This window comes from Centrocercus urophasianus, unplaced genomic scaffold (assembly GCF_019232065.1).
Source record: "Centrocercus urophasianus isolate 14NV4802_14NV808 unplaced genomic scaffold, USGS_Curo_1.0 seq_11, whole genome shotgun sequence".
Classification (NCBI taxonomy): Eukaryota; Metazoa; Chordata; class Aves; order Galliformes; family Phasianidae; genus Centrocercus; species Centrocercus urophasianus.
In genome coordinates, this window is record NW_024884253.1 from 40,923,503 (window position 1) to 41,045,398 (window position 121,896).

The 121,896-nt window shown below is 41.5% G+C and overlaps 1 protein-coding gene across 2 annotated transcripts; it reads left to right on the plus strand.

Moving 5' to 3' along the window:
* The first annotated feature begins 55,876 nt into the window (after window positions 1-55,876).
* KLHL14 (kelch like family member 14) lies at window positions 55,877-121,553 on the plus strand. 2 transcript variants are annotated; one of them, XR_006172109.1, is made up of 10 exons: window positions 55,877-55,953; window positions 56,698-57,673; window positions 73,045-73,166; window positions 101,182-101,271; window positions 105,695-105,773; window positions 111,652-111,842; window positions 112,100-112,258; window positions 114,894-115,051; window positions 115,717-116,404; window positions 120,505-121,553. XR_006172109.1 is itself a non-coding variant. In XM_042839632.1 (9 exons), exons 2-9 carry the CDS (start codon window positions 56,742-56,744, stop codon window positions 115,855-115,857), a joined length of 1,872 nt encoding a protein of 623 aa, XP_042695566.1. In that variant the 5' UTR covers window positions 55,877-55,953; window positions 56,698-56,741; the 3' UTR covers window positions 115,858-118,386. The 2 variants fall into 2 exon arrangements, 1 of the variants encoding a protein (XP_042695566.1); XM_042839632.1 differs by lacking the exon at window positions 120,505-121,553 and having other exon boundaries at window positions 115,717-118,386.
* The last annotated feature ends 343 nt before the right edge of the window (window positions 121,554-121,896 follow it).

The window sequence follows — 121,896 nt, forward strand, 5'->3', positions numbered from 1 at the left end:
CACTATGGCATGGTTTCAAACTAAAAGAGGGGAGATTTAGACTGGATATAGAGAAAAAGTTTTTTTACAGTAAGACTGGCGAGACACTGGCACAGGCTGCTCAGAGGTGGTGGATGTCTCATCCTTGGAGACACTTAAAGTCAGGCTGGATGGGGCTCTGAGCAACCTGATGTGGCTGTAGGTGTTCCTATTCATCGCAGGACAGTTGGACCATGTGACCTTTAAATTTCCCTTCCAATTCAAATTATTCTATGACATCACCAGCTTCCCTGTTACCCTGAAGTCCAAACCAGTGCCCCCAGCTTTGCATATCCCTCCTGCAGGTTTTGTTCTATGTCTCTAGCATAGTGAATGGATATGTCTGCTTTAGATACAGCTGGGAGGAATGATCCACTTGCATCTTAGCAGAGCATGGTGAGGCCTTTGCTGGTTTACAGCGCTGCTCACAGTCCTCCAGACACCAGCTGCACATACCCACCCCACATGATAAGGAAGTGCTGAGGGAGTAAGATACCACCTGTGCCCACAGGTTATCACAGCTTTGCTGGTAGGGGATGTGAGAGAGAGAGGAATTCAGATGTAAAATATTGGGGATGTATTTCTCTTTTGAATAAGATCATTCCCTGCAGTTTTCCCAAAATGGGTCAGATTGGAGTGGGAGCGGCTCCTTGAGGCAGAGAGAAGGGTTGTGGGGAAATATCACCTACAACACAGGCTACAGTTACATTTTGAAAGGTTACCATCACCAGATGTGGCCAGATTCATCACAAACCTTCCTCTTGACTTTCCCTTAATGCAGTTATTCCTGGAGGCAGGTGACAGTGTGAGCATCTTGGGTTTTCAAACAAAAGCAGGTTTCTGTCACCCAGCTTTGTGGTTTGGAAACGTGTAACTTACAGGCTCTAGTCTCACATTATGAGGACTCAGATATACCTAGTTTTGTCTGTATGGCTCTTCTATCAGGCAACATGAAGAGGTGTGCATCTTCATGGGTGCATAGAGGAGATGTACTGTCAGTAAGGCAGACTGGTTGGTATAAAGGATGCCACATCAGCCCTTCAAACACATAGTAAGGCATATTTCAGAGCAGCCCAGGTGGAAATAGCAGCTGCAGCTGTAGGTAAAAGTGTATTTCAGAGAAGTAAAGACCACAGACGATTTAGATCTGTGCTTCCTTTTGCTTCCTAGGTGAGAGGAGCTGGGTGTTAGTGCTACTAGGGGACATCCTCCTTCAACACTGTAATAAGTAGCCTACAAATGCAAGAGTTAAGTGTTTGCTCAGTGCTGTGTAAGACAAAAGTGATGGTCCTTCACTGACAGAGCCAATTTGGGGGCAGCTTCTAGCTTAAAACAGTGAGCAACTCAGGATGGCACGGAAGAAAACTGTTCCAAAAGCAGTCCCAAGTCTTAAAGCTATCTCCCATTTCCATATCAGAAGAGTAATTCAGTGTGCAAATATTATTAAAAAAGAAATGTATGAAATAATGAAGAATCATTTCTGTCAAATGGATATAAGATGCTAATTGGTGATGTGCTGAATCCCAGAGATGCTTGACATTCAAAAAGTGAGTGAAGTACGGCAGAGCATTTGTATAGGCCATCTGGAGATGTACACCATACTCTACAGTTGATGAGAAAGTGGCATTAAACTGAAATTTTTGATTCCAAGATCTAAATATGCATAACTACAGGCTTCAAATTTCATAGATTGCTGGGAAGATCGCAGATAAGCAGCAATCTGGCACATCTCTGACTAGAGGGAGATGTATGCCACTGAGAGAAATGCTTTGCACTCCATTCCCTACAAAATTATTAATGAAGAACTTCCATAAACTTCAGTAAAAACTTCAAAACTCAAATTCCCATTTATTTATACAGTTTTAACTTCTGGGGTACTCTGACTGTGATACCTCTGTGCGGACTGGGATATCCATATTTCATATCAGCAAACTCTGGTACTGCTACAAAGAGAACAATATGCAAAGCCTGGCTAGAAGCGCCGTACAAAACTGCCTGATGATGCTGCCCATTCTGGCATGATGCTAGGATTTCTCTAGTAAGAGAATAAAAATGTTGTGAAAGCAGGTACTAGCAGTAGCTGTTCAACACTCTTAGCTTCTAGAAACTCATAATTTATGCCTCTGAACAGTTTGCTCTTTGTAAAATATGCCCTTATGAAGAACTTACACATTTTAAACCTTAGAAAGTCTCAGATGGTAGTTTCAGACATTACATCACATTTGTATGCATTGCTACTTTCTTCATACATTACCATCAATTCTTTGCAGGTCTGAAGCCTCACAGGCTACCATGGCATGTCCTGAACCCACTGTATTCAATGCTGTACAAGCATCCCAGCCCATATGGCCTACAAACTGAATGTAGGAGAATTGCTAAGTCACAGCTTGACATAGTGATTGAGCACCTACTGGGGAGGCAGGGCCCACTCATGGGAGCTCAGGTGCACTCAATGTGCCTGAATAACTGGAAGGGGTAGAGACAAGATTTAGCCCTTCCCAGACCTCATTTATAGATTGGTGGTGGAGGTAAGGGTATCTTGCTGGAGATTCTTGCCTACTTGAGATCTTCTAAAGGTGAGTACATTTACTTTGTTACTGCAATTGTTGCTGCTGCATTTGGTATTGTCCCCTTCTGCTGCAGCCTAGGACTTTGCTAACCTGCAATTATTGTTGTACTTTCCATCACATTATAGCATTAACACTGAAGAACAGAGGGGAAGCATCTGGCTGGAGTGTCGCTGGGAGGGAGATGGAGGTAGGAAGCAAGGCAGATATCTGTAGTTGGTGTCAACCAGAGGAAAAAGTTAAAGAAAACAAAGAAGTGACCTTCGTGTTGTTATTAAAAGCCTCTTCCCAAGCTTGAAGAACAGCAACAGAGAAAGTAAGAATGTGCTTGCTTTGGTGTAGTAGCTGGGAGTTGTTGACTCCTCCCTCGCCCTTGTCATCATCTGTGCTAAAAGCATGAGGGATGCTGCAGGCTGGTTAGGGAGACAAATTCTGCTGAATTGCATAGATACTGGAAGATCTACAAAGAGCAAAGTCACAGCTGAACGCAGGCCTTAGTGACAAACAGGATGATGATGGTGTAGATTAAAGCAAAGGAAGCAGGGAAAGATTTGAAGAGGAAAATTAAAATACACCTTGTGACTTACAGTCACTCAACTCAAGATCCAATTCATGTTTGTATAAATTGAAACGTGGGAGTATCCCATATAATTCAATTTTCTTCCTACCCCCCTGGACATAGAATCATAGAATTGCTCAGGTTGGAAAAGATCTTAAAGATCGTCAAAGTCCAACTACAACCTGACCATACTATCCTAACAACCCTCTGCTAAATCGTGCCCCTGAGCACCACATCCAAACGTATTTTAAACACATCCAGGGATGGTGACTCAACCACCTCCCTGGGGAGCCTATTGCAGTGCTTAACATCCCTTTCTGTAAAGACGTTTTTCCTGAAATCCATCCTAAACTTCCCCTGGTGTCACTCAAGGCATATGTCTCTAATTTGGTCTGCTTGCACACCATGTTGGACATGGGTTAAGGGTGACTGTGGGCTGACTGCTGGACTAGACAGGGTTTAAGGTCTTTTCCAGCCTCTATGATTGCTGGTTTAGGTGCCTTATTCTTGAACTGATGGCTAGATATCATTAAGGAAACATCAGATAAAGTGAAGAATAGGTCATGAAGATCTATTCTGAGCTAGAAACTCAAAACAGCCAGAAGAATTAAACAAGATATAAAATGAGCAATGTTGTCTTGTGCTTTAAAACCAAGTTTATAGGAATGCAGTTTTGTGATTTGCTTGCTTCACATCTAATCTGTGCAGTTTGGGTGTCTGCTCCTAAGTGGATCCAAGGTTAATTAATGTGAAACTGTGCACTGAGAGTAAGGCCACCACACTAATAATTCACCAGCATGCCAGGTGAAAGAGCTGCAGGGATCACCTTGTCTCTTCCTCTGCCAGAAGTCAGAGGAGTGAAACTAAAAAGGGGAGGGGGGGGAAAAAAAAAAATATTCCTGACCTCTTCTTAAATGTCCTCATTGGTGGCAACTTCAGAACTTTCTTGAATAAATTGTGACAATGTTCACTGCTCTTGTTTACAGGAAAGTTTTCCCAGTATCTGAATGTAGTTTTCATTGATGCCTATTGAATTTATCACTTTCTATTCAACCAATTAGGCTATGTTCTTTAAAGTTAAGTTTTGATCATTTGTTGTTAGCACAGATTCCAATGGATTTATAGAGTTGTCAAACACAGTTTTTTGTGATCAGCTTTCAATTGGGTAATTAATCATTGCGTTTGTTTTCTGTTATTGTGATTCTATTTTGCATGTGTATTCATGATTGATTTTTAGGCATGCAAATGGTCTTATTAGAGGCAATGACACTAGTGGATTTATAGCTGAGCACATGCTTACAGGTTTGGAGAATCAAGATAATGGCAGTAATTGTGGTGCTGTATAAAAATCCTCTCATCTCAGCCTTGGACTTCTGCTATACCAGATCATAGGTAGTCCTTCAAACTAGGAATACTGGAAAGTCATTAATGATATCCAATAATCTCAAAAATCAGTAAATGTTGGTTACACAGACAAAAGGATTATGGCACTGTCACAGCCAAGAATTGCTTCAACAGGCTGGATTGCCATTTCCGGGGTGGAATTTGTAAGTATAACTCGCCAAGTATTTGCTCCCTTACAATAACATTTATTAAGACTATCAACCAGTGATTTTCAGCATCCATCCGTAGTAATTGCAAGGTGGAGTTCATGATTTTGGAAAATAAAAATGCTGTTAAAGGATTGACTTCTCTAAGGCACAAATAACTTAAGAGATGACCTCAAATCAATTATTTGAAGTGGTTGACTTCAGGGTGTATTTTTAAATATGAATAGCATGGATATTGCTCATATCCATGGGTATTTATTAAGAAGTATTCAGGCTATTTAGGAAAGTTTTTGAGAGAAATTATTTAAAGGAAAAGCCACAAGCTTTTTAAGTTGATTTGAATAAAGAATACAATTCAATATTAAATACACAGTTTGAACAGTCCATTCATTGTGCTTTGCTAAAACTTAATAGTAGATTTTGAATTTCCAGAGAATCCTGAATTTTTAATGCTGGTAAAACTTGTCCACTTAATTTTTAGCAGATATTGAAATGCTTACAAGCTTAGATGAGATGCAGATCCCTTGTTGCCAGCAAGAGAATGTCAGACTCTACTGAGGAGTAAAGAAACCCTGGAGAACAGAAGGGATGTGCCTTAGAGCAACTATGGCTATCACTAGATAGGCTCAGTGACTCTCAGGAAGTGCACACCCAAGTGTGTGTGGGAGAATTACCAGAGAAGCCAAAAAACACTGAGTCTAAAAGCAGTGTTATTCAGGGCTTGGGATCCAGCTGACAGGTTCAACACATTAGCGGCATCTGTGAATACGTGCAAAGAAAGTCGTGAGCATTCATGTGTCTGCTACTTTTTGCCTCTCCTGTTTCAAAAACACTGATTCCATATCCATATAGAAGGACAACACTACGTAGGTAGTAAGAAGCCCACTCTCTCCTATCCCCCCAGTGAAGTGTTTGGGAGGGCAGCTCACCTGGTCTGTGTTGCTTTCTCCACATTAAGGAGAGACAGTGGCAAAAACATTTGAATGTGGTGCTCAGGGACATGATTTAGCAGAGGGTTGTTAGAGTTGGGGTAGTATGGTTATATTGGAGTTGAACTCGATCTTTAAGGTCTCTTCCAACCTGAACAATTCTATGATTCTGTGAAGGGCTGAGTACTGCCACATGCACCCCAATATCAGCTACCTGCCACCATGCAAGAGAGAACATCCATTTTCCTGAGCTCCAGGATGTGTCTCCGTTGGAGAACTGAGATGTTTATGCCTGTGCTTGCAATGAGCTTTAGAGAGTGCATTAACAGCCTGAGGTGCTCTCTCAGTGCCTGGGACGTGGCAGCATTTTATGCCACCAAAGCACAGTGCTCCTTCTCCTTGCAAATCCAGGGCATCCCATCAGGCAAAAATGCTGCATTCCTGTGCAGTGAATGGGGTGAAGAATACCCTTGAAGCTTTAAAAAATAAAAAATAATAAAAAAAATTATCAGGACTGGCTGCTGCCCCCCTTTTCTGGTAGCATTGGTGGTGGCAGCTGGACACACAGAACCTGGTGTAGCAGAGCTTGGGCTGAGCTCTTTGTTTTCCTGACAATTAGCCTGGAAACCATCCTATCACCTGCTGATCATCTGCTCCCCTTATTAACTCACTGCAGGATAAAGGTGAGGAGAGCAAAGATCAAATCACTGCTTATCTGCATCTCTCCCCTGCTATCACCCCTTAGGAGCCTGGGGCTTTCCTTTTTTAGGTGGAGATTGGCTGCTGGCTGGCAGAGGGGCAAATACTGTGGCGCCAAGTTGATCTGTCCATGTAAAATACCACTATCATGTTGGTTTTGTGTGTGTTTGTGTGTGTGTATATGTGTGTGATACTCTTATTCTGCCATGAAAGTGAAGTCATACATTAAGTCTCATCTGTTACCTGAGCACTGCAACTTCTCAGGTTTGTCTCTAGGCTTAGCATGGGTTCTTTCTCTTCAGGAGGCTAAAAGAGGAAAACAACCCTCCTTGAGCTGGGAAGAACCCGTGTCACTCTCTCAGAGTGCTGAGCTGCTGGTGGGAATGGGGTCTGCTGACATTTCTGTGGTCCATTCCCCGTGAGCAGAGAGGCACATGGCTAGAATCCCTGTGGGAGTTGCAGCTCGTGGGCACATGTGTGCAGCCATGGGCAGCACAGGGCACGTCATGTCAGGGTAGCCTTGGCTGGTGCTAGAGGTCTCACAGTTTGTCAGCTGCTTTGCATCCCCACCAAAATGTCTGCACTAAGACCCACAGGAGACTTGCAGCCCCAAGCTCCATCAGCCATGTATCTTCTTAATATTCCCTTTGGCTAGAGCACAGGAATGGTACTAAAGCTGGCCTTTGAAATCATTGCTGGCTTCCCACAGCCAGGACTTTGTTACATGTCTGTCTGGCACTTTGCATCTTATTGTCTCCACAGGCAGAATTTGAGTCTGGACTGTAAAAGAGAAAAAGCTGTAATGACCCTCTCAGCTTTCCACAGCCTGTGCCTCACTAGCATTGCCTCCTTGAGGAAATGGATGGCAGGTGTCCTACAAGAGGAGACGAATTCAATGGAGATAGGAAACTGGCATCCTGTTAGAAAAAAAACTTAGAAAAACTATGTAAGTGTGAAGGTGTGAATGCAGAAGGACTACTAACAGAGAAGTTAAGCCCTGTACATCGATTCAAACAATAGATAGTATATTAAATTACAAAGCAGCTCTACAAAATACTGCCTGATGTGATCTCCGTTTGTGGGTTACTTTGGAGAAGGCTTTCTTGGAGATTTCTGTCAACTTTTTTTCTCCAATAGACACCCTTTCTGACTCATACACCTTTTTTCTTCTTGGCCACAGTGGCACAGTGTCCCGATGAGGTACAGAACCAAGCAGCCTGCAGGATTAGAGACCGGAGCTCACTAATGAATGTATAAGTTTTCAAGTGAGTTGCTCAGGGTTGCCCATTCTATTTGGATGTTTTGGTTAAAGAGAACAAAATCTTAGCAATTCAGTAAATATAATGGTATTACAAAGAGTGGTGAGGCACTGGCACAGACTGCTCAGGAAGTTGGTGAAGTCACCACCCCTGGAGGTATTCAAGAAAATAGTGGATGTCATGTGGCTTGTGAACACGGTAGTGATGAGTTGATGGTTGTAGTAGGTGATCTTAGTGACTTTTTCCATCCATAATGATTCTCATTGTATCCCTCATACTGCCAGCCTGCCTGCAGGACCCCTGTAGCGCATCCTAAGTTATTAGTGCTTCCAGAAGTGCACATGGAAGAGGTGTTAGGAGCACTATTAATGACTTCCAGGGACAGGATTGTGAATGCACCTATTTCACTTGGCATTACGAAAAAAAAAAGTAGCATCATAGCCAGGGTGAGGTGATTATATATGGATTTCCTAATGCTACTCATGGAAAATCTGATGCAGTGATGCCCTTTTCTATAAGGTATTTACATCACTCTGTATTATGCAGAATGAGTGCTGTTCAGTTCAATACGGTAGCTCTTCAGTTCTTCAGAATTCAAGTAATTCTACAGTAAATCTCATCCGTTATTCAGAGAAATTTCTACTGAATCCTGTTGGTTCCACGCCTGTTATCTACTCTGATTTCTACTGCTCATGGTGAGTCTGTGTGGTCTAAAGGGTTGAGTGTGAAGAACCAGAAATTAGATATTTTTACAGGAGGAAAAGTAGGATGTCCTTTCCAGATGCTGAATTGGGGAATTTCATTTTGCTTAGCTAAATTCCCCTTGAAGTTTCTGCTAGGTGCAATGTTCTTCTTTATGTTCTGCTATAAACTTGTCTTCTGCTGTTCACTGCTGAATACTTACCTCAAGCTGTAGGCTGCATTTCAATGGCTGGTAGAGTCATATTTGTTTCTGTTTCTATCTGTTTGTAAATGCTCCAAAGGCCTTCTCTATAAAAGGTGCTGTATAAAATGCAAAATGTATTTTGTGCACTCTCATTTGCAGGGGGTAGTTCTCATCATAGTCCGTTGGCCTTCAAATCATTTCACCCCAGGCTGTACATCTGAAAAACATATTTCAGATTTCACTTGGTACGTAGTGCCTCTAATACCTACCTTCTTCCTCACTTTTCACCTTTTTGAGACAGTTATTTGTGGTTTGTGAATCACAGCCAGACTTCTAGCCGATCCACACTGAATGTGTACCAGAATTATTCAGATGAGGAGTGGAGGGTGATGTTGGTGTTATATGAATAACTAAGGCGTGACTTCCTTTAGTTGTACACTGCACCATTATACATATACACAGAATGTATGTATGAAGAATGCTCTGAAATTAATGCCTTCTATTTTATTATGTTGGTTCATGATGTCAGAGGCAGATGGTGGTGGTATGGCACTTGAGGTTGAATCTTCCCATCAATATTCCAGTATTCTTCCAATAAAAAACAGCTGTGCAAATGTGCAGTGAGTTAGTGTGTTACATAAGTGCTTATCATCCTTTAAATATGTCAGCTGTTTCATATACTGGTGAAAGCATCGACTCTACTCTGCCTATTCCCTGCAACAGTCACCATGAAAATTGGAGAGAGATTATCAAACTGGAGCAAGTTCAGCCAAAGCCAACAGAATGGCCAGGGTTGGAGTAGTTGTCCTGTGAAAAGATGCTGTGGGACCAGTTTGTTTGGCCTGGGGATTAGACAGATTCAGGGGACACCAGTGGCCCTCCATTACCTATGGGGAAGTTACCAAGAAATCAGAGATGGGTTGTTTATAACAGCATATGTTGAGAAGGAAAAGGCAACAGGCATAAGTCAAAATCAAGCATCTTCATTCTGGACATAAGGACAAAAATTTCCTTGGGCATGGAGTGAGAGAATAGTGCAGGCTGCCCATAGAAATTGTGGAGTTACCATTCTTGAAGACTTGTAGACCAGAAAAAGCTCAGCTTAACCTGTCTGAAGAAGATTGGACTAGAGACATATTGAGGTCCTTTCTAATTTATCCTACGATCCTGTGGGCTGTGCAGAAAGCCTCTTCCTCATAGAAGCAATGACACAGCTGTGTTAGTAATTGTGGCTAAACAGACACATTGTATTTATAAAAACTTGTCCAAGGTCAGGAAATTACAGAATAATTTTCTTTCTACAGAACCTTTTTGTGACTTCAGCAAACCTTCTAAGAAGAGTTCTCCTATGGGATGAAATGGAAGCTGTTAGGAAATTGGCTTGCGTAGGAAGAGGGGGGCAGTTAGAAGAAAATCAAGCATCAGATACTCAGCAGGTACTAATTGGGTGGTTAGTTGTGAAGAAACTGCTTCCCCCAGGTGCTGGGATAACACAGCACAGAAGTGACTTGAAATATAGATGTGACCCAATAACTCCCTTCTAATTCAATCTTTTTCCAGACCATCGTTGGAATTTACACAACGTTTTATTGACTATGGTATCAGAAGCTATCAATTTGCTGCAGCCTCATAAAAATAAAATAGTGATACAGAAGAGAAACTGCTGTGTCAGACACACTTCAGCTATTCCCAGCTTTCCTCAACCCCTTCCACCCTTTTCTCATAAACATCACTATTCTTTTTTGCCTCTTGCTTTCTCGTAATCGTTTAAACTGGGAAACAAAGCATACAGTTCAGAAGCTGCTAATACAGGACCCAGGAATGTGCCAAATATTCGACCTCTGAAATATTTGTTTGCATCAATAAGTCGGAAAGAACAAAGCAAGCAAGCAGCATCAAAACAGGTGTGTCTGCAGGGAAGAGAGGTGAAAGCAAGGCAACATATTTAAAATGGTGCTAGAGTGTTGAATCATACCATGATCGCTGTGGTAATTACCAATTTTAACCATATTAGTGCAAACAGCTGTGCAAAATTCATGTGAATGTTGGAATGTAAGTAATACACTTCAATTAAAAAAATTACAAGGTTGGTTTTTGGGTTTGTTTGTTTTTTGTTTGGGTGGTTTTTTTTGGTTTTTTTTTTGTTTTTTTTTTGTTTTTTTTTGTTTTTTTTGGAAGGCTGAGTATATTTTGTTCATCTTGCTTACCCTTTCTAACAAAAGGCCTCCCAAGGAACAGTAGCAGGCGTATAGAGTAACTGTTGGTTACTGTCCTCCTGGTTGAATTGCACGTGTATTGAAAATACTTTGAGCAGGTTCTGTAGTGTGTTGGAATGATACCTTCCTTTTGGCCCTGGAAGTCATAGGCCTTCTGCAAACAATACTCTGTTTATTGTACTTTATGCATGATCACCTGTCAAAGTACCCAACAAAACATAAAATAGCTTGGTTTTGAGGGAACTATGATACTTCTGTTGTGACCAGGAAAAGTCAATCTGCTAGCAGGACAGTAGCAGGATCTGCAGGCATTCAGACCAAAGCTGTGGCCCTGAGTGACTTGAAGCCATGAAGAACCATGATGTAGCATTTTCAATAAATAGACAAAAATGTTTAGGAAAAAACATGATATCAGAACATAAAGGTGTGATCTTGACCCTCAGGGAAGGATCCTCTGTAACCTCATCACCCAGGCGTGGGCTTGCAAACTTTGCCAGGAAGTTGAAAGCATTTTAGTGCACACTTTTGCTGATGAGAGTTGTTCCCTTAAGTATGCGCTCAAAGAGATAAACTTTATGCTGTATGCCAACTTTATGATGTGATAAAAGTTTGTGTTTGAGGTACTTTACTGATTATCTATTAGGTGGAAGAAAAAGAATAAAACAACCAATTAAACAGTAGCTCTCATATCTGTATCTTAGCTAACCTGGTAATTGAAAAATGGCCCCCATTTTTCCCTCCCCCACCCACTTCCTTGTAGCATTTCAAGAACTCTGTCCAAGAATATCACTATATGAAAAAAAAAAAACAACCCACCATCATCTCAAAATTATTAAAATCTCTGTGGGAATTCATGATTAATTTTAAGGCCTGGCAGATTAAAATACATTATTATGTACACTCTAGTGCATCCTTTCAGATATTTTCAGAATCTGATTTTGCTCTCTTGATACACACCAATGATTCTACATGTATCTAGTAGATTGCAAGGAATAGATTAGCATTAAAGAGGCAGCATTGTGTTGTTATGTGTAACTTGTGCTCATACATTAAGAAAAATGTAGCTGGCATTCCCTTGGACATGACCAGACCCCTTAAAAAAAGAGAGAATTATTAATAGTTGGTTGTAATGCATTTGTAGAGCACTTCTGAAATTTTGACCTTTAGTGCTTTAACTAGCTGTTTTTATCCAGCTCCCAGGCAGAGTAAGATCTACAGTAGCCTGCCTAGGAAATAGAAGTAACGGGCATGTTAGTGGGACTTGTTAAGCCTTCCTCTCCTGAACAGTGTCTCTTCTACCCTTTACTGCTGGACACAGCTTTGCAATGACTCTGTTGTGCTAATCAGTAGCATTAACAGCATTCTACTTCAAGAAGGTAGGAAAAACGCCTTTATTCGGGACAGACTGACCTAACTGATGATTACTGAAAAGCCATCCATTCACAGTTTAACTCTGTAAATGTTAAGGCTCTAGCTTCAGCCCCATCGTTTGATTCTTCCGTATTTCTAACTAGAGAATGGGGGACCCATCTACCATCAGTTTTCAATCCTCCACAAACTTCTTTTCCCACACTCTGGCAAGGTAAGTAAATAGACCTCCATGGGTGTTTCTTCTTGGTTTTTTGTTGTTGTTGTTGTTGTTGTTGTTGTTGCTGGCTTTTGTTTTGTTTGTTTGTTTTTTAATTAAGCTGTATTTTCTAACATATTTTTGACACTCTTTTGTGGTCCACATACAGCTTGATATCAATTTATCTGAGCCATGGGCACAAAAACACTCTGATGATACTGACAAAACCAAACTTCTCTGTTACTGCACAGCCTCCTGTTCATACACTCAGTGACTGCAGCAGATGTCAGGTCACACTGGAGCTCATGCTCTGCTGACCATTTTTTTAAGTGCCTGTTTTATAAAGGAGACATCCCCTCCTTTTCAAGTATTTTTCACCTGAATGCTGCCTGTACTGAAGCTGTTTGTGCCATTGTCCTCGTAATCAGACCCTTCTGTTGCAGAGATCTCTCCAGCTCATTATTTAACATGGCCCCAAATGTCACGTTATGTCATCTGCAAACTTTATCATAATTATTTTATGTTTTCTTCCATGTCGCTGATAATGTTAAATGATATACAGCCAAGAACCAATCCCAGCAGAACTCTATCAGCAACAAACACAGACAGTGGCAATTGGTATTTATAATTACATTTTGAGGCATATCATTTAAAGAGTTGTAATGTATTTGACGTGTGCCACATCGTTTTTGTATTGCTCTATTATACTAACTAAAGTGCTTTGAAGAGCCGTACCAAAAACTTAACAAAAAAACAGAGAGTATCACATCAATATTATTATCAACCAAGCCAATAATTTCATTGAAATGCTGGAAAATTAGTATTGCAAGATGTATTTTCTGTAAAAATGACACTAATAACGTTATATTCTCTATTAAACAGATCCTCTACCCATGATCCTATTTCAAAACTCTGGTCTGACATCAGAACTGAGAGCAAATGGCATCATCACATTTATTTATTTTTTTTTAATACTGGCCTTTCTGTTCTACGCTGCAACATCTGGACTGTTTAAAAATGTACTGAAAGGTAATGCCAGTAATCTAGCAGGTCATTGGATAGCTCTGAATAGAATGTGTATTTGACATAATGGTCTTCAGTATCTAACCTTAGCAATGGCTGCCTATATGCTGTTGGAGAGTTGTGGAAAATATTTCATCAGCAGCTTCATGCCATCTGAAGGTAACACATTTCTTCTCCATGTGTGTCATAGGATCATAGGATCATAGAATTGCTCAGGCTAAAAAGACCCGAAAGATCATCAGTCCAACCACAACCTAACCATACAACCTTAATTCTAAGAACACTTCACTGCATCATTTCTTGAATGCTTCCAAGATTTTGTCATATATTTTTATTCTACTTTATCCATTTTTTTCCTTAAAAACATAATTCAGTCAGAACCCCTTTCAAAGTCTAAAAATAACTTTTTTTAAAAAAATTATCCCTTAAATCTCCTACTGTACATTTCCTCTTCATGTCCGCTAGCTTTATAATTCCGTTTTCTGTATTTTCTTGCTTTTAAAGTTTGTTTGTTGCTATTGACATCCCACTCATTTAACTATTTTTTTCCTTTGGTATTTATAACTATTTCTATTTTTATGCTTTCTTAGTTCATGCAGTCTTTCTCCTGGACTTATATGAATTTAGTAGCATAACTATTTCTCAAATAGTTTATAGTTATCATTCATATTTTTCTGCTTGCATTAAGTGGCTCAGATATTTAAGGTTGTGTAAAATAGACCCCTTCTAAAGAACCAGATGTATGTATTGAGAGTTCAGGTTGTGTTCTGTTTTCACATCATAACATATACAGCCAATTTACAGTCTTGAATGGCTGTCAGGCTTTATTTCAGGCATAATTTTCTGTTTTCTGTTAGATGAGCTCCTGCATAACTTTTCCAGTGTTGAATATGTGTAGGTTTTGTTTTTTTTTTTTTCTTTTTCTGGAACTTGTGAAATCATCATACGCACTTTAAAGAAAACCCAAGAACCTTTTATATCTGCCAGTCAGAGATCACATCAATCAGATTGAAGCCTGCTTCCCTAACACAGCTGTTTTCCCCCTACATCAAACTGGATATGCTGTTTTCCTCTGTGACTTGTTAGACCAGAGGTGTGAATTATTACTTCATCTTGTTCCTTATCTGCTATATCTTTGGTAATCAGCAATTGTTATCACCTCTTTCAGAGCTGTCAGTTACCTGGAAGCAAGTACTGGCATAAGTGACATAGACTGCTTTTATTTCTATTCTTTAGCTCATCTGGTTATTCTTAAAAAAAAAAAAAAAAAACCAAAAAAAAAACAAAAAAACAACAAAAAAAAAAACATGCCAGACATGAAATCCAGTCTATTTCATAATAACCACTATGTGAAATAAAAGAGTTATATGATTTTGAGAGATGACTGGGATTTAAAATCATAAGGCTCTGTTGCTATTGATTCATAGAATTTTCTCTACAGCTTTACTATTTATGGATTCAAGACATTCCCAAACCAAAGGGGACTGCACAGTTTGTGTTTTGGTCTCAGTGCACAAAGATCTAAGCAGTAACAAAGTGAAAGACAATAGAGATTGAAATTAAATGAGAGTAAATCACATCATGTTTCCAAAACTGTATCCCTCTGTGAGTACTTCAGCCCCTGACATCTGATTGCAGCATGAAGTATCTGCCCTCTCAGGCACTGTACACCTCGTTCCCACTGTAGTTCATTAAGGTCTCTAAAGTGAGAACTCTTGGGCTGGATTTCATTACCCTGTCTCCCCATTTTAGATTCCCTTGGGATCAAGGTCAAACATCAGCCATGTGAACTCCACCTTCATTGCCTATCCATGAACCCAAACTAGAAACCCAAAAAGGAGTCTGTTGTTAGTGTGGCTATTTTACTTCCCTTGTTTCGGTGCATCTGTTTCTACAGAGCAGAAATGGGGATAACAGCAAGTGTAGGGAGACAACCCCTACAAGTGTTCAGTCGTCTGAAGGGGTCAGCGCTATAAAAGTGTGACTATGGGACGTGATCTCACAGCTCCAGCAGTACCTTCTGATAAATGTATGATGTCATCTGCTGTGAAAGCTAGGAGAGCCAATAGCACTTAATACATTCCAGGAGCTAACCTATTGTTGCCCATTATATTTACACACATATATATATATATATTTTTCTTTCTTTCCGTTGCCTACGGTTTAAATCATGTCTGTATCTTAACCATTGCAGCTCTGAAGAAAATCTCTCCCTCCTCTGCCTTTTCAGTTGCCTGAATCTTGGAATTCATTGAGGTAGCTCTGAAATTTTGGAAGATCCTCACATCTAAGCAAATACAAGGGGCAGAGCAGCTTTATCTCCTGTTTCCCCCTCTCACAGATCAGATTGACTGTACAAGCAAAAGGAAGTAGTGTACAGTTCTTTAATAAGCAAAATAATTTCTGTATTCCTGAACAGGAGTTGAAAAGGGTAGTCTGTAAGGCATCAGGTTTTGGATTAGAAAAATTCATGACACCGCGCTCACTAAGCAGACCTGAGACTTGCATCCTGACTGTAGTCATTAAATGAAAGACTGAACAGCAGGTTGATGTGCTGATACAGTATCCTGAGCCCATCTCCTCACCAGCAACCACAGGTGAACTAAAGAGCCAAGGAAAAGGCTGAAATGGTAGGGCAGTGATACAAGGTTAGTTTAGGCATAAGTAGAAAAATGGAATGAAATCAGTGAGGAGATGTAGTGGTCACTTCTTTGGGATTTGTCTAAGGGTTTGATTTTCAGGTATACTGCAAATCGTGAAACTCCTGTTTTTTTTCTGCTCCTGGCTATGTGTGCCAGAAATGGGTCAGACACCACAGAAGTACATGCAAGATTTTAAAGGGGACAACAGAATGTAATCAGTAATGAAATGGAAACAAATCTTTGTAAGAGCAGCACATGAAGATCTGCCAGTAATGCTTACAATCTCTTTGAAATATATATATATAGACACAGATAGAATGCGTCATTTGTTCTTGATACATTTCAAGAAATATTTTTTATTTTCTTTTAAAAGCAATACCAGAAATCATATGTTTTTATAGGGAGAATCCAAAGAGTAGGCAGTCGGGATTCTTTCCTCCACAATTAAAATGGCTGAGATTTTTTCTGTGTAGGAGAACACTAACCAAAATACTGCATCATTTCTCTGCTATTTCTCTAGGACTCTCTCAGTTCAAACAGAGCTCCTGTTCCTGACAAAGCAGCGAGATACCATCTTCTCCACCAAGTTGTCCATCCCATGGTGAGAGGTACTGTCATTTTATACTATTGCTTTGCACATAAACTGAACCTCAGTTTCATCTTCCAGATGGGAAGAAAAAAGTTTAAATATACAGCATCAGCAGTGACTCAATAGGTGCATTTAGTGCTTAGCATTTTAAATATCTCCACAAGGAGTTTCATCATCTAAAAGTGACCCAAATGGCCTAGCGAGGTGGGATTTGGTATGGAGGAGGTCAGGGGGTGGAAGTTATAGTACTTGTGTCAGGAGGTGATCAGAAAGCTGATGCTGTGCACTTTCCTGCTCCTCAGTGAACTGATTCACTTTGAATGGTTCATTTATTTATGTGACCATCTAGGGGGAAAAAAGCCTTTAATTGCAGGCTCCATAATGTGTTCTTCACATTAAATTCCAAAGTGCTGATTTCAGTTGATTCTTTTTAGAGGTCCATATAGTTTTGGAGTTGAGCTATTCATAAGCTTTAATTCTGATTTTGGTGATATCATATTTTTTATAACAATACAAACCATACGTAGCTAAATACTGTTAACCCCTTTGTATGGAAAAGAAAGAAGGTATAAAATTAAAAAAACTAACATAGATTTGCCCCAGATATACTGTGATATATATACAAATAAGAAGTGAAGTCTTTATCATTGAGCACAGATCACCTTCTTAAGCCCTAGTGCTCATGGAGGAAGATCCATATTTAGGCAAAGGAAATATATTTCCTTCTTTTTTCACAAGCACAGCTTGGGCGCAATGCAAAAGCCTTGATTCTCAGAGGAATTCTGAGTTTGTTGCTTTGAGATTTCCTCCAATGGGAGCTTGAATATCCAGGAGCCATGCAGTGGTGTTTTCTCATCCCTCTTGTCATCCTCTAGCAAATTGTTCATCAGCTCTCCAAAGAAACTGCATTTCCACGTGCTCCTGCAGCTGTTGTTACAATAACCAGAAATGCTTGTGCAAAAAGGACATCCAAATGTCTGCTTTCTTTCACTGAAGCCAAATACCAATTTCCAGAATGAAGAGAGACCTCCATGAGGAATAACCAGCAAAGATCAGTCCTTTCCTGATGTTAGATGTTAGTTCTTCGGGAAACAAAAACCCACAAGGGATTGTTTTGACACAAGACTGTTTATTGATAAGCAGACTCACCCACCAAGTCTTTTATAAAAACCTAAATGTTATATATGAAATGGGACTCACTCGTAGTGAATGTGAATTACATTTAACCCTCTTCCCAAAATTCTAAACTCAAGGGCAAGAAACAGCAAAGTGATTTTGCTGTGCAGCTCAAGATTTTAAAAACATAATAACTGTACTTTTTAGATAGTCAGGACTTAGTGAACCATTGAAAGTGACCCAGTTCATTGAGCAGAGCTGAACAGATGGAATTCCAGCCCCGCCATGCTTGGGTGACTCTCTGAACAATACAAAATCTTCTTTCAAAACGCTCTCCACCAAGCTTCCTGTCTCCTACACATAACATTTTGGGATGTTCTGATCACTTTTCAGTTCATTTCACCACGTCTTGGGTAGAGCAGTCGGCAGACTCTTAGCATTGAGCTATTTTGGGGGTTTTTCATTAGAGCTTTTATAACTGTTCCTGTTCTGTTCCAGATGTAAAAATAAAATCCTGTAGAATGTTCTCTGTTCACTGGAAAATGTCTCACCATGCTCTGGCCCCAAAAATACAAGTTATTTTCGTTTCTTCTTTCAACTTGCCTGCTACAAAACAGTGGCAAAATATATTCAATGTGTATTTGCCATTTTCAGCAAGCCCTCTCCTTTTCACAGGCTAAACAAATGACAAACTTCCCCTCATGTTTTTGTTAACCTTTGAATTGGCTTTTTATCTACTATATTAATCAGTTTCTACAGGACTGTTTCTATTTAGGGAAATAACAAAGAGAAAAATATGTCATTTCTAATCTAAAATATTTCGTCAAAATATTTGCATGGATATTCCCCATATTTTAAACAATATTCTTACATGTTTACAAAAATTTGTGAGCAGTTTGGATTGCCTCATCAAAAAATATGTTCATTGAATTTAATATTTGACCCCATCTCATGTTGTTTCATTAAAATCTTAATAAATGTTTCTGGAGTTGGAGCATAGTGTGATGCTTTTTTAAAATGAAGTGATTTTAAAATAAGTTCAATGTTTGCTGAATAGGTAACTGCTAAGGAGGAATTCAGTCTTTTCATTTTAGCAGGGTTAAAATTTAAAAGATTTTTTTAATTTGCTCTAAAAAATTTTATTTCATAAATGTAAGAAAAAAAGAAAAGATTACAAGAAAAAAATGGAAAAGAAGTATAAAAGGAAATTAAAGAGGTGCAAATAAGGACATTTTGGATTTATTGTAATTGTTAGTAAATTGAAAGCAAGTTTTTCTACTTTGTTGGGGGGAAAATAAAATAATTTTTCGCATAGTCCTAATTTAGAAACCTGAAACAAAGGCTAAAATGGAAATATGCCTTATACTTTTCCACCTCTTCTGTGAATGTGTAGCAGAAGACCTCCCAGCAGTCAGGGTGATCTGGATTCTCAGATGACACCCACTGCTTTAAAGCTGAAAACATAGACACGTTGAGCTTGGGAATAGTTGTTCACATATATGTAGAGAGCAAATAAATTGCCATAAAATTACAGTGCAAGTGAGAATCAAATTATGTTTCTACAATCTTTTATGAGAAATCATAGAAAAGGTCAAAAAAGTCACTTTAAGGTTCAAGCAACTTCATTGGTTTCCCTATCAAAAGGTGCTTTCAAAAGAATAGTTTATCAGAGTTCTCACTCTTCCCTGATAAATTTCCCCATCAAACAATACAAAAGCAGTAGCACTTATCAAAAGATTGCAGCCAAAGCAAATCACAACTTCTGTTGCTTTGGTCTTAAGCAACTCAATTGAATTATCATGGTGATATATTGCCTTCCTTGACTGCCAGTTGAATGGTCATCACGGGATCTCATCCCAGCTCTGCATGGCCTGCCCTGCTCCCTCACTTGACAGTGTTCTCAGATCAGCATCTCTGAGAGACATGGCTGCCCCACAGCTGCTAAGCAGAAACTGCCAGCACCGGCTGTGGGCTGGCTGCCACAGTGGAGAGATGAGGGGGAAGGTAATGTAATTATGTGGAAGGTATGGATAAATGTGGCTGAAAAACTGCCATAACATCCTATGAGGTCAGAGCAAAGAAGATGAATGGAAAACTTTGGGTAAGGTATTGATTTAATAAGAGAGAGGTAAGCATCGCAGATAGAGACCTGCTCTGCAAACGCTCCTAACAGCAAACAGTGCAGGGCTCTGGTGTTCATGGGCTGACAAGAAGTGAGCTTGGATGAGACAGGCTTCAAGCTAAGTGCAGGAAGTTGTGTACTGAAAGTCTGTAAGGCTTTAATCCTCCTGCGTGCCTGAATAGCTTAGAAAACTGGCTCTATTTTAGATTCATTTTTAAGTGCCCTTAGCAATTTCTTCACTTCTCTTGGTTAGAAAAGTCTTGCTGTTTGTATCTTTGATTGTAAAGTGGGAGTAATTGATTAGATATGATTTGGTAGGAGAAGGATCCTGCATACTGGTACACCAGAGGCTGTTTATGAATAAACAGATTGCTGGTGCCATGCAGCTTGGAACATACCAAAACTATTAGCTGCGGCACAGACAGAAAACCAGTCACACAGCTGTGCAAAGCAAAGGTCTTCTGAAATAATCTGAAATAGTGAGGTAACCGAATACCAAAAAAAGGAGCAAAGACCAGACAGATCCAGAACAGGGTTAGGTGGCTGGTTAGGAGAATGCAGATCATGTGGTATAAGAGACCAGAAGGTATTTATCTCTGTAAAAACCAAAGCATCTCTGTATCCACTGTGGGGAAAAAAAAAAAAAAAAAAAAAAAGATAAACACTGGGATGGAGAAAGGCTGTTTAGCCTAAAGGACAGTATTCAGAAGCACACATGGGTATAGGCTGGTCCAGAGCGTTCCTGGCCAACTGGAAGGTCATTCTGACCCACTGGATAAAGGCCACTGCCTTTGTGCTGAAGCAAGCAAGGCCACACAGAGCTCCATGGGTTTATCTGGCACAGCTTCACACAAGAAGAGACTGCCTGACCTAGGAGGCCTTCCACACCAGTCCCTGAATAAAGATGTGTACAGCTGTAGCTGGCATTTGGTATTTCTCCCAGTTAAGAAGTCTAGAAGAAAGACAAAATCTTCCCACTCTTCCACATTGGCTGGGTGGCTCAGCAGAGGCGACGCAGACCTGATTTTGATTCTATCCCTGCTATATCCTTGCAGTAGACAAAGGGCTTCTCACCTGCATTGTACTCACTGTTTTTTTTATTAGAACAGGTCCCTGAAGTCTGTCAATATGGTAATGAGAGATAGCTTAGATACCTGTAACCTAATTAACCCCAGTACCAATAACAGTTGCTAATAACCATGACTAAGTCCTTGACATATGAGCAAGCTCCTAGCCTCCTGGAAAGGTTTTAATCAGCTTGTGTGAGCATCTCCTTGTCCTGCTCCGCATTCTGTGTGCAGGGCAAGGTCAGAGCTAGCATGCAGGTGGCTGCAGCCACAACTGTGCTGCACCATTCACACAACCCAGGCCAGCAGCCCCTCCTCGAACAAGCACTTGGTGTTGAGTCTGGAGCACATCTGCCCTTCTTGGGGTATTGGTAGGGATACCCACCTCCTGTCTGAACCAAAAAGGGAAATTAAATGTAGTGAGCTTATTGACTGTTAAAGCTGGTAACTCACAGGAGGGGGATGCTCCTCTGGTGGCTGTCAGCTCAGATTGCAAACACAGAAGGATGCTCAGGTGGCTGGGTGACTTGCATTCACCCCTTGAGCCCACCAAGTGCTCCTGTGTGGGGCACTCAGAGATTTACGAGCTCCAGGGGCAGTCACACCACAGCCCGGTGGTAGGTAAGGATCACAGAGGTTTGTAACACACATAGCTCTGAGGCAAAGTTGCGAGTGATGTGCCCAGCTGGGATGTCCAGAGGCTGGACTGCCTGACTGCACCCTTGGTGCCCAGTTTTCTCTCCTGTCTGAACCAGGATGCTTGATAACAGGCTGTCCTCGCTGCAGTGGGACCCTGTGGTCTGGAGGGTGAGGTATCACCTCCGTTATGCTTTACCTATCAGGCAGAAGGAAGGGGTGCATTGCTGGCCATTCCTACCCAGAGTCCCTACCCATCTTGAGGCAATAACCTTTGCCAAGCCTCTGCCCAAGCCACAGTGGCATCCATTTAACTGATGGAGAGAAGCAAAAAGCAAACAGTTTGCTTGATCAAGGACAAGGAGAAACCATCCCCAGTATATAAATGCTGGCATGACTCTAGTAGGTGTTATAATTAGGTGGCATTAATTAGTGCCGGAAAATACTGTCATGTCTTATAGCAAGCCTTTGGGTAAAAGACAGGAGCAGAATACCTATCCTTAAAAAATTCCATGTCTATTTTCTTGTTTTACTAGTAGGGATTTTTAATCAGTTGAATGAACTTGTATGTACTAGTTAACTTTGCTGGAGTTTAGTGGTTGTATTTAAAGCAGATTTTATCCTAGAATGATATTAATTTGATAGGATCCCTGATCTGTAAAACCATTGGTTATCTTGGTCTCTCCTGATAAGAAAAAAAAGTGCCGAGGGTTTCCAGTTGGTGAGCACATTTGGGCAGAATCTTTCACACGTCACAAATTGCAGATGGGAGGCAGTGATCTCGAACATGCAGTCACATTGCGTGACCATCTGACACCTTCCATTTAGAAAAATAATACTTTCCTCACAGCATACGCTCCCTGCTGCAACCAGCACCAAAAATTATGCCTGGGAGAGCTGTTCCTCCTAGACTAAGGTCTTAAATATTTCTTAGGCTGCTTTTAAAAGATTCATGCAGCAGCACCACCTCACTCACATCCTGCTAAACCACAGAAAATACTGAAATTCTTCCCCAGACAGTGTTAATCACAAAATAGCTGAAAAGAACAAAAGGGGGAAAAAGACAGCAGGAAAATTATATACTCACACTGGCGAGGTGAACAATGGAAGGCTCCTGTTGTATGTGTAATTCAAACATGCCCATGTAAAACACCGCATGGAGATATTTCCTACTGCTACCAGTTCCTCAGCTGCAGAAAATCCCACAGCTGTGGGGAAGTTCAGTCTCAGGCACCCCGCTTTGTGAGTAATTCCTTTTGACAATGTTGTGTATTGACACTCGTTCATTTGAAATAGTAATGACCATTTCAGGGTGTCCTTTGCTATATACTGAGGTGTCAGTAGTGATAAAAAATATTTAATGTGTAAGGACATAACTATGTGAATTCAAAGGCTGACATCCCATGCTATCTTACTGTGTCCTGATAGTTACCATGTCCTAGAAAATACAGAGAATAAAAATAAACCTACATGCATTCTTTCTACCCAAATTACAAGACTATCATGGATGCCATTTTTTAACACGTGAAATTATCGGCAGCAGGCTGGTGTGACCCAAAGCAGGAGGCAGCTCCTGCCGTCCTATCTGACCTTACCAAGTATAGCTGTCTTAAAGACCAGTCCATGTTTTCCCACTCACCTGCCAAGGAGATGTGCCCCAGCAGCCAGACCAGCCAAGCGCTTCATTGCTGCAGTGCACCATCCTCCCCACCCACAGCCTCACCACTGCAGGTCTGCCATGTGCGGCACCCTGCACACCCCAGCAGGGCTCAGCCTGCACCCAGCACCCTGGCAGACCCCACCATCCCTAAGGGTTTTTTAGTGACACTATTGTTTCACTGTAAGTTTCTGCCTGCCAGGGCTGACCTGAGCCCACTGAGCAGTGTTACAAATGCCCATCATTCACGAATAGCAATTAGTGTCTGTGACTCTGGGCCAAGCTTGACCTCATGAAACAGAAGAAAAAAGTTCCATCTTCTTCTACGCCCTCTGGCACGGCCTTTCAACACCCCAACTCCTGGACTGGCTGCCAGCCTCTTTGAAAGCCAAACTGTGTGAAGACTTCATGCTGCTTCCACAAGACATGTACAACATCTGGGCACCATGTTACCCCTTCCCTTACTCCAGCTGAGCTCATGGGATGGCAAATGAGAAAGTCTAGTCCTCCCTAGTGGCAGTGGCATGCACCTGACTTGCATGTTCACAGCACTGATTAATCTACCCTTCTCAAAGAGCAGGGGATGCAATTTTAGGATGCTGTGAGACTGACTGAAGGGTCTATAAGACAACATTTTTTCCCTTGGGGCTGAAAGTGTCAGATATAATGTGTCTCCCTTTTGGGACATCTTAATCAAACATTCAACGGTTTGTTTTCAGAGTTTGTGGGTACCTATTGAGATCACCGCAGCTGACAACTGCTGCCTAATGAGGATTACAAGCCTCAGGTTCAGGTCCTAAAAGCAAAAGAGACCAAGAATTCTCCCGGTGATCCTAATGTTTGTCAGAGGAGAAGAAGACCTTATGTCTTCCCAAAATGAGCCTTTCCCAGCCTCGTGGCTGATGTCTTCCTTTGCAGGAAGGCTCCACCTGAACCCTCTTTGTAGGTCAGGACAGCCTACATTACCCTGGGGCAGGATACCTGAAAACCAGACTTAGCCCTCTTGAACCCTGCGTTTTTGACCCATTCCCTTAAAAGCTGTGACTTGCTGCCTGTATCTCATCCTTGTGTCTGCCAGGAGTCATTGCTGTGTCTGCATCAGCAAGACAGAGCCAACTGGTGAACTTGTCTCATTATCTCCTTGCCGAAAACTTACAAACCGTTACATATTCTTGGATACTTGTAGTATTTATGTTTTTCCTACCCAGAAGATTAGCTCAGGCATAGCAGAGCTCAGAACACAAACCCATCTCTTGGCATTATCTTAGCCTGGGCTGGCTGTCATTTTACAGTAGTTGCACAAAAAGAGTAACTAGCAACAACACTTACAAATCAGAGATTATATTGTATTGGTTTAGCTGATATTGTTTGCCTTAAATTTATATTGTGCTTTAAATGCTAGCCATTAAAATTATTAGGGCAAGGTTTGCCCTCAGTTTACAGCCTCTCTCCCCAACAGCTCATAAGAGAAGCAGTGGTCCTGGTCTCTCTTTATTTTGTGCTGTAGAAGTCACAGAGAGTATCCAGAGAGTCATAACACAGCCTGGAGCTATTTCACTTTTTCACTTCCAGATGACATTTGTGATTGGAAATCCAGGTACAGAACTAGGGAATGGGCTTTAGAAAGCTGCATTTCGTTTGCTCCACTTTCTCACCCCACCCCAATCCCCACCCCAAATCCATAGTGTATTCTGAGTACAATGATGCAAAAGGGAACAGGGATTAAAAAGACCCAACTTGCCTTTGGCAATAGATTCTTTGGGGTGGCTACGTCAGCCCAAGGAGGACCTTTCTTTTTTCTGGGAGACATTTTCATTAATGTATTCTTTTTGACTGTCATTATTCTCTCTCATGTGTTGCTTTGCATTTCTCTAGACTGTCCTCACATTTCCTGTAAAACATAGTTTTTAAATAGCTTCAGTCATGCATACAGAACTTTCTGTGGATGTTCTTAATCTGTGGAAACAAGATTTGTAGCATAGAAACTAAGACAGTTTTAAGCACAGAGACATGAGTGACACTTCTTCAGGGCCCTTAAAACAATGAATATGATCTTATTTTGACTTGTGACAAATCCTAGCGATGAGATGTGAACAGAGTTTGCTCAGAAGTTTACCTAATATGGGCAGTGCAAAATTAACCTTTTCCAGCCCCACTATCAGAACAGAACACAGCTGCTTGGTCCTTTTGTAAGGATCAAACAGGCAGCAGAATCTAAAAAAGACATGATTTTTTTGAGACAAGGCAGAGTTCTTCATACATGTCTGATGAGAGCAATTGCAATCTGTCCTGAATTCCTCAATGGAAGTTTGAACTAAAATCACAGCTATTTTATAGGCTCAACTACAGCATTACATCTGACCCCAGATCTTAATAATAGAATCACGGAATAGCTTGGGTTGGAAGGGGCCTCAAAGCCCACCCTGCTCCAACTTCCTGCCATGGGCAAGGCTGCCACCCACCAAACCAGGCTGCTCAGGGCCCCATCCAGCCTGGCCTTGGGTGCCTCCAGGGATGGGGCACCCACAGCTTCTAAATGTGTGAGATACAATTGGGCAAAGTTTCCTCTGGAAACTTGAAATATATCTCATGAAGTAGTTCCCCAGCTGTTCATTAGCAGTGCACAGGGTGATCCAAGGCCATAATAGGAAAAAAATTCTTTATTCAGAGGGTGGTGAGGCCTAGAAAAGCTTTGGTTGCCTCATCCCTGGAGATGCTCAAGGCCAGGTTGGATGTAGCCCTGGGCAACTGAGCTGGTGGATGGCGGTGCTTCCCATAGCATGGGGTGGAACTGGGTAGGCTTTGAGGTCCCTTCCAACTAAGCCAGTCTGTGATTCTATGATTCTATGCACAGCAAGACACAATTCATCTCAAAGAGCAGTCAGTGGAAGAGAAGATAATATCTTCCTTCTGCTACAGTGTCAGCTTATGTTGAAAATTAAACCTGTGGTGTATGTTATATCACAGTGATGACAGAAATGTCCATAAAAGAATAAGAGAGTCTGCAAGAGCAAGGAGTGGATTGCCAGAGATGCATGGGCTGGTGGGTGGTGAGATGGCACAGAGGCGAATGGTAGAAAAGCATCAGTGTGTCCTTTGGGAAGAATACAGCAAAAAGGACTATGGGAAAATGGGATTTGGAGATTCAGTTGAAAGAGAACCATGGAGGTTTCTAAATGAGGAGAGCTGATGGTGCGCCTGCAGGAGGCAAAGCAGCAGGTGGCAGGGCTGATGGTCCTACCTGAAGTTAAGATAAAGAGGCAAGTGAGAGAGGGAGAAGGCAGAATGTTGTGCGGAAATGTGGATGGGAACTTTTTGTTACTGCAACAGCAGAAATGGCGTATTAAGGAAAGAACAGGATTTTAGGAGTATCTGAAAGGGGAAGGAGTAGAACTGGTCCTTGCATGGGTCTGGGGGAGCAGAGAAAGGACACCGCACACTTCTGCAGTAGGGATGCACACGGCATCAGCCCAGGGATTCCAAAGAATATCTCTCTGCTGTCTCGTGCCCTTTGCACGGGATGGAGATGGAGCTCTGACAGTAGCTTCGGCTGGAAACTCTGCTGGAAAATCACCGAGCTGCTCCCATACTGCAGCAGGAACAGCTTGTGAAGTGTATCACCCTGAGGTCAGGCAGCAATGGGAGCAGGGGATGCCTTGCACAGAAGAGGAGAAATTCAGGAGGCAGGAAGCCTTCTACAAAGCTGATGTTTTATTGTTCCTAAATAAATTAGTTATAAGGCTGAATTGTAGGAATAGGCCAACATTGAGCTTATTTAGAAACACCATATATGTGATTCTAGGTTTTGTTCCTTTTTTATAGGCTCTGTCTGGGGCAGTGAGGAGTGCTAGCTGTGCCCAGGAAGCTGTGATGTTCACTGCACTGGTAAGGGAAAGAAGCATTAATCAGGAAAAAACTGCTTAGAAATTCAGAGTTATTATTCTGGCTTGTTCCGAGACTTCATTACAGCATCACCTTCTTTCTTCTTCCAGATGTGCTGAGCAACTTCTGTTCCTATGGAATTTTAGAGCAGGTTCAGGCAACTAGTCACTTTGAATATCATGCAGTATCACACCCCTTGTGTGCCTTGTCCATCAGTGCAATACAGACGCAACTGCCCTATGCCTTTTGACTGAAATGCCTGCTGAGTTAAACACAACCATTAAAGGTTGTTTAGGTATAGGCTGTGTCTCAGCCCATGCACTGGCAGAATGCAGGTATTTGCAAGTAGGATAAGGCATGAAGCTTCATAAATGATGCAAGACAGAATGAAAACTCAAAAAAGTATTGAAAAGAAAGAGAAAAATAGTAACAGGAGAGCTGTCAAAGAAGGTTAGTACGAAAAGCAGAATGAGTATATTGGGAAAAAAAATGCCTTAAAGGGAATGGAGGTCAGAAAAGGGGCAATATGGTACTGAAGGTGTCTGCCTAAATGTCTCCCACACCCCTCTTACTCTCTGAACGTTGATGTGGGGTTGAATCATGTGGCTGGCAGGCAGGACAGGAGCAGCAGACCCCAACATTGCCTGAGAGCTGTTGCACCAGTAGTGCTTCCAACTGTGTTGAGGTCGGGTTCTGTATATCAAAAATGTGCAAGCAATACAGCCAGCTGTCTTTGTACTATGACATCATGGGAAAAAAAAATGTTATAAAAATGTTATTAAAAAAATGTTATACTAGGCACAGAAGGCATCTAGATGTTTCCTGCCACTACCTTCCCTCTTTCTGGGCTTTGCTTTAGGTTTCAAATGTCCTTTACATAGAGAAAAACCATAGTCTTATTCCTGAGGCTTTTGAGCATCCAGACTTCTCTCTCCTTGCATTTTGGCCACTGGTTGTGCTCCTCGGAGGCCATTTGATCATGTTGTAAGGTAAGACAAGGCTGTGACCCAGATTCCTGTCTCTTGGGTGCTGTGGCTCAGCTGCATATGCTAGTGTTGCTTGGGGTTTCACTGTTTCCACCCTTCCTACTGTTCTTGTAAATTTGATTTCCCACTGCAACACATAAAGAGCAATAATACATGCTCCAAGGCATCAACTCTCACCTCTTCCTCTTCATCCATGAGCAAACGCCCCTTTTAACAGCACCTTGCTCATATTCCTTTGGCTTCTGCTCCTTTTCATATCATTTAATAATTTAACTGTGTTTTTTTTTGTAATTCTTTCTGTTGGATTTTAGATAAACCGCAGAACACTAAGCAGAGCTGCAGCTGTTTTCCAGGACAGTAAAAGCTATGGGTCAAATGAAGAAGAAAACATCTCTGCATGGTGGGCCTATAAAATGTGCATTTCAGGGGCAGTGCAGGAATCTGTGGTACACACTTCTGGCTAGCAGCTGGCTGCCACGTCCTACAAATGCTTTTCCTACTGCAAGCACATTGGAAGTTGTTTTAAAGCCAGTGTTGACAAAAGAGGGTTGGCCTGACAGGCAACTGAAGGACCACAGGGCCATTCAATACCAAAGGTCCATTCTGTGTGCAGAATAATTCCTGGAGAAGGGGCCTATTCTATTCCATGTATTCCCCGGAGTTTCATAGTGCTCTGTAAGAAATAATAGTACATTATATATCACAGAATCACAGAACCATTGAATGGTTTGGGTTGGAAAGGACCTTAAAGACCATCCAGTTCCAACCCCCTGCTCCGGGCATGATTGCCACCCACTAGATGGATTACATTATTCACCAGTTTCTTAGAGGGACACTTTGTAAGATAGGCTTGAGGAAGGATCAGAGTCTGCCTCTGTCCCTCTCTACATGTTTCCTTGGAGGCAATTAGCTGGAATCAAACCCCTTGCATCTTTTTGCTGCTTTCTTCCTTACAGCACAAGAGAGGCTTCTGAATGTGTGCATCTCGACCCCACTAATACTTCTAAATACTTCAAGGTTCCCGCCCAACACCTTCTCAGCATGCAATCCTTCATACAACCCAACAACACTTTGCTAATATTTTTATTGACATCCCAGTGGCCATAGCACAAGGGGCATTCAGAAGGATGCGAGTTCCTGGGCTGCAGTGATGGGAGGACTGGGCTCAGCGCCGGGCATGCTCCACAGTCCTGTGCCATTGCAGGCTTTCTTCTGCTGCTCTCCTTGGAGCTGCCCTTTGCCTACAAGTTAAAAGAAAACTGAGGCCACATTGCAGGGCCAGCAGCAGGAAAGTACAGTGCGAGAAGCACTTGTCACCATGAATAAACAATGAAATGCATTTCTTTTTAAGTTGCTAATTCCACTTGGCATTTCTGAGTTCAGCATTGCAAACATCCATCTTGTTAAAAAGTGATGTCATTTACTACACCAGTAGCATTAGAAGAGATTGCAAACATGTTCTCAACCTGTTTTAATAATGATTTAACAACCAGGAAAGTAGTCAATATTTTAGGGAGAAGTTTTCCACCATGCCTCCACCAGCCTCCATCTGTGCCCATGCAGAGCTGTGTCTATGGATATGCAGGTGAAATTACCTGAGTGCTTGTGTCAAACATGTGCATGTGGAATATTATGCTGGCAACACTTAACGTTCTGAACTGAATTAAAAATCCCTTCATCTTTCTCCAGTCTCTGATAAAATCAATCCCACCTATTTCTCCAATGAATCTATAAAATAAACCTTTATATCTGTTTTCTATTACATATTTTTGTGTTTAAATCAACACAAAATTGGGAAGATTTTGATAAAGTACAATGTGTAACACAATGCACCTGAATGTCATTTACCAAGGGAACAGGATGAGATTTGCATTACACTCCCTGGTCACAAAATGAGATCATGGCATTCAAAACTGCTTGTATAATTGTCATGCAGACATTTTTATTTTTTTTTTTAAGTGGCTAAGTCTAAGCTAAAGGGAGTGGGGAAGGGAAGGGAAGGGAAGGGAAGGGAAGATCTCGGGTTTCTTCCTTTTGAAAGCTGATTCATCACAGGTCTATGTCACTGAAAGTGTAAGCTTTTGAAATGACTGGGTTTTCTGTTTGGTTGGTTTCATCATGTTCAGCGAATTGTTCTTATTGTTCTCCTATGCAAAAGAAATATTTTTACAAGGCTTTTTAATCATAGGCAAAGTTCTTGAAAATGTCACAGGTAACTGTGGAATCTATGTCATCCTTTTTGGGGAGAAATAGAGTAATATTTTCTGAATTATAATTAGATCATCAGTTGTCTTAAGTTAAACTCTTTGTTGTATTATTTTTTGTGTTTTTTTAATTCTTCTTCTAATGAATAGATGCTCTGAAATTTCCAAATCTGAGTCATCTGAATTCACTACTCCTCTCAGAAATCTTGGTTCTGTAGGAAAATTCTATGTACACCCTCATTTCCCTACAGCTATTTTTAATATATCACCTGGCTCAGGATCAGGAATGCTCAAGTTATTATTGATAGTAAGTCTTACTGACATTAACAGTCATATAATGATATTTGTTCACTTATAAGAAGTTTTAATTAAACAGATTATTTTCAATAAAGGATATCCAAAGGGTGATATTATGAGGGCCTTGTTCCATGTATGTTCAATTCACTGAGTTACATTTTCAATTTGAAGTTAACAGGAGTCTCTACCTATACCACTGTAACATTTTGTCCAAGACTGTGGGCACCATGATATGGATGAAGCACTTTTTCACCCGTTTTCTACCAGAAAATTTGGCTGTGATGTTTTAAATGGCAAGTTTTCTTTTTTTTTTTTTCCTGTTTTATCTTAGAGAACATGTGATAACCACAGTTTGGAAACATGCTTAGCTCACCTGCATCTTAGTCAGTGCCTGTTATTAGTGGCAAGGCAATTGTACCTCACCAGATAGAGACTACCTTGAACTACAGACTATAATTCGATGTTGCATTCAATAAAGTGTAAAAAGACCCAAACGACCTTCTGATTCTCTTCTTCAGACCATGGTTTCGAGGTTGACCAGGTGTTGTAAAATGCAAATGATGAAGAGAAGGTCTCATGGAAAGGCTGCTAGAGTCCAGACCTTAGGATACTGGGAAGGAAGCTTGTCACCTTGAGGGTTGCTCTCTGACCTCGAGCTTCAGGGAGAAAAGACACTGCATGCCCCTCAGTCACTGTGATGTGGTTGGCTTTGTGAGAAAGTTCAGTGGAAGGAGAAGTCCCAAAAAGCTAAATATTTTCTCATTCCTCTAGTCTGTAGCCTAAATTCAGGCTATCACAGATTTCATCTCAAACAGGAACTATATAGAGAAAAATCTCCTCTTTTCAAACTGTTCTCCAGCTTTGCTTTCACTGGGATGACAGCTGTGACCCTATTAGTATCTCAAGATATGATTGAGCCAGGGAACTTGTGTGCCTGCATACATATGTGCACATGTGTGAGCAGTGTTGTGAAACAGTCTATACTTCCATCTCTACCATAAAGCACCAGCTTAGTACCTCTAACCTAACTTAAATCTGAGAATCTGTGAAGTAAAGAAATTTTTTTCTTGAGTGTGGTGCAAAGAGAGCATTTTGGGAAGTACAGAGCTTTAGGTAGGATGTCAGAGGTATGAAGACAAATGTTTCAGTCATTCTTCTGAGCCTGAGTTGTACTGTTACAAAGAAATACGTTCTAAACCTGAAGCAGGCAGTGATACTTGGTCCTGGCAGACAGGCTGGTGCAGCTGCTAGGAGGTATAAATGGTCCCTGTGCCAGTCTGTCCTACTGCCTTTGGATGAGCAGCCAAGCTGAGGGCCCAGTCCACGCTTGGATGGGAGATGACTTGGGAATCCATGTTGTATTGTGATGCTGAGGAAGCTCCAATTTACTCCAGATGGGAGAGGGATGCCAGGTGTTGGGTCTTGTCTTGGTGGGCTATGAAAGCCATGCACAAAAAGGAAAGACTAGATCTTGGCTCTCCACACTGTGTTGGAGGGGCTGTCCAGCCAGCTTAACACTGATGTATGATGTGCCAGTCAGCTGGCAATGGTAAAGTCTTATTTGTCTCCCAAGAGCCCTGGAAGAAATTATACTCTAAAGGATCTGACCAAAACCTTCTGCCAGAGCATGTTTCCATGGGAATGTATTACTTCCATGAGCTGGCATCCTTCTGTGAAATACACCCCTGTGGTCTTTACCAGTTTTTCCACTTTAGTTTCTGAATGTGTGAACTCACAGGCTCCCGAAGTTATCCATTTCCCTATGTTTCCTCAGTCCAGCAGGTGAATCACCTGCAAAGCACTTAGCTTTCAAAAAGGGCTTTCAAAAAATGCACAAAAAAACCTCCCACAATCCCATTTGGTATTTTTCATTTTCCTTTGATATAAGAAGTACTTTGAATACGTAAGCATTCCTGCATCACTCTATTACCAAGTTGGAGGAAAATAATTATATTTTTTGTGTCTCTATTTTTGTAGTCTCTATCATGCATGTGTCCTGAAAAAGAGGAGCATCACATCGCACAGATCTAGCGATTTACTGAACGGCAAAGAATGCTATGGAGAAGAATATACAAAAATAGGACATTTATAACAGGCTAAGATTCAGGATGGGCTCCTTGTGGTCTGATTTTATTTAACACGTGGTGGCCTCTGTAAGCCTGAGAAGTACAGGAGCAGTAACAAACAGCTTAATAATTACAGGATGGTACATCACATCACATGCTCTTGGTCACTGACCCAGCCCAACTCTTGACCTGTTCTATGACTGTAAACAAATTCTTTTATTGTCGCAGACCAACCCTGCTGTCTGCATCCAGGCAAAACAGTCACTGCAATAAAATTCTGTCCTGCTGTATGTTTTATGACTAATCACAATAATGTTATTCCCTACAGCAAGATCTTCTTGCACCATAGCCCCCTGAGGGACAGGGCTAAATGTGGTACGATTTGGCAACAGGCTGTGATCAAAATCAGATCTGAACATCAGTATACAGCAGTAGTGACCCACTTTCACTCTTTACTTCCTCCTCTCATCCATGGTTCTCAAAAATCACTTGCCTCTAGCATTGTCACTCTTTCAACTCCCAACCTAGAAGATCTGCTGTGCCAGAGCACCCCATGACTCAGAGAGATCCAAAAAGCCTGAGCTTAGCAGCATGTCTACTGAACTGAGACAAATAAGATGAGCAGGTCAGTCTGACGAGCTAATCAGAACTCTCCTCTAGGAAAGATTATGCTTTCAGGACATATTCCACATATTGCAGAAAGCATGTGGAATAGAGCCAAGGCAGAGATACCAACTCCAGCATAACCCACGTTCTCTCAGACTTGCATATCCTCAAGGACAGTTTGTCTTTTGACCTCACATTAAGAACCCTTAAAAAGTAAAAGATCTCTACTCTTCCCTTCCTTCTTAGCAGAGATGTTTCTTATCTAATCACTTTCTCTACTTAATTTTGTCCAAAAAATGGGGATTTTATAGCCTCTGAAAAATTGTCTCCAAGTGCCCAAAACAGAGTAGGTACAAGAGTCTACGAGATTCCTCACATTTCCTCCATGTGAATCCTCACTGCCTGCATTTATGACCCTTGGAAGGTTACTTAGCCATGGCAATAGGTTTGACACTTATGTCTCTTCTCTACCTTAGGCAGGGACAGCCCATTTTGTGGCAGAACAGCTGCAGATGGTACCTACTGCTTTAGCTTCACAAATGTGTCTTCAAATTCGAGTCCAAAAATATTACTGCTAAATGCCCTCAAGCCTTAAATTCATCACTCGTCTACATTTTTACACACCCTACAGCCTTTTTCTCCTTCTTAAATGCATAACAAAAGATCTCTGTTGAAGAAGTAGGTAAGATACGTGTGTTTTCTGAACTGAGCTCCTCTTATCTACACAACCATATCAACAAAGTATTTTCCAGTAGTCTCAGTCAGGTATCAGAAATATAGCATATTAGCTGAATGGCACCCTGGGAGTGGCCCTCCGTTCAGACACGCTGGTGGTCATATCCATTCCACGCACGATTCAGTCTTCAGTGGCTTCAGAAGAATGGCAGATAGCTAATGAACAGCAGCCGCCTCTGCCACAGCGTGTGCTGATCCACAGCTCTAGCCACAGCCAGCACATTCATGAACCCCTTTAAAAAGCAAAAATCTTACAGCTCTTCTAAGAAAAGCCATAGTACAAACTCCAAAGGTTGCAATTTTGCTTTGAGGCACAAGTGAAACAGCTTTTTTTCATTTCACCATTCTTTATAATTTTTGCATTGAAAAGGAGTAGTAAGACTTTGCAGATCAATACATACATGCTAAGGGAAGACCTGTAAGAAGAACAATGCAGTTCTTATCTGCAATATGCTGTTTTAATAAGAATTACCCACCACTGTTCTTCATACTTGTAGCACCAAATTCACATGCAGGGTTTAACACAGAAAATAAATAAGCAGTGACTTACTCTGTGTGCACGTGCCTGTGTGTAGTATGGCAGATACTGGGGCAGATCGTCAGCTGGTGTAACTCAGCCTAGGTCCATTGACTTTAATGGAAACGTGCCAACTTACCCCAGCTGAGAATCTGATTATTGTTTTGCAAGTTCTTGCATTAAAGATAAGTATTCACATTCTGCTCTGTTACACTGGTGTAAGTGGGAGTAACTTCACTGGAGTCTCTGGAGTCCTGCTTCATTTACATTATCAGGAAGGCAGAATTTAGTCCAAAATCTTAATAACAGTAAAGCAGTTTTTACTTCCACGGTGTTTCATCTCTTTCCTTTTCTTTAAAACAAATTAAGAAATAAATGATGGAAAGAGTGAAAACGAAAGGATATCAGGCTGTCATGGAAATTCTCAACTAAAATCTTTTTTTTCTCTGACTCTCATTTGCAAGCTTTGTGCAAATAGTTTATTTGATTTGACACCTATTGCACAAAAGGCTTCCCCTTCTGTTCTATCATGGCTGGTATCAAGAAAAGAGAGAAAAAAATAGCACAGCTGGTAATACAGAGAACCCAAAAATATACAAAGACGTACCAGAGGGAATAGTCATCAACATAAAGTGAACAAGCACCCAGACTATTGATTACATGCTGCTCACAGAACACCAGGCATTTCTGCCAGCTTCTTTCCACTCTTACACTGAGCTGCAGACAGCATGTTGTACTTTGCATCATCAGTTTTGATGAATAATGCACTGATAAACACTGCAGCCAATATTCTGGAGGAGCTGAGAAGCCAGATGTCATCTGGACCTCCAATAGTTTTAACCCTGGGTCTCTGACAGACACAGAAATAAACACGAGACATGCGCCACATAATGGGAGATTCCTAAATGTGAGGCTAGGTATAGTATTAAGCTGGCAGGAATGTGGAAAATGGATGGGCATTGTAATTCTTTCACAAAATACTTCCACAGGTGCTGAGAAAGTGAGAAAGCTCCTGCTTCATCTGCTTCCTGGAAAGATCTTCCAAGTGCAATGTACCATTTGTGGTGCCCAGACAAAAGAAACAAGGTTATTTTCATCAACTCAGTCCTACATGGCACTGCTAGACTCCATGAGGAGAGGAAGGCTCAGTGGACTCACCACCTTGCAGAGTGAGGACCGCATTTGGAAGGGTGGATACATCCATCCCACAGCCATGATTTCAATGCTGCGTGTCTTAGAGATACAGCAGATCTTTTCTTTTCATGGGCAGCCATTTATGGCAATGTTTCTCAACCAATGTTTAAAACACCGTTTGGTATTTATCTCGTGGTTTAAATACCACTTGGTGTTTATCTTGTGTGTTTCCTCATCAGTGAGGCCTGGCTTTTACAAAAACAATCTGTGGGCCCACTGGCTCTACCTTGGTTCTGAGGTCAGTGCACAGGGGACCTCGGATTCTGGAAGGGTTTCAAAAGTGAGTCTTATCAGCACCAGCTGCCCTTTAAAATCTCATTCAATTTACCAATATTATCAATGAAATTATGCAATTTGTGAAGGAAGCTATTCTACCCACCCCAGCAATGTGAGGTCTCAGCATGCTATATAAGAGTAAAATTTACTCTTTTAATGAATGAGAGAAAAGGCTCTTCCTTCCCCAGAATTATACTGTAAAGGGCTCATTGCTAACCTGAAATCCTGTTTAAGGAAGATCTGCTTATATAAAAAGCCAAATTAGGCTCTCAAAGGCTCAGCGTATGCCTAAGCAACGGAAGAGCAGTTTCTCTCTGCTGGCAGTGCAACATTGCTAGGGTCAGGAAGCCCCCTCATGGTTTGCTCACCAGGAGGAGGGATGTATTATTTGAAGCATCCTAAATGTTCTGCTTTATTTTACTGCCAGAACTTCCCAAGAAAAAACTACATGTAGAAAAGAATATATATGACTTAAGTATTGAGGAGAATGTTTTCCCTCTATTTACTTTCTCCACTTTCTTTTGCACCTGAGTAATCATTCCTGGCATAGCTAGCAAATGTTGTAAGACATGCCCCTCTCCTGCTTTGAGGGGAAATCCAAAAATAGGTAACACACTCCTTATACATGCTATTTCTTTTCCATTCGGCTTGTCAAATATCTGACAAACGTGAAGCATGAATAAGGACCTCTTAAAGGTATGAAACAGTCCAAAAAGAAAACTGGGAAGTGCTTAAAACAAAGAAATAGATCGGGAAATGCTTACATAGACAAGGGGTAAGTGGTAAAAAGGCAGATGCAGTGACTACAGTGGAATTTCAATTATACTGACATTGATGGGCATAGCAGTAGTGGAGTCATTAAGGATGGATGCGCGTTTCTAAGTGTGATACCAAACTGTTTTTTCGGTTTGAGGAGCAATCAACAAGACCAGGGGCTATTTTGGACTTAGTCCAAGGAAATGAAACTAGGTGAAATGAATAACACAGAAGATAATAAACCCTTAGGGCCAGGTTATAACATCATCAAATTGCAAGCACTTCTGAAAATATTTGTGAATGGTTATAAAAGTACAGTAATTTTGAAGACAGAATGAGTTGAAGAAAGTTGATTGGAATCAACTGTTTGTGGACAATAATGGAAAAGCATGCAGTATTTAAGAAATGGAGAGACTGCTATTTCTGTTCAGTTTATTAGAATTGAAGTCAAAATGATAGCAAAAACAAGCTAATGTGGCCTCAAAAAATGTAATAAAGGTATCAAATGCTTTCCTTATTTAAAAGGCCAGGCATCCTTGAAAAATGGGAAGGTTTGGCAGTTTGAAAATGAATGAGAAAAACATTGTGAGAATACCAAAGATGAATAATATCCATTAAATATTTCAATCAAGACTGAAGCCAAGTTGCTCAAGTGTATGCATGCAATGTAAATGGTAAAAAAGAAGAATAAAAAAAGAAAGAAGATAATGAAACACGGAGCACTTGTTCATATCTATTTCCACACATCAAAGGACAAGTGCACAGACTACAATTCCCACAGCAGTGGAGGGACAATACAGTGTGGCTCTCCTCAAGGAGTGGGCCATTAATGGAGTTGACAGCTGATGGGGACCTGCATAACAACTCTTGTGCAGTAAGAATCTGATCCCACTTTTGTGACGTTGAAAACCACTTAGAAGTGGCCTTGTAAGAGTGCGGGGTCTACACTGGCAACGTGCTAGTTATTGTCACCTGCCATGACAACCTGGGAGATGAATGTGAAATTGTACTTACTGATCTACACGAAAGAATCCAGTGGCACAAGCAAGCGATCAGAGAGGTGGATCAAGCCCATCCATTTTAATTCCCTGAAAAGAACCTCCTACACACATAGCTGAGTTCTCTGCCTCACCTGGGATGGCCACAGCCTCCAAGTGAGAGGGGCTCTGGAGGACTTGCTTCTGCCAGCAAGCTACCACAGTATCTTGTGTTTTACATGCATTTTCAGCTGACGCTTCCTGGCAAAATCTTGATATCTTCTCCTGAATGCAAATTAGTGACACCAGAAAGGGCCAGAGTCACCTGGCAGAATCTTACCCAGGGAAGGAAACCAGACATTACTTAGTAAGAGACTCTTCAGGAGGTGAACAGGCAGCAGGATCTTGAGAAAGCAAGGGGCAGTGTGGTTGGGAAGGAGAATGTGCTGAAGAAGTTACTTTGCGTAGTCTCGGGAAGAAGCAGGATGTCCTTGGTGAGCGTGCTGCAGTCAGCAGCGAGCCTGGCCAGCACAGACGGGGCTGGCCACACCTGGCTGAACAGCAGTTCATCCTCCCATAGGGACATGTTGTTCATCTGGCAGCATCTCCTGCTGCTGCACTGAGCCTGTTATGGAGGCTGCTGCTCTCCCCACGGAATTAGGTGACAGAGCCTTACTCCTTTCCTGCCCACAACCCCATGCTTCTCAGCCTAGACTACCAGATAGATATGCCACGACATCACCAACAGCGTCAACTTGCAGACTTCTCCAGACTCCACGAAGGCTGGAATTACTCATTTCCTGTCAACCTTGTAAAGTGGAGAGTTCAAGATCATATACCAAATTTCAAAGCAAGCCTTTTGCTTAACAACTCCAGGAAAACTCTTCCAATTTTTCAACTTGTAAAAGATAAAGATTAAATGGAGAATCTTTCTTCTCTGAAGATTCACAGCTGCAGAACCTGGAAAGGGATCAATTTAAATGAATTCTTCATTCAGCTACAAATGTTCATTTCACCATTTTCACCAGGTACCTTCCGAACACAAGACTGTTGAAAACAGAGTAAGCGTTTTTTGGGAAACACACCAGATCTGACATGGGTGAACCTCTCCCTAAAATGATGAAACCACGTGCAGACGAGTCTTGGAGACAGCTGATTTCTGGTTTTCATGGTCTGAAGAACTGCCAGTGGTTGAATTTCACAGTAAGCCCTGTACTTAGATTTCCACAGTGAGGGCCAAAGGCAAAAACAGACTATGGAGGATCATGGCTGTTTTCTGGACCATGTTGTCATGGTTCTGTGGGAAGTATGAACAATATTATATTCAACAGTTTTATGCAGGAGTAAGCATGGAATAGGCCAGAGAAAGTAGGGAGTTAACCCATGGACTGGCAGAAATTGTGGTTCTGGCTTCAAAGATAAAAACAAAATGCAGTTAATTTTTTTTCCAGTTGTAAGTCGTGGAAATGAACATAGTTCAAATTAAGCTTAATAAGTGATTCAAATTGTAGATTTGTAGATCTTGCAATTATAGGCTGAGGTCCAAACATGAGCAGGATCAATCCTTTGCATGCCACCCTTCACTCATCAGTGAGATTGTTTGCAAGTAGAGGATGGTCCTGAGTGGAACTGAAGTTTATTGTATGAATCCTCTCCCCTCAGGCACTTTGGCACCTACCAGGCACTAAGCATCCCCCAGCTGTCCCCACAGTCTGCCTTTCCCATGCCTGATGCATCACTAGTTCTCATGGCCCTCTGGAGCTCACAGACACCCTACTATCCTGCAATACAAGCTGGCCTGGGGAAGATGGTTCATTCTGTGCTTGCAAAAATCACAAAACTCCACAGAAATTTCAGCCCCGAAATAGTGGCCCAATTTTCCATGAGCTCGTAAAAATTTAACATGGAGTGTAGAAGATCACACATACCTGTGCAGAATTACTTGTCACTTAGGTAGAGATACTCTGGAAAGTTCGGAGTGATGGAGTCAAAATCATCTGTTTGTAGAGAAAATGCATACTTCTTGTTTTATAAAGTGAAATTTGTAGAAAATGAGACTGTTGGTGATCCATAAAACCCTGGGAAGCTCAGATCAGGGTATCTCTCCTTTTGTCTAAGCACTCGTAGTAAGTAAGGAACAAAGAAAGGATTGCAGGAGTGTAGAAAACAGTAAATTTTTTTTTGCAAATCCTGCTGCACAGTCTGCCTGGGAGGAGGAGAGAGCCCCAGCCTTTGTGATGGGAAAACTTGCCACATATTTGCCCTGGGTAATGAGCTCAGAGGAGGAGATTTGCAAGAAGACTTTGCATTGTTCGTGGAGGCTCTCGAGCAGAGGGAGGGTGGAATTCCATCTGTTCACTCCAGCGCGGTTCAGTGAGCTGCTTCACTTTTAATGGTTCACTAGGCTGTGACACTTAGCAGAAATTACGGTAAATGTTTTTTAAAACCTTTACATTATCATTTAAGAAGATGCATGACAAGATCACTGAAAAGCTAACCCTTTGATCTCTGTCTCTTGTGAGGTTTTTTGTCTGATAATGGAGACAATGTAGCATGTGCCATTGAGGTTGGGTAATGTCTTGGAGCGCTTACGTTCATTTCACCCCCCATCTTCATGACACTCTCCATCATATTTTTCACACAATCACACTCATAGAAGATAGATTGTTACTTACAAAAGGTATAGTCACCTTAGCATTTTCCACACTTGCTCTTAACGTGCTAGGAGTGCTGAGATAGGAAGCACCCTATGTTACTCTTTAGGTGGAATTCCACTTTGCCTGCTTGAGTGACTCTTTGAACAATGTAAATCATTAAGTCTTTGCAGTGGTGCAGGAAGGTGGCGGGGGAAGGGAGTTCTCTGAGTGATGCTTGTTCAATGCAGTTTCACAGGAAGTACGTTTATTTTCCATAAACCTTTGAAAAGGAACAAATGGTTCACAACAAAATCGGATTAACTTGAAAGACACGAATGGGAAGTCACAGTATTTCTTCTGCACCTTGGGGTTCAATCAACATTTAAGACATTTTTTCTCCATACAATTTGTCCTTAGCATCACAATTTTCAACAGTTTGTAGTATAAATCTGTCTTTGCCATCTGGAAGAAAGTGTATGGAATGTCTGCAAAATTTCTAGAAACCATTCAGATGTCTTCACTGTTGTAGGAACTGGCCCTATAAGTAGCAAGAGAAAATCTTTATCTTTTTGCACAGAAGAAAGGAAATAAATATATATGAAGTCAGACTCCCCACACATTCATGGCTTGCAAAGCACTCTGTCATTTTTTTTCTAATCTAGGAATTGTTCATGGATTTTTGAGACAGATCACCCCTTCTTCAACTGCACTGACCAAGTAGTATATTTCACAAAGAGGCAACCTGAAAAACAGAGGCTGTGGATTCCAGCCATTTTCACCTTCTCCAGCATTCAAGAGTTAATCACTAAAGCCTGTCATTTTCTATGATTGAATGATTCTATGATTTTAGCCATAATAAATGAGAACTCTGAAGTAAAACATAGTTAAGCAAGCCCATAGAATTCTTGCTATAGTGCCATTGAGTTGGCCCTCTCATTGAAAAATATCTGTTTTCCTCCTGCAAGATGGAATCTACCAGAGGAGCAGAAGGATGCTGAGACAGTTTAGGAGAAGACTGACAACTATTCACTGAGAAGAGCCAGAGAGGTCACTGGAGAGGGAGAAGAAAAAGCAAGGGCTGCAGCTGAATTCCAACCAGAATAACACAATACTTTGAATAAGACAGTAGTAATGAAGGCAAAGAAACTAGAAGTGCTGGTTGGGATTTCAGCTTTGAGCAGCTTCATATGGTCCCCTCTAGCAGACAAATAGGGTAAGGCATTTCTGACCTTGAGAATTTGCGTGACACCTAAACAAGAATAAATAAACTTAGGAAATGCAAACAGCTGAGTACTGGCACCAGAGACATGCCTTGCCTTGCTCCTTGCACCATTTCCATGCTGTTCTCTGCCAATGCTCCCAGCTCACCTGTGCAGCTGATGAGGCCAGAGAAGCCCTCACACCACAGCACTCATACTGGTGCCTCCAATAGGATCTGGCTCATCTCAAGCAGGAGAAGAGACAGTGAGAGCCGCCACTCACCCTCCTCAGTTCTGCTAAAATGTAAGTCCAAATATTTCCTCTCAAACAATACCCAAATCCCTCTTACGGATTTTCAAAAGCTCATTTGAATGTCGGTATCACAGCACCAGTGTAGTGGCCAGTGAATGCTTTATGTTGTAGGAACATGCTACCACTCTGCCTAAAAGCGAAATTCTTCCTGCAGGAATATCTGTATCTCATGGAGCTGGAAAAGCACGGCCAATATCGAGCAAATAAATCTATTTGCATGTGGACTTTGACTGGTATCAAACTGGCTCATTTATTGCCACAACTCTTTGCTGGGAGATTTTTGTTCTGCTGTAGAGCTGCTAAATTCCCCCTGAGTACTATTAGTGTTGCAGCTTTTTATGTCTCTCTCCATGACACTACTCAATGCAAGTTATAATTAACTCAGAGGAAGTAGAAGGGGATGGTCTCTGACTGTACAGGGGGAGATGAGTACAGAACAGAAAAAATAACCTTCAGGCCTTTTATTTTCTCCTGACCATTCAGACTTTGGGCATTTTCTCACTTCGTCTTTCTTCTCAGAGGCAGCCCAAAGCCTGTTTTCAGGCACAGACAATGGTATCAGGACAAATTTTGGAGGCCAAAGGGCACAGAGTGACTTAACTTGTGAAACCTTTGTACTGGCCTTTTGCACAAGACTGTGCAAAAGGTTTTAAGCCTTGGAGAACTGCAGAAGCCATCCTGGCTGATATCCCAATACCAAAGGTGACAGTGTGTATTTCAGCAACACTGGACAATCCAGAGAACAATGTATTGTTTAACTATTAAAGATTTAAATGTCAAATGCAGGAGCTGCCCAAGTTTCCATAGATTCCCACATTTGTTCATGTACATACAAGCTGGAGGGCAATTATAGGGCTGAGGCATGCAAAAACAAGCTGAGAGGGCAACAGAGCATTTCTGAAAGTACATGAAGTGAAGTAGGATACTGGTGAGGCTTCTTGCAATTTTTTTGAAGTACTGCATGGTACAGAGTAGAAAGGTAGCACAACCAGCAAACTAACGGTAACATGGCACATGCTCTGGACACAGAAATTACTTCTCTAGCAGCAAATAGTGTATGTTAATAAGATCTTATCATCATCTAGCAGGGTTCTTGGAAGTTGACAAGAAAAAGAAGACTGGGAAGCTTACTTGGACACCTCTCCTGCAGATACATAGAACCACAAGTAACTTTATGCAACCAAATGAACCTACAGAGTTCAGCAGGACCACTCATATGCACACATTAGTCACATGGGTTTACATAATGTCAGCTCACAGTCTAAACAGTTCTTATTTTTTAACTATTAAAAAAGTGAATTTCTGAACCAAGAAGCCATTTGAATAGCTAGTATGCTATTTTGATCTGCAGTCTAATTTGAAAACTCATCATTATTTACATTCTAAACATAAATGGTGCATTTGGAGTTGTTATGGTCTACCATATGAATCCTTATTTAAACACTACAAAAAAGAGGATTTGTGACTCAATAGATCATATTAGCTTTAAACCAGCTATTCCTGTTGATCAACTCTATTTTCTTACTGCCCAGCTTGCACAAACTCACATGATAAAAAGTCCTTGTGACATATTTACTGCTGTGTCAAATGATGTGGTCATTTTAAATTTCTTTGTATTTTTTCTATAATATTCTGTGCAGCTTGGCATTCTCAGAGGAGAGTAGCAGTCTTAGCCAAGGTGAACCTATTTTGATCTCAGCCCAGTGGCAGGTGGTAATGAGCTTCCACAAGTTTAAGAAGGATTCACAAAAGTATTTTCTCCTTCACCAAGTGATGTCTGTGATGCTCTCTGAGAATGTCTTTCTCAAAAAAAAAAAAAAAAAAAAAAAAAAAAAAGAAACTAACAAAAAAAACATCCCAATGCTACAGACATTGACTACCATGCACAAGACAGAAGGTTTTTATGACATTTGGGATACCTTCGTCTGCTTGTGTGAGACTGCCAACCTGAGGTACAGCAGAAAAATTGAACTGTTCAGTTCCATATCTCCCCTCATCGCCTCCTATTTCCCCTGTGTTGAACCATTATCTCACTGACCCATCACACTTCCTCATCCTAGCCTGGTAGCATTCATAGTTGACCTCCTCACCCAGTGGGTTTTTTCAAAACTGACTGAGTAGAAGAGAGTTGGGTGATCTCTTGTCCCCATTGCCCCATTGACCCCTGTGGCACTGAGTTCTCCAGTGGATGTTGATTCTTCAGCAGTGGCTCAGATAAGTACCAGATCTGTTCTGCCATCATGACAGGCAGTTAGAGGCAGACTCATTTTTCCTTCTGTTCCTCAGGTTGACAGTTCCACACAGACGGATAAAAGTATCTCCTAAATGCCATGAAGACCTTCTGTTGTGTGCTGAGCAATACATGTTTTTCTTGTTTCATAGTGGATGAAAATGACCACTTTTATTCTCCTTCCTGCAACATCACCGGTGTGTATTCAGAAAGGGCTGGAAATGTTAACTAGAGAGATGAGCCTTAGAGTTTTGTCACAAACAGGATTTTTTCCTTCTTGTCTCCACTCCAACTGCAATCAAAAGACATCTGCAATTGTCACAACCTTATTTATGTGGCACAAAATTTTTAGGGACTGCTAACAACCTACACATTTCAGACCACTCTTAACTGCCACCATCCTGTATATATCTCTAGGTATACTCAGCAGGGAGAGAGAAGCAGATTTTTGTCCTCCTGAAGCAGCAGCACTTCGTATTCTTTCTGCTCTCTCCACTTAGATCATATTTCTAAGGCTTCATTCGCAGAAAAAGGGGAAACGTACTTTTGTCCAGATCATCAAAGATTTCTGGAAACTGATCTATTTAAGAAAGCTGATGTTTCGTTATTATTGGTGGAGATCAGCCCCTTCTCCTGTGTAACTAGTGATAGTGGCAATAGAGCTAATGGCCTTAAGTTGTGCCAGAGGAGCTTCAGTTAGATATTAAGAAAAAATTATTCTCAGAAAGAGTTGTAAGGCATTGAAATAGGCTGCCTAGGGAGGTGGTGGAGTCACTGTCTCCAGAGGTGTTAAAAACCTTGGAGAAGTGGCACTGAGAGACATGGTTAGTGGACATGGTAGGGATGGGCTGATGGTTAGAGTTGGTGAACTTAGTGGTCTTTCCCAAACTTAATGATTCTATGATTCTAAGATAAAACTGAGGTTATCTTTGAAAGCCCTCATGGTTGTTGCTATTGGCCCAAGCTGGTGGAAGACCCCCACAAATCCAGTTTCTCTCTTTGGTGAGAACATCCAAAAGCAGAGTCCCACCTGCAGTGCAGCTGCACTTCATCGACCTACTTGGGTGAAATCTGTTCCAGAGTGAAACTAGAGGATGAGTCAGAGAGAAGTAAAGAGGAAGAAAAATGTAAGGCAAGTGACAATGTAAAATAAGGGGAACATTCTACCTAACAGATGTTCTGTACTCCTGCAACTTGTTACCTTTGGTTAAACGCTTGAATCAATGCTTTCAGTTTAACAAAGAAAACAGATGCAAAAATGGTTAGGAGTGAGTGTCAGGGCACAGCAAGCAATCTGCGCATCTCCCATGATTGCGTTTTTCAGTCCAGGACTGGAAACCTGTTGTTCAAATTGTTCCCAGATCATATCCCACTGGCCCTGATTACCTTGATGTTGGAGAAACGTCTCGAGGGACATAAATTGCCTAGAAACATTTGAAACAGCTGCCAGCAACTGTGATTCTATGTTATTACAAAAGCAATCTCCCTTTCCAGGAATTTAATTTGCAAAAAATAAAAGAAGTTATTAGAAATGGAAAGAAAGGTTTTGAAATAAGATCAATTCCCAGAATCCAGGTGTCCCGTGCTGGTTGTGCCTTTCTGACACAATTACCCCTTATGATCTCAAATGGGAATAAATGTGACTGCCACAAGATGGTACCTGCTTGTGAAAATAAATTTCTCCCTTGAATTTAGGCAGGCTTGAGTCAATATCTCTTGCAGAAGAAATCTCTCCTTTAAGCTCAGTATATTTTCTGGAACAATGGATATTGAAATGTGTCTGTTAATATACTCGCTTGACATCTACCGTTTTGTATATTCCATGTTCCAGTGAAACCTTCTCTGTATAGCTAATGAAATAATTTTTTTATGTCCTCAATAATCATTATTCTCTTTAATGAAAAGTTAGGGCAGATCTTTCAGCCCTTACTTGTGGGAATAATTTCTACCCTCACATTACTTTCTTGAGTAACTTAAGCCGAGTTGAGTGAATTAAAGTTTTGCAGGGATGGGTTGTTCATAACTTAAGTGCTAATTGACATCTATTTCAGAACATGACATTCCAGAATAAACCTTACTTTAAAACATTAATGCAATTATGGTTTTTATAACAATTAGTGCAATTATATTTTGGGTAATAAGTTATTGTAGTGGAATGTAACTTAATGTTTCCTGACTGCTGCCTTCAAAAATTCCCTGTCCTGAGTCACATAAAGCATCTCCTACAAACACTGTGAAATAAAGGAACAGGCAGCATCATGCTTCTACCTTTTAATTTTGAGACAAGATTAGTTGTCATGCTTGGAAATTTTAGAGTCCTTGTATCATACATGAAACAAATTGTCTCATTTCAATGACTTTGCATCAGAAAAAGTGTCAGGTCCAGATACAGAAGTCGGACTAATAAATGATTAATAGCTAAAGTGAGCCTCTAGTGCTTTATTTCCCGTCCCCTACTCTGACTCCTCTTTAACACTCAGGTAACTGTCAGAAATGGACCTGGCTGTTATAGATGACAAGGGGTAAATGCCTTCGTGTTGTCCTCCAAAGGTTAAGGTTTACCAACCTCAGTTGGAAGCCACAATCTCCAATAACCATTAATCCACTAAACTCCAGTGCAAGTGAACATATTTATGGCTGCAGTCACTAAAGGGTGAAATAAAGATTAGTTTTTAGTTAGGAACGCAAAGCTTTTTAGATCAATACAGACCCACTGCTGAAATCAATCTAAAGTTTGGAATTTTTAAGTAAAGATTTACAGGGCTTCCTTGTACAGTTAATTTTCCAAAGGGGGAATAGTCTCAGCAATGTTACATAGTAATCAAACTGAGTAAACACCGTCAGTTCGTAAACTGACCTCAGTTTTGCATGTAGCAAATGAGTGTACAGCAATAAAAATACCCATAATGTGGACAGTAAATTTGCCAATAAACAGGTAAAGCCAAAAAGCACATATAGATTAACACAATAAAATATTAGTAGCTACATTTGCCTATTTGAAAACATAAATAATCAATAGACATTAATAATGAAGCTGTTCGTGCGTTTCTTTATTACTGTGCATATTAAGTGTTTCAATTATTTCTACTTAGTTTGATAGATAAATGTATATGCACATTTCATGCCTTGAAAAGAATATAGGATTACTTTTCAAAACAAAAGCTACTGTTCAGATGAACGAACAAGTGGACTGGAAATTCTCTGCTTGTTATACCCTTCTGCTGTTCATGTTTGATGCATGTATACAATTTATTATGCAATTTCTTGAGATTTGACAAAGTAATTGTCTGGCAAACCGTAGCTTTAATGATGGCTTTTCAGCTTCATACAGAAGGTCTGAAGGTAGTGTAGGGAAATGACTTAATAGATCAGTGTCTATAAATACCGTTAATGTGTATTATATATATATGTGCTACGGTAACCCAAGTTATTTTCTGAGTTACCGCACAATATGTTGTGAGATTCCATGTGGTAAATTTGTTTTTTGTCATCAGAGCCACTGCATGAAACCTTATATGTTGGGCTGTAACTTCCAAAATAACTCGGGTCACTGCTGTTGCTTTAGTCCCGATGTCTGTCACTGGCTGTTCCTGACAGTGGACCAAGGGCTGTGAAGGAGTCCAGATGTTATAGTATCACCATGGAAGCTGAAAAAAAGCCAGAATTTCCACTGTTAATCCCGTTTTAAAGGGCTTGTCGCTTGGCAGTTAAAAGCTGTTCAGGTCTGAAACCAAAGTCAAGGTGCAATACATAAATTTCCTTCTGATCATATTCGTTTTAAATCATCACCGCTATTCTTGAGATAAGGAGAATAGAAATCCTAAAGTTTTATTATTTTGAACACTTTCACAGCCTTTTGTAGCTAAAATACATCTAATTTTAAAAAAAAAAAAAAAAAGAAATTTCTTAGCAGAGGGATGTTCTTCATTTTGCCTATCTCCCTGTTTTATCATCAGTAAATGACTACTGCCCAGATTCATGGCTTGTGTGAGTGAGCGCTGAGTCCACTAGGACCATCCCCTTATAACAGCAGTGAACCTTTTCCTGCTGATGAGCGCTACATGAATGAAGTTAAAATGGAATCTCTTTCTCATTTCTCTTCAGGATCACTTCTCAGCTCGAGATGTTTATTTATACCTCAGTGTAAATGAATAGAAAGCACTGGGCAGACAGGGAGATGTTATCTCATGAGCAATAGGTACCTGAAAATCACCCAGGCAACTTGAGCCAAAGGAAAAAAATGAGATGAAGTTCTAGTGACTGGGCTCTGACACCAAGCAGCACTTTATTTCACTTTCATTTTTCAGAATTAATGATATCTACCCTAATGCCTACATTTTTACCTCTCATACACAGCTCATGAATTAGTTTGATTGTTGATAACGGGAAAGACTAAAGCTTCCTCTTAATTCTCCAGCAGAACAGAAACAGAGCTCATACCGACTTCATCACATTCTCCATTTGTCATCATGGAAATATCTGAAAAGGTGAGGGAGAACAACTTCCAGCTGTGACTGGCTGGTATTTCCTTTGCGCCAAAGCAGACCACAGATGATCTGCTTGTATTCCAAGGCATTGTCACTCATGCCAAATGGAGGGATGTTTCTATTATATGAGATAGATGCTGGACTGAAGCAGCTGGCTGGTGATATGCAGGGCTGTGCCAGCCATTCTGTGATGACTTCTTTTGGGTTTCTACTGCCTGGGCCAGATGAGAACCAGGAGGCCAGACACAACTGCCCACTGCTCTGAGTGGCAGAGGAACTCTCCAGCAAAGGAAAGGGATTATTTTCCTGCTCTCATTTTCTCGACAGGTAGAGTATCTGCCACAGAAGTTATGTCTTGCCTGATGAGAAAACAGGTTTGCACAGTTGTACGCCTGCCTTGGATTGCTGTTTCACAGTGGAGAGAAGAAATAGATCCCTGTATACCTGGTAGCTGGTGAGGGTAGGCTTCAGCTGCTGCTGGAGTTCACCCAAAGCACAGTGCCTAACTAGAGAGGGTCAGCTCCAGTTAGGGGAAGAACATTTGACCTTCAATGGCCACATGAAGTTAAAGATTACCTGGTTTTAATCTCATATAGTCCTGTCTCCAGGTTTTGCTTTGCTTTTTCTCTCAGCAAACTAACTAACTTCAGCAAGCAGTTTCTGACTCTAAAAACACAGAGTACAGGGGAGGAGTACAGGGAGAAAACAACATTGACTGTCTCACAATGGTGAATAGCTCTGGTTACTGGGAAAGTAATGATACATCATCAACATGGAGAAATCTCCTTCTTATGCTGCAGCATAAGACCATTCCATTTAGGCAGAGCCCTGTGGGGTAAAGCAAGGGGAGACTGTAAACCTCAAGTCGCATTTCCTTTACTTTTTTTTTTTTTTTTTTTTTTTTTTAATGCTTTTGTTTATTTTGCTTCTAAAAATCTTGCCAATGAAGAAATATCTTGGTAGTTAAAGTCAAAGCTGCATTTTATTTTAAATCATTACTTCCCCACCACCTTCATCTATGCCACATGCTAGGAGGATTCAGTCTTGGGCATTGGAAAAAAAGCACTGTGGGAAGATTTCCATCCACAGAGCACTTAGTAGTGGTGGTGAACAGAAGTCTTTGTTAGCAGACTTTCTTGAAAGAGAATTAAAAATTCTTTGCAACTCTTCTCTCCCTCAAAAATGGTTAGTGCTCCTCTGGGGCTTGTGAGAGCCATGTCAAACCTGTGGATTATGAATTAGATCAGTATAAAAACAAGCTCTAAATCTAGGCACTGCAATCCAACCGACTTCTGTGACTCTGAAGCTTGCCTTTTCCAACTGTTTCCCAAAAATGCTGCCCCACGAAATCAGCATCTGGGAAGAAGAAACATCCCACCTCCTTACAAAGCCTGGCCATGACTTTGGAGCAGTCATGGTACCAGTGGCCACCAGTGCATCCTCTTCCCTGTTTGCAGTGAGTCCTGCATGCATCAGGATGGGAAATAAGCATCCCCTTTCAAGAGAGAACTTAAGTATATGCTTTGACAAATGCTTAAATGCTTTCCTGAACAGAAATGGACTTAAGCAAAAGAGAATATTCTTTAATTTGGACCATGGTGCAGACACAATCACTAATGCTCATATTATGTGCCTGAATATCAAGTCCCAGAGCGTAAGCTCTTCCGAGTGATGGTTAGAGGGTTCCTACTTGTAGCATGGTTCTGTATAGAAGGATTTGCTTAATCCACCTTGCTTTTAGATTGCAATTTCCCCAAGCTTAGCTGCTTCTTTTAACAGTTGTGAGTTCTGCCTCCCCAAAGTTATTTTAATAACTCTTTCAAGGCAATACCTTATAGCCTGATTTTTCAGAAGCTACCGGTTTGCTACAAACTTTATTCATGTCTTTTTGATTGCACAGCATTGCGCTGAATTTTTTTTTTTTTTTTAATGTGATTTACTCTGTCGCCTATCTGGGGACAGGGGTAGCAAGAAGAACGTTTTGTCTTTCAGTGTTCTTATGATCACTCCTGTTTATCATCTCCCACATCTTCTTCACCAGAACTTTGGACAAGCAGGGCAAAAGCCTGAATACCTACTGGTGATATGACACTGCTACAGACAAAATTCTCCACATACATTCAGACATGGAAACAATACTTCAGGACATGGTTGCACGCATAAATACAGTCAGCGGAGGAATCTCAAAGCACTGGGCAAGCACAGATTAACCACGACACAACACAGGTGATCAGAATGCTGGTGACACCTCTGGGGCCAGTTGTGCCAGCCTTCAGAGCCACACAGCTGCTGCAGCCACTGGCATAGCGGGTGGAATGGGAAACACTCCACAGCCCCAGCTGGGGGTGGAGCTGGGCAGATGAGCTCAGTAGGGGAGGCAGACTACAAGCTGGGGGAGCCTTGGACTGCACTAATGAAAATCCTTTTTAGCATTTATTAACTGAAGCACAGAGATACTACAGGATGCACTTGGGTCAGGGTTGTTACATGTATATTACCAGACTCAGGATAGCATCTGATTTTAGGACGCTCTCCCTCCCAGCCTTTGTTTTCAGGGAGAAGACCACTCAGGAAGAAACAAGGTACCCGTGGGAGTTGGCCACCTCTGTGTCAGCGAGAGAATTCAAACATATGGATTTGAGAGCTCTAACACCAGCCCAAGCTTCCCCTCCTGCCCTGTTCCTAAATATGCTATGGATTAAGTGGATTTGTCTGTAAATAGGACATGCTGCTGTGATGTCAGGCCTACCTTCAGAAGAGCAACCTTAAAAACTTTGACATAAGAAACTTAACAGTGTACAACAATTTTTGGCAGGAGCAATGTTATTGATAACACCCAGTACTGCTGTGGCTTGTCTACTTGTGAAATACTTGCACTACAGTTGGGACTGCATGCTCAGATGCTGTCTCAATGACAAAGGGCAGGTGTTTAGAACTGACTCTTCTTTTCACACTTAGTGATTAAGATCCTATGCAGATAATTTGATAATTTTGGAGCTGTGCTGGAGTACCAATGTCAATGTATATTACAAACAAAAAATATGCAAAAAATCTCCCAGACCACATCATTTGTGGAGATACACTTCATATTTAAAGCAGAGATATTATAGAGCGTTTCAAAACTTCTCTTTTTTTTCTTTCTAATTACTCTTACTGAAAAGTGTTGCTCACTTCTTTACTGAGTATTTTCCCTTGGATTTTAAAGACAATGCCTTACATTCTCTTGATGAAAGCCTCTGCATGAGGACCTCTTCCTTGAGAACACAGCATGATTCAGTTCCCCTTGTGGGGCTGCCCACCCTGATACAAGCCTCTGCAATGAGACTTTAGCAAGCTGAGGCGCATGCATTGAAGGGAGGTGATGAGTGGGGGGAAAACAAAAGCACGACTCCTGCTCACAACTGACTTTCGAAATATGAAAACAAGGGGTATCGCCCTCCAGTCTGTGGGAATCCTGCTTAAGAATAGGACCTCATAGCTACAGTAAGGAAGGCTCAGGACTTAGCATGTGTCCATTGCCTCAGGGGAGATGCTCCCTTAGTTTCTCTCAAGTCTGAAATGCTGTTAAGCTTATAAAGTAGAGACATAAAGTCTTGCTTAAACCACGTGGCAAGTATATGTAGTTTTGCTTGATAGAAGAAATGGATAATTTTACACGATGTGGGACTGGAGTAATCACAGAAGAAAGAAAATACAGTATTTTTTGCTAGCTGCTGCTGCGTGTAAGAGGTGAACTTTAATCTTCTACTTTGCAGCCATAATATGCAGAACTTTGAAAAGCACCCAAGTGAGCTAGGAGCTTTGAACTCTTCCTTCAGAAGAGCTCAAGTCCATTTAGAAAACAACCTACTCAGGAGTTTTGAGAATGTTTGTTCAATGTGATTTAATTCAGAAAGCTTCAAGGCAGAAAGTTAAAAATTTGTAATTCAATAGTGACCACAAATCACATAAAAAAGTAGCAGTGAACTTTATCCTAACTTCAGTTAGTATACCAAAGTTAAACAAAAATTAATCAAGTCTTTTCACTAATGATAAGGACACACTAATATGCTGTTCTGGGACACCTGCCACATGTTGGCATAGACATATATAGCAGCTTTCAATGGTGTGAGAGTGGGCAACATGCAACATATCACTCACTGAAAACTGATACAAAATGCCCTGAGGGTTATTTATAGACATCCCAGCAGCAGAGTTCAGCAGTGTAAGCATGATGTAAGAATTGATCTTTCTTTCTACTACAGCTGGGAGATACCTGGCATGGATGGGGTTGGGTTCAGGTAACTGCGACAAGAGGTAATGGCCTCAAGCTGTGTCAGGGGATGTTCATGTTAAATATTAGGAAAAAAAATATTCACAGAAGGAATGGCGAGGCAGTGGCACAGGCTGCTCAGGGAGGTGGTGGAGTCACCATCCCATGAGATGTTCAAGAACCGTATCAATGCAGCACTGAGAGACATGGTTAGTGGGCATGGTGGGGATGGCTGATGGTTGGACTAGGGAATCTTAGAACTCTTTTCCAACCTTAATGATTCTGTGATTCTATGACCACTAGAAACACAAGCTATTATTGGAATAGAAGCATCTTATAATTCACTCACCTGTGTGGGGCCAAATCTGGGTGTCCAACAGCACAGTTGGAAGGAAGGGGAGGCACAGTAGGGACAAAACAACAAAAAATGGTTTTAGCAGAAGCATTAAAATAGTGTCATTCTTTCAGAAAGAATACTACGCCCTAAAACACCAGCTATCTAATTTCTCTTGGAAATGTTTTGCAGAAAGAACTGACATACAAAGGAGGAAGCCAGGAGCTGTCTGGTGATGCAAAATGGCAAATTGTGGCAGAACTTCTTTGTTAAAGTCACCAGAAAGTAAATAAAAATGAAACCTGTCACGATGCCTTTCAGTTCCATTCCTTTGCATCCCTGCGCAATCTGACTCCAACTATGTCAATGCACTGGCATCCTTGGCCAAGCCAAAGAGGAAGACCATGAGAGCTGGCATTCCAAGTCCCACTCTTGGAGTGTATCTCAGTGACAAAAGCGTATTATCTGGGAAATAGGATGGATCTTATGGATTTCACATCAAGTAAAACTTCCCTTAAGTGCTCATTCCAGCCACCCTTCATGTGCAATTCTTTCAAGGGCACACATCCCACCTTTCATTTTTTCCCCTTTTTTGTTTTTCCCTCTTTTTTTTTTTTTTTGACAATTGCAGGTTTGACAACAGAGGAACACAGCTATACATGTGAGGGTGCAATACATCATGAGATAAAGTCTGGAGAACATGCCCTGTACCAAAACGCCCCTTCGTGGAAAGAAAAAGCCCCAGATGTCTACCATGAGAAATCCCTCTGCTTGTTCCAGCAACAAAGGAGCAAAAAAGCATGGGCTGCACATGTTTCAGGGTATCAGATCTGGCAGAAAGTGGAAAGGTTACATTTGTGAAATAGCAGCTGCTTTCCTACCATATGATTCGGGCTTCTGCACTGCAAAGTCTCGAAACTGAAAGACAAATCTGACAATATGCTAATCTTCCAATAAAAAAAGAAGTGACTTCTGAACCCTTATCTGTTGAAGAGCTGACAGTGAAGTTCAGAGACGGTTGTCTAACCAGACAAAACAATAGAGAAAATATGCCTTCAAACAAGATCATAAATCTTGAACAGTGCAGGGGAACAAATGGAAAGGGAACGTTTTGCCACTAACACCATGTAGGAGCCTCACTTTCTCTCTCTACCCTCCGCCCCTTCAGGCTCACCCCGGTTGCTAGAAAGGAGAACACATCTCATCAGAGCAATAATATAAATACTGGGGGGTGGAGGGGGCAATATATTGGGTACTGAAATTAGACATTATTTCCATCACATCCGGGGTGGGGGGGGGAGCAGAAAAACAAACCAAACCCTGTGCAACCTGAGTACAACAGCCTGCCCCCCCCAGCAGCAGCACACACACACACACACACGCACACACACAAAAAAAGTTTGCATATTGCACAGGGTACTTGAAGATCATAAATCTATGCATGAGAAAGATGTAGTGGAAATTTTTGGGGGGATTAGAGTTTATTTTTGTCATCTCTGTGAGACAGCTACTCATTCATCCAGATCACAGCTAAGAAAAAAGCTGGTCACAGAAATTAGCAGTTTCAGCTCAGCAGCAAAGTCGCCAGCCTGTGAAGGCAGAGAGAAATTGACTAATTAGCAATGCGCACTAAAACTTGACGGTTCTTTATAGAGAGAGAGAAGAGAGAGGGAGAGCGGGAGGGAGGGAAGCAGCGAGGGGGGGGGGGGGCCTCGCTTTTTCCCCTTCTTTCTTCCAAAGATGTTTGAAATCGCAGTCATTTACGCTCGACAATTTTTACAATAGCCTTGAGCCATAATTTTGCGAGTCTCTCCAGCATCCATCCCCCTGTATGGTCTCTCTCCACTGGCCATGCACGACCGTTTCTCTCCCCAACCGTGGATTTCCTATTACTCTCGTTACGACTCACTGAGCCCCAGGCCCAAGGATAATGATGTGTTGTTTCTTGGTAGCATAATTTGTCACACGTACATTTTTTCTTCTTCTTCTCTTGCAGAAAGCTCTGCGCTCTCTCTCTCTCTCTTTCTCTCTCTCCCCTTCTCTCTCTCTCGTACATTTTCTTGCTGTTGCTAATTCATGGTGATCAAATGATGTACGACAAAATAAATTGTAAAGAGTGACTGCTCCGAGTTGGAAACCAGAAGGTTTTTTTTTTCTTTCTTTCTTTTCTCTCCCTCTTTTTTTTTTCTTTTCTATTTTTTTTTTTTTTTTTTTTTTTATTATTTTTTTTTTTTTTTGAAGGAGCGAGCAAACCTTTAAAAAGGAAGGACAATTGATTTTTTGGGGGGGAGCTTAAGTGAACCTTTACTTTGGCAGCCGGTCGTGGAGCAGGTAAGTTTCTGGCCTTGTGCCTCCCCGTCTCGGCGCATTTTCTCCGTCTCCCGATGTGTTTGTTGCCGGGGTGTGTGTGTGTGTGTGCTGGAAGTGTGCGCGGGGAGGGGGGGGGGGGGCAGTTGTGTAACAAACGCGTTGGCAGAATAAACTCCGGTTGCAAGAAATGGGCAAAACGAGGAAGAAAGAAGGGGAGGGAGAAAGAGGAGGAGTGTGTGTGTGTGTCTATGTATGTGCGTGTGTGCATGTATGTCTGTGTGTGCGCTGGGGAGGGGGGACTGACCGGGTCCGCTTAAAGGGAGAGGCTCCGGGAGCTTTCCGGAGCCGGCAGCGGGGCTGCGCGGTGCCGGGCAGGGGCAGAGCCGAGGGGAGCCCCGGCTGCGCCGATCGATGGGGCGGGGGGGGCCAGGCGGGCACGGGCAGCCCGGCGCTGGCGGGGAGCGAGCGAGCGCGCTGCAATGGCAGGAACGGGGTTCGGCGGGATCCCGCTGAGGAGGAGGAGGAGGAGGAGGAGGAGGAGGAGGAAGAGCGGGATGCGGCCGGCGCGAGTCGGTGGCTGCGCAGTCCCCGCAGGTGCGGTCACGGCTCGGGGCTGCGGGGAGCAGGGCCCCCCCGTGCTTCCCCCAACTTGAACTTCCCGTAGTTACCGGAGTTACGGCGGCGGCCGGCGGGCAGGACGGGCGGGAGGCCTCGCGCCGGCCCGGGGCTGCAGTCTTCTCCTTCTCCTGTTTCCACGGGGCGCGGAGCACCGCAGCTCCCGGTTGGAGCGGAGCGGGGGCTCGGCCCGGGGATGGAGCGGCTCCGGGTGCTGCGGAGTTGCCGGGGCGGGGGGGCGGCGGGGCTGCCCGCCTTCCCGGCGGAGTTCCGGCCACTTGGTAGTTACTCCTGGCACAGAGAGAAGCCTGGGGGAGTGTTGGGGGGAGGGGGGGGGCTGTGCTGTGTGTGTGTGTTGCGTTTGGGCTTTTGGTGGTGGTGGGTTTTTGTTGCTTTTTTTTTTATTATTTTTTTTTTTTTTGGCGGAGGAAGGGGGGGGGTCAGCTTTGAAAACGTTACGCTTCCTCGCTCCTCCCCTGGAGAGCAGCCCGGCGTGCAGGGAGGAGGGAAGAGAAAAGGGTGCTCTGTGTGTGTGTGTGTGTGTGTGTGTGTGTGTGTGTATGGAGCACGGGGGCAGCCCCCAGCCCGACCCCCCTCCAGCCCTCCCAAGTTGCTGCTGCCCGCCCGCCGCCGTGCGTCCCGCAGGCCTCTAAAGCTGTTTGTTGTTGTGTTCCCCCCGCCCCGACCCCCTCCCCACCCCTCTCCTCCCCACCCTCTGCCCAGGTCGGAGGAGGGTTTAAAGGCAGGTGCGCCCGAGGCCGCTCGCCATGTCCAGATCCGGGGACAGGACCTCCACCTTCGACCCCAGCCACAGCGACAACCTGCTGCACGGCCTCAACCTGCTGTGGAGGAAGCAGCTCTTCTGCGACGTCACCCTGACGGCCCAGGGCCAGCAGTTCCACTGCCACAAGGCTGTGCTGGCCTCCTGCTCCCAATACTTCCGATCCCTCTTTTCCAGCGGCGGCGGCCACCCCCACGCCCTGGGGCTGGGGCCCGGCGCCCAGGACGGGCTCGGGGGAGCCCCCCCGAAGGAGCCGCCGCCGCCGCCGCCGCAGGAGGAGCCGGGCACGCCGTCCTCCTCCCCCGAGGACAAGCTGCTGGCCAGCCCGCGGGCCATCAACAACCTGGTGCTGCAGGGCTGCTCGTCCATCGGGCTGCGCCTGGTGCTGGAGTACCTCTACACGGCTAACGTCACCCTCTCGCTGGACACGGTGGAGGAGGTGCTGTCGGTCAGCAAGATTCTGCACATCCCGCAGGTCACCAAGCTGTGCGTGCAGTTCCTCAACGACCAGATCTCGGTGCAGAACTACAAGCAGGTGTGCAAGATCGCCGCACTGCACGGCCTGGAGGAGACCAAGAAGCTGGCCAACAAGTACCTGGTGGAAGACGTGCTGCTGCTCAACTTCGAGGAGATGCGCGCCCTGCTCGACTCGCTGCCCCCCCCCGTCGAGTCGGAGCTGGCCCTCTTCCAGATGTCCGTGCTCTGGCTGGAGCACGACCGGGAGACCCGCATGCAGTACGCCCCGGACCTGATGAAGCGCCTCCGCTTCGCCCTCATCCCGGCGCCGGAGCTGGTGGAGCGGGTGCAGTCGGTAGATTTCATGCGCACCGACCCCGTGTGCCAAAAGCTGCTGCTGGACGCCATGAACTACCACTTGATGCCCTTCAGGCAGCACTGCCGGCAGAGCCTGGCCAGCAGGTGAGGGGGCCGGGCCCGAGGGGGTCCCCGCGGGGCGCGAGGCGGTGCCGGGCCGGGAGAGGCCTCCCGGCTGTGGGTCTCCCGGCGGGACGGGGCTGCGGGCCGTGGCGCGACCCCTCCCCGCTGGGGCTCCCGCTGGAGGAGCTGCCGTCGTGCTGAAGCCTTTGGGCCGGAGTGTGAGCGTGGGGTCACGCGGTGGCAGCCTGCTGTAATGACCCGCTCTGGGCCACGAGTTGGATTGTGTATCCGGTTTTTAGCAAGGAGGTGAGTCTTCAGAGCATAACAACACCCAGCCCTAAATCTGGCGAATTACTTTTATAATTTAGCGTTGTTCTTGCACACCTCGATACTGGTGATGCTAAGGTGATTTCCACGCTGCGCCTGCAAACTTGCGCCTTCACCCTCTCTGTAGCTGTGACATGATGGTTATGTTCTTTGAATAATGCGATGAAACACAATGCCAAAGGTTGACAATGTGAGGTCGGTTTTGGGAACTGGAAGCACAGCACGGAGTTTAATGAAGAGTAAATACACCTGAAATGAAAGGCTGTTTTGTCTTTCCTTTTGAAATGTGTTCAGACCTGATCTCATTCAAAACCAGGAAGATAATGCCTTCCTCCAGGTACAGTGACACAGTAGTGCAGGAATCGGAGCACACTGGTTGTATTATGCAGCCTTCTAACTAAGAGGCTAGTTATTGACTTAACAGTAGCAAGAAGAAATAATACATTGCTAAATACTTCAGAAAAAAAGTGCAGAGGGTTCTTTTTATCTCTGAGAGGTACCCTGCTGATTTAAGTTCAGGAATGCTCGCCTTCTCTCATTACTCTGCTAGCTGCTCTGTTAGTGTTTTGTCGTGCTCATCACCTTGCTGTCTGATCGATCTCACTCCTAAACCCCCACAACTAAAGGCAAACACCAGCGTTTTGCAGGGCAGAGTGATTCTGAGAGGCTGCTGTTCCAGCTGCTGTGTCCCTTCTGCATTTCAATATTCAGAGCCGCTGACTTTCAGAATGCAAACCCAGCACGGAGTTGTGAGTTAGCCACTGTGTGCCGCCTGGGGCATGCTGGGGCTCATGTCCTGGCGGATTGCTGTGATACCAGCTGCTTGGTTCAGTGGAGATACCTTCCAGCTTCACTGGTCCATGTCATTTGAAGGATATGTAGTGGTGTTCTGACCACTGAATGCTTACAAGTGTCATGGATGCTGCAAGCATCTGATACTCCTGGTGCTGGAGGCTGGCTTGTCACGTAAACGGGAGCGTGCACTAAAGGATCCTACTTTAGACCTAGATTAGATTCAAAGTTGCACTCAATGGCTTATGGGGGGAAGGGAGTTTCAATACCATTGTTATTTCTGTAAGAGATCAACATAGATGTGCAAGTGGTAGAATTTAAGATCCCTTTAACTGTAATGGGGCAACACAATGTCACCTATCCAACTTCAGCATGTCTTTAATGGAAGTGCTGTTACTGGCTTCTGTTTGAGTTCTTTGGCGTCGTTGAAATTGGAGTGAAAATATTGAAATTTCTGTTCTTTGTGAGCAGGCATCAGAACTTAGTCAGAATACTGGAGATGTTGTATCCCCTATCACACAGAGTATTTCAGCATGTACATTTTAGTTTGGGTCTGGGTGATAATCTTGGAACTTTATAAAGATCATGAAGGCCTGTTATTTGAATCGTATTCATGCTTAGATTTCATCAGAGTGTCTAGATGTAGAAGTGCCTTCTCGAACATGAATGAGGAAACAAAAAGCATTACCAGCACTATAGAAATTTCCAAACTTGGGTTTTGTGTCACCCATAGCATCTCCAAAGCTGCAATTCTAACAGGTTGGCATTCAGGAAAATTTTTGTTTCAAGGAAGAAAATCCTCAGAAAGCCTCTCAAGTTACTAATTTGCTGAAAGAGATCTTAAAAGTAACCGAGCAGTTAAGTATGTGTGCAAATAGATAAAGTCCTTCTCAGTGTAATAATTTTTAGCCCAGATTACCTTTTCTGTGAGCAATGGTGACCTTGGTAATTTAGAATTTAAAGTTTAATGAAAGGTCATTCACAAAAGGCTCACATGTCTTTAGGAAGAGATTAATTGTTCCTCTTGTGCAGCATAATATATATTGTGTGATATACCACGTGCTAGTGAGAAGTGCAGCAGCACAGAGCCACAGTCACCTGCTTACAGCCCTTGGAAGGAATTTGGAGAAGTCCTGGAATAATCACACTCAGAATCATAATTTGCCAATAACTTTTCTGCTTTTTTAAAAACAGTAATTTTTTGTAATGTGCTGCATTGTAAGAAGTGCATGTACATATACACACACTACCATTTTGGAATTTAGCCTACTTATATTTCTCAAGCAAAGTAAGCATAATGGAGAGCACACAAGGTTTTGCTGCTGTCAAGCAATTTTGGGTCACAATCCAGTGTGTGCACTATGAGCAGAGCTACTGGTAGACGTGGTGCTACCAGGGCAGATCCTGCAGTGCTGGCAGTGCCTGGGCTGGGAGGTCCTCATTTGTCTTCTGTGCCACATGGGCAAGGCTGTGCCAAGATGGGGAAAGGGTATTTACCTGCAGGGAGAGCACTTTCATTTTTTTTTCCTGAAGATTCCTGAGAGAAGTTAAATGCTTGAATGTCCCCATGCATTCTTGTAAAATTATTTTTCAAAGTACAGCAGCTAAATGATTGCTGTCTAAAAAGTTGAGAAATAACATTCCCAACTTATGAACACGCTTGAGTTTAGGCTGTTATCACGGGAGGTGGATATGTCAGCTCACATTTAATCAGGCACCCCACTGTGCACAAGTTCTACTTGTTTGTCTTGCTTCCATGTCTTTCACCTAATGTGGTTCTCAGTGTATGAGCTGCTACCCCTGCTTCTCAAGACATGGTCAGCTTTGACATCACCTGAAGACATTCCACACAGAATTGTGGATTGGGCCTGTTAGGATGACCCCAAACATTAGACTTAAACGATTTTGGCCATGCCTGAAAGAGACTGTAACTTTGTGCTGTTATGTTTTCTGGAGGTCCGAGAAGAAAATACGTTTCAGTAGAAGAATGTTCATCTTCAGGTTATTTATTTGACTCTTGGGACTTCACTGGAGTATTATCACAGATTAAAATGTTTGTGGTTTATTGTGTAATGAATGTATTTTATATAACACCTGGTATATGTGTTTTCAATTTTTAGAAAGTTCTGGGTTAGAGCATTACTGAGTTGCTGGAAAGAATTTCACTTTTGAAGATGAGCGAGCTAGTGAAAATTACTGCTTCAGTATTTACTTGCAACAACGAAAATGGTCAAAAACATCTCTCTGCTGTGTAGTGCCAAATTTTTACCTTTGATTTTGTTTGTGCTAATGCATAACACAGCTGCAGAGAAAAGATGGAGAAATATAGGTTACTTAGATGACAAGGCTTATCATGAAATCTTTCACATAAACATTTTTGCTTTCTTATAGAACATTGTGATGATGCTATGGTTTTGCTCACCTTTAACTATTTACAATGATTTGTGTTTCAGACAGATGTGATAAGGTGCAGAGGGTGGGGAGAGGCAGCACAGTACAGCCTCGGAGTTGTTTATCAGTGACAGAACACACACAACCCTTGTTAAAAATCAATAGGAATTTGGGCTGATCAGCTCCTTTCCGGATTTGCAGGCAGTGAGAGGTCTGCATGGCTGTATCAGGTAACTGGAGGAGAGTGAGGAAAGTAGACCTGGGTGAGAGAGAAAATGCAAGAAAAGAAAGGAATTAAGATACCCTGAGGGAGAAATGGGACCTAAGTCATGGAAGCAAGAAAGTGCACGTGAGGAAGGGAAAGGGGGAGAGAAGTACGGTTTTGAAAGAAGAAGAGAGAAAGAATAGGGTACCAAACAGGAAAATAGGAAAACAGGCAAGCAGAGAGATAGGGGAAAAAAGGCAAATAAAGAGAAGAGAGTGATTGAAACAAAACAAATAAAACTAATTCTTGGCAGAAACAGCATCTGTTGTCAATAACAACTGAGCATTTCAGTTGCTGGAAAACCTGTGTTAGATGCGGGAGGAAAAGAGGATGAGGATAAACCAACTGACCTGAGATGGAGCAAGTCCTAGGCAGAAAATACGTAATTAGAGACTGAAATTAAAAGGAGGAAAATAAAAAGACAAAGAGATAAGAAGGCTAAGCTTGACTGTACTGTCTGTTTTCTGGGTTCAGTGAAGTTCCAGAATGCACAGACCCAGCTGTTTTCTTATACTTTTGTTCCCTGAGTTACTGGACCTTCGAGAGATTAGAAGTGTGAATTCTGATCCAGCTGAAGCTGGTAATAGGGTTTTCTCTTTTTCTTTAGTTTCAGCAGAGAGAGGGTGTAATCCAGACTGTTCTGTATTTTGTAATATTAGTGAAAATGTCAGGAAATTGAAGTGGCGGGGGATTAAAACAGGATGACCAGTTTTCACTCAGTAGAAAGGTAGTAACTGTTGATGAAGGGGGGTAAAGTAAAGAGCAGCGTCAGACTCTAGCATTTATGTGGAAGATGTACATATCCAGTCTGTATTACTTTCTGCAGAGGAGATTAAAAATGTGGAGAAACTGGCTGTCTCTTGGCAATTAAATAATTTCCTTCTTGAATGCACTATTTGTCTGCACATTCTTTTTTACTCCAGATCAACTTCTTTTCCTGCTAAAATTTTTGTAGGGTCTCACTGGAGGTGTTTGATAGTTGTTGAAAGAAAAGTGCTTTTTTTTTTTTTTTTTTCTCCACTGACATACATTGTCATGTATGCTAGAAACTACCCACCTGACTCTGCCTTTGTGATTCTTACACCAATATTTGGATTTTTAACTAACAGTTGTACTTGTTGTTTATTGTGAATGAGAAATGTTTCAGACTCCAAATTAACATCTGAATAAAAAAATCCTTTTTATGATGAACTCGAATTATTAACGTTTGCATTACAACGTGAACAGAGTGAACACAAGGCTCAGGTTTATTTTGTTGGGCTTTGGATCGGGTCTTATGTGCCTGAATAAATATCAGTAAATTGTTCCTGTGCCAGGACTCTCTCAGCTGAGCTGCAGAACAGAGACTGACACATTAGAGGCTGCAGGGAAGCGAACCACAGAACTGTAGTCAGTTTAATCCTAGTTAGTCTCACCTACTTGCCTTACTTGCCTTGTGTGCATTCATTTGCCTTTGTAGACTGGTGCTGAAGTGTAAGCAATGAGATGGTTGAATATCCAAGAAGAGGGAGAACTGAAGCCTAGGTATGGTCAGAGGCAGCACTGTTGTTGTAAAACCACTGCTGTGAGTCAGGACCATCCCTTGGTGCCTTCTTAAAGTTGTGTATGTCCTGACCATGAAATCTTCAGTGGCTGTGGGAACACTGGGGAGAGCCATAACTAATAGAATATTTAATGGTGTCTGTTGTGGGCAATCCTCTTTCTGAAAACTGTAGAAGGGGGTGCCAAGTGCCATGTGCACTAGTGTTCTGGTCAGTGGTACCTGGCTGGAGAGAGTGTTGTAAACTGCCAGCCCCTCCTGATTTGCGTCCTCTGGAAGCTCACAGCCCCAGTATCTCCAGCTCCTCATTGCCCTCACACCACTGCCAGGTAGGACTCCCTCCAGATCCACCTGCCTCCTCCTGGGTGGTGCAGTCTGCTTTTGTTTCTTGAAGAGAGTGAACATGCAAGCACAGATTGCATTTGTTAAAATTCTTCCAGTAGCATACTGAAGACAGAGTGGTAGAAAATAGAAAACCTGACATGGTGTTGTTTGTATCCTTCTCCTTGTCTTTGTAGGTAGGTGCATGTAGATGTATCTGCCTGTCTAAACTTTTATTCCACTGGAAAAGCCAGGGAAATTTTTCCCAGCCCTCTTGTTTTAGAGGGAAAATGAGGTTAATTAAAAAAATAAAAATACAAAGAAATTAAGCCACTCAAACTGAGGACAAAGTGCTGGGAAAAATGGGAGCTTCCTGCATTTAACAAAAGGTGCCCCTTTCAACCATCTATGGCAATCTGTGCAGTTCATTTGCAAATACTATGGATCCCTAAAGGAATGCAGTTGTCCCTCATGAGATCCTGTGCTGATCTTGTCTTAGCTTTGCCAACACAGTCCAGGGCTGTTGTGGAAGGGGAAACACAAGCCACAGATGGTGCAGGGACTCCTAAATAAGGACATTGCCTAGCAAACAGTGTCCACTTAGTATGATTTAGGTGTGCCTTCCGCTAATTGACTGCTGTAGGATCAAGGTGAACAACACACACCTGTCTCTCAGCTGTCTGCACGTCCTCTCTTTTCCTGACACACGTCCTCCTCAAATGGAGAGAGGAGATGAAGGGGAGAAGGTCATGCAGACCATGTCTGCATTTAGTCCTTGAAGGCTTAGGTTCTCCTTAGTGGAAGAATATGGAGGTTCTGAATTTGTGACTGCTGACCAGTAAATGAAACAAAGCAGGAATGGTGTAATTATTTCAGTTTATACTCAAAGAGAAATACTTAAATCATTTTGAGCTTGCACTCAAAGAGAATGTACAGTGAGTTTTGGGGGGTGAGAGAAGTAAGGAGGGCAAGCAGCACAAAATTGAGAGAAAGTGTTTTTGCAAAAAAAAACCAACCAACCAACCAACCAAACAAACAAAAAAAAACCAAAAAAAACCCAAAACCTCAAGCCAACAAACTTTCAGTTCTGATAAACAGATAATGGGAAAAAGTGCTCATAATCTATGAAGACACCATTTTAACCTTTCAAATTACTCATTTAAAATAACCAAAGCAGTTTCATAATTAGGACAGTTTGTTAATATCCTTTTGCAAAGTATGGTCTGAAAAGATCAAACATTCAAGTTAATTGGATTCCTGATTAAAAATTTGGTGTTGTCCTCCACTGCTCTGTAAACTTCTCTTTCTGTTGTTGGTTTTGTTGCTCTCCTGCCTGGTATTACAGATGCATCAATCCACCTACCGACTTACCCAGCTACTAAAGAAATTAGCCTGTATGAGAAGAGAAAATCCATTATTAGATGCTTTCTGGCATTGCTTTTCATATTTGTTGGCTTCCTTAAATTTTCTTTAAAGACTGTCGTGCCTAGTACCATTACTAGTCGACTGTTTTTGCCGTATTCTTGGAAAGCAGACAATGAACTTTGAGCAAATGTTACCAGCTGCCAAGTTCAGTGGAAACGGACAGCTTACATTGAAGCTGGAAGCAAACATAGGTTGATGCCGCAGTAGATTCCTCTGATCTTTCCCTGACTGCTGCCTTCTTTTAGAAAAATGAAGTGGGAAAGGTAACCAGTCACGGCTTATGTGAGGCAGCAGCAGGTTCTGTTTCTCAACAGCTTCTAACGAAAAGGAAGCTCAGCTGGAGAGAGCACAGCCTCTGGTGCGGAGACCTCCTGTAGTCATAGATGTCTGATATAGAATCAAAAAAAGAAAGACTTCTGACTTTTCACAGTGTGTGTGTCAGTAAGGAGAGCTGATTGAAATTTTCTAAGAGGAAAAATGCAGACTTGACCACCCTGCAGCATTCTATAAACATTTCATTTTACTGCTTCTGTCTAAGACAAAGAAGAAAAGGAAAGAAAAGGAGATGAGGAAAACAAATTTCAGCAGCATTTAGATTTGACATTTTCTTTGTATTTATTTATTTTTTTTTTTAGTATTCAGGATGAAGGAAGTGTAGGATTATTCAAACTGCCAGCAATATGGTAAATTGGTTGTTTGCAGAGTTTTGCCAATAGGGTTTATGACACAGGAGATTTTTTTGACTGTGAATATAAGATTTGCTATTAACACTGCTGTGATTCAGATAGATCCCTTACAATGCTTCAGGTATTCACTGAGTTGCTAATAAGGTTATCTTCAGCATTCAGATCTCAGTAAATGTAAAGTTGTGTTCAGATGATCCGTTTGTATGGGTATTATTGTTATAGGAAGTGCACAAAGCTATTAGACCTGCAATTTTGTAATAAGCTTCCACAGAAAAATATTTGGTTGCAACATAACTGGTGCAAAAGAGATGACACCTTTGATTAAGGAAATTTTCAGGGAGATGAGCTCATCACAGAGACAGCACATTTATTAAAGCCTATATCAAACTATAAGGTACAGCAGTGTTGTGTAGAGATAAAGCAACCCTGACAAAACTCCACTTAGAAACGCTGCTGAGAAACTTTGTGAAAAGTGGTATCAGTCTCTTCTCAATACAAGGAATAGGCTGGACACAGGGAGACAAAAAAGATGGAAGCACATTCCTGTGCGTTCCTCCCAAAAACAAGCTGATGATAGGTGCCACTCTTCCAGGATAGTGGTCCACTCCTAACACATCCACTCAGAGGGTTTTATCCCCAGAGGAAAAGGCATTCATTTTAAATATCCTCCAGCTAAAAATATTCCATAACTCTTTGAGGTTTACTTATTCTAAATAAGTAGCAGCAATGGGTTTGGATTTATAAAGAGAAGATGGGGTATTCAGAGCTCCAAACATATTTTAAATTATAGAAAAGAAACTTGTTTAGCAACTGTAGGTATAAAGCATTCAAAGAAAACCCCAACTTGTCAGGTGTATGGGAACTGCGGAATCACAGCCTGAACCTCTGATCACCTGAGGCGAGCCATGAGTCAGCCATGGGAGCACAGCTGAAGGCAATTCACCTGTGCTGCCAGAAGGGTTGGAGCCTGGCTGCACCTCTCCTAGATCCATTTAAGAGCTGGCTACCAGTGGGAAAGGAATCCCTCCTCTGGAGTTTCATAGTGAGCTGAGGATATGGGTAAGCGTTCTATCTATTTTGTTTTGGTATAACTGCGTAGCCAGACTCTCTGGTATATTTCATAACTATAACATCTGTATGTTCACTGATTATACATCAGGTCAATGTGCAACAGTTACATGTGGCCTGTCAGACAGAAAGTTCACCCACTTGTGAGCTTTTGCTTTTTAGGTGGAGGCAAAAATGAAAAATTGCTGTTGAAGCAACCACTGACTCTTCTTCTTTCTAGTACCATTATTTTTTTAAGTAAAATACATTGGGGGAAAAAAAGATGAGTAGATTCAGAGAGGGGGAAAAAAAATAACAGATCTCTCTCTGTGTCCACAGCACAGCCTGTCACTGGTCAGCAGGACTGTGCCTTGACTGCACAGCATGGAGAAAAAGTGAGGGAGCAGCTGTATTTTGGGCACCACTGAAGATATTTAGTGAATGTCACTGTGAGCTCTGCTGTAATGAGTGTGTGTACTGTGGGCTTTTTTGTTATGCAGGCATTATAAAGTGAGTGAGGAGATGAAAATGAGAATCTTTGTGATACTAGTGAATGGTCAGACTGATTTTTAGGTTTATGATTTTACTGGGAAGTTTTTTGTTGTTCTTTTGGGTGGATCTCCAGCAGAATGTGTGAATAGAACAGCAAGAAAAGTCAATTCATAAAGGAACGTATGTTCAGTGTATTTGTGAACATTGTTTGAATCTAAGAACTAAACCATTTCTTGGTCACAATTTGTGAAGAGATTGAGGAAGTCCTCAGTATGCTTTGGGTTCTGACAAATCTGAAATATTCATTTAGATTTGTACATTGCCCACAAGATCGATATTCCTGTCAGTTTAGAGTTGTGGCAGAGCTGCTGCCTGCAGGACTTGATATGATGATGGGGAGAGTGTAGGTCCTTCTCCTGGCAGTACTTGCGGGGTTGGGAAGAGATTCTGGATACCTGTCACCTACAGGTTGCAGTCTTCATTAGTTTATTGATGTGCTGCCATAGCTTCACAACACTTTTCTGTCCAAAGTAAAGCTTGGATTTGTGTATTATGGCTTTCATCAAGTTCATAGTTAAATTCCCGGTTAATGATATTTTTCCCACTGTTAACAACCATGTGTTGCTAATCATGACTGTCTTTGCAGTCAGCTGTGGAAGCCAAACTGTATCCAAATAAGCAGTTTTCATAAGATGTTGTTGCACTGAAATGCCTATCCAGAATTGGGAAAGGGAATTGCTAAAGATCTCATAATATGTTCTGTGACGACAAAACAGATTCTTCAGCCATGGGTAGATGCATGTCTGCATCATCAGTTCAAGTTCGCAGTCAGCAACTGGATTCTCCCTTTTATTTTTGTTGGACCCAAAAATCCTTCTGAGGCCTCTTAGGAAGAAAAATGTGGAGCACCATTCTGGTTTCTGAAGGTTAAATCGAGTTGTTAGTGTTAAAAGAAAGGTCTGTATCTGAACTGCTAACCGATACAGATTATTTGTGTATGCTTTTTCTGGCATTCTTACTACTTGTTGCTTTGGTTGTGTTACAGTGTATCAGTCTCTATTTTCTCAAATCTGTGGGTGTTCCTAAGCTTTATCATCCATTCATGTGCTCTAGCTAAATCTGAGCTGGTCTTTTGCCTGCTGTGTTTGAGCCTCAGTTTGGTGAGAAGACATCTGAGGTTTAGTTTGGCTCTGCTGCAAGTCAGGTCAGAGCTCAAGCAGGAGTGAGGCATCGCACATGTACCACAAGTTTCCTGGTCTGAAGAGCCACCTGACACCTTCTGTACTCAAATAGGAGTGACAGTGACTGTAAGAGAATGAATGGTCCAGGGTTTTGGTGCTATTGTAGCCTCGAGTTAATCTGAAAGTGGAGTTGGAACAGCTTTTTTTTTTTTTTTTTTTTTTTTTTTTTTTCCCCCCATGGATTGCCATTATCACCTTTATGTCCAAGATGCAGTTTTCTTTCTGATGTAACACTATACAGACTTTCTGAAGAAACACAGGATTGTCGTTCTTTATTTTATTCTCTTGCATTCTCTTTGTGCATTCACCAATGCAGAAAGTGAAGCTTTACTGCATTGTTTAAAAACTGAAGGAATCTGGAGCAAATCTGTTGATGAAGCTTATTTTCTTTCCTGTCTTTGTAGAATGAACTTCTATTAAATGTCAAGATGGGGAAAATACAGCAGTGCAAGATTGATGGATAAGCTAATTTAAAAAAAAAAAAAAAGACAAGAAAAATATTTCCTATTAATGTGTTTTCCATTAATATGAGGCTATCGTGGTTGCAAAGGAGTTTTGAGTGTATGTCGCTGTGAGGGTTATTGAGATCTCTCACTGTCTTTTCTGCTGATTATTCATAAGGTGATAAACTCTTCTGAGCTCAGTGTTTTGCTCAGTATGCTCGCAGTTAAGCTGTAGAATAAGAACCCTGAATTTCAGAGCTGATGCACATCTGCAGCCTTGGAGGTCAGTAGCATTTAAGTATGTGATAGGTATTCAACAGTTCTGACAGTGAAACCATTTATGAGATCTCAAATTCAGCATCATTAGGTTTTCTGTGCCTAAATGAAACAACACATGTTGACTTTAAAATATACTTTGGTTTACAGTCTTGTAATTGCACAAAATAAGTTTCAGGCCACATAGAGTACTCGGAATCTTAATTAAGGTGAATTGTTTTAAAACCTTTGCAGAACAGAAACTGCGAAGTGTTTGCAGAATGATAACAGCACATGTATATGTATCAGTGAGAACCAGAGTTCTGCATTGTAGGTATAGGAAATGCTTTTGGGATAAGATATTGATAATTTTATCTCAGCTTTTTGTATGACATTGGCCTGCTGGTTCATGGCAAGCATTATTTTAGCTTTCCTGACCAAGGCCTGCTACTGTTTATTGAACACAAGATGCTCGTAGTAGCATTGCTAGGGACACTGTAAAAAGCAGAATGTGACTGAGAAGTATATTACACTGTGAAATAAGAACTATGAAGAGTGTTTCAGACAGAATACAAGGTGTTACTCATGATATTACTGAATTATCTAAATAGCAAATGCATAATAATGCAGGGAGAGGAGAATCTTTGTCTTACATATATTTTTTTAATTTTTCATTCATCTTAGTGTTTCACTGAATTACATTATTAAGATTTAGAAAAGGCTTCTATATATGCAGTGATCATTTCCAGATGTTTCATATTTTAGTATACATGGTGAGATGTATGAGAAAGTTTTAACAGAGCTGCTCAGTATGATACCTAACACAGATCTAATATAATGTAATGGAGCTAAGAAAAAAAATTTTTTTGAACTCTGAATGTTGGGATTCACACCAGAATTTAAAGAGCAGAATTGGTTTCAAGTAAACAGAATTGACTCTGAGAAAACATCTCTTTAAAAGCATACATATCTTCAGTCACTGTATTATCTTTACACTAGAAGAGCTCTCAAGACAGATTAGTTAGATATTGTATGATCTTGAGTGAGGTAACCCATGTCTTGGTAGTCAAATGAGAATTCACTTTGCTTTTGATGGAGACTATGCTTGCTATTAAATACGTATTAAACTTCAACAAAAGGTTGCTGTTCATACTGCTTCCCATATTAAGTATGTAAGAAAATTAGATGTTTTTAGAAATTCCCAGGTAACAGTTCCACTTCTTCTCAGGATATAGCAAATACTCAGATTGTTTAGCTGGAAAAGTAATGTTAAGGATAGTTGCAGCTGCCAAAGTCTGGAAACTCTGAGTTACATCTGACATTTCATTCTTCACCTTAGCTATTGAGCCTTGGCCATTCATTGGTTTTTCACAGTGCTTTGGAGTTAGAAGGGAGTTTCACAGATGAAAGATGAAAATCAAAATAAACTCCTTTATCAAGTAAACCTTGCAAGGGCATTCTGTATTTTAGAATACACAGGGAGTTGATTGTGATATAACATACAACACGAGGGGGTTGGAATAAACAATTTATTCTCTATTGTTAGGGATGGCCATGCATAACTGACTTATGGCTCTGGTTTGCTCCGCCACTTGTTACGTGTGTAGTCATCCCTAACTCGTACCAAAAATAGTTTATCACGCTCCTGCATTGCATAGTTTTTATCAAATGTTCTCTCATTAAAAACCTTACTGGGAGATTGAACATTTCAAGACGCTGGCAAATGTTTATGAAAGCTTTCCCCAGAGCTTGGTCTCAGTGAGTTGAGTCTGTGCTGACAGCAATCACGAGATGGCTCCTGATAGACATAGTCTAGTGGGCAGGTAACAATCATCATCTGACAGTAAATAGCAGGTTTAGTGCCAAGGTCAAAGGCTGGCTGCTCAGAAAGCCTGTAGGCTGTGGGGGCTGTCTGGAGCTGTGAGTGTGGTGTGGTGTGGGGCAGCTGTGGTGTCACTGCCCACACTGTGCAGTGCCTGTTCACGCCAGGAGGGCGACTGTTTTCCTGCTGGTAATACAAGACCTTCCATGAGCCCTCAATTCTTTGAAAAACAAACAAGGCCATCTGCCAGAGAATTCCCTGGCCATCACTGTGACAGATGAAACTACATCTGTAGTCATCCTCTTTATAGCCATTTGAAGGGTTTCATTTGTAAGTATCTGAATCAGGTATTCATCCTTGTGCTCCCTTCCTGAATGAAGTTCAGGGCTGTGAAGCCAGAGGGTCTGAAGTGTAAGTCTTAGGAGAAACAAGTGGCAGAAGGAAGTGGGATTGTTCAGCCTGGAGAAGGGAAGTATCTCTACTCCCGGTTATGCTGAGGTGGGAGCTGGCTTTTTCTCCCAAGTAGCAGTGATAAGATGAGGGAGAATGGCCTGTTGCACACAAGGTGGTTCAGGTTGGGTATTAGGAACAATTTCTTCTCAGAAAGAGTGGCAAGGCAGTGGCACAGGTTGCCCAAGGAGGTGGTGGAGTCACTGTCCCTGGAGGTGCTGAAGAACTGTGTGGATGTGGCACTGAGGGACATGGTTAGGGGGTATGGTGGAATTGATGGTTGTACTAAGTTATCTCGGTGGTCTTTTCCAACTTCAGTGACTTTGTGATATTTTTTTTTTATTATTTTGGGTGGCTGTGCACATCAAAAGCACAGCTCAGATCATTTTGCTCGTTCTTCCGAAGAGCGGTTGCATTCCTGATACCAGTGGGGGTCAGACTTTCCCCACCGTTTATTTTAGGCCATAACTGAAGGGAATCCACTTACACGTCTCTGTGGCAAAGCATCTTGACTTGGAGTGTTCTGTAGGGCCTGGGCACCACTTGCAGGGTTGTGGTGATGGGCTTTGGTCAGCAGCATTCCCCAGCTTGCTTTGCCAGGAGAGTTTACTACAGACCAACATATTGATTGCTGCAGTGGTATTGCTCTGATGGGAATAACATTGGTGTTTTGTAAGGGTGCTTTCCATTAAACGCATGGTCCTCCTGCACATTTGTCCACGTTTGTGCGGATATTCCAGGCTTCCTCACCTTCCTCCTTAACGGGAACAGTTTAAGCATAGACCTTATTTCATTGTTATCACTCTCTAGCTTAGTATTACCGATGAAAGTTCAATTGTATGTGAAGTGACTGTTAAAGCGCTGAGACTCATCTGGGGGTCTGGGCCCTCCCTCCCCTCTTTGCTTCCAGTTGTGCTAAATCCCTTAATGTTGTGAAGAAAGCATACATTCATCAGGTAGAGTGTTGGAGGCCAGGGTGCAGATAACCGCTTTTACTGCATATGAGACATTGCAGTCCTGTTCTTAAGAACTGCCAGGCAGATTGGGAATCACGGTCACGGTTAATAGCAGCGAATTGCCAGCAGTTGATGGGTGGGTAGTCACTCCTTTCAGTGGTTGCCCCCTGGGGGAGAAGGTAGAAAAACAGAGGGAGGGAATTAGAGTGACTTTGCACAGTTGAGCAGGTTCATGCCGCTGGATCAGTGGCAAGCATTGGCAGGGCTCCACTCTGGGGAGGCTCACAACAACATCACAGTCTCATTTTTACCAATTGGTGTTGCTATAGCCAGTGGTGCACAGGGGGAGAGCAAGGAGAAGGGGGGAGAGCTGGGGGAGAGGGAAAGCAAGAGCCTGGGCTAAATTAAACAAACAAAAAATGCTTGTAAGTAGTGTTTAACCCATAACCGTTAGCCCAGTGCTGCTAATTGTGCTAAACTATATATCTGAAGTTCAGTGTGTGATTAAAGAGTTGGCTCACAAACTCTCTGCATAACCTTAATTTTTTCAAGGTTCTTTGAGTGTAGAATGGCTTATAATAATGATTTTGACTAATACGATTTTTGACATGCAACTTTAATGCTTAACCTTAGTACAACTCCAGAGCATTTCATGTGTATTCAGCTGTAAAGAGTGATGATTTAAAGGGATAATATAAGAAAAAGGTCGTTCTAGAATGAACCTCTAACAAATTGCATAAAAGAAGCTTATTATTCCATGAGTAGAGAGATATGTAGCTTTTCTGATCATTTTTCTGCTTGGTTCAAAAAATTGTTGAGACATGATTGGGGAAAGAAACACAAAAAATGAAATGGAAAACTGCAAGCAGTGAACATTCTTTTGATGGTTATGATTTTGTTGCCACTAAAAATACTCCTCAATAATGCGGTTGTTCCTCTGTCTTCTTGTTTTGGGTGAAGAATTCGCTCCAATAAGAAAATGCTGTTATTGGTTGGAGGATTGCCTCCTGGACCTGACCGGCTACCCAGCAATTTGGTTCAGTACTATGATGATGAAAAGAAGACATGGAAAATACTGACAAGTAAGTGGTTTATTTTTGTACAGTTGTCTTGATGGGTTTAAAAACATGGTTAATCAAATTAGACACTTTATTGATTTGTTTCTCTTCAGAGATTTGTTTATGTATCACAAGGGGCTTCACAATGGAGCAATAAATTGAGATTGCAGAAGATGCTAATTTTATAATAGGATAGGCCTAAATTAACACTGGCTTAAAATCATTCCAGTAAGTTTTTTTAAGTAAACTTGTAAGTCTTCCATCCTGCGACATGAATGCATGCATATTTATGTAGATGTGAACAAAATCTAGTTTAGGAAAAAAAATAAGACAGTGTTTTAGTCAGCATTCTCACTCAGTTCCCTGGTGAGTCATAGAACTAGAGCACACCCCCAGTTCTCTTCTGCATTTTCATTTCCTTCTTCCAGCTTTATCTGTTGTCCGCAGTCATTAAAGAAAGGTTTCCTTTGTACTGTTCTGCATCCACTGCTGACAGAAGCATTGGTGGAATATGTGAGCTGCAGTAAACAGTGCACGGTGGCTTCTATCACAGAATTCCTCCCCACCTTCTTTTGAAGGTTGGTTGTGTTTTAGAGCATGTATTTTGCCTGGAGCATTGAGGACTTCGGAACTTATTGTTGGTTGCGATTCCCAGTCTAACTTGGTCATGGAATCAAATCATAGCTTCTTGAGTGCAGCAGGCTGTGTGTGCATTAGTCCCCTTGTGGCTAAACTGGCTGCATTGGTCAATAAAACTAAATTTTAACTGTCAAAATTGCCCAAAGCAGTATAGATAAAATAATAAATGAGCAATTTCGATCCATAAATCAAAGACATACTTCTAAAACTGGACAACTGGTAAAACCTGGATTTCCTAATATACATTCCTATTTCGAAATAAAATAACATTTTACAGAATTCTGTTCTTCATCTGTTCAACCTTTTAATGGGATGCACTCATGTTTAAATTATATGCACAGATTAGGATGAAATAGAATAAAAAAGAAAATGATGCATTGAAACAATGCCTCTGCAAATTGCCTTATCCTATGAACAATTTAGGAACCGTTCTCAAAAAGCTGCAGCATAAAGACTTAGAATTAGTTGCCCTGGATTAATAATTGAAGACATTATTTAAGAATGGAAATTATAAAGGGAAATATGAACTGTATACTGGGGAGGTCTACAGCATCCATGCTAGGGGGTATACTATGCCTCATGTTTTTTATAACCGTGGAATAGGGTACAGCTCTGAAAGTAAAAGGAAATTCTAAAAATGGTCAGTGAAAAATAATATTATGTAGGACCAATACATTCTGTGTTTTTGAATTTGCTGTGTCTAATCCAATGGTTCACCCTGATAGGCAAAAGAGATGCAACCCTCACATCAAGATCTGAACCCTCCACTGCATTAAGTAACTTTATTCTGAATCTCGGATACCTGTAGATATGTAAGATTTTTGTAAGAATGAAATTTATTCAGTTCTTGCTTATTTGCAATGTGATGCTATCTTCAAAGCTGTAGGAAAATGCACCTGGAGGCAAGATACCTAAATGTTCTGGTTAAAAATATTGACTTGACTTCACAGCTAGTATTTGAATAACAGCCATTTATGGTGGTGTAAGAAGATGTTTGTGAACTATTTTATGTAATTATTATCAAAATAATGTAGGCTTTTCTGGTACAAGTAGTACCAGCTGGTAAACAAAAATTCTCATTCCATCCCGTTGGTCTGGGTTTGTGTTTTAGATATGCTGAAGAGAACGCTTATCTTTTCTCACTGAGTAAGACTTAACCATAGCAAGAATGGTTCACTAGAGAATATTACTACTTGCCAAATATTAACAATAATTATTTTTGAAAAATTGAAGCAAGCATTTCGAGTAAGCAGATGTTTTATGCCCCTGCATTGTTTTCCAACTTAATATAAAGAGAGTAGGAAGTGGGAACAGATTGGAATAGAGCTTTTGTCTTGTCCACTTGTAAAATATTGAATGACCCTGGTATAGCATGTGAGTACATGGACTCAATGGTTTTAAAAACTGTTGTTGAGCTGTTTTAGGAAAGACTACAAACTAATCACAGTGTAACATGGTGGTAGTAAAGTGCGCTTACGGTGTTGAATAAACATACTGTGATGTTTAGCTGGTACCTGGAAATGTAAGGACATTGTGCTATCTTTGGTTTTGGTGTACTTTTTGCAATTTAGGAAGTATAGTTTTGCCCACTTTTTATCCTTTTGCTGCTAGCTCTATTCCAATCAACAGTTCTGGAAAATAATTGATCTGTTTGTCCTATTCTAGCTTACAATCAGCAGTGAAGGAGGGGGAGGTTATTTCTGCGCTTTTTTTTTTTTTTTTTTTTTTTTTTTCCTCACTTGTTCAAACAGCATTGTTGGTCCTGAGGTTGCAGATTACCCCCTACTCATTAGGGTAAGTGAAGAGCTTGTTCCTGGAGAACAGAGGAAAAACCCATGTCCTGCTCTGTGACTTTTAAGTGAAAATAGTGTTAGTCCTTGTATCTGGTACCTCAGGGTGCTTCTATCTCATTATCACCTGAGGTGTATGTAATTTCCTCCTGTAGTAGCAAACATTTCCTCTTCCATCTGCATTACTTGTTTTCTGCCGTCCATGCCGGTGACATTTGGACTTAGGGATACAATCTAGCAAGCCTGATGCTGGGTGCACCCACTGAAGAGATGATGTGGTCTCCTCTCACCCTGTACTGAAAGGAGCTCCAGAAATTATTTGGTGGGGTCTGCGGACTCATGTGCTGACAGATGCTTGCTTCTTGTGTTTCTTCCTTTCTTTTCTCTTTGGAGTGGCTGTTGGACCTATTCCTTTACTTAGGGTTCTGTATCCTGCCTTGTGCAATGCACATGGAACACAAAACGCCAGCCATCAGGAACTGCTGCCTCCATGTAAGCCATAGCTCTGTATTTGGAGCCGTGAAGATGGTTACAGGTGGAACAGCACAAGCTATTGAGTATGACAGCTCAGCAGAGTAGCAATCTCATTTTGTTCCCACTACAAGACTAGATCTATTGGCAGGGGATACTGCCCACCTCTCTCTGCCTGGCTTCCCAAAGCACCAAACGCATCAGTACTAATGGGAGTAATTCTAAAGGAATCAGGAAAACAACTTGCCTTGTTCATAGATCCAGAAGAGGAGGGGAAGCGTGCACCCCTTTCCAATTTTTTAATGTCATCATCTATAGGCAAGAATGCTATGGCTCAAGGCATCGGTAGATTTTTCACAGTCTAGTATTACTGTGTATATTTCCTGTCTTGTATTTCTTATAGAGTTATTTTTTTCCTGTGTTGGCAACAAAGGTTAGAGACAGAAAAAGAGAAAACAAGTGGCATTTCACAAACATTTTCTGCCACCTAATTTTATGTGATGGGGTCACAGTCCTAACCTGAGATTCATAAGGCGCAGATTTCTGTATAATTTGAAACATTTCTTACTGTATAGTCATGCCTGAGCAAAGTAGAGGATTTTATAGACTGTATGGCCAAGTACAGCAGACAGATCTTTACTGCGTGATTTCTTTCCAGCCTTGCTTACACATACACAACCCCGGTTCATTTTTTAACTGAGTGCTGCCTATGTCATGTAACAGCACCAGGCTGCTACTGGCAGTGACACAAACTGAAGCTGATGGGTGTTTGATAATCCTTACAAACAGTGGCGTTCTGCTCTCTGAAGGGTTTTTCATTATTCTATGAGGTTTTACTGTCCTTGTAACTACTTACTGGGTGCAGGACAATCAGGGGTCCCCATAACACAACCTTATGCCTCATTGGCCAGGACCAGCCACCACCACTTCTATTTTAATTAAGAGCTACAGCTCTGCCAGGAATCATAGGACTATTTTGGTTGTTCACTTTATCTGCAACACTTAAGATTAATTAAACTTTAAAGATATGAAATAATGTTTTATTTGTTAGAATTATTCTGTAATCAATGCAAGTTTCAAAAAATGAAGCCTGTACAGATTTTCTTTTTTGTGTGTTCAGAATTGCATAGCTTTCCCAAAAACCCTACTGCTAAGGCAATGATGTATTACTTTCACTTTCATTATATGTTTTTAATCAGAGCGTGACTTCACACTAGACAAAGCGATGCTTTATGCATGGTCTCACTTGTTTTTTGCTAAAATCTTTTGACATGATTAATTTTACTTTAATGCTTTTGTCTTGTTGTAATGGTAAAGATGATGGGTATAAACCAGGACAAAAAAATACATGCTTTTCTGTCATAATGCCTCTGAGCATTTAAAAAATATATTAAATGAAAGAAAAAAAAATCACAAGAGACTGATCCAACTGGAATTAAATTTCTTGCTACCTGAACAGAGAATGAAAGAAATAAATGAAAATGATGCAGTCCTTGTTTTATTTTTGGTGGGGTTTTTTTTTGTATTACAGCAGTGTATCCATCTGTCTGATTAGAAGTGATAAGTAGGAGAGAAAAGGTATCTTACACATTTTGAGGTATACTCTCAACACAGGACTTTCTACCTGTCTAATGCACAAAGGGGTAAATATTAGGAAACATAAATGAATGCTTACAGGGCACTTCCCATCTGTAGTAAGCTGCTGCAGATCTTTCCTTCATATTGGTACTTTGTTTTTTAAGACGATGCTAACTATAACATTCCTTTCCCTCCCTAGATATCTATGTTGTCTGTCTAAACCATGAATAGGAATCAGAAATAATCCCAAATACATTCATGGGCAGTAGTGCATTTATGCTTAGGTATTGCACTTGGTTTGGATTTGAAATCAATGTAAAAGCCAATGCCATTGGCCAATGAAAAGTGTAACATAGACAATATATTTGGGTAGGGAAGAAAAGAAATGCATAAAAGGTCACCAAAGTGAAGAGTTTTACCAGGATAACCAGCACGTCCTTTCTAGTCACCTAGATAGCCTTAATCTGATTTTTAACTCTCGAATTTCTGTGAACTTCCTGCTCTTTTCTAGGTCTACTTCAGTCTGTTGTGTTTGATCAGTCTGGAAGGACAAATAATGAATCAGACACTTTGATATCCTTCTCCATCTCTCTCTTTCATGCCAGCGGCAATCACACAATATCAGGGAGTTGTCCTTGCTTGCTTGCCTGCTTCTGTCTGATGGACACAAGAAGCAGCCAGTAACCTTTCTGTGCTCCTTTGTGAGTGTGTCTTCCTTTCCCAGATCAGCTGTGTTTTCATTTTCACATGAGGCAACTTCTACTTTGGGTATCTTGGTTAGCATACAGCATATTTTTATTTCTGTCATTCTGACTTCTAAATTTTCCTTTCGTGCTTTTTGTGACACTGCAGCCTCTTGGGCAGCAGCCCTCCAACTTCAGGAGCAGTGTTCTGAGTGTCAACCTGCACTTAAATGTATTGGTGGTTCTACAAAACCTTTCAGAAGCACACAGGCATTATTTATTCATTTTTACCAAAAGAAAGTCATGTGAGAAGACAAAATGGTTTGCTTCATGTCAGTGTCAGCATCAGAAAACCTGGGTCAGTCTCTGTCCTAGCCTGCATTTTTTCTGCTGGCATAGTGGGTATTTCTTTTCTGTTTCTGCTGGCAGTTTTGTGGCACTTAATTGTGTCAGCCTTTCCTGTACAGAACAGTACTCCGTCCTTCCTGGGTAAGTTAATAACAAAGCCCTTGCTCCGCTGTTTTCTGAAATGGCTTTGGCACTGCAGTTTGTTGGTGCTTCATGTGCCTTAACCAGTTTTCCCTTTAAAAACAAACAAACAAACAAACAACTCTGCCATATTTTTTCCCAGATTGGTTATCTACAAAAAAGGCATTACAATCTATATGCTTACATCACAAGTTCTTAGGAGAAATTTTCAAAGGAGTTAATGTCAGTTTAAATACTATTGTATGCCTAGCAGATACTGTGGTGTTGGATGTTTTTACTTCTTTTAAGTAATTGAATTCAGTGTAAAACTTTTGCTTTCTAGAAGAATGTTAGTGTGTTAGAAGCAAAGCTTTCCTCCTTCAATTTACCTCTAATCAATTGGTAGATTGAATAAAAGAAGTGGTGCTTGCAAGAAGTGAGTAGAGTCAGATGGACAAGTTAAATCTCTTGACATGTGCCAGTTATAGTTTCTTTTTCATCACTTGTGAGAACAGTACATACTTATGTTAATCAAAAATGTTTCTTGATGAACAGCTCTTGGCAGCCCTGATAAATTTCTTCTCTTACTTCATTTATCCAGCAGTCTAGAATGCTGCAGTTTCTGCTTTAATGCTGTATCAAGGATGGTTTCATCACTGCATTGAAAAGCTTGAGCAAGTATTAGTGTATTACTAGGGCAGAAGTCTTGATATTACCTACTAGGCAAATTCAGTAATTGTAATAGGTATATGTGGAAGTTGTGCAAGTATATATACGCATATCCACATGCTCCTATTTATTCTCTTTCTTAGGCAAGTACTCTGGTCGCATTAAAAACTAATTTTAAACATAAATTCCATCTGTATTTCTTATCCTTACGTTTAACCCCTTTTAAGGAGTTACAAAACCGGAAAGTAAGGTCACAGTAGGCAAGGGAGTCATAAAAAGAAATGTTGACTGACTGGTGCAGCTATCCAACACTGGATTCTGGAGACCTATTCAATGCAGTTAGGCACACTGCCAATAAGCTACATGTTTTCACATGTGGAAAAATGAGAATAGAGTGGTGAGAAACAGCAATATAGTACAGTATTTTTTGTGTGTGTTAGAGGTAGCCACAACTTCTGTTCCGAGGATGATGCATGGGAATTCAACCATGCAAGTGCCATTAATGATGCATGCTTGCATATCTAAGAGCAAGACAGAGCTTTAAGAATGAATGAAAATGTAGCATGTTCTCACAGTGAATACTGTATTTGTTAAATATTATTTTCTTGTGCATTACTATTTGAGATAACTCTCAAGAAATGTCAGCCTTCCTTCCATGTATTTTTCTTTTTGATTACAATGTTATTAGCTTCTGCTTTTACACACGAGTGTTATTTGACTTGTATGCTGTGATAACTTCCATTCTCTGTGCCTGGCTTGACCAAGCAGCCTGTTAAGTTCATTTTGCCTTTTTTCAGCTGAAACCCTCAGAGAATGAGGGGCTAATATAAATTATTCACATTTTTTAAAAACAATTTTAATGGAGGATTTCTACTTATAAAGCAGATTATTGTGCATATTCCCCACTTTAATCATAAGTATGGTGTATCATAGGTAGTGGACACCTTTCTCTTCCTATGTTCTCAATTCCTTTATGTCTTCCTACACAGTGTCTTTGAAATGACCAGCCATACTAACATTCTAGGCTTTATTAAGGCCAGATTCAGTCTGTGCTGAAGCCCTCAACAGTCTTTCAGGTTTTCTTGGGTGCCTTCTGCCATTTGTTACAGACTTCTGAACACCACCTACCTTTCTGGAAACCCGGATGTATGAAATTTTTCATTTTCTTTTGCATATGCAAATATAACTTTCAGGATGTTGATCTTTCTCTTGCATATATGGTCCTGCCTGAAAAATACTCATCTTCATCCTCAGAAGCTCCACAAGCAGTTACTTTCAAGTCAAAAAGTCTTACGGAATGTTCTGCTGAGTTCTCGTGCTCAGCCAGGACTGTCTGTGGATACAACCCTGTTCCTAAATGTTCTTAGGCAGAGGCCAAAACAGTGCAGAGGTGAGGTGGGGCTGATCCAGGTAAGAAGTTGGCATGTGTAACACAGGTGAAATATCACATGTGTCATTTGCATGGTGGTTGTGATGTGATTCTGTCCTTCTCTGTAGACATCTTGCAAAGAAAGCTGCTGATTTCTAGAGATGCCGGTCTCTGCTGTATCCTAGCAGGTATATCAGAACCTTTGACTCAAAACCTTCCTCCTGTTTTGTAGAACTTACCTTTTTCTACCTCCTATTTCAACTTCAGTTGTTCATCTTTACAGATCACTTGAGAATGAGTTTGATTTTGCAGCGACTTCTACAGCTTTGTTCTAAGGCAAAATGAAAACGTTCTCTAAAATGTTTTTGTGAAACCGTAGTTGTATTAGAATGTCCCTTCTCATACCAACACTTTCGGTAGCACGGAGAAAAGGCAGACAACTGAAGCTCAAGTTTCTGCATTACCCTGCTTTCCCCAAGTCAGAGTATAATTCCTTTAATTTGAATCCCTCGTATATGTCCCAATGGATGTTTCATAGCTTTGTCCACAATTTGTGCAAAGCCAGTTGTGGATCAGAAGCAACATAGCTCCAAAGAGGTTGCCTTTTCCAGCAAACCCAAGTGAGCAACATAGGTACTTAGACTTAATGTAGCTTTAAAGGATCTTCAGCATTTCAAGTTATCTCAGCCTATGAGGATCTCATGTCAGCTGTAAACACACATACTGTGTGTTGTCCAAGCAGAGTGGGGACTGAAAGCTATGTTGGCCTGGCATCCATTCAAAGCAGATGCCCCATTTGGCTAGATATAGTTTTCACTGGAAATCATGTGACTTTACCAAAAGGAAATATCACCAAAAATGTTCTCATCAGCTCTCTGTACGTTCCTTAAACGCTGTTTGGCCAGTGTCTCTAAAAATGGAGCTCTTTGGAATAGATAACTTCCATGCAAAATCGCATGGTGTTGGATGAATTTAATGCTTACTGTAAACATGGCTTTCTACTAGTGAGATTATTTCAGGTAAAATGTATGTGTTTATTATCATCTAGTTGCATGAGGATTTATGTGGCATTAGTGGGAACCAGGCATGTATGGAGATGAAAATGAAATCTGGAGTCTTCCTAGTTGCTTGCTTCAGAAAGCAATCTCTTTTCTAGTATCTAATGTGATATTTTATTTATGTATAAATGGGATGCAAACAGGATGGCAAAGCACCACTAGCTGGGCAAAATGTAATCATAAACAATTCTCATAGAAATCCTCTGACTTCTTGAGAAATTGATAACACACTTTATAAATATTCTTTCAAATCTTCCTAAAACAAAAGAGAGTTTCCTTCCAAGAAGTTTGGTTTCCAATTGCTTGCAATACAGATTTCAGAAACCTACCTTATTTTTCTCAGTTTCCTACTACTGTTAGTGGGGAGAGATACACATTTTGTATTCTCAAGTTTATTTTCACTGTTGTATGTGCTGTATTGCACTGTAGTCTCCTCCAGTTTGTAGGAGGCTGTTCTCTTCTCAGTTTTTCTCTATTTTCTCACAGCTTCCTTTCTTCCTTTCCTTCCCTGTCCCTCCTCCCATCCCTACCCATATATCCTCTGCTAAGGACAGAAATAAAATTTATTATGGATTTGGATTTTTTTTTTTTTTCTTAGCTTTCTGTCTCATGCCAGGTGTTGTATGAGCTAATGTTTTCATTTAACTGAATGCTGGGATAAGTACCTGCAGGAACAGATTAATATGTCTTTACAGGGATGGTTTTTGTTATGTTGTTCTATCATATTTATATATTGTGATTCTACTCCCAAATGGAGATTGTGCTTCTATAGGGTATGCAACTGCAAAATGACTGTTCATACTGAGGAGAAAAAAAAAAAAAAAGTGTTAACAAATTGAATAGTAATGAATTAACCTGCAGAAAAAGCATTTTGCCCTAGTACACAGAAACCCTGCATAACTAGAGCATATAATTTTAAATGAAGCAGGCTCTAGGAATGCCTCAATGGGTGTGATGTCGACAGTAGCTCATAATTCATGGATATGAATTATGGCTGAGTATCAGGAAAAAACTTCTTGACATTGAGATCTATTAGGTTGTGGAATAATCCCCCATGGGAAATGGTGGAAACTCCATTGCTGCAAGCCAGACTGAGTCCTAGGAAAGGCACAAATCCTGACTTGGCCTTAACCTTTTAGGGAAAATGAATTAATTGGGTGGGTGGGTGCACAGCCTAATTAGGTGATGTTGGTCTGGGGCAAGCAGGAAAAGTCCAACATGGGCTGGTTTTGTCTGTAGTACAGTGTGTGGTGGGAGCTGTATTTTCAGCACAGAGGGGCAGCTGGTTTCAGGTGCCCAGCAGCAGCCAGCATCCATGTGAGGCCTGAGAGTGGGGAGTGAGCTGGGCAGCCCAGAGAGACCCCTGGGGAGTGCTGAGAGGGACAGTGAGGGGGAGCTGGCTTCCCTTCTGCCGCATGAATGCTACCTCTGACCCCAGGTGAGCCTACCCAGGTGCTGTAAGGGTTCAGCAAACACCCATAGCTAACAGCATCTCATGTGAGCCTGTAGCTCTCAGTGACTGAATGTAAAAGTTCCTATTTTGTTACAATTAAATACTGTTCTCACTGCACACAATTTTAACTTTAAAAAGCATTCAACTCTGAGATGGCTACAGATAAAACTGTGAAGGAAATCAAGCTTGTTTTCTTGTGTGTAAAAGCAAAATAAATGTGGGTGAAGTGACTGTTTTGAAGTGATGGCAGTAACCAGCACCTTAGTGTATAAAGGCAGACCAATATTTTGAGGTTCTATTAGAAAAAAAAAAAAAAAAGAGAGAAGGTATGACTCCAAAATATGAAACGAGGAGATGGGAAATGTTCCTTCTTGGGCTAAACTGGAAAGGACAAAGTCAGACCTATGTGTGTATCACTTTCAGATGGGGAGGCTCAGGAAATGTCATTAAAATAGATTTTAACGGAATTATCGTGATGAATAGTGTAATAGCTGCCTTTCTACTCTTCCTATCTTTCTCCTCAGAGAAAAGGAGAGCAGAATGTATGGGCGTGATCTTGACTCATCATCTTGCTGGTGGTCGGGAATTACAGCTGCTCTATGTGCACAGCTTAACTAGCATATACACCTTACGTAGAAGATACTTTTCTGATTGCAGTGACATGAAAAGGATGTCAGTTACCGGATGAGAAAGAAACAGATTTTTTTTTTTCTAGATGAATTGTTAAAGAGTAACAGAAAAGAAGTCCAATTAAAGGTCATTGAGTGGTTTTCTGCCCTCATGCATGTGTAAGGCATTGTGTGGGCATAACTAATGTGAAATTTGACTCCCAAATTTACTCATTTGCTGGATGCAAAACTGAAAGGAAATCTTTATGGCCAGCTTATAAGGCTATATAATGAAAAATTACAACAGCAGAAAAATGTATGTGTATCATATCTCTAATTCAGCAAAGTATCAATCACACTGATGTTCAGCAGTGTGTTTAAATACATGCTTAAGTACTTTATAAAGTACTGACTGTAAACATCTCTATATGACTGTGCATTATCATATGACAGAGATCATCTGTGTGCTGTCTCCAGAAAAGTGAAGTCATGTTAGGAGCCATGGCAGGCAGTACAGAGCTGGGTGACACATGGTGTTCACAGCCCAGTGTTCTGGCTAGCCCCCATGTAGCCCTCATCTCCAAGAAGGAAAGCTGATGTCTTCACAGGCTCATTTACACTTGGTTTTATTCAGCAGGATCACAACTGTGGTAATCAACTGTGCATTTAGTGGCTCCCATTAACTTCTGCTCCAATGAAGCTATGTCCAGGGCAGAGTCTTGTATAAGGGCTTACGTGCAGTGCTTGGGCCTCCATCCTAGGTCTTGTTAACACGTTTCAGGGGCTTTCTGTACCAGGTTCAGTTTCCCCTGATGAAGTTGGAGCCACTATTCTCTTGTTAGCTCATGGGTACTCTCTCCAGCACAACCAAAAGAAAAGGATCATTTGAACACTCAGAAGTTTGATTTTTTTCTTAACTGCAAAGATTTACAATAGCAGTAAAACCCTTCTCCTGGAGCAATGGTTTGGCCTCAGCTGCTTCATTTTAACAGCCTGGCTTCTCCTAGCAGACCATGACTGCCATGGAAAGGGTTTGCCCCCAGGAAAAGCACCGTCAGTGTACTCCTGGAGCAGCCACAGCCACTTGAGGGCTTTCCCTGGGAAATTTTAATATTGGGGAAAAAAATTGTTGTCCTCAGAGAAAATAACCAGCTCCCTAAAATCCTCTAGCTTCAAGCTTTAGTAGCTTGTGGTAGCAGTGGTAATGAGAAGACGGTTGGACTAGGTGATCTTATAGGTTGTTTCCAACCTTGTGATTCTATGATTCACACAGACGTGAAACAGCAGTGTTCTACATACGTAAAGATACATATTTAAATAACAAAATAATTTGTTTAAATAATGCTAAGCTTGCTGTTTCATGAGAAAATGTTTTTATACAAAGAACTCCTATTGATCTACCAGCATCTATTGATTTTCACAAAAAAAAAAAAAAGAATCCGTTAGAGCTGGCCATTTAACTATATAACATCAGTTATTTGCCTCTGATTCTGAAGTCACTAATTAATTTTTGCAGCCCACAAAGTTTGATCTCTGGAGCCCCTGAGTTCATCCCTGGCACTTGGGAGAAGGCTACAGTGGGCAGGATGTTCAGCAGGGTGCTGGAGCTGCCCGTGGATTCTTGTGGGCTGGGATCCCACTTCTGGTTTAGAAAAGGACTGGAAAGTCTCTTCTTCCTCACAGAAACACAGCTGTAAATGTAGCGCTAAACTACTGCAAGATTCATGAGTGCACATGCTTTGGGTATGAGGAATCTCCATTAAGAGTGCAGGTGTGATGAACTAGTCACTGACCTTGGTTGGTTTTCCGCTGCCCAAGAAAGGCAGACACCAGAGCCATCTTCTGAGTCCCCAGCTGGAACTGTTCTGGGTAGGCAGCAGGGACTGGTGCAAAATTACCAGGGAAAAGCACAAGCTCAGGGTAGTCTGAGCTTTTAGAGATAAGAAAAGTGAACTGCATGCACCAAATTTATACTGCTTTGTGACACCTGTGAATGAAATGTACTTAAAAATGATTCGGAGCAGCCCAGAGACACTAAAAATCTGGAGACGAGGATTTGATTTGACCATGTTGATTGTTCCTATGTGCCTTTGTACTATGTGGATACAGCACCTATTAATTAAACTCAGGCCCTGGACCCACTGGGACCTCTGAAACAAAGGAAAACCTGAGAGTGCACTAGTTTGAGCTAAGTCACAGAATTTCTTCAGGTATCACTGAACTGTACTGTAACAATTTTAGTACTCACAGTTCTACCCTGGGAGCGTTCCCACTCAGAGCAGCAATAATGCTGCCCTTTGTCATGAGCCTAAAGAAAGCCTGAGTGCCTGATTATGATTCTTTCAGGGAAGTTTCTGCTGAGTAAAATTAGCAGCACTGCCAAGAGTTTTATCTCTGATCTTGCGCATTTGTGTATTAAGACAAAGCTTCATGATTTGGCTGATTGTTTTTGAAATGGGAGGGCTGGATCTCATGGTTGAAAATTAAAAGTAAATTGAAAGTAAACTGAAGGAGCGTCAAGCATCTATAGTGTCCTGCAGTTAGCAATATGGACTGCAATTTTTAGAAATGTTTTGGGTTATCAGCAACTTGTACCATAAATACGTGTTCATGAGTACGGTGAAGTACCTTCATTGAAACTGTGTATATGAACCCTATGTATTGCAATAGAATGGAATGTCTTTTTGTAATTACTCACAGGCTTTACCTATTGCAGAGTACCAAAAAGCTATTATGTTTGAAAATGAAGCAAATAGAAGAACTTATGATTTGAAAGCCTATATATAGCTGATTATATGGTACTGTCTTATCAGACTCAAAGTCTGAAGTTCAACTTTAAGAACTTTTTTGGATAGTAAAGCTATTTGCACCACTCTGTTTCGTGGGGTCTCTTTAGTCAGTGCAAAATTTCAGTTGTATAGTGTGCAAATTAAGTATGCTGGCATGAAAAACAGGCTGATTTCACCAGCTCATTTTGTAGGTATTTGCAAACTGCTTGTTTGTTATCAGTGGATTGTTTCTTTGTTTGTTTGAGTCTAAAACCTTTGTAATTTGTTATAATGAAAGGATTGCAGGAGATCCAATTCACCTATTTTTCTTCAAGGCAGCAGCCACCAGTTGAGAGCACGTGCTTGTGCTCGTGTTCTTAGGAGGCTACAAATGTGAGGTAAAAGGTACTCTTCTGAACGATTCTAACCAGTGTTTTAATGTAGGTTGAGCCAGTGGCTTTTTTCAACTCTTAGAGGCTATAAGCAGTAGCTGCTGCCCAGCTGATATGTAGATGAAAATTTTTTGCGTCATTTTTGTAAAAACACGTTCATTTTAACCAGATGTGGACCAACAACATCCGTATGAATACACATGAGCAGATGCACTTATTTGGGATTATATTCTATCTTTAGTATTTTTATGGAGGCTGTGAACACATGAAACCAAATCAGTCTGCGTTCATGTCCAACAGTCATGCATGCAAGAAGAATTGGGGGTATGCTTACTCCAGTCTGTGGTGCAGATCTGTGGTGGGGATTCCCAGCAGCTGCCCTCTGGTACGAGTGGCTTTCCATTGCTGAGTGGGAGGAGGATGAAAAAGAGAAGACCAGCTTCAAAACGATTCTGGTTTTTTGCTCCTCTTCTCTTGAAGGGTGAGGAGTTTGCAGGAGCTTGAAGGGCAGGTCTGGGACAGAGTGCTATAGAAGTGATCTGGAATACCTGCCTTTCATGGGAGACTGGAAGAAAGCTGGATGTTGGGAAGGAGTGCTCAGTTGTATTTGACTTGCAGGTTTGGTAATAATTAGTGTTACTGTGATGAATGATGCTGTATACCTCTGTACATCACCTCTTTAGGGAGATGAGACGATAGCTGTAATTATGGTTTATCTTGATGCAATCCAATTTGGGATTAGCCTTGAAGACAGCTCTGTGTTTCCTCTGGCATAGAAGAAAGAACTATCTTGGACAAGTTCTGTAGGTTATTTTTTTTGTCTCTCAGAACCTCTTTCCCCTTCCCTACTCCTATAATGAGAAAGCACTCTTTGTCAAAAACAAGCATGTTGCTTCCAGATCATTATTAGAAGAGAGAGAGGGTGAGAGATTTGGCAGTGTATTGGCAGGGAAGGGAACTGTGCCTGCTGTATTTCACTGGGACTGGTGTGTGGAAGAGAAAAGCAGATGTGTGTGGACTGCCAGCAAAATCGCTGAGTGATTCTCACTGCATTCTGTGTGTTTCTGTGTTTCGGGGAGCTAAATCAAGACAAGCCAAAGCAGGTATGACTGAAAACTGTGCCAGAACCTGAGCATTCCCAGAGCCCATCACAGCTAGTGGAGATGGAGGGGCTCAGCATCCAGCAGGATCAATGCACAAAGCATTTATTGAGTTGTTTTTTGTTGTTGTTTTGGTTTTTTTTTTGTCTGTACTGTGTGTGATTTCCTCCTTTTCACACTGAATGTGAGGAACAAACAGAAGTTAACTGCCTGGGAGGAAGCTGACTGTGTCTTTTTTTTGTGCTGCATTTCACCTCTTTGTTTTTGGTTGGCTGTGAAACGTAAAGCCAAAATATGATGGAAATGGTTTTCCAGGGGGAGGGGGAAGGCGAGAACAGCGCACACCATCTAGTGGCTTAGCATACAACTACCGGCTGGAAGGGAGAAGGGCAAGAAAGAGATGCGACAGGATGAGGAGGACTCCTGCAACTCTTGCCATGAACTCGATGTGCTTTGGACTCTGCAGCCCCGAGATGGGTGATCCAGAAATGCTGGAGCAGCTGCGGGGTACAGAAGCCACTCAGCTGTCTGTCAAACCAAGAGCGTATCACACACAGATAAGTTGCGTTGAACACAGGTCACTTGAAAAGAACATTAGAAAGCTGGTGACATCAAGCCCTCTGAATTGGGAAATATGAGAATTAAGCTGCTTCTGCAACCTTAATTTGGCCTCTGTTTGCTTAAGCATTAAGATACAATCTCTACTGATAACGCGTGCTATTCTTTGTCATGTCAGTGCGCAAAAGGGACTGTGCTGAATTTCTGCTCACAGTATTCTTTCTGTGTTGTTCAGCAAGTAGATCCAGTCTATCATACATGACTAAAATCTTTTTCCGAAGACGGAATTTTTCCCCAAGGTTTCCTTCCCAGTGTTCACAACAACAGGGTCTGACTGACTGGCATTGGTTAGTGTATTTTCCCACATTCTCTTTGTGAAGAGCATAGTCAGTCACGGTTAGAATTTTGCAGTTGAGGAATAGAGGTGCAATGAGATCCAAGTCAGAGGTATCCTTTACTTCGAGGGGCACATTTCAGGACCCTTTCAGACCTTGCTTTCCTAAATGCCAGTCTGCTTCAGTTGCAACAGCACACACAGACCGCTCTGGCATGTCTGACACAAGGGTCAGACACACAGTGGCTGTTCTCGGAATAGGTGAAGCGGGTAGCTGTGGACAGCTAGCTTTAGGGACTTGCCTAGCACCGCAATAAGAGTGTGGCACAGGCAGGGATGAAGTCCCAGAACTGAAGCAGTCTATTGTAATCTGAAGTCTTTTTCAGCATTGTGTGGTTCATTGATAGGGCAGCCCCATCCCCTCTATGGGGGCTATGGTTATATGGTGTGTTAAGCTGCTGCTGTTTTTTGAAGTTTCTTTGTACCCAAACCCCATCCCGTGTTCCTGTCTCCTTTACATCACTGCTGAAACTTGTTCAACTCCCAAGTGAGCTGGCTTAGGGCATTAAATCAAAATGAAACTATCCTCTCTTGTTTTCTGTGTTATTTTTCTACCAGACTATTGCTTTGATGAGGAATGCCAAGGAGAAACTCTGCTGCCATGAAGGGGGCCCTGGATTCCCTGGTCTCTGAGAGGGGCAGGCCCACGACATTGAATGGTGTCCAATCAAACGGTTTTGTACCATGTGTGCTGGGGCTGTGGTTAATGCAGGCCTGCACTGTTGCTGATATAACAGACCTTCCCATATGGCCACATGTTTTGCTCCATCACCCTTTTGTCTATGGGTCTCTGGTGTTTATGACTGAGTCCTCAGCAAGATAGGCAACTGGAAAGTATCAGGGTTAGGCTGTATCAGCATAAATATAGAGGTACTGGAGAGGAACTGTGCACTGCTGCCTTTCATACTGGTAGTCCATAACCTAAGTGTCCCGCATCTGCTCGTTGTTTATGTAGATATGAATGTGATCTTGCTTTTTCAAGGTATGCTGAGAAACAGGCACATTGCCTAGGCTTTTTTTTTTAGATATGCTGTAGGCATTTCTGATTTTTTATTTAAGGCAGTTACTGAAGACAGTGGAGGCTAGGTGCCCTGGGAACCAGGGAATGCAGAGAACACAAGCTTTCACTAAGATCTGCTGACAGCAAAGGGGTGTCAGAAGCCCAAGATTTGGGGCTGTGGGTCAGTATGTGTTACTATATTTGTAGATGTGCCACCTCTTCCTACAGTCCTGGTCCCTTTTGCCACATCTCCTCTGATGTGACCCACCCTATCCCTGTTCTTTTCAATTTCATTCTCTTCTTGAATTTCATCTAGGCTCCACCAGGACCTTGTCTAAGCCATGGCTGCCAGCATAATGGGTCCTGGTTTTATTTTTGTCTCATCCTCACTTTCCTACACCAGACTAAGTTAAAGTCATGAACAATAGCTTGCAAATGAGCGTCTTCAACAAAGATTGCAAGACACTTGAAAATACTTAGCTATGTATTTTTTAGGTATTTGTGATTAATTATAACAATTATTTTTAATTTACTATAATGTACATGTCCAATCCTGAACAAGACAGTATTTAAATTAACCTGACCTTTCATCCTGTTCATCAACAGTCCACGACCACGCATGCATATGATTTGTGAATTGTAGATGGTTCTGTGTGAACATGGTTCACTCCGTAAATTTTGACACCACTTGATTTGAATAGCAGCTGCTTGTGCTATTTAGCTCAGTATTTAACTTCAAGATACATTGTTTTGCTTCTGTTTCCTGTCTGGAAAATTTCTAAATTCACAAAGAGTTTTTTGAGGTGACAGAACAAAATATCTGGTATGAATGCTCGTATTTAGTGGATTGTCCTTATCTTCATGATTAGGCATTAAAACACATTTTTAACAGCATTTTTTTTCCTGAAAATATAAAGCAGTGCTGTTATTATAGAAAGAAAAAGAAATCTAATATTAATTTAGTCCAGATTTATTCCTGGATTTTTTTTTAGTATACATTCTCATTTCATTTTCTCTGTACAGATGTACAAAATAAGTGGTCTCAGCCAATTTTACATAATTTGCTACACACACCAGATTTCCTTCTCTGAATTACTCACGGGTCTGCTATTTGCCTTCCTTGGGACTCCATTTCTTCTGGAAGAAGAGGAGGTTATCAGGAGTAGTCAGCATGGGTTCACTAGGGGGAGGTCGTGCTTGACCAACCTGGTAGCCTTTTATGATGTTGTCTCTGGCTGGGTGGATGGGGGGAGAGCAGTGGATGTAGTCTACCTTGATTTCAGCAAGGCATTTGATACTGTCCCCCACAACATCCTTATAACAAAGCTGAGGAAGTGTGGGATAGATGAGTGGACAGTGAGGTGGGTTGCAAACTGGCTGACTGGCAGAGCACAGAGGGTCGTCGTTGGCGGTGCGGAGTCCGGTTGGAGGCCTGTAACCAGCGGTGTTCCTCAGGGGTCTGTGCTGGGTCCAGTCTTGTTCAACATCTTCATCAATGACCTTGATGAGGGGATGGTGGCCACCCTCAGCAAGTTTGCTGATGATACGAAATTGGGAGGATTGGCTGACACGCCTGAAGGCTGTGCTGCCATTCAGTGAGACCTGGATAGGCTGGAGAGCTGGGCAGAAAAAAACCGGATGAGGTTTAACAAAAGCAAGTGTAGAGTCTTGCATCTGGGGAGGAATAATTGCATGCACCAGTACAGGTTGGGGGTTGACCTGCTGGAGGGGAGCTCTGCGGAGAGGGACCTGGGTGTCCTGGTGGATGACAGGTTGGCCATGAACCAGCAGTGTGCCCTTGTGGCCAAGAGGGCCAATGGCATCCTGGGGTGCATTAGAAAGAGTGTGGCCAGCAGGTCGAGGGAGGTGATCCTCCCCCTCTATTCTGACCTGCTAAGGCCTCATCTGGAGTACTGCGTCCAGTTCTGGGCTCCCCAGTACAAAAAAGACAGGGATCTCTTGGAAAGAGTCCAGCGGAGGGCCACAAAGATGGTGAAGGGCCTGGAGCATCTCTGCTATGAGGAAAGGCTGAGTGAACTGGGTCTGTTCAGCCTTGAGAAAAGAAGACTGAGAGGGGACCTGATCCAGGTCTATAAATATCTATGGTGTGGGGGGGCAGAATGGTGAGGCCGGACTCTTTTCAGTGGTGAGTGGAGACAGGACAAGGGGAAACGGCCAGAAACTGCAGCATAGGAAGTTCTGCACAAATGTGCGCAAGAACTTCTTTACAGTGAGGTGACGGAGCACTGGAACAGGCTGCCCAGGGAGGTGGTGGAGTCTCCTTCTCTGAAGATGTTCAAGACCTGCCTGGATGCCTACCTGTGCAACCTGGTGTAGGGAACCTGCTTTGGCAGGGGGTTGGACTCGATGATCTCTGGAGGTCCCTTCCAACCCCTACAATTCTGTGATTCTGTGTGATTTGTGAAGAGGGGTTTAGGAAAACATTTTAAATCTCATTTCTTTTGGAGAAAACGCTCCTCAGTTTGCGTGCATATTCCATTGTGTCGTTCTGTGTTTAGTACATTTTACAGTAGGCTCTTTTGTCCACTCTGAGCAAGATGAATGTTATAAATTATATTAATTTCTATTTGACATGAAAGTGCGTCAACACTAAAACACTTGATTTCCTGGCATCCTGATTTTGATGATGAGAGCATTCATTTCTTCCAGGGCAACTCTTAAGTACTGTTTTTCTCATGCTATTAGTAGGGATTTGTAGTAAGGGGAAAGTCTGGGCTGCAGTCCTTGCTCAGACAGGAATGTTTTTGCCTACAGGTGTGTGTCAGAGTTCAGTGAGGGCTGCTGGCTCCAAGAAGACAGGCCATAACAAATTCCATCCAGGAGATGAGGCCATAGGACTTGACACAAGCTAACATGTACCTACATAGCATCCATCAAAACACTGACTACCTGCAGCATAGATCTGAGATCAATCCAGGAGTGAGAGCCAGAGGTGGGGTTGGAAGCGAGCACACCTGCTGTATAACACAGTCCAGAACTGGGTGCCCAGGCTAAAATGGGGCTCCTTGGCCCAGGGCAGCTGTACTGGTGGAGACCTCAAGCTGGTCAGTGCCAGTAAGAGAATGTGCATGTCTTAGGGTCAGACAGAAACTGACTCACAAATGGATGCAACTGGACACAAGCAGTTGGGCCTTAACCCACCGCCCCTTAGAGGCAGTGGGTTAGCCATCTTAGAGGATCTGAAAGTCTCCTTTGGGGCAAAATAGTATTTCTTTCTGGAGCTTTCTGGCAACTCTGCCGTGGTTTTATCCCATCAGGGACTGTTCATCATTTCCTCCATGAGGAGATTTTGTTGTGTGAAGTGTCACATAGGAATGTTTCATCCTGAAACTATTACGATGTGACGAGATGTCATTCCCCAGTAATATATGTCGGGCTCTACTTTAGAAACCATAAATCCAGGCCCGAGTAGGTATACAGCATATTCTGTTGGGAAACAGCCGTCACTGAGGTAGCACTGCATAACTCACCACAGTGGACAAAAAGTGTTGCATGATAAGCTGTGTGACACCAGGCCAGGAGAGTCCTAGAGAGGACCCGGGTGGGCAGCGGGTTGGCATGTGAGTAGGGGATAACAAAGCAAGAGGAGCTGTTCATGGCTCCTAAAACTGTCATTTCCAGTGTTCCCATAGGATGTTCCCATAGGATCGTATATTAAATCCCACTGCTCTGCTTCGTGACAAATTGGGTGTATTCATTCAGATGAGCTTCTCAGGGACTGCATCAGCAGCTCAGCTGAAAGGAGTTATTTCCATTAGGGAAGAGAATGGGGAAGCACTGCAGAGCGTACATAGGTTTGCTGTGCACAGTGAGGATTGTGCAAGGACTTTGGTACTGGTGCTGATGTGCAGATGCAGGATTTTCCTACTTGATCAAGACAGTGTTGATCCAAATGGGCAGCCTTATTTTTATTGTTCAAATGAAATGCAAATATGCGCTTGCAGCTTTCAAAATATATGGGTAAAACTTGCTCTTGCAAATACTCAAATATGTATGCTCCTGAAAACCCAGTTAAGCTTTCTGCTATAGGGTGAATTTTACTCATGGAAGTAACTTATGGTCTGTACTTAGAACTTGCATCTCAGTAACTTTAAAACAATTTATTTTGAGGAGAGCTGTGCATGCCAGCTGTTCCTGATGCTACATTTGCCTAGTCTGGTGCTTCAACATGGGTTTAAATGTCTTGTTGTAGATGCTCACATAAGAAAAAATTTGTCTATCAAAACAATTAAAGTGGGAACCCTGCTGAAGAAGCCTGTCTCATGTTATTCTAAAGAATGTATCAAAATAATAACTCCTGACATTTAAATGAAAAATATTTTCATTAATGTGGAATACATTCAGAACATGAAATATCTTCATTAGTATGAAATATCTTCTGCTATGTTGTGAATTGTTCCAGGAACCTGCATCTGCTCAGATCACTTTTTCTTTAGTACTTACGTAAATACTTCCAACTGAAGGTAGATTTTAAACTTAGGTTTTCATTTTACCTCCGTTCCCTGCAATCTCAGTTAAGTAGAGGCTTTGTCCTGGATGAACTCTTCTGGCCTCTGCCCATTGTATCTGTAATGGTTTGAATGGAGTTAATGCAGAACTAGCGTGGATATGAAGAAGTTGGGAAATGTCTAGCAGAGCTGGTGGAGCTCTCTGTGGTATAGCTGGACCATAGATATTCTAGGTGGTTGCCCTAGGAGGTGACTGAGGCACAGTGCTTTAGCCTCACGTCATATGATTTCTGCTCTTGATGACTGCTGTTGGATTGGATGTCCCAAGCTGACTATACTGAGTTAAGCTCAGGCTCCAGACTGGCACTGACATGTTACTGGGAAAAATGCATAACAACTATTTGCTTGAATTTGAGATGACGAAGTGCAGTTTGACTGCAGATATGTTAACAGAGGTGTTTGCCTTTTACTCTTCATTGTTTTCCTCTTTTAACATTTTTTTCATTATTTTTTGAGCCGAAAATACCAGTGGGTGAGAACCTGATGCCTTCAAAAGTCAGTTCAACGAGGCTAGAATTTCATAGTTATTGTGATCAGTCTTTCCCCACAGTTATTAAATAACTAACAGTTGAAGTGAACAATTCACAGAGGAATTCTAGCATTTATTTATATAACCTCTTGGTGAGTAATAGGAAGTAACATGCAGTAGAAATGTATAGTCTTCATGCAAATGATTTATGAACCAAAGAAAAGGCAAACAATATTACTTGCTCTCCTTACAGCAAGTAATTGAACCAACTGTCCTCTGGCTAACATTTCTGGGAGCGGATTGGAAACAAAATGTTATGTTTCTGCTATGAGCAAATCACATTTTCCTGCAGTGAGTTTGCAGGTGCCCTCTGTATGGGAATGGAACATCTTCTCACATTACTCTGCCCTCTGGAGAGATGGGGAAAGACTCAGTTTTCAAGCAGCATTTGTTAAATATTATGCATCCAACAAGTTAGGCAGCTAATATTGTGGAAGGTCATTATTGCCTCCTTATATTTTCTGGTAATGATATCCTGGTCCTGGAAGCACTCTCTTCTCTTACATCATCTGCACAGTTCATTAGAGATGATAACCATGACTTTTCAGTGTGTGCTGAGTCTTGAAAGGGCTATGCTCAAGCTATGCAGCATCTTAGGAAGAGATTTCTTGGCTTTCATCACAGTACCTCCTATATCCCAAGCAGCTGAATGTTTCAGGGTTGTGAAAAATCTATGGATTTTTTTTTTTTTTTTTAATCTTTGAATAGAAGAATCCAATGCAGTTTCTGAGAGTTTTTAGCAGAGCAGGGGCATGGTTGTGGGCTGTATCACAACTTTCAGATCACCTGGGACCTGAGCTTATTTCTCTTTCTGTCTTTAGACATGTCATCATTCCTGTTCTCCCTTTTTCTCTGCTGGTTAATTTCGAAGTGAGGAATCAGTGTCCCTTGGATAACGTATTGAGAACAACCAGATATCATTTCCTAAATGTAGAAAGGCTGCTCTGAAAGTAATGCCTCCTCTTTTATTGTGTTGACCTGTAACACTAGAGGTTGGTGGTATGGCAATACAGATTGAACCTTCCCACCAATATTCTGCTACAAGTTGTTGCCATGTGACAGATGGCAGCAGAGGGGCAGTCTGACAGAACAGCATCAGACATGGAAGTGCTTGTGAAGGAAAGATGTGTCATTGAATTGGCAAAAAATGGCATCCTTTGACAATCATCAATGCACATTGAAAGTTTATGGAGGCCAACAAGTGGATGTGAGCACAATGAAGGGTGGGAGGTGCATTTCAGCAGTGGCGACAGCATTGTCGAAGACAAACCTCGTTCCAGATAGCTATGCATGTCACAAAATGAAGAGCGTCTCAGTCAGCTCATCGCTGTGAATCAAGCAGATTGCAGTCAAGGAACTGCGTACAGAGCTGAAAACCAGCTTCAGTACATTGGAAACAATTGCGCTGATGTTAGAATATTGCAGAGTTTGTGCCAGGTAGGTCCTATGACTGCTCACGAAGGAACAAAGAAGGAACACCATATGCAAGTTTTTCAGGACCTTTTGAACCAATCCAAGGCTGAAATTGGCAGTTTCCTGGATCACATTGTTACTGATTAAGAGATGTCATGTCATCACTGTGAGCTGGAGTCAAAACAGCAGCCCATGAAGTGGTGACATGTGAATTCACCATTCAAGACATAGCCCTCAGCGGGTAAAGTAATGTGCACTGTCTTTGGGGATAGGAAAGAGGTGATCCTTCTGGATTTCCTGGAGCGCAGACCAACCATCAGCTCTGACAACTACACTGTGGTGCTGACTAAGCCGAAGGCTCAAACTTCCAGAGTCCATCCAGAGAAGAAGGCAACCTTTCTCTTGAATGCAGTGATGCTAGGCCCCATACCAGTTTGAAGATCAAGAAGCACATTGTCAATCTTGGCTGGACTGTCCTACCACACTCAGTGTGTAGTTCAGACTTGGCATCTTCTGACTTCCATCTGTTTGGGCTGGTGAAATATGAATGGCATGGGCAGCAATTTCCTAGCAACAACACTATCATAGCAGCTATAGAACAGTAGGTCACCTCCACTGATGCAGACTTGTATGAGCTGGCATGCAGAGTCTTGTTCATTGCTGGCAAAAATGCGTAGCTTGTGATGGTGACAATGCTGAAAAATGGTATTTTTATAGCTGAATATTTGCTCCGTCAAATACAGTTACTGTACTCCTTGTATATGTTGTAGTTTCCATGGAAATAAACAGGAGGCACTACTTTCGGAGCAACCTATGTACAATTTTTGGTAGAAACGAAATAAAACTGGATAAGGCAAGCAGCACACATTATTGTTTGTGGGCTACGTGAGAGATATGATTCAAATTCTCACCATTCAAAAGTTGGAGGTGCCTTTGGAGCATGTTGGCATCTGGCTGACCATAGCTGTTCTGATTGAGAGGGTTTTGATTCATGAGCATTATTTTCATCTCTTCTGCCTTCTGGATCATTCTCAAGTGTAGATCAGTGGTTTAGTTTCAACCTGGGAAGTGTTTCCTGTTGCATATATGTACATGAAAAAATCCTTCCCACCTTAAGGAGGCTCTAAATTGCATGAGAGAAGGGCTGGTTGGGGCACTGTCTTATCTAGGACTACTTGGACTTGTTTCTTCTCTTGGTCTGAGAGTGCACAAAACTACCAGAGTTTTGGAAAGTGTGTGAGGGGTGAGGGCTTAGGAGATGTGTGTTCTGCTTGCTACTTCTAATCCATTTATGCCTGTCTCAAGTCGTTCCCTGGCATCTATCACCTTGGTAGCTGAGCATGTTTCTCAGGCGACCATGGCTTTTTTTTTCATCTTTTCATCTGTTTAATAGCCTTATCTTCTTCTTCTAAAATCTTACTTTAATAAAGTTGAGAATTCTCACACAGGATTATAAACATGTGTTATTAAATTTTAAATCTGTTTTGAAAGTGCCTCTATCCTACTCCCTCCAAGTAAAGTGACCTTTTTAAATGGAGGGAAGTGGGTTTAGATGACAGTCATGATAAATGCGGTCATGTTCACTCAATAAAATAAGGCCCAGTGCATTTGAGGATAAATCAGTGAAATGTACAGCCCCACCTGTCTGTCTCCATCATTCATTTCCACTGTCACTTTCACAGTGGCTGATGGATCACAGTTGCTGTAAAATTAGACAGCCTTTAATCTCATTTCATCCTGATTAGCTTCTCCTTACCCTTTCCCTCTAACTCACTGACTGACACGCTAAAAACTCACACTGGGCTCTGTTTGAGCATGGCGTACAAACTTCTCTTCAAATACCCTTTTTGTGGGGCAGGCAGGTGTTCCACTGGCTGGAAATGGAAAAAAGGAGAGAATGTGATTTTCGCATGATTAAAGCAAAACAGCAGACAAAGGCTTATGCAGAAATAATGGAAGCAGCAGTCTGGGCAGTGTGCGTGATGGGCCAAATTCTTCCTGTTACATCCTGGCAAGTTCAGGGAGTTTGTGAAGATCTGCCACTACCAGAAACTGAATTAGCAAGATCACTAGCATGTAATTTTGACTGTATCTATGAAAGTTAGCTCCTGTACAGATGTGTGTTCATAAGGAATTATAGCTTATGACCGAAGTTTTCAGGCGCTTTCCTTTTATAGCAGTCTTGTTAATTGCCCTAGTTTTAATTTCAGTGTGCAATTCATGATTGTGAGGGACCCTGGAAATGATCAGGGAGAAAGGCTGTGACGTTGATGATTTCCCCATTTTGGTGCAAAAACTCCCTCAGGTGCTGACAGCATTGCCCAGATACCATCCTCCTGTCCTGGGAATGCTTCTCTGGGGCTTTTCTGTGAGCTGCAGATGTTAGTTCAGGTCATTTGGGCCCAATCCCCCAACAGTGGGAACGTTGCCATTGAGTAAAGTGGGAGCTGGGATTAAGCCCTTAGTTTTTGAGGTTTAATTATCATCGTAAGTGTGGAAGTCTTATTGCATAGTTTATATGCATGGAAACAGCAGAAGAGCTTAAAATATAATTTCTTCCTCTGCTGGCCCTGTTTGTGTCAATATGGAGGATAAATAAAGTATTTTCAAAAAATGGAAATACACCACACGAAAAATATGCATGTGTGCTGTCTGTACACAAGTCTTTGATGAATACTATTCTTCAGTCAGATTGACTGAAGGAAGAGCCTGACTCAACCTCTGTCTTGGACCTGATTTGAAAATACTGTAGCACACTGGGATAGGTAGGAACTAAAGACCCTGCAGACTGGTCTTGGGGAACCTCTTCTTGAGAGGAGTGATCCGAGAGGCATCGAAGGAGACAGCTGACTTCTTGTGGGAAGTCAGATTCATTCTTTAGTAAAAGCTTCCACAAAATCCTGGGAAGTTCAGTGGGTTTGAGAGATTTTAAGATGGGAAAATGTTTGAGATTAATGAGTGGGAAAAGCTTATTTTCTTAGTATGGGTACTAAGAAAATAAAAATCTCTGTCATTCTTTATCCCACTGTGGGAATCTATAGGTAGTATAAATTCTCTGGCATTGCCTAGTATAGGATTACATTCTAGCTTTGTTAAGTTTGCATGTAACAAATAACAACAGTTAATGATCTTCCATTGTATTTAGCTGCCAATTTAAGAATAGCTTCACTTACATGACTTTTAAGAGTGCAGTCTATGAAAATGATATTTGACCTTTACTAAAAACGAACCTTACATTTTCATCATTGCCTTGGCAAAAACTTCAGGAAGAAGCTTAAATGAGCCCCCTTGATCTTTAAGAGCATGTGTCCTAAATAACAAAGCTGTGCTCATTTCTTATTATTTTTATTTGCATGTGCTGTACTGCACAAATGCACTCTGAGAAAAATAAAAGATAATAAAACAAATGAAATGAGAGATAGATCAACCAAAATAATCCAAGTGTGAGATAGGCTGCCTTTTTTTTTTTTTTTTTTTTTTTTGGCATTGGCAAAAGAGCACAAAGTAAGAGCTGGCCCTGAGTCATATTGATTTCCCACTGCACTGGTTTCCTAAGTGCTCTGTTGATCCGTGTCAAGCAATAAGTTCCCTGCCTGTACATGCACATCACCTCCCCATTTGTCCTCACCTAGATTTAAGGTACCCATATGATGAGCTGAACAAGGACATCATTTTTCCTACTGGTGTCACTGGGCCAAAACTACAATATGTGGTATGATAACTAATGCTGCCTAAGTTTTCATTTACCATATAGAATCACTGGTGCTGTATGCCACAGCACAATAATATATGCATATTATGTATAGATAAGCCCTTATTTTTGTGTTTTAATACTTACGATGGAAAATGTAAGTTGAAAAAAAATAGAATATTGTGACTGTGTTTGGTCTGCAGTAATTCCAGTGTCTCCAAAAAGAAAAGATGCCGCAAACCTAATGCCACAGTTTCGATCTTTGTTAACAAAGGGCTTCCTGATTAGATGAATAGGAAATGTGTGATTGTGCTGCTAATGACATTGTACAGGAAATTAAGCGTATACATTTGGAAAAGGCATTAAATCAGCAGGACCTTAATTTAAAAACTTAAAACTGTATGGAAATGCAGCTTGTTCATTGCTGTGTAATAGAAAGCTACTGAACACACTGACTCTTCTTGTGGAAACATTACCAACAGAACAAAGCTGGGCTGAGGTTTTTATAATGTTTCCTGGCATACCAGGATCCCTAACATCTGCTTATTCCAGGAAAATATCAGACAACTTCACTCGTTTCAAGATTCATTTTAGAGCAGCATATACATGTGGGGGAGGAGGATGGGGGTGAGGAACCAAAGGGCCAGCATTCCTGCTTTATTCAATTATCTACAAGATCAAATAATGTGAAGTTACTAATAAGCATCTGTTGCTGCTATTAATTCATCAGACATACATGCTTGGGGTGGATGCCTTCTGCTATTATACAAGTTATATAAATTATATACAAATTCCATCATGGTGTTATATTTTGTACCTTTGGAAGTTTTTATGGAACCCATGCCCTGAGCTGATAAAGAACACTCTTTTTGCTTGCAGTTATGCCATATAACAGTGCGCATCATTGCGTCGTGGAAGTGGAAAACTTCTTGTTTGTACTCGGAGGAGAAGACCAATGGAACCCAAATGGTATGTACACTGTATTAAAAGACACGGGCAGCATCTGCCTTCCTGTGTCTGTCTGTCTGTCAGGTCAGCTGATGTGGTCATTAGTAAGTTATTTTGAGGACCTGTAGCCAAATTATTGAGCTACCAAAGGCTACTTTCAGATAGTGATGTAATAAATATCTGGTTCTTCAGCATTAGCATCTCTGTCATTCATCAGCTCCCACGTCCCTCGAGAAATGCCACAGGCAGCAGAACAGACTTTTTCAAGTGCATGCACCAGGCAGCAGCTGTTAAGAATTTTAACCTTCATTTCCAGTCTCCTTCCAGTCATAATATAATAATGCAATTGCAGTAGATGAATGCTTCCTTTCTATTGTCAAACCAGATACTCGCAGCTAAAGTTGTTAATGTGTTAATTATCTAGACTGAGATTCTTAAACTGGTCTCTTTTTCAGTCTTGTGCAAGAGCTTCTCATATAGATTATCTGCTGCTACCTTATTTGATTCGATTACTTCATAAATTTACTGCAAAGAGAAATTAAACAATTTAACAGGCTTCTGAGCAAAGCAAAAGGAGAGTACCATGCCTTGCAAAATTCACAAAATAGTCAAGACATTGTTAAAAAGCTTGCACATGAAGAAAGAGTTGTAGTTGTAGCAGCCTGTGTAACAGAGATAATTATGACTGAGAAACCATAAAACAGCTTGCAGGTACACATTTTTACTTTAAAACACCAGAGGATCCAGCTGAAATTACATATACTGCATATATTTTATTGTGAATGCCCCATTTCAGCATCTGCACTAAACCAAATTATAGAAAATTGTTACATCTGTTCACTTCCTAAAACCTGAGACAAATAATCCAGTCCACCCTAGAAACATATTTCCGGTGTAGTTAAAATATCACTAAGTCTTTTGGGAGAAGAGCCCTTCAGTTCTGCAGTTTGAATCTCCTTTGTGTTATGCTATATTACGCAGGAAGTACAGGGGCATAATTAATGGTAATTATTATTAGGAGTATCAGCCACAGCCAACAACCGAGGGCCCCTGTTGTGCTTGGTGGTAAGCAGATAACATAAGGCAGACCTTGTACCAGTCAGTTTTTAATTAAATAGCCATGTCATATGAAGGACGAAAGAAAAGACGAATAATTATACAGAATTTAAAGATGTGGAAACTGAGTCACAAGCTAATAGAGAGCTGTAAGAAGAAGTGAACGCCCTGTGACTGAGACAGGACTTGAACACGTGGTTTGTGACATAGATAGCACTCATATTCTAAGGCTGCCTAGATCACTTCCTGAGCTGAAGGCACGTGCAGCAGACATCCAACAGCTTCCTTGATCAGTGAGAATCAGAGCTGTAATTTGTCTGTAGTGAAGTTACAGTGAAGGAAGTGGGAACATTATTGTTGCTGATCTCTTTACAAACTTACCCCAAGCGAAATGGATCCTATTTGTCTCAAAAAGTAGACCTAAAAATCATAATTTACATTCAGAGATATTTTTGGACTAGTTCTTTTTTGAAACCGATTTGCTCAAAGTATGCAGCTACACGGGAACTGCTCACACATACTCACTTTTGCGTAAAGACCTTTGCCTGCTATCCTCATAGAACAGAAGGGTCTTCAAATGAACCTAACTTGAGCTTTCCTGCCAGTGCATTTCAAGGATTCCAATACAAATGGAAAGGTGCCAAGTGTTGTTTCAGTGGATAGTGGCAATGGAAGGAGCATTATGCATTTCTTTAGGCACTGTGCCAATTCTTGGGAAGCAAGATGTACCCCAAGGAGTGACCATGCACATTCTGTGCTGCTCCTCTGACTTCCTGACAACCTAGGGAGCGTGGTGATATTTCTTCTCGTTTTTTACATCCTCCTATGGCATCACCTTTCCAGTCACAAGGGATCTTTGCATGAGTAAATGTTGATGAGAGCAGGTTGCAGAGCAATGGCATGGATTTAGGACAAACATTTGTAACCTTCAGAGCCCTTCACCTTTTGGCATGGGTGCAGAAAACTTGCTGTACAGAGCACAGCAGCATCTGCCTCCTTTTCTCTCATTATCTCAATTTACTAGTCCTGATTTCTGTTTACTTCTCACAGTTTCTGCATTCTGACAAGTGCTTCATGGCATGTGCAACCCTATTGACTGATGAGCAAGACAAAAATAATAGATACAGTTGTCTTTGAAACTGAATTCCAAAATTAAATTGGAATGAAACCATTTATACCAGGCAGCTTAAGGAGGTTATCAAATCCTTTTCCTGCCATCACAGGCATCATATAGTCCCATTTTGTAAATTTTCTAAGCTCCATTTGAAAAGCAGTTGGATTTTTAGCTTTCTCTACTCCTGTTGGAAAGCTGTTACAGAATCCAATTGCTCTCAATGACTAGGAGCCTTATTCTAATTTCCAGTAAAATGTATTCTTTGACTGTCTAAATCACCTTGTTCTCGTGCCAGAGTTGGCCTTTAGCTTAATAGCTTTTCCCCTCCTGGAGATTTGTTCCTCTGATGTATTACAGGCAGCGTTCCTCTTCCCTTTCAGCTTTTGTTTTGCTGGGTGCAACAAGCCAAGTTCTGCTGGAGTTTATCTCCTCCCATAAGATAAACATCTTGTTCTTCTTGTCATTCTTGTGGATCTTCTTTGTGCCCCTTCCAGTTTGATTTCATCTTCTTTCCTATGAAGTGACCAGATCTGTATCCTGCATCCCACTCTATTCCCAATAAAATCTCATTCTACTTCGTGCTGCACAATCTTCTACATATGTGGGATTTATACCGAATATGTGCATGACGCAGTATGTTAAGAGGCCAAGGTCTCCAGATCAGAGCTTTGTAAGACATGAGTGAAAAAGCTGCCATATAGCCAATGACTTCTGAAGTCCCAAGCAACTCTGAAAGACGCGGTAAGAGCAGAAACCTCCTCACAGGACTTGAAACTTGTGATCAATACTTACCTTGTATTGTAATCCCGCTTTCGTAGTAGAAATAGATGAATGCATGTCCTAAACAGTGAGACCGAGCTGGTCAGGTCCTGCTATGTTACTCTTCATTGAATTTGTAACTCTCAATATCTATTCTTCTAAATTGTCACTGTAGACTAAAGGAATTCAGATAGGGACCAAGAGCAAAGTCTACCTTTTCTAAACCCAGTGGAAGAATCCCATTTTCCTTTAGCTTATGGGGCTCTCACCCTATACTCTGAGATGCGTTTGAGCAGTGCTCAGCATGCAGCAAGTTTGGTCCTCAGTAGGCACCATGCTGGATTTGGAACATGATACATGGCAAGAGAATGAGTTTGCTTCCAGATAGAGTACTGAATGCTTTCTTTATCTGTAATCTTGTAGAACGTGATCTTAAATGATTATGAAAACAGATTCTAGCTGTATAATTTTTCTTCTCATCAGTCTCCTGATGATCTATTTGCACATGCTGAACTAAGAGTAGAATGCAGCAAGTAAAGTGAACCAGTCCTACAGAGGCTTTTCCAATGCAAAAATATTCACCTTGCAGAATACCCAGTGACCATTTATAGAACTGTGACATACGCAGTTGGGTTATTCTGCTGTCCTTTGAAGCCTCTAATTCAATTTTTTAGTCACACTTACATAAACAAAGGTTTCTTTTTCAAAGGTCCTCATCTGTTGAAGTCTCAGGTGTTACAAGAAATTGCCGTACACTCTCTTGCTTCAGTTTTCTCGCTGTGATGTCAATCTGCATGTAAAATAAAATGAAATCTTAGTATCGTGAAGACATGCATACAGTTCTTGGGTTTGACAGCAAGGATAAGCTAGTTAGGCAGCGTATGTTGCTCATGTTTCACATTTTTGCTAACACATCTGGATGAGATTCTAAGAGTATATTCCCCCTTCGATGCACATGTGTAACTCCTAACTTAACACTGAAAGTACATGGTAGAATAAGCCATCTAGTGCAAATACTGCATACCCCATGCTGATGGCTTATGAGCCTTCTAGTTATTTGCTCACTGTTTTTTACTGTGTTCCACATAGAGGTGAAGAGAAAGAAACGCACGTGTTCTCCCTATGATATTTTACCTGACACAAAACACTCTAACCATAAAATGCTATAGGGATATTCTCTTTTGGGCAGTAATTTTGTATAGTGCTGTGATTTACTGTGGCTGTGAAAGTACCACAGCATCTATAAGTATATTTAAATACATGTTTTCAAGATCTTATTACAGAGAGCAAGAATAATCTCTATCCACTTTTACTGCTAACAATTGCTAATTCAAACCTTGTAGTGCCCCATTTGTTGAATTATTACTGTACACATCGTGTAATCATACATTGTTGTAAACGGGGTAACCCTTCATAAAAGCTGGCAACTTGTGAAATATACGTAATTTATAACACAATCATGATGTTAAATACATGAAACAAACAGCTGAGTGTCAAAATAATCTATCTTCACAGGGAAGCACAGCACAAACTTTGTTAGCCGATACGATCCCAGGTTTAACAGCTGGATACAACTTCCACCCATGCAAGAGAGGTAAAAACCTACATGTTTTTCAATGTATGTTTTATCATCCTAAGAACAGCAGAAGTTTGTCTTAGTGTGGGGATATAAGGATGCCTACTTTACAAATTCTGAGATAAAGCTGCAGCGTGCAGTTGCTTCCCATTTGTCTCCTAATTTTTTTAAACATTCCAGATTCAAAACTCCACATGCCAAACCCTGCAGTGCTAACTCGTGCAAAATAACCATGGACTTTGTGCAATTACTGGTTGTCCGAGTGCAGTCTGAAGGGTTTTGCTGAAGTCTCTGTAGTATCCTGTCATGTTACCTGACTGAAGTGTTATGATGAGTTTGCAGTAAACAAGCAGTAATTATAGACAGATATCGTACAGAGAGCTGAAACCTTCATATGTTGACCACATCCCGTCTCACCACACCAGCCATGGAGATCTCTCCTCAACATGACTTACCTTGTCAGAAGACTCAGAATCCTGGGTGGTCTTTGAATGAAGTTGCTGTCAGCCAATGCATATTAGAGTAGCATACATTTTAATCCTGCTGTGTACCGAAGAGCAGGGCTGCGTGTGGACTTGAGCAAGGGCGTGTAAAGATGGCATAGACTTAACTCTGGATCCCAAATCCTAACCTAACAGGAAAAAAGTCCCCTAAACCTGATCTGAATGATGTGTGTTTCATAGGAAGAATATAAAAGGCAGAAGATCACAAGTAATCATGTTTTTATGAAAAACTATTCCAAAGACGATCCATCTTTCAGATGAGCACCCGTCTTTTCATAGAACCACTGTACAAGATATCCCACATCACTCTCCTGGGACGCTCTCCGTATTTCCTATGCCATCAGTATTACCATTTTTCAGTTGTCCACAGTGTTCAGGTGACTGGCTCTCTGAGTATCTGCAAACAAAGTCCCAAGGAGCTCATGTGGCTGGCTGAAGGGTTGGGTTTGTTTGACAAAGGTCAGAAAGCAGGTAGGTGGTTGAAGGTTGGAGAGCAAAGAAAGGAGTTCTTTCACCTCCGCAGTGGGAAGTTGTGTGGTACTGGTAAATGCGGTTGGTAATTCCAGGTGCTGAATACAACTTGTGTCGTATCCTGCAGGGTGCTGCCACCTTTATCCAAGAGTTAGAAAGTCTGCTGAGCTTGATGGTTGCTAACATGTTGCAGCTGCCCAGCAGTAAACTGCAACATGTTAGTGTCTTAAGAGACATACGATCTATAACGGTTTAGGTTGGGAGGGACCTTAAAGACCATCCAGTTCCAGCCCCTCTGCCGGAGTCAGGAACACTTCTCACTGCATCAGGCTGCCCAGAGCCCCATCCAGCCTGTCCCTGAACGCTTCCTGGGATGGGGTTTAGCACATTACAGTTTTAATTAAATGTAACGACCTACTCATACATAGTTCCTTCAGCTAGGGACTGTACTTTGTCATCTCTTCTATTCAGGATACATAGGATGTAGACTTGTCCGTTATTTTTCTATAAAGTCTCCTTGGCATAGGGGCTGTTGTTGGAAAACAGTGATTTTCAAGTTTCTGAAATGCTTTTAAAAGTTAATTTGCTTATCCTTAATGACTTTCTCAGAGTTGTTACAGCCTTTAGAGGTAGGGCCTGGCCCTGACAGTTTTTAGGTCATACAAACTACAGGGATCTTTTATGCAGTCTCTTTCCCAGCTCCTTAGTCAGATAAAGTTCTCATTAAAGTCAATAGGCTACTTTTCTCCCTCTAGGAGTACAGGGTCACGCCCTGTATCTGCTGTTATAATGCAGGCACCGTTGACAAGACAGACTGTTTAATGGGTTCTTCTGAGTCATTATGGTCCATCAAGTCAAAACCCACTTAGGAATTTTAGTCTGAGAATAATTGGCTGGATAGACTCCTTTGAAATGACTGCCAGGTAAATGTGGGTCTCATTCACAGGCAGTACGTTCTCAAGTTGAAAATCTGTATGAAATATTTGATGAGTAAACTTTTATTTCATATACTAAAATCCATATCTGATTGATTTTACTGTTTGAGCTATAAAGAAAAATCTAATCCCTGTATGGATTCAGAGCCGTCAGCGTGTTTTGCTTTAACGCCACGTTTGGCTTCTTTTCATTTGTAGCATATCTCAAAAATAGTTGCCTTTGAAAAGTGTGCAGTGTTTTCAGGTGTGTGTTGCTGAGAAAAGCAGCAAATGAGTCATCAGTTATTGAAATACTGATTGGCCCAAGCATGCAATGAGAGTGGGATACTGTTTGGAGAGCAGTCCAGTTACACTAACAAGTTTAATGGAGAACCAATCTCTGAACAAGTAGAGTGAGTTGCAACTGAGCACCTCTATCCAGTGCTGTTCCAGCCTACCAAATCAGCCCAGAGCAGGGCAAGGGGTGGAGAAAATTTATAACTTTCTGTTCTTCTTACATTCCAATTAAAGTTTTTATTTAAAAAGACTGTATTCTGCCAGGGCATGGAGAAGCAAGCACAAGTGGATCTGATTCAGGCTGCCTTCTCTAATTAAGCTGAGTGGAGTGATGAAAGAAACTGAAAAAAAAAAAACAATCAAACAAACAAGAAAAAGACAGAAAATAATTTTATGTTTTATTTTAGCCTCTGACTTCAATAATAGCATTAACCTTTGTTAAAATGGCTTTTGCTTTTTAAAAGCAAACCAAACACTCTAACAGTGACCGTGTAGTAAGATCCAGATTCTGTTGTGAATGTTCTGTCCTGTTCTGTTGATCACTCACAGTTTTATACCTCAGACCGTTATTTTGTGTTCCAGAGCATGGATTCATTTTTGGTAGAAACTAGAAGGAAGTGTTAGAAATGTTTCCCTTTTTGTGCATTATGAGAAAAGTTACTTAGGTTGCTTATTGAGGGAGAGGGTTGGAAAGAAAAGCATTTCAGAGACCAGAAAATGTCAGACACTTGCAAGCTCTGAAGAAAATCCTCAAATAATTGTCTTATTGTCCATATTCACATTCTAAGGTGCATTCCAGCTACTTAATTAGAGTGGGTAGTCTCTTCCCAGTTTTGTAGGAAAAGTTGCCTTGTGAAGACTGCTGCATTATGTTTTAATCTGAATTTACAGCAATTTCAAAAGCCTTCCCTTAACAGCACATCCCTCGTGTGCTCTATTACTGAGAAGTTAAAAACCAAAAACCTTAACATATCAGTGGCAGGAGCTACTGGGTAAATAAATATTCACCTCCAAGCAGAAGAGTGAAGCATGCTGATGCTCTGATTTTTGCTCCTTATAGTGACACTGTGTGGATGAAACCAGGAGTACACCTACAGAGGGATGTTCACAAAATCTCAGTTATAACAGTAGTGCCTACCAGTAATACCTACCCCTTTGTTGAATTTGAACTGAAAAAATAATAATAATAAAAAAGAGAGAGAACCCGCTATTCCTATATAATACTATATACCTACTAATTGCAGTAGAGTTTGGTTTTGAAAATTCATTCTGTTGCACTTTTTATTAGGTTTGTTACTGAAAATCTGACTAAAATATGTCAAGAACTGCAAGAGCAGATTGTTCATGGTTTGTCAAAGGAGATGGCTAAGGACAGATTGATGGGCACAAGAGCACTCCAAGTATGGATGCTGGTAGCGCTGCAGGTTTTTGCCAACAACAGCAGGGCCAGAGGAGATGTGAGCTCTAGCTGAGCATTTCTCAGCACATTTCACAGCACATGCCTGTGTAGGATGTCTAACTGGATGTGACCTCTGTAGCTTTTCCTGCTCCCTGGGGGGGAATGCGGGCTGTCTTGCCTGTCATATGCTCTCAGGAAGCATATAGGCACTTGGTTTCCTCTAACGCTTTTACCCGCTGTCAAATTAGAGTGAAATCAGCCAGCAGGTTTTTGGTGAGGAGACAACATTCAGACAGACATGGATACACGTACAGTGTAATCAAATAAGCTTTGTTTCCATAGAAAATCAGGCTAAAAACATAGATGCACAATTTGCTGCCCGACCATGCAGAGCAATACATGCCATCGGCTTCTATCTACCCATTGACAGATAAATTAAATGGTCTTACTTAATTCGTCAGTGTCGTTGGAGGCACTTAGCAACATTCATTTCCTCCTGTTTGCATCCTTCCTTTCTCTAGGCATATTCTTGAGGAAGTACTCAGAAGCCAGAGAGCACCATGTTAGCTACAGAGGTAGGCTTGTGACCCAGCCTGGCCTGACTGCAAGGCTCTGGGCTCACACAAAGTGAAAGGGTGGTGAGGCACTGACACAAGCTGCCTAGAGAAGCTGTGGGTTCTCCATCTCTGGAGGTGCTCAAGGTCAGGTTGACTGGGGTCCACGGTGGCCTAGGCTGGTGGGATGCGTCCGCCTATGGCAAAGCTGGAACTGGCTGTGCTTTAAGGTGCCTTCCAACCCAAGCCATTCTATGACTCTGACTTGTTTAGTCCAGGTTCTGGTTTGGAACCAACAATTTTGCTCAAATTCTGTGTTCAGTTTGGGGCTCCTCACTACGAGAAGGATGCAGAGTTGCTTGAGCGTGTGCAGAGAAGAACAAAGCTGCTGAGAGGACAAGAAAACAAGAATTACGAGGAGGGGCTGGGGGAGTTGGGTTTGTTTAGTCTGGAGAAGAGGAGGCTGAAGTGAGACCTCATTATTCCCACAGCTATCTGAAACGAGGCTGCAGCAGGGAGGATGTCCATCTCTTTTCTCAGGTGACAAGTGATAAGAAGGAAACATCCTCAAGTTGCAATACAAGTTTTGTGGTCATTACATTGTGTATCAGGAAGAATTTCTTCATGGAAAGGGTGGTTGGGCATTGGAATAGGATGACCAGGGAAGTGATGGAGTCTCCATCCCTGGAGGTGTTTAAGAAATAGGTAGATGGAGTGCTAAGTGATGTGGTTTAGAGGTGGACTTGGTAATATTAGGTTGTGGTTGGATTTGGTGATTTTAAGGATTGTTTCCAACCTTAATGCTTCTATGATTCAGATCTAGTTTTTGTGCTGTGCTTTTTTTTTTTTTTGCCATTTTTTGTCATATCATTGTAACTTAGAATTAGAGGCCTCTACCCTGAATAACTACCTACCACTGAATAATCAGGGGAGCGTTCCCTGACCACTGCTTACACCAAGTAGGGTCTCACAAAATGATCTTCTGCTCTATTTTTCCTTCAGTAACAGACACCATTAACTTTAGAGTCACGAGAAAGATAAGCTAATATATGTCTAGTAGTCATAACCAGAAAAAAATAATTACTTCCCTGCATACCTGAGTTGCATGCAAAACCAAACAGGTGGCTAAAACTTTTCTCAGAGTTAGCTGGATGGAGCCAGACCTTTTTTGAGTTTAAAGGGTAGAAATGTAACACTGTGCCCAGGTTAAGGAAAGTTGTTCTATTTGCAATACTGCAGAAAGAAGAAAAAAATTATAATTGAAGAAAAATTTTGATGATGTGGTTCTCTTAGTAAATTGGGAACAATGACCCTTGAAGGACCATAAAGAAAGTGAATGTCAAGATAATTTATTATTGTTACATTATCTACCTCATTTTTCACTGTGTCTTACTGAGTTGTTATATCTCTTACAAGGTATTGCCCCGAACATTAATGAGCACCTTTTTATCTTTCACGGGTGTGAAAAAGCAACAAACAGCTTTAAAAAAAAAGGAATTTTCTGTCGGACTTATGTGTGCTTAATTGTTTTGACGCCAAAAATAAGGTGTAAGGTATTCATTTGACATAGAACGTGTGTTTGATTAGCAAAGCAGACAAAGTCTTTAGGATAAATGCAAGCATGAGAAGCTTCTGGGCACTTCAGAAAGTATCATTTGGAATAGCAGCTATCTTAGTTGAGGGGTTCAGCTGGATTTTGAAGAGGGAGTGGCTCATTGGTTGTTGGCTCGTGTTGTTTTCTTTTGCCCTGTCCTCCAGGAGAGCCAGCTTCTATGCCTGCCGCCTGGACAAGAACTTATATGTAATTGGTGGAAGAAATGAAACTGGCTATTTGTCCAGTGTGGAGTGCTACAACCTGGAGACAAATGAGTGGCGTTACGTGTCTTCCTTACCACAACCTTTGGCAGCCCATGCAGGAGCCGTTCACAATGGCAAGATATATATTTCAGGCCAGTATCTTTTACAGTTCCCACTGTAGAAATATTTATATATATATATATATATATATATATATATATATATATGTATAAGTTGAGATACATACATCTACATATATATATATATATATGTATGTATGTATGTATATACACATACATATACATATATACGTAAGAAGATATAAAAAAAACAAAACCCAGGGCTAAATTCCTGCTGGAGAACAGCATCTTTATTTGCAATAATCAACAGAGGTGCATTTATTTTGCAGGAGGTGTTCACAATGGCGAATACGTCCCCTGGCTGTACTGCTATGACCCTGTGATGGACGTCTGGGCCCGAAAACAGGACATGAACACAAAACGAGCCATCCACACTTTGGCTGTAATGAATGACCGACTGTATGCCATTGGAGGAAACCATTTGAAAGGTCACATTTCTAACAGTGAAAAAGCATTTCAGTGTCACCCATCTCCTGATAAAGAGTATTTTTGTTAGACAGTCATTGTTAAATGCATTAAAATACAGGCAACACAATTTAACAGGACACTTGAGCCAGCAATTTTAAAAACATTTTATGCAAATTATTTTAAAATTATAACAGTACATTAAATATATGAGTAATGAATCCTTTAGATAATAAAAATGGGAGCTTCCATTACTCAAAGGCACGGACAATTTGTCATTACCAAGAATTCAATGAAACAAACAGATTATTCTTTGACCCGAAAGTACCAGCAATATTTTCCTCTGTAAATCATTTTCCAAATTGTGCAGTTAGAGAGAGCTTTATTCAGAGCAACATACAAAAACAAGCTCCAGATTTAATGAGAGAAAAAAAACCCAGCCATTAAATATTAGGACTAAGCTCTTTAGATCCCTTTTTAGTATTAAATATAGCTTGTTAATTATGATTCGTTTTAGAGATCTCTTGTTTTCATCTTCTGAAAAGATTTCATGTTAAGCTAACTACTGCTTGGGCACCTGGTACTTTTGTCTTAATACTCACATGCCGTAACTATTACTGTTGAAGTAGAGAGATTCTGTTATTCTGTTTAATCCAACCACTCAAACAAAAAACACAGCTCCTATTCATTGTTCTCTGAAAATATTTGACAGTATAATCACTTTATTTTTTTCCTTTTGCTTTCTTACTTAAGGAAAGGAAACAACTAGGAAAAAAGAAAACCAACAAAAACAGCAAAAGAGAAAATTGTAATGCAAAAGGAATAGTAGGAATGGTGATGTTAACCGACAGTGATACCATGCCATGTGCCTGAATGACTCTGGCACCCAAGTCCCAGTGAGACTGTGACATCTCATGCCGCTTTTCAAGATCTGAGTGTCCATACAGAGAACAAAGTCGACGTAGTTTCCAGTTAAGAGTACTGGGGCACAATCCCTTGCAGCTGGGCTGACGTGCCTCTGTTCCCCACACTCAGTTATAATGGGTCTTTGTGGGCTGAACTTCAAAAAGTAACAGGGGTAAAATCTGCCAACATCTGCAAAATTTGTAGAGGTTGCAGAGCACCACAGTGTTGGTTTTGTTTCCTACTCGGTTAACCTATTTAACACATCCCAGACCTCCAATAGGTATAACACTTGCCTTGATTTGCACAAGCTTGAATTGTTTCCATCTCCCTTCTTCACCCAGTTTCACCTCTGAGAAAACAAGCATTGCATTTTTGCCTCTTTAGCTGCTGCCCTGCATTGCTGCCCTTCGAATTGCTTGCTGTTTGTTGTGAGAGGCAGTTAACATCTAGACTTTTGGAAAAGGGCTCTGGAAGGAGGGCCATTCGGGAATATGTCTTCTTCTGTAAAGTGAAGCAAAGAGGAGGAAGTAGGCTGAAGTGCAGATGAAATGTAGTAAGTTCTCCACTGGGTCAGAACTGCAAGGCTCTGATAGCTCCGTGGCCAAGCACTTCTTTGTAAGGCTGGATTGGCATGCCTCTGTCAGCAGTGCATTTGCTGCAACACAGCTAGGCGTGTATATGCTGCAGTTTATTACAGAGCTCTCTGACAGATTCTGGCACACAGCAGTGGCCTTTCTATGGCTCCTAGAAAACACTGACAGAAAAATCATTTCATTACAGCTATTTGTTCCCTCCTACAAGAAACTTCATTTTGAAATATCAATAACACCAGATGCCCTTTTCCAGAAAATCAGACTTCTCTTTTCTACTTTGCCTTGATGGAGAACATAGCAATGTCAAGTAAAGCATCCTAACAGGTTAAGAAGACCATAATCTTCTTTCAATACTCTGATTAAAAAAAAAAAAAAAAAAAAGGTTGTTTGAGCTAGGGAAATGTCTAAGTGCTACAGCAGGAACCAGGACACTTGGGTTCTATGTCTGCATTCAGCTCACTTATTTGTTACTGAGCATCACTGCTTGAGAGTCTTGAGGTGTATCTGCCCTTTGGTGATTACAAAGCAGCTGTTGCTTGGAGCCATTTTCTCTCTCAGACATGGAAGAGTGGCACCGCAGTTCTTTTGGTGACATTTCTGTTGCCTTGAAGATGTTGTCACATCACAGATACGTGCTTAGGGTACACCTTAAAACAACTTGCAACTGATCCTGAATACTAGGTTGTTCTGGGACCAAGTGGCATCAACTGTCTAAGCTCCACCTTCACTTGGGAGACATTGATTCCTGAGCAAAACTTAACCTGTTTTTTTTTAATAGTTTATATCTGCTGACCTTTGGGAAAGACTGCCTGGATAGTCTTTTCCTACATGCTCAAACGTGCATTAGCACTGATGAATGAGGAGGAATATTGCTTGAATTTGCTTTGTTCATTTTTATTGAGTGTGCTTGTGATTTGTAGAAGACTGTGGAACTAATGGTAAAAGCTTTTAACAGATTCGTTTGAACTGAAGTAATGGGATATTATCATTATAGAAGATGGCTTAGGTGTATATGGTAATATTTTCTGGAAGAAAATTGGATAGTGATGTTGTAACAATGCAATTGCAACTATAAGCTAATACATTTAACAGTAAATATATATATATCTAAAATAGTATGCCTTAATTCATGTTCTTCTTTCTCAATGCTGCTGCCCAGGTTTCTCCCACCTCGATGTAATGCTTGTGGAATGCTATGACCCTAAAGGTGACCAGTGGAATATCCTCCAGACTCCCATTTTGGAGGGCCGCAGCGGTCCTGGCTGTGCAGTCCTTGATGACAGTATTTACCTTGTAGGAGGATACAGCTGGAGCATGGTGCGTACTTGCTTTCTGCAGTGATCTTTCATTCCTGCTGAGCTATTGCACCCAGAGTGTATATTTGTCACAAGGGACATAGAGAAAGAAAGGGCTGAAGAACAGGCTGCCTAGAGAAGTTGTGGATTCCCCATGCCTGGAGGTATTGAAGGCGAGGTTGGATGGGGCCCTGGGCAGCCTGGTCTAGTTCCTGACTAGTGGTTGGCAACCCTACTTGCAGAAGGAAGTTGGGAGTAGATGATCTTTTAGGTCCCTTCCAGTCCAAAACGTTCTATAATTCTGTGAAAGTAGCTGCAGAGACAAGTTTTGGTTTGGTTTTCAACTTGTGGAGAACATGTAGTGCCTTTTTACCTCTGTGCTTTTCTATTTCAATGAATTATTACCAGATTATACTCACTGATAAGTAGTAACGTAAAAATAAAATGTAATTTGGTAGGGATTGTATGCCTCTAGCTCTGCTTATAAGGAGCTTTGTAAAGGAGCCTGGTTTTCAGAAGCTGGATGCTCCGCTCATAGAAAAACCAAACCTTCCTAAGGGTTCTTAAGTTAAGGCCCAAAACTGTGAATCACTTTTGAAAAAAGAAATAGCTTTGCATCTTTAATGCTCCCAGGTAACTTGGACTTCACCTAGGACACTTTCAGTACAACTTTTGGTTCTGTTTCAGGGCGCCTACAAATCTTCTACTATTTGCTATAGCCCTGAGAAGGGGACTTGGACAGAGCTAGAAGGAGATGTTGCTGAGCCACTTGCAGGTCCTGCTTGTTCCACTGTGATATTGCCAGCCTGTGTGCCGTACAACAAATGATAGTGGAGGAGCACTGACACGGACACTGATTGCATTTGGGAAAATAATGACGGGTGACGTAAATATTTTCTTAGAACAGGATTCCTGTTAAACAAATCTACTGTAATTGACCCTTTATTCCATATTTACGCTTTAGGAGCAAACTAAAAGAGAACAAAAAGAAAGCGTTGTCCCATCTCAGATAGAAGCCAGTGTCTTATGAAGCAAGTAGCTAAAACACACTGAACATTACATGCTGACAGACTGCCATTTCAGACTGATTTTAACTTTTTCCTGCTGCAGAAAGATTCCTCACGTCAACTCTAACTTTAAAAGTATGAAGGCTAAATGTTCAGACACAGCCTGAAGAGACAAGATCAGTATTGTGCATTGTATCTACCTGCATGTGATCTGTGTTGAAGTCATGAGGATGTTGTTTTCATGAATGCTTCAGAATTCAGATAGTAAAAAGCTCACTCTGCACTGCAGAATTGTCTCCTCCTGAAATCCTAACCTACAGCTACTACACATGCTCTGCAAGCAACACAGGATCAGAAGATTATAGAAGGTAAAGAAATGTCGTTCAGTTTTTGCACAGCTTGTCGTCAAATACACTCTGCCTTCAAAGACCCCATGTGTAAGTGTTGTGGAAACCAAGACTACACTGAAACCCATGCTTTACAGAGCACTTCTTTCAGTAGCCAATTTGGGGATTAGGGTCAAATTCTCCTTGTCACACTTGTGTAAAGTCAGAGTTGTTTCACTGAAATCACATGGAATGACGACTTTCATTTTAGTATAGCAGAAATTCAGTCCTACACCTTAAATTCTGGGTTCATAAAGTAAGTTATTTCCATAACCAAGTAACGAAGCGCCAGAACCCTTCCTTACTTTTTCTCACCCCCCCATTAGGAGCACATGTGCTAGTTGCTTCCAAAGACAAGACTGCATTTAACTGTAAATGTATTACTTTGGACTATTAAATGATTGCACACAATTTTAGAGGGGGTCTGCTGAGTAGTTAAAATACTCCCATGTGACTGGTCTTAAATGAAAGATTTCTATTAATGATCCAAAGTAACATGAGGCTGGACTTTCCACTGCCTTGTAGCTCGTGTAATCATTTACACAATGCAAAGCAAGTTCAGAGTGCTTTATTTCAGACTCGCTTTATGAACTTTTAGTTGCTTGCACAAATCAGACTGTCCATGTTTTTAAGCTTATGTCTTTCTGTCCTGGCATTGCAGAAGCAGTGACAAAATCTGAAGTCTGGTATTTAACATAATCATCTACACCTCAGCAAAATATATGCGGAATTCTCCTATTGTGGTTTACTGATCCATTACTCTCAAGACCATCTTCCTCACTGATATAAAGTGATATTGCTCCATTGAAGCCAGTGTGCTTTGATGTGCTTCTGGCTCGTGTCAGATAAGAATCTGGCCTTTAATTTGCTTAGTTTTAACTGGCTGCACCAAGTAAGAGGCAAAGCAATCTCACATGCTGCATTTTCAAGCTTGTGCATATCTTTCATGATCGGTTGTAATGCTAATGCATTAAGCAAGGAGCAGATGACTGCTGGAGGTTGGTTTCTACTGCAGAGGCAATAGACGTGAGGAGGAACTCATTATTTGCTTTGCAAAATAGAAAGAGGACGAATGTATTCAGAAATTACACCATATATTGAAGCTTGAGAGCAATATAAATAATGGAGAGCAAATACTGCGGGACTGTTTCTTTCTGGCATCAGTCCAGTTTTATTGCAGTACAACTCCTGCAGAATTACGCAGATGTAAAATTGGAGTAATGCAGTGAAGACTGATAAGCATACACATGCAATAAACCAGTTGATGAAGTAGCTGCATGCCTGGAAAATGTTTAAACAAAATAATTATCTGAAGATGCTAATATTTGAATGTGTCGTTGGGGAATTTTCCAGTGAGCATCACTAAGGAACTCGTAAAGGTGGAGTGTATATCCTGAAATCTCAATCCATTTCTACTATATAGTGCAATCTTAGTTGGTTTTGTATTTATTTATATTGTTCAGATCCAAGGGATCCCTTGTAAAATATATTTGGTGCAATCATGACTTTTTTTTTCCTGTTGAAAGTATATAAATATAAATATATATTAAAAGGAAACTGTCAAGATACTAAGCGAGGAAACTTAGAACAACATTTAAGATCACGCTAAGGTCTGCCACTAAACACTGTCACTTGTCTCTACTGAATTGCACCATCTTAAAGGACATTTGTTGTCCTTTTAAGTGGTTCTTTTTTTTTATCAAGATAATTTAAAGATTTAAGAGGTCTCTATGTAAATCTTTCTATCCTTCAGGAAGGCATGACCAAGGAAAGTGCTAACTGAATAAGTCACAAAAAGAATGTAAATTTTGTACAGTATTAGACTGTGTAAATGAAGCTTGCTCGTAGGGGGAAAACTTTAAATAAAACTTTATGTACTAATTCAACTGTCTGCCATATTCCTACTTATAAAGTGTATGTATAAATAATAACTACATTAAATTCTTTGGAACTTTTTTATCATGTAGATGTGTAACCTTCCTTTATTTTGTGGCCATACGTAACAGTCTTGTTGCCTCCAAGTGCCGTTGCTCAGTGTTTCTAAATGGCATCGTGACAATACAGAGAAGCAGCACCTTCCCCCAGGCGCAGTGCTTGGCCTCAACACGGAGCAGAGGCAAGGCAGACCTGGCCCCTTGGTTTGGAGCAAGTGAGAGCTGTGCTGGGGCATGGCTGAGGGTGTAATGGAGGAGTTACAATCACAGAGTCTTAGCATCGTTATCATTGGAAAAGACCTGTAAGATGTCCAACCATCAGCCCATCCCCACCATGCCCACTAAGCAGGTCCCTCAGTGCCACACCTCCACGTTTCTTGAACACCTCCAAGGACAGTGACTGCACCACCTCCCTGGGCAGCCTGTGCCACCGCTGCCTCACTGCTCTTTCCGAGAAGAAATTTTTCTTAATATCCAGCCCTGGTGCAACTGAAGGCCATCACCTCTCCTCCTATTACTGAATGAAATGACAGGAGGATCTGCACCGGCTTTCTGCTTGCTGTCTGCTCTTTCCGGGCACTCGCCTCTCCTCCCTAAGCAGGCGTTCTTTGGATCCCAAAAGGTTAGGTCAGGAGAATACTTGGGTGCTACAGTGCTCAGGTTTACAATGCATGAGTGCCCTGCATTTCTGTGGTGTGTGGGCTGAGATGAGCGTCAAGCTGAAGCCCGCCTCTGTGACAGTGGAGGAGAACTCCCGCTGGCAGTAAGGCACAAACAGAGCAGATGTGTCTCAGGTTCCGGCCCCGATCCGGCCAAAGGGAACATCTTTTCCGTTGCTGGTTCATAGATGAGCATCTTCTGCAGGAGTTCCACACTGAGCCTGCTCCTCTGTTCTCCTCTTGCCCTGCCACCCTTCCTGCCAAGCATGAATCTCCTCTTGCCCCTCAGGACAACGCTCTTGCCTAAGCACTTCTGTAAGCTGGGCACGGATAACCCACTGACCAGTGAATGGAGACATCTCTTCACTCCCAGCCGTGAACCCCATCCGTGACCCAAGCAGTGTGAGATGGCCAGATAGCTGCTGACATGCAACTCGTATGCCTGCCCTTAGGGAGGGCAGAGATTTAGAAATCGCTTTTCACTGATGATAGCATTGTCTTCAAAGGTGCTGTGCCCCTTTCTCCCTGAAGCTGCCATTGTTTTCTGTCGTATTTGCTCTCCTTCCTGCTTTTAATACAGTGATTTAGTAAGGTTAACTGCATTCGGGAGCCAGTTTATGAGAAAAATCCATACCAAATCTCTTTATATGCCCTTCTTTATATTGTAATCGGTCACCAGTAAAGTACCGTAGTTGCTTTGTTTGTAAGGAACAGACCATGTTTCAGCTTCCTATTTACATGGAGCTTTCCAGGTACAGACAAAGGCAGAAATCACAATGAGGTGATTGCTGATGAGGGCAAGGTAGTAATGCCTGGCAGCACTTAAAGATATACATTCTCATTTCTGTTGTTAATGCAGCAGCAGGAAGACATCAGAGCTTCGGTCTCTTGTGTTCAAGGCAGGGATGGAGTGACAGCAGTGCTGGAGGTCAGAGCAGGAAGGAAAAGTACACTAATGAATTCTGGTGGGTTTGTAATGCCATAAAAGATTCAGTTAATCTGCAGCATAGATGTTGATCAGCAAAACTGAACCTAACTCTCTGGACCTTGTCAGATGTATTCTGTGCATGTCAGTGTTCCACACCAATTACAGATTTTAGAAGATGCTCTCATGCAAAACTATATGCCCTAATATATAAGTCAGCTCATATGTAACTAAAATTAAAATCTGACTGTGGCAAATCTCTGTGATCCTGATATATGAAAATCCAAATAAATGATTTGTTCCCAGAAATGAAAAATAACTTCAGCAGGAAATTTCAAAATTACTTATGCAGGATTAATCCAGTTCAATGAATGCATCTTGCGTTGATTAATAAAGCATTCCTGAATTGCAAAGTAAAAAACGAGAGGAGACTTCTGGTGCTGCTGTATTTGTGTATTTCTGAAGCTGGAGAGAAATCTGCTTTTACAAGAGATGTGGTCAGCCAGTGTAAACAGAAATTAAATACAAATAGTGATTTTCTAATTGTCTGTTTTCTCCCTGCAGCAGAAAACTACCTTTGTGTCATTGATCCTTTTCTTGAAGAACACAGGTACTGTGTTACCTGCCACAATATTGGATGAGCATCTAACACGGTTCTACAATGACTCCAATTAGCATCCAAATGACGTCTGTGGGTTTATCCGGAGAAGAAAGGCAGAACTGGAGCTATTTTCCCCCAGTTTCTTGGCACATGGAGTGCTCCCTCTGCCCAGAGCCCTGGTCAAGTAGCATTTGATTTTAGTTTTGATTCAAGTTGCACTTGAATTTAGTTGTCCTTACAAGTGAACAGATAAGAGGGAATCTATTTAGAAATTAAAAGCAAGGGAAGGAGATTCAAAAATGCAGCATTTTCCCAAGTATTTCTTTTCCTTCAGCATCTGCACACGCACACAGAAAATCAGTTGGATTCATTTAAAGTGGTATCAGCACTTCATCTAAAAGGCTCTTCTTCCATTTGGAAGATCCTTCAATCACTGCAGTGTTTTCTAAAAGCATTCATTGCAATTTCAAAAGTTGTACTATGAAAAACACCTTCAAAATCCTTCTGTTTCCAACTTCTTTCCAGCTTCCTTCTCTGCCAGTACAGAGAAGATCAGGAGATTTCTTTCAGACCTAGAGAACTGCAGCCTAGAGCTGCAAACGTTGAAGCTTTGCAGTGGGGTTTTCCCTTCACCAACAAGCCTTGCCCCAGTCAGGATATGATAGAACTGATGTTCTGGCACTGCTCAGGATGGAACGTACTCTTCTTAACAGTATTTGGAGGGTGAAAACCATCATCTGGTTATGCAGGATTTGGGTGTAAAGAGTACAGCATGATAAGCTTTACTGAATGGTTTTTACTTACAGGCTGCACAGAAGATTCATCAACTCACTGCAGGAAAGTAGTAGAATCACAGAATCATTAAGGTTGGAAGAGACCACTGAGATCACATAGTCCAATCGTCAGCCCATTCCCACCGTGCCCACTATCCATGTCCCTCAGTGCCACATCTACAAATTTCTTGGGTACCTCCAGCAAAAAAATTCTGTTGTCTTTTAAGCTCTTTTGCTTCTTTTAGTGGAAAGACATTAAATGCATTTGTGAAAAACACATTTGTCTGGCACACTTCTTCTTCCACGTCTTGTGAATTATTCTACAACAGTACACTTTTGCCACAATATGTTCTCCATCAGTTTCATAAGCAACTGAACACTGTCAGTACCCAAAATGAAAAGACAGAAGATTTTCCAGCTGTGCTTTATTTTGGCTAGAACAAAGGTGCCGTTCTCTGGATTCCCTCTTCTTATTTTCAGAATGGGCCTCAAGTGAAAATAAATCTGGGAGCTATAGGAATTTGTCCTTCTGATCATGAAAACACCAGCTCTTCCCTCTGCCCTGTGAGGAATGCGACCAGA

Excerpts from the sequence above, each read along its gene's own strand:
- KLHL14 (XM_042839632.1), top strand. The coding sequence starts at position 56,742 with ATGTCCAGATCCGGGGACAGGACCTCCACCTTCGACCCCAGCCACAGC. Across the intron at positions 112,259-114,893 it reads TGGAGGAAACCATTTGAAAG|GTTTCTCCCACCTCGATGTA; the intron begins GTCACATTTCTA and ends GCTGCTGCCCAG. Across the intron at positions 115,052-115,716 it reads GAGGATACAGCTGGAGCATG|GGCGCCTACAAATCTTCTAC; the intron begins GTGCGTACTTGC and ends GTTCTGTTTCAG.